The 144,179-nt window shown below is 41.3% G+C and overlaps 1 protein-coding gene and 1 non-coding gene across 2 annotated transcripts; one reads left to right on the forward strand and one right to left on the reverse strand.

Annotated features, from left to right (window-relative positions):
* The first annotated feature begins 8,169 nt into the window (after nt 1-8,169).
* Nucleotides 8,170-116,122, forward strand: ZNF280D (zinc finger protein 280D). The gene is given in 23 exon segments (XM_060178188.1): nt 8,170-8,218; nt 26,260-26,322; nt 37,859-37,901; nt 43,864-44,007; nt 47,670-47,735; nt 47,831-47,970; nt 54,538-54,655; nt 62,477-62,647; nt 62,760-62,869; nt 68,820-69,040; nt 73,477-73,634; nt 74,855-74,955; nt 75,943-76,089; nt 80,129-80,263; nt 82,188-82,281; nt 82,284-82,494; nt 83,009-83,149; nt 90,846-90,908; nt 92,001-92,119; nt 92,257-92,293; nt 106,326-106,371; nt 113,247-113,302; nt 114,168-116,122. Coding segments are annotated over 20 exon segments (2,904 nt in total). The 5' UTR covers nt 8,170-8,218; nt 26,260-26,322; nt 37,859-37,901; nt 43,864-43,871; the 3' UTR covers nt 114,802-116,122.
* On the reverse strand, nt 57,170-57,273 carry LOC132534546 (small nucleolar RNA U13). Its single transcript, XR_009546242.1, has one exon. It is a non-coding gene; the product is annotated as a small nucleolar RNA U13 (small nucleolar RNA).
* Nucleotides 116,123-144,179: the final 28,057 nt, after the last annotated feature.

A 144,179-nucleotide genomic window follows, 5' to 3' on the forward strand; every position in this document is an offset into this window, starting at 1 on the left:
TTTACAATGCCACCCATGTGCAAAAGGAGAGCAAAGATGAGCGTCAGAGCAAGCTGTATGCCACGCTCTAACAATCTGCTCGTCTGCTGCTGAGTATGAGTAGTTTCCATACTTTGGCTATTGTGAATAATTCTTCAGTCAGCGTAGGTGTGCACATATACGTTCAGACTAGTGTTCTTGTGTTATTCAAAAACATACCTAGGAGTGTAAGTACTGGATCACCTAGTAGGTTTATTTTATATAATTTAACATGAAATAGTTCTTTATTTGCACACTGTAATTATTCATGACATCCAAAATAATGCATTACAATGGTTATGATTTATGACAAGGTTATAGTTCTTTTTTTAAGTCTTTTTATTTATTTATTATTGGATAGAGACAGAGAGAGATCGAGAGAGGAAGGGAAGATAGAGGGAGAGAGACAGAGAGACGCCTACAGCCTACAGCCCTGCTTCAGTGGTGACTCATGAAGCTTTCCCCCTACGGTTGGGGACCAGGGGCTCAAACCCTGATCCTTGAGCACTGTAATGTGTGCATTCAACCAGGTGCGCCATCAGATGGCCCCCAAATTATAGTTGTAGACTAGTTTGCATACTGAAGAAGTCTATATATGCACACTATCTAAATGAGCTGCTTGCCAAATCCTCCAATTGCTTGCTCATTTTTATTGTGGTTTTCCTTGCCATTGGGGGTGGGGATCAAGTGCCTTTTTATTTTTTTTTAATATTTTCCTTGTGTTTTTGTGGTTTCAAGTCTAACATATGAGTCTTTAATCCATTTTGACTTAAGTTTTGTGCATGATGTGAGAGAGCACTCCAGGTTTGGTTTTGTTTTCTATTTGCTTTTTTTTTTTTTTGCACAGGGTTATCCAATTTTCCCAACACTGTTTCTTGAAGAGATTTCCTTTTCATTGTGTTATCCTTCTGGCTCATTTATCGAAAATATCTATCCAGATGTAAGGATTTCTATCTTCTCAGTCCCTGTCAGGAGTATGGAGACACTGAGTCACTGCTAGGCCTGTGCCTGGACATTCAAGAAGAGGAAAGAGTAGGAATTCAGGGACAGAATTTACCCTTTTTCATTTTTTAATAGTCCTTATTTATTTGATACAGTCAGAAATCTAGAGGGAAAGGAGAGAGAGGGATCAGATAGTGGCATACCTATTACAGTGTACAAGAACCTGGGTTCAAGTCTCTGGTCACCACCCGCAGGGGGAAAGCTTCACGAATGATAAAGCAGGACTGCAGACATCTCTGCCTCTTTCCCTATCTCCCCCTCTCAATTTCTGTCTCTATCCAATAATAAATAAAAAATATTTTAAAAGTCATAAAAAAAAAAAAAGAGAAGAGAAGGTATACACCTGCAACCTTGCCTCACCAAGAGTAAAGCTCTCCCCTGCAGGTGGGGACTGGGGGCTCAAACCCGGGTCCTTGTGCACTGTAACATGTGCACTCAACCAGATGCAACACCAGCTGGCCCCGGGATTTACTCTTTATTCAGTGATTTAGACATTCCACACATTGGGAGCCAGACGCTGGCACACCAGGTTAAGTGCACAGAGTGCCAAGCGCAGGGACCAGCACAAGAAATTCCATATATCATTTTACTTACATTCCATTGTCAGATTCTTATAATAATAATGTGTTAAATATAGATATGAGCTCTGGGTTAGAACATTGTGGTGAACTGTTGATTGCATTCATATTTTTGCTTCAAGACTATGAGCAACTCTCCACCCTAATCCTATTTCCTAGTTCTACTTGCAACTCTGACACCATTTTCTCAGAAAATATTTCTAGTCCACCCCCATGTTAGCTGTCAAGCTCAGGAAAAGATTAGGAGGCCATAGGCCCCCAGGAACATTCCTAAATTAGACTTCCGAGATTCCTTCCACCCTAAGGTTCCTACTTCCATCTACTCTATTCTTACTTTGTGGTTCCTGTTCATTAAACATTTTGCCCTGTTTTCCAATTTACTGGTCTTCTGCCACCAAGTTGCAGATACTGGTATGATTCTAGCTTGACTTCCTGGGCAGACGGCCTCTGCAATGTCTCCTGGGATTTCACCTCTCCAGGGGAAGGGTAGGAATTGACTTGCCAGTGCCAACATCCAGCAGAGAAGCAATTTCAGAAGCCAGAAGTCCTACCTTTTATACCCGGAAAGGAATTTTGGTCCATAGTCCCAGGAGGGTAAAAGATAGGGAAGTAAAGCAGAGAGCTCTGTACCCCCATTCCATCAGGACCTGAAACATTCTCACCAGGAATCTTGTTTTTGTAGCATCAATGAAAGAGAAACAAAGCAGGGCCGCTCAGGAAAACAAACAAATAAACACACACTAATGTAGTCATGGGCCCTTTCGAACATAACTAAAATAGGCCTACCGACTATCTACAAAACAGAGACCCCCAAATCTTCATCTGCACTAGTCCAGCCTTTATGTTCATGATTAGTCAACAATTTGTTTGGCTTTATATGTTAACTTTTTTTTTTTTCAGCCACCAGGTTCCAGATGCTACCATGATGCAAACCTGTCTTCTCTGGACAGACAACCCCACCAATGTGTCCTGGAGCCCCGCTTACCCAGAGCCCTTCCCCACTGGGGAAAGAGAGAGACAGGCTGAGAGTATGGATCCACCTGTCAACACCCATGTGCAGCGGGGAAGCAGTTACAGAAGCCAGACCTTCCACCTTCTGCACCCCACAATGTCCCTGGGTCTATACTCCCAGAGGGATAAAGAATAGGAAAGCTACCAGGAGAGGGGATGGGATACAGAGTTCTGGTGGTGGGAATAGTGTGGAGTTGTACCCCTCTTATCCTATTTTTTTTTGTCAGTGTTTCCTTTTAATAAATAAAAATTATATATATGTAAAAATCAGGGCTGGGTGGTGGTGCACCTGGTTGAGCGCACATGTTGCAACGCCGAAGGAAGCATGTTCGAGCCTCTGGTCCCCAGCTGCAGGGGAAAGCTTTGCAAGTGGTAAAGCAGTGTTGCAGGTGTCTCACTCTCTCCTTCTCTATCATCCACTTCCCTCTCGATTTCTGGCTATCTCTATCCAATAAGTAAATAAAGATAAAAAGCACTTGTTTAAAGAAAAAAAAGAAAGATCAACAAATCTGGAGAACACCACAGGAAGCCAGGCAGAGTTTCTTTTATTTGAGAGAGACAAGGAAAAAGAGAAAGACACCTGAAATAGTAGTAGGTATAGGGGTGAACTAAAAAGGAAATGAAGGCAGGACCATTGAAAAATTTTTTTTTCTTCATGAAGAAAAAATATAGATATACATAGATATAGACAGATAGAGAATCAGCCTGTCTTGGTAACCTGGGATGACTACTGGTTTCCAGTGGAAGGGATTGGATACAGAACTCTGGTGGTGGGAACTATGTGGAGTTATTATCTTACAATTTTGTGAATCAACACTAAATCTCTAAAATAAATATATATTAAAAAGAAATTTCACACATTATTTTAGTTACAGCCCTTGTCATATTTGTATGATAATGTGTGTTTTTTAATAATGAATGTTTTCTTTACTGAAAAAAAATAATCTAAAAAATAGATTGGGACCACATGCTTCAGAGTCCAATAGTTTATCCATTGCACCACTTCCTGGCCAAGAAGAATGATAATATTTAAATGATGACAATTGCATCTGGACTTCAAAAGTGGTAGCTAGCTCCCTCCTAGAGGGGAGAAACAAAATCATCGGGCACAATGTAACTTAACTATTTGAAGACATATATGGCTTGACAGTGCTAATGAAAAGTTTCAATATGCTGGTAAAGTTTCTTGTTTTCTTATTGTTTTTGCCATCCTCACTGTGGAGCTGGGCTTGAACCTGGGTCACACACTTGGCAGACTCTTCCCATGTGTTACCTTGCCAGCCCCATCTTGATGAATTGTTCCCCTACCTTTCTGAAAAAAATAAATGATTCTCCTTGGTAGCTTGTGGTACTATATTTCTCCAAAACCTCTCCACTCACTCCCACCCATCCCATAATTCTCATACCTGGGCTCTTACAGATGATCCCACATGAATGATTTAGAAAAACAATTATTTTTCTCTTTTGTTCAAAAAGAGCTCTACCAATTGTAAAAACGGAAATGCCCAAGAAACCTCATCAGAAGTAGCCTCAAACACCATAGCAAACTAATTTTATTTTAACAAGACCAATATATAACATATGCTGTGGTAAATATTCTCTTTGTGAGAAGAAGGAACTTTTAAGTGATAGTATTCTAGATTCTAAATGAAGCTTGCATCATTTTGAAGAAATTTATTTTTCAAGACCTTTAATTCCATAGTACATAGGAAGTGATTTTTTTGCAAGCACATTTTCATTTTTCAAAACCATGTGTTATTTACAGAAAATAGAATTCATCTGTTCTTGAATCATTTACACTTAACTCATTAACAAATTCCTGTTAAACCACTTGGTATTCAAGGACTTTTCAGTTTTCTAAATAAGTTTCCAAAAGCCTTCTTAAAGATATGAAATTGTGTTAAGTAAATATGTACATGAGTTTCCAAACTATGTTCATTATTTTTCTTGAAAATTTTATGGCTTTCATTGGTAAAATGCGCTTTCTTTTACTATTCCAAAAGAGTTTAATGTGTGAGAATTTAGCATTTGTCAATGCAAGAGCACCTACATTTTCCTTTTATGTCTTCCCTACAAGGCTTTGCCCCTACATCATTCCACTTCTCTGGGTAGGCTCTTTTATATATTTCTTTTACAGAGTGAAAAGATGAGCTACCACTGCACCACTCCACCATTTATGAAATCTCCCCACTTTTTGTGCTGCTCCCATGTGGTCGCTGTGGACTGGAACCCAGGTCCTTGAGCATGATAACATGTGCACTCTACTGGATGAGCCATCTCCTGCATGCCCCCCCCCCCAATTTAAAACTTAAAGTTGTAAAACAAGTTTTAGACAACACTTGAAGATAATTATTTAGTGAATCACATACATACACAAATAAACATCAGGCAAGCATCAGATATTGAGGGAGAAAATGAATAATTATCAAGCACTTCTTGGATGCTTTGTGGTTACTAAAACTGACCATTTCATAGACCTACACCAAACTAAATGGCCTCTTCACACATGATGTAAACTGCCACAAAAATAAAAAGGCAACAACCCAAATGCCCAACAAGAGATGAGTGTTTAAGGACGTTGTGGCATATGTACACAATGGACTATTATACTGCCGTAAGAAATGACTATATATTCTCCTTCGCTACAACTAGGAAGGAGCTGGAAAGAATCGTGCTGAGTGAGATAAGCCAGGTGGAGGAGGACAAGTAGCAGGTGATCCCACTCACAGATGGGCTCTATGAAACTAAGCAAGGGACAATGCAGGGTGATCCCACTCACAGACGGGCTCTATGAAACTAAGCAAGGGACAATGCAGGGCGAGTCAGGCCTCAACGCTGTGGTCGATCACAGCAGATTCGAGGCTCAGAAGGGCCAGGGGAGGAGCTTTAATGGAAAGCTGGAGGCCTAAGCCCCTATGGTAGGACAAGATGATTGATGGTTTAGTGGAAGGTGAGCTTGACACCTGTCTTGGGGAAATGTGGAAATGTACTTTCATCACTATAATCCTGCCAACAACAACACTTCCTTCATAAAGTGATGCGAAAGTTGAAAAAAGAAAAAAAGGCAACCAGGTCACTGGGGAAAGATAACTGCACCTGGTGCATCTGATAAGGGAGTGGCATCTGGAATCTAGGAAGAAGTCACACAGCACAGCAGCATCAGACCTAGGTTCCCCAACGACCTCTCAACCTCCTCTCCCTTCAGTAACCCACATCTGCAGGTATAGCTCCGGGCTTGTTTGTGCTTCGCCTTGTCTCTGCCCCACTTTGTTTCTTCACTCAGCTCTGAAGCTGAGGCCATAGTGTAATGCACACCTGGCAAGGGCGTAGCTGTACACAAGCTTCTGCAGTGCCTGGCTTCCAGCTCGTCCCACAGTGGGAATTCCAACCTCAGAGTTGTTCCCATTCAGGGCTTCCCCATGTCTGCAGTTCCTATTTTTAATTAGATGGTCCTTTGTGCGTGTGATTTCACAGGTGCTTCCAGCCTTTGGAAGGCAGGGGGGGAAAAAAGGCTTTGATAGCCTTCATGCAGCACTTCGAAAACCAGCTGCAAGTCTTGGGCAGTGAAGTGAAAGCACAGTGCAAGTGGGCAGAAACGTCAGAGAAACATGGCGACAGACAGTGATGACTGAAGCCCCTGAAGAAAGCTGTGTCGGCTGCCTTATTTCTCTGTTTTCTGCAACAGATCTCCTTCACTCAGCTAAACAGCTCCTACTTTAGTGAGATACTGGTCACAGTCACAAAAAGAACCAACTCTAGGGATTTAATGTACATAGCATAATACTGCACAGCGCACTGGAGATCTGTGTAGTTTTTACATGTATACTGGTTAGTAGAGTAGATGGTAAGCTTTCTCACCATACACACGCAGGCAGAGACACTCACTGACAGAAAGAAACTATGTGAGCTGATAGATTTCTTAAAGAACCTATTATGGTGATGATTTCACAGTGGCTATGTGTATCAAAGCAACATACTGTATACTATTTATATATATAGGATTGAGACAGAGAGAAACTGAGAGGAAATGGGGAGAGAGAGCAGAGGAAGGGAGGGGAGTGGTAAGGAGGAGTGGGAAGGGGAGGGGAGAGGAGATTAGAGGAAAGGAGAGAGGAAAGATTTGTAGCACTACTTCAACACTCAGGAAACTTTCCCTTGCAGGTAGGGAGGGACCAGGGACTTGAACTTGGATCCTTGTGCATTGTAACATGTGTGTTTTACCAAGTGCACCACCACTTTGAAAAAAGGTTTTGGCCAGGGAGCTAGCACAATGGTTCTGCAAAAGTCCTCTAAGGTACTCAAAGCTCCCAGGTTCAATCCCTCACTAGAGCTGAACAAAGCTCTAGTGAAGAATAAGAAAGAGGAGAAAAAGAGTCATTTAGGGAGTTGGTTGGTAACGCAGTGGGTTAAGCGCACATGGCGTGAAGCGCAAGGACTGGCGTAACAATTCCGGTTCGAGCCCCCGGCTCCCCACCTGCAGGGGAGTCGCTTCCCAGGCGGTGAAGCAGGTCTGCAGGTGTCTGTCTTTCTCTCCCCCTCTCTGTCTTCCCCTCCTCTCTCCATGTCTCTCTGTCCTGTCCAACAACAATGACGACATCAACAGCAACAATAACTACAACAACAATAAAACAAGAGCAACAAAAGGGAATGAAAAAATATTTAAACAAAATTTAAAAAAATATTTAAACATGAGCGGAAAACAAACTAAGGAATAGACTCTGCTTTGATAACCCTTGTTCCAGCGTCGTGTTCGAAATACAATGACTCGGAGCTCGTTCCCATCTTTCGACTGCATCTGAGTGTGTCGTGGTTTTGGGTTTTTTTTTTTTTTCCTATAACGTTTCTTTTTAAAATTTTTTTATATTTATTTATTTTCCCTTTTGTTGCCCTTGTTGTTTTATTGTTGTAGTTATTATTCTTGTCGTCGTTGTTGGACAGGACAGAGGGACATGGAGAGAGGAGGGGAAGACAGAGAGGGGGAGAGACAGACAGACACCTGCAGACCTGCTGCACCGCCTGGGAAGCGACTCCCCTGCAGGTGGGGAGCCGGGGGCTCGAACCGGGATCCTCACGCCGGTCGTTGCGCTTGGCGCCCCCTGCGCTCAGCCCGCCGCGCCGCCGCCCGGCCGCCATTCTCCCTCCCCGTCAGACTGCCCGTCATCTTTCTTCATCTGTGGCGCACACACCGTCGGAAACGGAGAGGGAGCCGGAGAGACACGGCGGCGCCGCCTCAGCACTCGCGACGCCTCCTCCCCGCGGGCGGCGGCCGAGGGGCTCGAACCCGGGTCCCACCCGCCACGGCGCCCGCGCCCGCGCCCGCAGGAAGCCGGAGCTACCCATGAGGCAGCGCGGCGGCCGCGAGCCCCCGGCCCCCCTCCCGCGGCTGGGCCGCCCGTTCCGTCAGGGAGCCGCCAGGGAGCCGCTGCGGCCGCCGGCCGGGAAGCCCCGCCGCTCCTCCGCCTCGGCGTCCGCGACCCCGTCCCCGTCCCCGTCCCCGTCCCCGTCCCCGTCCCCGACCCCGTCCCCGTCCCCGTCCCCGTCCCCGTCCTGCTGCTGCTGCTGCTGCTGCTGCCCGGGCCGCGCCGGACGGCCGCTCCGCTCGGCTCACGGTAAGCGCGCCGCCCCCGCGCCCGCACCCGCGCCCGGCCTCCCGCGCCCGCCGCCCGCGCCCGGCCTCCCGCACCCGCCCGCGCGGCCTCGCTCCGCACTCGCCGGGCCGGGGGCGCCGGGGGCCGGGAGGGACCGGCGGGCCCGGCCGCCATCTTGCACCGGGCGGCTGCTCCGGTCCCGGCCGCGGCTCCCCGCCCTCCCAGCGCGGCCCGCCGACGCCCCGCACCCGCGTCCGCACCCGCATCCGCCCGGACACCGGGGCTGAGGAGCGGGCGGCCGCGACCGGCCGTGCTGTGGCGCCGCGGGCGGGAGGGCGGGCGGCCTGAGGGAGCCGCGGGCCTTCGGGCTCCCGGCCCCGGACTCGGCCTCTGGAGGCGCCGCCCGGCTTTGTCTGCGCGCCGGCCCGGTGCCGCGTCGGCCCGGGAGCCCGGGAGCCCAGGCCGTCCTCCTCGCCGCGACCGACCCGACCCGACGCCTCCCCCCGTCGTGAGGGGAAGAGGGGGGGAGAGGGGAGGAGAGCCGGAGGAGGACGGTCACGCGTGCGCACACGGGGGTCACACGGAGGGACGGTCACACTCACACAGAGGGAGAGTCACACACACACAGTCACACTCACACACTGAGGGAGAGTCACACACACACAGTCACACACACACTGAGGGAGAGTCTCACACACACAGTCACACACACACTGAGGGAGAGTCTCACACACACAGTCACACACACACTGAGGGAGAGTCACACACACACAGTCACACTCACACTGAGGGAGAGTCTCACACACACAGTCACACACACACTGAGGGAGAGTCTCACACACACAGTCACACACACACTGAGGGAGAGTCTCACACACAGTCACACACACACTGAGGGAGAGTCTCACACACACAGTCACACACACACTGAGGGAGAGTCTCACACACACAGTCACACACACACACACTGAGGGAGAGTCACACACACACACACACTGAGGGAGAGTCTCACACACACAGTCACACACACACACTGAGGGAGAGTCTCACACACACACACACACTGAGGGAGAGTCACACACACACAGTCACACACACACTGAGGGAGAGTCTCACACACAGTCACACACACACTGAGGGAGAGTCTCACACACACAGTCACACACACACTGAGGGAGAGTCTCACACACACAGTCACACACACACTGAGGGAGAGTCTCACACACACAGTCACACACACACACACTGAGGGAGAGTCACACACACACACTGAGGGAGAGTCTCACACACACAGTCACACACACACACTGAGGGAGAGTCTCACACACACACACACACTGAGGGAGAGTCACACACACACACTGAGGGAGAGTCTCACACACACAGTCACACACACACACTGAGGGAGAGTCTCACACACACAGTCACACACACACACTGAGGGAGAGTCTCACACACACAGTCACACACACACTGAGGGAGAGTCTCACACACAGTCACACTCACACACTGAGGGAGAGTCTCACACACACAGTCACACACACACTGAGGGAGAGTCTCACACACACACACTGAGGGAGAGTCACACACACAGTCACACACACACTGAGGGAGAGTCTCACACACACAGTCACACACACACTGAGGGAGAGTCTCACACACACAGTCACACACACACTGAGGGAGAGTCTCACACACAGTCACACACACACTGAGGGAGAGTCTCACACACACAGTCACACACACACTGAGGGAGAGTCTCACACACACAGTCACACACACACTGAGGGAGAGTCTCACACACACAGTCACACACACACTGAGGGAGAGTCTCACACACACAGTCACACACACACTGAGGGAGAGTCACACACACACAGTCACACTCACACTGAGGGAGAGTCTCACACACACAGTCACACACACACTGAGGGAGAGTCTCACACACAGTCACACACACACTGAGGGAGAGTCTCACACACACAGTCACACACACACTGAGGGAGAGTCTCACACACACAGTCACACACACACTGAGGGAGAGTCTCACACACAGTCACACACACACTGAGGGAGAGTCACACACACACACTGAGGGAGAGTCTCACACACACAGTCACACACACACACTGAGGGAGAGTCTCACACACACACACACTGAGGGAGAGTCACACACACACACTGAGGGAGAGTCTCACACACACAGTCACACACACACACTGAGGGAGAGTCTCACACACACAGTCACACACACACACTGAGGGAGAGTCACACACACACTAAGGGAGAGTCACACACAGTCACACACACACTGAGGGAGAGTCTCACACACAGTCACACTCACACACTGAGGGAGAGTCTCACACACACAGTCACACACACACACTGAGGGAGAGTCTCACACACACACACTGAGGGAGAGTCACACACACAGTCACACACACACTTCAGGAGAGTCTCACACACACAGTCACACACACACACTGAGGGAGAGTCTCACACACACAGTCACACACACTGAGGGAGAGTCTCACACACACAGTCACACACACACTGAGGGAGAGTCTCACACACACAGTCACACACACACTGAGGGAGAGTCACACACACACAGTCACACTCACACTGAGGGAGAGTCTCACACACACAGTCACACACACACTGAGGGAGAGTCTCACACACAGTCACACACACACTGAGGGAGAGTCTCACACACACAGTCACACACACACTGAGGGAGAGTCTCACACACACAGTCACACACACACTGAGGGAGAGTCTCACACACAGTCACACACACACTGAGGGAGAGTCACACACACACACTGAGGGAGAGTCTCACACACACAGTCACACACACACACTGAGGGAGAGTCTCACACACACACACTGAGGGAGAGTCACACACACACACTGAGGGAGAGTCTCACACACACAGTCACACACACACACTGAGGGAGAGTCTCACACACACAGTCACACACACACACTGAGGGAGAGTCACACACACACAGTCACACACACACTAAGGGAGAGTCACACACAGTCACACACACACTGAGGGAGAGTCTCACACACAGTCACACTCACACACTGAGGGAGAGTCTCACACACACAGTCACACACACACTGAGGGAGAGTCTCACACACACACACTGAGGGAGAGTCACACACACAGTCACACACACACTTCAGGAGAGTCTCACACACACAGTCACACACACACACTGAGGGAGAGTCTCACACACACAGTCACACACACTGAGGGAGAGTCTCACACACACAGTCACACACACACTGAGGGAGAGTCTCACACACACAGTCACACACACACACACTGAGGGAGAGTCACACACACACTGAGGGAGAGTCTCACACACACAGTCACACTCACACAGAGGGAGAGTCACACACACTGAGGGAGAGTCTCACACACACAGTCACACACACACTGAGGGAGAGTGTCACACACACACTGAGGGAGAGTCACACACACAGTCACACACACACTGAGGGAGAGTCACACACACAGTCACACACACACACTGAGGGAGAGTCTCACACACACAGTCACACACACACTGAGGGAGAGTCTCACACACACAGTCACACACACACACTGAGGGAGAGTCACACACACACACTGAGGGAGAGTCACACACACAGTCACACACACACTGAGGGAGAGTCTCACACACACAGTCACACTCACACAGAGGGAGAGTCACACACACACTGAGGGAGAGTCTCACACACACAGTCACACACACACACTGAGGGAGAGTCTCACACACACACACTGAGGGAGAGTCACACACACAGTCACACACACACTGTGGGAGAGTCTCACACACACAGTCACACACACACACTGAGGGAGAGTCTCACACACACAGTCACACACACACACTGAGGGAGAGTCACACACACAGTCACACACACACTGAGGGAGAGTCTCACACACACAAGTCACACACACTGAGGGAGAGTCTCACACACACAGTCACACACACACTGAGGGAGAGTCTCACACACACAGTCACACACACACACTGAGGGAGAGTCACACACACACTGAGGGAGAGTCTCACACACACAGTCACACTCACACAGAGGGAGAGTCACACACACTGAGGGAGAGTCTCACACACACAGTCACACAAACACTGAGGGAGAGTGTCACACACACAGTCACACACACACACTGAGGGAGAGTCTCACACACACAGTCACACACACACACTGAGGGAGAGTCTCACACACACAGTCACACACACACACTGAGGGAGAGTCACACACACACACTGAGGGAGAGTCACACACACACACTGAGGGAGAGTCTCACACACACAGTCACACACACACACTGAGGGAGAGTCTCACACACACACACTGAGGGAGAGTCACACACACAGTCACACACACACTGCGGGAGAGTCTCACACACACAGTCACACACACACACTGAGGGAGAGTCTCACACACACAGTCACACACACAGTCACACACACACTGAGGGAGAGTCTCACACACACAGTCACACACACACACTGAGGGAGAGTGTCACACACACACTGAGGGAGAGACACACACAGTCACACACACACTGAGGGAGAGTCTCACACACACAGTCACACACACACACTGAGGGAGAGTCTCACACACACAGTCACACACACACACTGAGGGAGAGTCTCACACACACAGTCACACACACACACTGAGGGAGAGTCACACACACACACTGAGGGAGAGTCACACACACACACTGAGGGAGAGTCTCACACACACAGTCACACACACACTGAGGGAGAGTCTCACACACAGTCACACTCACACAGAGGGAGAGTCACACACACACTGAGGGAGAGTCTCACACACACAGTCACACACACACACTGAGGGAGAGTCTCACACATACACACTGAGGGAGAGTCACACACACAGTCACACACACACTGCGGGAGAGTCTCACACACACAGTCACACACACACACTGAGGGAGAGTCTCACACACACAGTCACACACACACACTGAGGGAGAGTCACACACACAGTCACACACACACTGAGGGAGAGTCTCACACACACAGTCACACACACACACTGAGGGAGAGTCTCACACACACAGTCACACACACACACTGAGGGAGAGTCTCACACACACAGTCACACACACACACTGAGGGAGAGACACACACACAGTCACACACACACTGAGGGAGAGTCACACACACAGTCACACACACACTGAGGGAGAGTCTCACACACACAGTCACACACACACACTGAGGGAGAGTCACACAGTCACACACACACTGAGGGAGAGTCACACACACAGTCACACACACACTGAGGGAGAGTCACACACACAGTCACACACACACTGAGGGAGAGTCACACACACAGTCACACACACACTGAGGGAGAGTCTCACACACACAGTCACACACACACACTGAGGGAGAGTCACACACACACAGTCACACACACACACTGAGGGAGAGTCTCACACACACAGTCACACACACACTGAGGGAGAGTCTCACACACACAGTCACACACACACACTGAGGGAGAGTCACACACACACAGTCACACACACACACTGAGGGAGAGTCACACACACACAGTCACACACACACTGAGGGAGAGTCTCACACACAGTCACACACACACTGAGGGAGAGTCTCACACACACAGTCACACACACACACTGAGGGAGAGTCTCACACACACAGTCACACACACAGACTGAGGGAGAGTCTCTCACACAGTCACACTCACAGAGGGATAGTCACACACACACTGAGGGAGAGTCTCACACACACAGTCACACACACGGAGGGAGAGTCTCACACACACAGTCACACACACACTGAGGGAGAGTCACACACACAGTCACACACACACTGAGGGAAAGTCTCACACACACAGTCACACTCACACAGAGGGAGAGTCACACACACACAGTCACACACACACTGAGGGAGAGTCTCACACACACAGTCACACACACACACACTGAGGGAGAGTCACAGACACACAGTCACACACACACTGAGGGAGAGTCTCACACACAGTCACACACACACACACACTGAGGGAGAGTCTCACACACACACTGAGGGAGAGTCACACACACAGTCACACACACTGAGGGAGAGTCTCACACACACAGTCATCACACACACACACTGAGGGAGAGTCTCACACACAGTCACACACACACACACTGAGGGAGAGTCTCACACACACAGTCACACACACACTGAGGGAGAGTCTCACACACACAGTCACACACACACACTGAGGGAGAGTCACACACACAGTCACACACACACTGAGGGAGAGTCTCACACACACAGTCACACACACACTGAGGGAGTCTCACACACACAGTCACACACACACTGAGGGAGAGTCTCACACACACAGTCACACACACACTGAGGGAGAGTCACACACACAGTCACACACACACTGAGGGAGAGTCTCACACACACAGTCACACACACACTGAGGGAGAGTCTCACACACACAGTCACACACACACTGAGGGAGAGTCTCACACACAGTTACACACACACACACTGAGGGAGAGTCTCACACACACAGTCACACACACACTGAGGGAGAGTCTCACACACAGTTACACACACACACACTGAGGGAGAGTCTCACACACACAGTCACACACACACTGAGGGAGAGTCTCACACACACACACACACACACACACACACCCCGAGGGAGAGTCACACACAGAGGGAGAGTCACACACACACACAGTCACAGAGGGAGAGTCACACACACACAGATAGTCACAGAGGGAGAGTCACACACGCACACAGTCACACACAGGGACAGTCACACACGCACACACACAGAGGGAGAGTCACACACACAGTCACAGAGGGAGAGTCACACACAGTCACAGAAGGAGAGTCAAACATACAGTCACAGAGGGAGAGTCACACACACAGTCACAGAGGGAGAGTCACACACACACAGATAGTCACAGAGGGAGAGTCACACACGCACACAGTCACACACAGGGACAGTCACACATGCACACACACAGAGGGAGAGTCACACACACAGTCACAGAGGGAGAGTCACACACAGTCACAGAAGGAGAGTCAAACATACAGTCACAGAGGGAGAGTCACACACACAGTCACAGAGGGAGAGTCACACACACAGTCACAGAGGGAGAGTCACACACACACAGGGAGAGTCACATACAGACAGTCACACACAGGGACAGTCACACACAGGGACAGTCACACACACAGTCACAGAGGGACAGTCACACACACACAGGGACAGTCACACACACAGGGAGAGTCACACACACAGTCTCACACAGGGAGAGTCACACACACAGGGGACAGTCACACACACGCACACAGAGGGAGAGTCACACACACAGTCACACACAGAGGGACAGACACACACGGACAGTCACACACACACGCACACACACAGAGGGAGAGTCACACACAGTCACACACAGAGGGAGACACACACAGTCACACACAGGGAGAGTCACACACACACACGGAGAGTCACACACAGAGGGAGAGTCACATACACCGTCACACGGAGAGTCACACATACAGTCACACACGGAGAGTCACACACAGTCACACACAGAGGGAGAGTCACACACACAGTCACACACAGAGGGAGAGTCACACATGGAGGGAGAGTCACACACACACACAGAGGGAGAGTCACAACACACACAGAGGGAGAGTCACACACACGGAGGGAGAGTCACACACACGGAGGGAGAGTTTCACACACACGGAGGGAGAGTTTCACACACACGGAGGGAGAGTCACACACACGGAGGGAGGGTCACACACACACGGAATCTATTCACACATACACGAAGTCTGTTTTCACACATGGAAATTAACACACACACACAGATTCACACACAGAGTCTATTCACACATACACAAAATCTGTTCTCACAGAAATTCACACACATGGAGATACACAGATTTACACACACATGGAGATACACACAGATTTACACACACACATAGATTCACACACAGATTTACACAGTCGGAGATACACACAGATTTACACACGGGGATTCACACACATAGTCTATTCACACATACACGAAGTCTGTTTTCACACATGGAAATTCACACACACATGGAGATTCACACACATGGAAATTCACATACACACGGAGATTCACACATGGAGATTCACACACAGATTTACACACACACGGAGATTCACACAAACACATTCACACACACGGAGATTCACACACGGAGTCTATTCACACAGGAAGTCTGTTTTCACACACGGAGATTCACACACACACGGAGTCTGTTTTCACACAGGGAAATTCACACACACACACACACCGAAATTCATACTCAAGGAGATTCACACACATTCACACACAGATTTACACACATGGAGTCTATTCACACATACACGAAGTCTGTTTTCACACACGGAGATTCACACACACGGAAATTCACACAGATTTACACACATGGAGATTCACACACAGATTTACACATATGGAGATTCACACACAGATTTACACACATGGAGATTCACACACACGGAGTCTGTTCACACATACACAAAGTCTGTTTCCACACACGGAAATTCACACACACACACACACACACACACACACACACACACACACACACGGAGATTCACAGACACAGATTCACACATGGAGATTTACTCACACGGAGTCTCTTCACACACACGAAGTCTTTTTACACACACACGGAGATTCACACACAGATTTACACACACAGATTCACACACAAATTCTCACACACAGATTCTCACAGATTTACACACACATGGAGATTCACACACAGAGATTCACACGGAGATTCACACAGATTTACACATACAGAGTCGCACACACGGAGATTCACATGCACAGATTCTGTTCACACACACGGAGTCTATTCACACATACACAAAATCTTTTCACACACGGAGATTCACACAAACACACAGTCACACACAGATTCACACACACGGAGATTCACATACACGGAATCTATTCACACACGGAGATTTACATACACACGGAGTCTATTCACACGTACACAAAGTCTGTTTTCACACACACAGATTCACACACACGGAAATTCACACACACGGAGTCTTCACACACACGGAGATTCACACACAGGGAGATTTACACACATGGAGTCTATTCACACACACGGAGGTTCACACACGGAGATTTACACATATGGAGTCTATTCACACACGGAAATTTACACACACACAGATTCACACACACACAAACACACACGTGCTTTCTTGCTATTCAAGGGCAAGAGAGAAAGTGTAATGCTTGTGAAGATAGTCTCGTGCCCGAGACTCCAGAGTCCCAGGTTCAGTCCCCAGCACCACCATAAGCCAGAGCCCAGCAGCGCTCAGGTAGAAATGAATGAATACTGTTCAACTGCTCTTTCTTGAATATTTTTATTTTTGAGAGTTCTCTTATTTTTATTTTAGAGAGATGAGAATAGGGCACTACTCAGCTCTGGTTTATGGTTGTGCCAGGGATTGAACCTGGGACACGGGGACCCCCAGGAATGCTAACACTGTGCTCTAACAAGTTGAGCTATTTCTCCTGGGCCCAAGAGTTCACTTTTTAGCTTTTATTTTTTTTGTGGTTGTGTATGTTATTTCAAGAGTCATGCTACTTTTGTCCAGACGTATTTGAAGGTTGGATAGCCCAGTTTTGCCAAGTAATACCTGGCTTTAGCAAACAATGCCTTTCCCTCCCCACATTTACTTTTTTTTTGCCTCATGTTCTTTTGAGTATTTTCAAAACACCTTGCAAAGAACAGATGTCTATACCCTAAATGCTTTTTTGTGTGTGTCAATATGTTCAATTAAAGATTAAGACCAATTTTCTACAGGACTTCAATATTCAATACACAAATCATATTCAAGAAAGATAATAGGACTGGGGAGAGAATAATGATTAAGCAAAAGATTTTTTATCTGCGGGGCTCCAAGATCCCAGGTTCAATCCCCAACAACACTGTAAACCAGAGTTGAGCAGTGTTTTTGGGGGGGGGAAGATGAGAACAATCCCTCCAATCTTGTATGTTATGTATGTTGTACATATTCATATCGCTGTCTCCAAATTAACCTTTTTCCTTCTAAGAGGATCCAAACACAGACCATTTGTTGGCGTCAGCTTCTTTTAGTATGGTGTTGGGCTTTCAGTTTTTCTTACGTCTTAGAGAGTGACAGTTTTATGTCTTATAGACAGTTTCTCCCTCATGGGTTTAAATTATAGTCTCACTTCCCTCTGTTGTAAACTTAAAGTTGGATCTAAAAATGTGAGGACATTGGCCTGATTAACTTTCTTTTTTGACAAAGAACTTTTTAAATTATTATAGTGGTCTTTACACTATACAATATCAGAAGGCAGGTAAAGGAGTGTTATCCTATTAGTAATCTTGAACTTGATATTTTGATAGAGTGTTGATAAGCTATCTTTACAATGTAACTTTATTCTGTTGAGTTACAAGTAATTCATAGGGTGATATTTTGGCGTTGTTATTTGCTATGAATTTACCTGAAATTATCTGATAACCATACATTTGGAAGCAGTTCTTCAGACATGGACGCTTGGGAGTGAGTGATGGGAACAATTCTGGAGGTGAGGACTAATTTACCTAGTTTGAGGAACCTGGGTTTGCTGCTGCCAGCTGGCATCTGAATTAAGGTGCTAGTGGAGAAGAAGCAAAAAGTAGATTTCAGAAAGATTTTGCCATGGCTTGGAGTTTAGCACAATGGATAAGGCATTCTACTCGCAAGCATAGATAGATCCTTGGCATTGCATGTGCCAGAATGATGCTCTGGTTCTCTTTCTTTCCCCTCTCACATAAATAAATAAGTACAGCCTTTGTAGCAGTAGTGAGCTATGGTAAATAGAAAAGGGGTTAGATAATTGGTGTTGGAGAACGGCAGACCTCAGCTTCCCCCTTCAGCTCACTCAGGCTGCCTCGTGCAGCCCTGCTCCGTTAGTTCACACAGCCTTACTCTTCAGCATTGTCTTCCCTGGCTTGCCTTTGGAAGGGGAGGCTACAGCAGTGGAAAGGAATGCAGACTTTGGTATCTGCCTGTTGTACACTTGCTTTCTTTATATAAGAGAACGTTTACATCCGTAGCAAAAATTTTCTATATGAACTGGACAGTGACTAGCAGATTTTGTAAACAATCAAATTTACAAATTTGGGTTCATAGAAAGAGATTGTTGATGCCAGAATTTGTTATGTCTAAAAAAACTTGAAAGGCATAGTCACTACATAATCCTGCTTCAGACAGAAACACACAAATGTTTTGCAACTGAGGAACTTGCATGTGTGTAGTGCTGTTGAATGACCTGGCCTTTTTTTTTTTTAAATATTTTATTTTATTTATTTATTCCCTTTTGTTGCCCTTGTTTTATTGTTGTAGTTATTATTGTTGTTGTCGTCGTTGTTGGATAGGACAGAGAGAAACGGAGAGAGGAGGGGAAGACAGAGAGGGGGAGAGAAAGATAGACAGACACCTGCAGACCTGCTTCACCGCCTGTGAAGCGACTCCCCTGCAGGCGGGGAGCCGGGGTTCGAACCGGGATCCTTATGCCGGTCCTTGTGCTTTGCGCCACCTGCGCTTAACCCGCTGCACTACAGCCCGACTCCCCCCCTTTTTTTTAACTGATAAACTTGTGGACTGACAGGCAAGAGAGAGAAAGAGATACCAAAGCAATGCTCTGCCATTCGTGAAGCCCCCCTGCCCAGGTGCTGTCCATGGTACTTTCATGTGGTGCTGGGGATGGAACCCAGAATGTCCCATGGTAAGGTGTGTGCTCTGTCTGCTGAGCTCTCTCTTGTTCCTTCCCTCAAGTTATCTTAGAGATAAAAATAATGAGTTGAGTTTCATGTTGACATGTATCAAAAATGCATGTTTACACTTTTCATTTTTCCAAAGCAGTTTTCTTTTAAGGATTTGTTTTATTTTTAGTTATTGCTGTTTACCATCTAGATCAAAATGAGCTATTTTTTTTTCATATTTTACCTTAAGTAATTACGCAATATAAATTATTTTACATAATTTACTGCAGACCAAAGAGATAATGTAAACTCTTTAGAGCTTTTAAACAGTAAACCTTTTGGACTTGGAGAAATTAAAAACAAAAATACATCTTATGCCTCTTATATTCCAGCCCTCTCCCCTTACCCTTCCAATGAATATGCATTGCATTGTGGTGGTGGTGGTGTTTTGGCAAATATTCTTATTACTATTGTAGCACACAATTTTTTTAAATCCAAAAAACAACATCTTCCTATATTCTTTTCACTTTGAGATCTGTGCCAAAGAACATTGTGTTTAGTCCCTACAAGTTCTCTGCATGGGCAGTATTCTTTCCTGCTGAATTGCAGTTTTGGAATTGAAGCGTTCTCTGTATCGAGACTAGTCGTCGCCTGCCTATCTGCCACGTATCTGGCACGGGTAGCTCTGTCCTGTCTCAGTACGTCTGTGCCTGCATCACTCATTTTGTCCTGTAGATCTCTTCAGGTTAATTTGTGCAGGCTTTTAAAAATCATGGTGCCTGAGAATGCACTTAGGAGAGAAGAGTAAACAGTTTTTGTTAAGGCAGTAAGAATATTCAAGTACTGAAATCCATTCATGTGCAACTGAATTCTCTTTCCTCCTATTTGTGGACATTTATAGAAGTTCAAACCTTTTTTTTTTTTTTTTTTTTTTTTTTACTTTTACTAAGCAAAAATTTCTTGCTGGCTAATATTAAACCAATTCTAAGCTTATAAAATATATATACATATATATATTCACAAATTGTATTTTTGACAGAATTTTAAAATTCTTTAGTCAGACGATAATTGTGCATTGGTATGATACTTGAGCTTTTTGGTGAATTGGTTTACCATAATAGCCTCATTCTCATTATACACATTTCTGGTTTGGTTTTTCTGGTTTGGTGTACCAGGATTAGCATCAACTGATTTTTACAATCATGAATGTCTTTCTTCTTGATGTTTTCACATGTAATATTTTATATATAATTATTATTGAGTCACTGCTTTAACTTAGTGCTATCTATGCTCATCCCTTGAATATACCCTGACAGTTTAAAATAACTATTTTATTCCTTCGATTAACATATACACAAATATATATGCTCATCCCTTGAATATACCCTGACAGTTTAACTATTTTATTCCTTCGATTAACATGTACACAATTTTTGACTAGTTGGTATAGCTAGGCAGTATACATCTTTTATTTTATTTTATTTTTTTATTCCCTTTTGTTGCCCTTGTTTCATTGTTGTAATTATTGTTTTTGATGTCATCGTTGTTGGATAGGACAGAGAGAAATGGAGAGAGGAGGGGAAGACAGAGAGGGGGAGAGAAAGACAGACACCTGCAGACCTGCTTCACCGCCTGTGAAGCGACTCCCCTGCAGGTGGGAAGCTGGGGGCTCGAACCTGGATCCTTATGCCGGTCCTTGTGCTTTGCGCCACCTGTGCTTAACCCGTTGCACTACCGACTGACTCCCCATTCTGAAAATTTTTTTTTAATATTTACTTGTTTATTTATTCCCTTTTGTTGCCCCTGTTTTATTGTTGTGGTTATTATTGTCGTTGGATAGGAGAGAAATGGAGAGAGGAGGGGAAGACAGAGGGGGAGAGAAAGACACCTGCAGACCTGCTTCACCCCCTGTGAAGCAACTCCCCTGCAGGTGGGGAGCCGGGGGGTTCAACTCCCCCCATTCTGAGTTTTTATATCTACTTTTTTAAAAAAGATTTTATTTATTGATTGATGAGAAAGATAGGAGAGAAAGAACCAGACATCACTGTGGTACATGCGCTGTTGGGGATCGAACTCAGGACCTTGTGCTTGAGAGTCTAGTGTTTTATCCACTGTGCCACCTCCTTGACCACTTATATCTAATTTCTTAGGTTGGGGTCTGATGATGGTTTATTTTAGTTTTAGGAAGTAATCAACTTTTTGCTGCCTAGGAAGAGTTCAGACCTGAATAGTCCCACCATTCCTGGTGGATTTACTCTTCCTCCCCCTCTTCTCCCTCCTCCCACTCCTCACTCTCCTCTTCCTCTTTCCCTTTTTCTTCTTCCCCCTTCCCCTCCTCCTTCCCTCCCCCTCCTCCTCCTCTTCCCTCTCTCTCCAGGTAGAAGGTGAAGGATAGAGAGAGATACAGAGAGGAGAGACAGTACAGTAGCACTTGGTTGTGAAGCTTCCCCTGTGTGTGGTGTCCCCACGTGACTGCCAGAGGCTCTAACAGGGTGACCTCAAGCATTGCGAAGTATGTCCTGTCACGGTGCGGCTCCCACCCGCCCCCATCTTTTTCTTTTTGCCAAGTTTGGAATTTCTTCTGCATTACAACAGCCTGAATGCCTTTCAGTTGATCTTCATTTTGCCCAAAGCTAGTAACTAAGCCAAGGATGACTAGTCTATGAAGTAATCTGCTGTTTGTTTCTAGAAAAAGGTGTGTTCCCTGTTTAACTGGTGATTGTTGTCTTTGGCAAATCTGAAAAAAGGAAGACTTATTCATTCAGTTTTAGGTCTACTTAATCCTTGTCCTGTGCTTTGTTTATTCACTCTACTTTTCCTATTCAGGGTTTAGTCAAATTATTTGACTTTCAACTCTTGAATTGCTAACTGTTGATAAAGAGATCTGTGTAAACATAATAGAACATGGAATATTAAGCATTGTGGGGGGAAAGTAAACAAGAGATGTCCCAACTTAGACTGAATAGAAGAAGGTAAAGAGGGTGGTGGTGCACCTGGTTGAGTGCACACTATTACTATGCACAAGGTCCTGATTCAGGCCTCTGGGCCCTCCCTCCCTGTCTTCCTCTTCCTCTCTCAAATTCTCTCTCTCTCCAGTAAAATTAAAAGATATATTAAAAATTGGCAGGACATTTTTGTATACTATTTCATCAGTATTCGTTATGACATGAGATAGATACCCTCACAATTTCTCATTTCCTTTTTTTGTAGTATTTTAGTGATGGCAGAAAGTTTATTCAGGGCCAGGAAGATAGCTCAGCTGGGAACATGTCAGCTTTGCCTATGTCACCCTGCCTCAAGCCTGGCTCTCCACCACACTGGGGAGAACTTTGGGGCTTGGCTTTGAATAAGCACAAGTGTGTTGCAGTTTCCAGTGGAGAGAATAAGGACACAGAACTCTGGGGGTGGGAATGGTGTGGGACTGTACCACTGTCATTTTGTAATTTTGTAAATCACTAAAAAAAATGTTAACCTACCTGCATCACTCATTACATTGTACCTGATGGATTCTAGAAAACATTTGGATGCAGTAGATTGATTACTTAGTTTGTTCAAATTAAAAGTGTAGTTTCATCTCTCTTTCTCTCTCTCTCTCTTTTAATTATACTTATTTATTGGATTGAGACAGCCAGAAATCGAGAGGGAAGGGAGTGATGGGGAGAGAGAGAGAGAGAAAGAGACAGACAGACAGACAGACACCTGCAGCACTGCTGCTTCACCACTTGTAAAGCTTTCCTCCCGACTGGGGGCTCGAACCCAAGTCCTTGTACATTATAACATGTGCACTCAACCAGGTGCGCCACCACCCAGCCCCTCGTTTCATTTCTCAATATTTTCAGTTAGGATACTTTTTTTAAAAAAAAAAAAACAAAAAACCTGAACTAATAAGAAATGCCATTGTTAGTCTAATCAAAGCTTTCCATTCCTGTGCTAGGTGGATGTACTTACAAGGTTGGAAAGATCCTTAGGGATCTTGAAAGTGACCTTTTCCAGTTATACAATGCTTGGATTTTGTTGGTGATCTCCCACATCTGTAGTTGAGATCACTGCCTGGTATTTTAATTGCTAATTGTTCTGTATGTATATTAAGCTGAAACCCGACTCCCTGTAATTTGCTCTTTTGTTTCCAGTGGAGGCAGATAGTGTGGTTGAAATGGCTGGCCTTTGAAGTGCCTGGGCAAGTGCTTCACTTCTATAATTCAATTTACATAGCTGTAAGTGGGGATAATAATAGTATCTGCCTCATAGGAGTTTTTGAGAATTAGCTGAAACAATTGTGCACTTAATTAATTAGCTTAACGGTAACTACAATGAATAATAACACTTTCTAATTATAATAGCCTATGGTAATATGTAATAAATTTGATGGTTGTATGAAGTTCGGTACCAGGTATGACATTCTTGTCTACTCAAAAAACTAAATATTAACTTTTATTATTATTGTTTCCACTTCAGGGGTGGTAAGTATGTGAAAACTAGTGGAAGGTAAGGGCTATCTGAGTGAGATTTGTTTGTGTAGTTTAGGCTTGGTGCAGACATTCTGCCTCCAGTGATAAAGGAGGTTTCTCCTCTTGTCAGATAGGAGCAGGGTAAGATTTTCACAATGGGAAATGTTATGCTCTACTTTTTAGGGCGAGAGAGGAGAGCTCTTCTGTGATTTCTGCTTTTTGATAGCCCTCAGTTCAAAACAGTTCTTCAGAGTTTTTGAGGTAGTGTTTTCTGACCCGTTTAGACTCATAGAGTTTATCTAGATTCTAATTCTAGAGGATTGAAGTGATTCAGTGGTTACCTACATTCAGAGATTGAAGTAGGGACGCTGGGGAAGCTGGTCTCTTTGCTCGTTCAGTCTTTTCTTTTGGATGTAGGTGGAGCAGCGCACGTCCTACTTTTTAATCATTTTGAAATGACATTTACATTTTTCAGTTTATTAAGAAAATAAACCTACGTAGTGGTATTCTCCCCCTCTTAGGCCCCCTTTTCCAAGGGAACATTTACAGAAGGCAGTATTCTACTTAAAATACAAATTGGAATCTTTCAGAAGTTGAGTGATATTGATAGGTTGTCTTCTGAATTTTTCACTATTATAACTGATAGTGATTAGATGTTCCTAGTAAAATGGTTTGTGTAGTTGGAATATGATTTTTAATAGTGTATGATTTTTAATAGTGACGCCAGACTGATTAAAAAAATAGTTTAACAAAATATTCTATATGGAGCAACAAAAAAGATGTATTTATTCGATCATCTGTTTAATATCTGTAATAAAATTTTAATAAATGACCTTATAAAATTTCATAAATACTGTCACTTTATGAAATCAAGCTCTTTTTAAAATTATATATAGGTTTACTGTCTATAAAATAAGGTTCCTGTTGTGTGATTTGCCTATTGCCTACCTAATTTTTTATAATTCCCATGATAAATATGCAGAGGATATCAAGTAATACGAATTAGTTTTAAAAAGTACACTTCTTTCACAGATGTATACTTTTAATATAATGAACATTAAGTTAAATCAATTTTCTAATATTGCTTTGAAATAGCTGGACATTTTTAAGGGTTGACAAGGTTAGGGCTGAAGCTAGATTTGTTTTTTTCTGAAAAATATTTTATTTTGATGAGACAGGAAGACAAGAGAGAACAGAGCATTGCTTCCCTCTGGCTATGGTGGTGCCTTAAGCATGAAAGTCTAGTGTACAATCACTGTACTATTTCCCTGACTTGGAAGTGAGACTTTTACTCATAGCTAAGAATCTACTTTAAATCCTTTAGTCTATTTGTGATTAGAATTCTGAAATTATAGACCTTCATTTCAATATGCCATAAGTGATAGTGATTACAAAATTGTTTATAAAATTATAGACATAGAACATAGATACTTTAAAGTCAATGAATTATTTGAATGCCAGAATTTTTTTTTTAATTTGAGTGGAATAAGTGACAGACCAAACTTTTCCAAGTAGTGCCCAATGACCCTTGTGTAATCCAAATCATTCCACTTAAACATTCTAAGATTATAAGCAAAAAAAAAAAAAAAGATTATAAGCAAAATTATTAAAATGTTTCTTAGAGCTGGCATGGTGATCTTAGGCTAAATTTGTGAGTTAGTTGATTTTTTTTTTTTGTACACTAATCTTATATACAATTTAAAGTTTCACTATTTGAAATGATCATATTAATTTCTTGTTCTTTATTTCTCTCTTTAAGCTGATCATATCTGCTGTTGAGGTTGCCAGCTTTTTGGCTAGGAATGCAACTCTTCATTTTATGGTGAGAAAGAAATTAAAGTGTGATAACAATAATAACTACAACAACAATAAAAAACAAGGGCAACAAAAGGGAATAAACAAATATTAAAAAAATTAAAGTGTGATTTTGTTCCTCACATTCTTATTCTACTCATAATCCTCTTATTTAAAATAAATTAAAATACAGAAGGAGAAAACACAAAGTAAAACTTAGACGAGGGTTGGTGTAATTGCCCCAAAGCAAAGAACTCTGGAGAAGGGTGGGGGTGAGGGTTGGAGAAGTCTGGAGGGACTTTAGGGTCCTGGTGCATGATAGTAGAAAGGACCTAAGCTGGGGGTGAGAGTTTTGCAGACCGCTATTATGGGCAGATGAGAAACTACCTATGTGTCAGCAACTACTGTAATCCACTAGGGGCCCCCCCCAGTAAAATGATGAATTGCAGGTGAGGGGTCGCTTTGCAAGCTGTGAAACAGGTCTGCGGGTGTCTGTCTCTCTTTCCCCCTCTGTCTTGACCTCCTCTTTCAGTTTCTCTCTGTCCTATCCAGCAACAATAACAGCAACGGCAATAATAATAGCAATAACAACGATGGAAAGAAAAAAAAGATGGCGACCAGGAGCAGTGGATTCATAGTGCAGGCACCAAGCCCCAGTGATAACCCTGGAGACAAAAAAAAAAAAAAAAAAATTGCAGATGTACATATAAAGTGAAAGAGTGTTTTTTTTCCTTACATATTCATATCTTTGAATAGGCTCCTATTTTATCCTATGAGCCCAGCAATGTATACATTAGCAGTCTTAACAAATTATAGGCTTGTGTGTTATACTTGTATAAGGATTTAAACTTGTGTGTGTTTTAGCTGGTATATAAATGCTTCTCAAAAGATGAAAATACAAGTATATTTGATAGCTACCTTCTAGAAGATAAAATTTATAAAGTTAAAATGTTATCTTGAGAAGTACTATAATGGGGAGTCGGGCGGTAGCGCAGCGGGTTAAGCGCACATGGTGCAAAGTGCAAGGATCCGTAAGGATCCCAGTTCGAGCCCCTGGCTCCCCACCTGCAGGGGAGTCGCTTCACAGGCGGTGAAGCAGGTCTGCAGGTGTCTGTCTTTCTCTCCCCGTCTTCCCCTCCTCTCTCCATTCCTCTGTCCTATCCAACAACAACATCAGTAACAACAACAATAATAACTATAACAGCAATAAAACAAGGGCAACAGAAGGAAAAGGGAATAAATATTAAAAAAAAGAAGTTCTATAATGAAGAGCTTATATGCCAAAATACTATCTATTTAGCTGATGGTTTGTCAGTTCTAGTATGCTAATAAAATTGTCATCATTTCTTTAAATTTCTTAAGGTAGGATTTAACATAATTAAATTATTTCAAGATTTATTGAGTGCCAGGCAATAAATAAGCTTGATACCATCTCATTTAGTCTTTGGGCCAGGTAGCGGCACACCTGATTGCAGACATGTTACAATGTGTAAGGACCAAGGTTCAAGCCCCCAGCCCTCATCTACAGGCAAAAGCTTCACTAGTGGTGAAGTAGTGATGCAGGTGTCTCTTCCTCGCTATCTTCCCCATCCCTCTTAATTTCTGTCTCTATCCAATAAATTAATAAATAAAGAAGTCAAACATAGATGACTTTACATATGCATAGATATACTTGTTTATATGGTAAAGTGCGGTATAGAGGTTTTCTAGCTTCCTAAGGTCATACAGCTAGGTGGTTGAGTCTGAATCTGAAGCTCACACTCGTCACAAAGGTTCAGTGTTCATGGTTAGAAATGTTTGAAGTTCCCAGTAGTAAACTGTTCTATTTCAGCAGTGCAGAGGATTCAAAAGAGGGGAGGGGAGGTGGCAAGGGGTTGAGGAACCAGTGTCCTATGGCTTAGGGAGATGGCACTTTGGGTGTTAACACTTATCATGGGGAAATGTGAAATTGTACCCCTGTGACAACACTCTTGTGAACTAGTATTTCCTCTGTAAAAACAAATTAATAAAACCATGTTTAAAGTACAAAGTATTGGGCTTCTGTAAACCTTAGAAGCCATTCAGTTGAACTAAGAGCCCGAGACCCAGAACTGTAAGGTGACTTGGCTGGAAGTTGTGGCAGTGACTTGTTTCTCCTGGCTTCTAGCCCGGTGCTCCCTTTTATACTCAGGCCCTGCAGTTGTGGTTTGCGGAACTGCTTGATCTCCTTTATCAGAGAGTAAATAGGACTCTATCTGTAGTATATAGCACACCTGTGCTGTAATATGTTCTGGCTACCAGATCAAATGCCTTATCTTTGTCATTTAAGTAACGACATTGTGCCAGGTGGTATCTATCAGTGGATAAAAGTGAAATTTTCAAACAATTAAGAACTTAGAGCCACATTTCCCTTGATAAAAAACTTGTAAAAATATCATCTTAGTTTAAATTTAGATTGGTAAGTGCAGAAACAACAACAAAAAAATAGAATAGGAATTATAGTGATGCAATATCCCAAAGGGAATAAATTATATGCTTTTAGTTTTTGGTAAGCTGGTTATTTGGAATTCATTTTTCACCACAGAAACAGATGTGTTAAACACTGAATTGTATGTGTGTCAGTCACTGAAGGAAGCCCAGTGTTCTCTTCCTGGCTGTTTTGTGGCCAACTCTGAGCTGCCTGAGACTTTGTAAAGCTTCGAGGTGCCACTGCATATCTGTGCTGGGTATTGCATTTCAGTGGCAGCCGATTTAGTCTTCCAGAGAATTCTTTTTTTTAGATTTATTATTTTTTTCTTTTTTATATTTATTTATTTTCCCTTTTACCTTGTTTTTTTTTATTGTTGTAGTTATTGTTGTTATTGATGCCGTTGTTGTTAGATAGGACAGAGAGAAATGGAGAGAGGAGGGGAAGACAGGGGGGGAGAGAAAGACAGACACCTGCAGACCTGCTTCACCGCCTGTGAAGGGATTCCCCTGCAGGTGGGGAGCCGGGGCTCGAACTGGGATCCTTACGCCGGTCCTTGCACTCTGTGCCACGTGGGCTTAACCCGCTGCACTACCGCCAGACTCCCAAGAATCCTTCTCCTTAAGCATCACAGTTCCAAAGTGGGAATTTGTGGGGTTTTATGGTAATGGTTGTGGCATACTCCCGTGTCTGAGGTGCCTAAAAATTGCCCTGAAGCTTCTTGTTTGTTAACTGGAGTGACACATGGCAGTAAGTCACACTTTTTTTTTTTTTTTTTTTGCCTCCAGGATTATCTCTGGGCTCGGTGCCAGTACTACGAATCCACTGCACCTGGCGGCCATTTTTTTTTTTAAAGATTTTATTTATTTATTAATGAGAAAGATAGGAGGAAAGAGAGAAAGAACCAGACATCACTCTGGTACATGTGTTGCCGGGGATTGAACTCAGGATCTCATGCTTGAGAGGCCAATGCTTTATCCACTGCGCCACCTCTCAGACCACCATTTTTTTCCCATTTTATTGGATAGGGCAGAGAGAAATTGAGAGAGGAGAGGGAGACAGAGAGGAGGAGAAAAAGACAACTTCAGACCTGCTTTTGTTTTATTTATTTTTTTTTGATTTCTTTATTGGGAAATTAATGTTTTACGTTCGACAGTAAATACAATAGTTTGTACATGCGTAACATTTCCCAGTTTTCTGTATAGCAATATAACCCTCACTAGGTCCTCTGTCATCCTTTTTGGACCTGTATTGTCCTCCCTACCCACCCCAGAGTCTTTTACTCTGGTGCAATACGCCAATTCCAGTTCAGGTTCTGCTTGTGTTTTCTCTTCGGAACTTGTTTTCCAACTTCGGCCTGAGAGTGAGATCATCCCGTATTCATCTTTCTGTTTCTGACTTATTTCACTCAACATGATTTCTTCAAGCTCCATCCAAGATGGGCTGAAAATGGTGGAGTCACCATTTTTAACAGCTGAGTACTATTTTATTGTGTATATGTAATTTGCTCAGCCACTCATCTGTTGGACACCTGGGTTGCTTCCAGTTTGGGTTATTACAAATTGTGCTGCCAAGAACATATGTGTACACAGATCTTTGTGGATGGGTGTGTTGGGTTCCTTAGGATCTGTCCCCAGGAGGGGAATTGCAGGGTCATAGGGTAGGTCCATTTCTAGCCTTCTGAGAGTTCTCCAGACTGTTCTCCACAGAGGTTGGACCAATCGACATTCCCACCAGCAGTGTAGGAGGGTTCCTTTGACCCCACACCCTCTCCAGCATTTGCTGCTGTTACCTTTTCTGATGTATGACATTCTCACAGGAGTGAAGTGATATCTCATTGTTGTCTTTATTTGCATTTCTCTGACAATCAAAGACTTTTAGCATTTTTTTTTTTCATGTGTTTCGGCCTTTTGGATCTCTTCTGTGGTGGATATTCTGTCTGTGTCCTTTGGACGGGATATTTGTTTTCTTGTTGAGTTTGGCAAGCTCTTTATATATTCTGGTTATTAGCCTCTTGTCTGATGTGTGGCATGTAAAGATCTTCTCCCATTCTGTGAGTGGTCTCTTGGTTTGGGTAGTGGTTTCATTTGCTGTGCAGAAGCTTTTTAATTTGATATAGTCCCATAGGTTTATATTTGCCTTAGTCTTCTTTGTAATTGGATTCGGTTCATTGAAGATGTCTTTAAAATTTATGTGGAAAAGAGTTCTGCCAATATTTTTCCTTTAAGTATCTGATAGTTTGTGGTCTAACAACCAAGTCCTTGATCTACTTGGAATTTACTTTTGTGTTTGGTGAAATACAGTGGTTCAGTTTCATTCTTCTGCATGTTTCAGCCCATTTTTTCTAACACCATTTGTTGAAGAGACTCTGCTTTCCCCATTTAATAGTTTCAGACCTGCTTTTGAAGCATCCCCTCTATAGGTGGGGAGCAAGAGCTTGAACCAGGATCCTTGCCCGCGTCCTTGTGGTTGGTACTATGTGCGCTTAACTGGGTGTGCCACCACCTGCCCCTCTCCATGGCAGTGATGTTTTTTTTTTAATCCACCATTGTCCCAAAGGAATGTTAGTAGCTTTGCTGTATAATACAGTAGCTACCAGCCAATTGCAGTTTTTGAGTATTCTGGGTCTAGTGAAGCCAGGTGATGCTGCAACTGTTTGAGTGCACACATTACTATTTACCAAGACCCAGGTTCAAGCCTGTGGTCCCCACCTGCAGGGAGGAAGCTTCACAAGTGGTGAAGCAATGCTGTAGGTATCGTTCTTTCCTTTTCTATCTCTCCTTCCCCGTTCCCTCTCAATTTCTCGCTCTCTCTATGCAATAAATAAAGATAACAAAACTTAAAAAAAAGAAACATCTATTGAGGGCTGAGGAAATAGCATAATGCCGGAGACTCTGAGGTCCCAGGTTCAATCCCCAGCACCATCATAAGCAGAGCTGAGCAGTGTTCTGGACTCTGTCTCTGTATCAGTGATGCAGAGGTAGTCCTTGGTCATGGATATTTTACATATAGACAGGTCATTCATTAGTTGAACATTCGTCCACTAAGTCTTGGATTTCTGCTCAGATACTTGTATGACCACTTAACAAAAATATAAGTCAGTCTCAGAACATGTAATGTGACTTAAAAGATTCTGCATTCTTGACTGGGGGAAATAGAGTATAGGACTTGCACCTGTGAGCCTCCTGCTTTGACCCCGCCCCCCCCCCCCCCCCCATTTTGCATGTGCTGGACTGGTTTCTCTTTCTCTCTCATGTCGCACTCAGTTAAAAAAGCCAAACAAGCAGACAGAACAAACAGAACTCATTCATGCTAGAAGTAGTTCCGTTATGCTGACCCGGAATGGCCATGCATTCATCTACTTGACATACTGCATTGATTTTACTTAAGGGACAGGTTACACCTATTCTGACAATTGAGTTAAAGAGACTTAGCCAGTCAGACCTGAAAACTAGGTGAGGCTATGTTTCTCATATAGTAGTTCAAGAAATACAGCAGTAACTTCTGTAAAATGATGCCTTTCTTCTTGGAGACTCATTCAGTTCAAATGAGTTAGAGAATTGAGAGCAGGAAAACTTTTTTTTTTAATTTATTTTTTTGTTTAAGAAAGGAAAAATTAACAAAACCATAGGGTAGGAGGGGTACAACTCGATACAATTCCCACCACCCAATCTCCATATCCCATCCCCTCCCCTGATAGCTTTCCCATTCTCTATCCCTCTGGGAACATGGACCCAGGGTCGTTGTGGGTTGCAGAAGGTGGAAGGTCTGGCTTCTGTAATTGCTTCCCCGCTTCTTCTTCTTCTAGGCTTCTTCTTCTAGCATTTGCCCTTCTTCCGTAGCCAGTCAACAGCGTCAGGTTGAGCCTGATGTCAAGTTTCCAGACCTCCTTTGAATCTGGAGAGGTGGCAGTCGTTGACTATGTGGGTCATCGTCTGTCTGGAGCCGCAGGGGCAGTTCGGGTCGTCTCTGGCTCCCCAGCGATGGAACATAGCGGCGCACCGGCCATGGCCTGTTCGATAGCGATTGAGGAGGGCCCGATCATAACGTGCTAGGTCAAAGCCGGGTTGATGCTCGCAGGGGTCTGTGATGAGGTGTTTGTTCTTGACCTCAGCTGACTGCCAGCTCTGTTTCCAAGAGACTGGAACAGACAAGTTCAGTGTAGGCGTAGGGGACCAGATTGGGTGACGAGACGTCAAGCGTTGGACAGGGTGGGCGAAGATATCCGCGTAGATTGGCAGGTCCGGTCGAGCGTAGACGTGGGAAATGAACTTAGATGATGCCGCATCCCGACGAATATCTGGCGGGGCGATGTTGCTAAGAACTGGCAGCCACGGAACCGGGGTGGAACGGATGGTTCCAGAAATGATCATCATGGAGGAATATAATTTGGAATCGACCAAGTGGACATGGGGGCTACGGAACCATCCTGGGGCACAGTATTCTGCAGTGGAATAGCATAATGCCAGAGAGGATGATCGTAGTGTGGAAGCGCTTGCGCCCCATGAGGAGCTGGCCAGTCTTGCAATGATGTGATTCCTCGCGCCCACCTTTGCTGCAGATTTTATGAGATGTTCGTGAAATGACAGAGTGCGATCGAGAGTAATGCCAAGATAGACTGGCTGGGCTTCATGCCGGATTCTCGTATCGCCAAGCTGCACATTAAGCTCACGCGAGGCCGAGGCATGGTGTAGATGGAAAACAGATGATACCGTTTTTGCAGTGCTAGGGATTAGTCGCCATTTTTTACAGCTTCCCTGCTGAACATGGACGTTGACTGGTCGGTCCATACTCCCAGTCTGCCTCTCTCTTTCCCTAGTAGGGTGGGTCTCTGGGGAAGCGGAGCTCCAGACACATTGGTGGGGTCTTCAGTCCAGGGAAGCCTGGCCGGCATCCTGATGGCATCTGGAACCTGGTGACTGAAAAGAGAGTTAACCTACAAAGCCAAACAAATTGCTGAGCAATCATGGACCCAAAGGTTGGAATAGTGGAGAGGAAGTGTTAGGGGGATACTCACTGCATACTCTAGTGTACTTCTGCTTTCAGGTATATATTTTGCACTAGTTTAAGGATACGTGTGCACATATGCTCTCTCTCACAGAACCTGGTGTATATCTAGGTTTTGGGACTTTGTTAGAAAGTAATCCACCTGGGATAGAATTAGAAAATGCTATGAAAGGAAAGGTCTCACCCGAGTAATGAAGCTGAAGGGTAGTCATTCCACACCTGAAGTCTCTGGACACAGTCTGAGCTGAAGCATGTTGAGGTGGCAATCGTTGTGTTGATTAGGTTGCGATCGGCAGATGCAATATTATTTGATATGGATTGGGAGAGGCATGTGGGAAAGTGGGCCCTATCCTAAGGTTCCAGGACTAGGGGAAGTAGAGGCTGTATAGTGGAGATGTGAGGTTCCTGCTGTCTTAGGGTTCAAAAGACAATGGATAGTTAATGTTATCATCACATTATTTGGTAATTGGGTTAGCTTTGAAAAGTCCTTTTGTAAGGGTTTGCTGTATAGTAGTACCCAGTATCTTGTAAATAGCTGTGCCACTGGTTGCCTCTGATCTATTTGGTCTAGGCTTTTGAGAGAGTCCGCATATCAAATATACAGCCTATATATTAGGAAGACTCAGTCTGTGTTTTAAAAACTTCAAGACATACAATTAATTCTCCCCCTCTCATATTAATTAACTGGTGATTTATATGACTACACTTTACTAGGAGTGTACATAAATACCATTCCCACCACCAAAAGACTGTGACCCATCCCTCCCACCCACTCCCACCCCCCACCGGCCCAGGAAGCCGCATGTCTACCCCTCACCACAGGGTTTTTACTCTGGTGCCCTACTTTCAATTTAGTCAGATCCTGCTTTTAGTTTCCCTTTCAGATCTTCTTTCTCAACTTCTGTTGATGAGTGGGATCATCCCATACTCATCTTTATCTTTGACTTAGCTCACTTAACACAATTCCTTCTAGCTCTGTCCAAGATGGGTCAGAGAAGGTGGGTTCATTGTTCTTGATAGTTGTATAGTATTCCATTGTGTATATATACCACGGCTTTCTCAGCCACTCATCTGTTGTTGGGCACCTGGGTTGTTTCCAGGTTTTAGCTATTATGAATTGTGCTGCTATGAACATAGTAGTACACACTTCTTTTTGGTTGGGTGTTATGGGGTCCTTGGGGTATAATCCCAGGAGAGGAATTACTGGATCATATGGAAGGTCCATGTCTAGCCTTCTGAGAGTTTTCCAGACTGCTCTCCACAGAGGCTGGACCAATTTACATCCCCACCAGCAATGCAAAAAGGTTCCTCTGTCCTCATAGCCTCTCCAGCATTTGTTGCTGCTGTCCTTTTTGATGTATGCCATTCTTACAGGAGTGAGGTGGTATCTTAGTGTTGTCTTAATTTGCATTTTTCTGACAATCAGTGACCTGGAGCAGTTTTTCATATGTTTGTTAGCCTTTTGGATCTCCTCTGTAGTGAATGTTTTGTTCATATCCTCTGCCCATTTTTGGATGGGGTCATTTGCTTTTTTGGTGCTAAGTTTGCTGAGCTCTTCATATAGTTTGGTCATTAGTTTCTTGTCTGATGTATGGCATGTGAAGATTTCTCCCATTCTGTGAGGGGTCTCTTTGTTTGTTTAATAGTTTCTTTGGATGTGCAGAAGCTTTTCAATTTGATGTAGTCCCATTGGTTTGTTTCTGCTTTAGTCTTCCTTGCAATTGGGTTTATTTCATCAAAGATGTCCATGAGTTGTAGGTGGGAAAGTGTCTTACCAATGTTTTCCTCTAAGTATTTGATTGTTTCTGGTCTGACATCTAGGTCTTTGATTCATTTGGAGTTGATTTTTGTTTCTGGTGAGATAAAGTGGTTCAATTTCACTCTTCTGCATGTTACAACCCAGTTTTCCCAGCACTATTTATTGAAGAGAGCCTCCTTCTTCCATTTAATCCTTTGGGTCCCCTTATCAAAGATTAGATGTCCATAGGTGTGGGGATTTATTTCTGGGCTTTCAATTCTTTTCCACTGGTCTGTGTGCCTATTTTTGTTCTAGTACCATGCTGTTTTGATGATGATGACTTTATAATATAGTTTGAGGATGGCTTTATAATATAGTTTGAGATCCGGGAGTATGATGCCTCCATTTCTGTTTCTTTTCCTCAAGATGGTTTTGGCAATTCTAGGTGTTTTCAGGTTCCAGATAAATGATTATAGTGTTTGTTCTATTCTCTTAAAGAAGCTTGGTGGAACTTTGATGGGTATTGCATTAAATTTGTATATGGCTTTGGGGAGAATATTCATTTTGATGATATTTATTCTTCCAATCCATGAGCATGGAATGTCTTTCCATTTCTTGGTATCAGTTTCTATTTCCTTGAGTAGGGACTCGTAGTTTTCAGTATACAAGTCTTTCACTTCTTTGGTCAACTTTATTCCTAGGTATTGGATTGATTTTGCTGAAACAGTAAATGGGAGTGATTTCTGGATGCGTCTTCTTCAGATTTAGTGTTTGCATAAAGAAATGCCACTGATTTTTGTACATTGATTTTGTAGCCTGACACCTTGCTATATTGCCTAATAACTTCCAGTGGTTTTCTGCTGGATTCTTTAGGTTTTTCTATGTATACTATCTTTTATTAGTCTGAGGACAAAGAGGAAGTGCAGATTGAATTAATTATTCCAGTGGTCTAGGTTCCTGACGTTCTTTTTTTTTTTTTTTAAACTTTTTCACTTTATGACTAAAACACCTTTAAAAAATAAATTTAAATAAAGTAATTTTCCTATGATTTATGATTACTCCTAATTACATAATTTATTCTAATAACATTTGTTTTACAAGCCCAAAGAACTATAGCTAGTAAAGAAGTACCAGATAGTAAACAACTGAAGACAAAGACTATGACTTTTTCATCTTTGCTTTTTTTTTTTTTTTACAGTTTAGCACATTACCTTGCATACAGAAAGTAATAATAGGGTATTTTTATTTATTTATTTACTTACTTATTTTTGCCACCAGGGTTATTGCTGGTGCTCAGTGCCAGCACTATGAATCCACCTCTCCCAGCAGCCATCCTCCCCCCCACCCCTTTTTAAAATTAGGACAGATAGAAATTGAGAGGAGAATGAGGAGTTAGGGAGAGACAAAGAGAGACATCTGCAGATCTGCTTCACCATTGTGAAAGTCCCCCCTGCAGGTGGGGAGCGAAGGCTTAAACCTGGGACCTTGAGCATAGTAACGGTGCATCACAGCCTGGCCCCCAATAGGTAGTTTAAAATACATTAATAAGGGAGCCCGGTGGTAGCGCAGCGGGTTAAGCTCACAGGGTGCAAAGCACAGGACTGGCTTAAGGATCTGGGTTAAAGCCCCTGGCTCCCCACCTGCAGGGGGGTCGTTTCACAGGCAGTGAAGCAGGTTTGCAGGTATCTTTCTCTCCCCCTCTGTCTTCCCTTCTCTCTCAATTTCTCTCTGTCCTATCCAGCAACAATGACAGCAGTAACAACAATGATAATAATAATAACAGCGATAAACAACAAGGGCCAACAGAAGGGAAAAAATAGCCTCTAGGAGCAGTGGATTTGTAGTGCAGGCACCGAGCCCCAGTGATAATCCTGGAGGCAAAAAGTAAATAAATAAATAAATAAATACACTAATATGTGATAACATGAAATAAAAATTTCCCTTTTAAGTTAGTTGATTAAAACTTAGAAAAAACACAGCCTCAATTTTATTTTAAATTAAGGTTTCTTATAGGAATAATCATATTCATTTCTGAAATGTGAAGAATAAAATTGTAATGACATTAACTTGTGAAAAGTTGAACTTAAAATAACTTTTGATTGAGTCACTAATTTTTATAAAAGGATGCTTTTAAAATCATTGATAACTTAACACCTCATATTTCTTTAAGTAGAAAGTGATTAATACATTCCTAACTTTACTTAATAAAATTGGGTTCACTCAGGAATGAACCAAACTGTGCAAGTGAATTATATGTCTATATTGAAAATCAGACTTTCATAGGGAGAAAGATTGATTAAGTGTGTATATATTTAATAGTGAAGCCCTAGGTATCAAATAACTGGCTATCTTTTTTTTTTTTTTTTCTTTTAGCAAGGAAACTGACATAACTTGCTGCCTTGCCTGAAATTACATGGTGAGTTTGACAGTCAAAATTAGATCCGAGACCTTCTGAAGCCCAAGTTTCACATTTCAGCATTTGTCATTACTTTATAGTGACTCAGAAAATTGACTGATAATCATGTGTCAGTACTTAGGTGACAGTTTAAGAAAGTCAACTCTGCAACTTGGTGGGCGACAACCCTTTTTAGCCAAAAAGTAAGTGTTGCTGCCGTGACTGGTGCTGTCAGAAGTGGCTTTTACTGACTTTCCTTCCAGAGGGAGAGCGAAAAGACAGATACACTTGACATGCTCAGAGTGGCGGATGCTTACAGCTAGACTACAGAGTGCGTCACGGAGAAGTAAAATGGCCTCTGTGCCTAGTGACAACTCACACGGGTTTGGCACATATAATTCCATGTTTGTTTGTCTTTAACGTACAAAATGATTTCTTAGAAACATAAAACTGTTATTGTGCATTTCTGAGCAGCATATCCAGGGTATACTAACACTGGCAGTACACCACTGAGTAAGAAAGAACGAGGGAGAACTTGGTCTTCTTCCTTAACACGCCAACACTGCCACGACAAAATACCACTGACTGGGTGACTTAAGTCACAGAAATTCCTTTCCTCCCAGATTTGGAAGTTCAGGACGAGGTGCTGCAGGGTTGGTTCCATTCGAGGACAAGACGGGCAGGATCTGTTCAAGATCTCCTGGTCGTCTGTGTCTTCAGATGGTTTTCTCCATGCATATCTGGGTCCTGATCGCTCCTTTAAAGGACATTACACTGGATTAAGGCCTGACAGCCTAACCTCATTTTACCTTAATCACCTCATCAGAGATCCCATTTCCAAATGCAATGACATTCTGAGCTACTGCCAGTGGAGATGTTAACATTTCAGTTTTGGGGGAAGAACTAGTTTGCTAGTTTTTCTTCTTTTCTTTCTTTCTATTTTTTAAAAATTTTTTATTTATAAAAAGGAAACATTGACAAAACCATAGGATAGGAGGGGTACAACTCCACATAATTCCCCCCACCAGAACTCTGGATCCCCTCCCCTCCCCTGACAGCCTTCCCATTCTCTATCCCTCTGGGAGTATGGACCCATGGTCATTGTGGGATGCAGAAGGTGGAAGGTCTGGCTTGTGTAGTTGCTTCTTTCTCTCTTTTTTTTAACTATTTATTTTGCTGCCAAGGCTTTACTGGGACATTATTTCATGCCTCTTGGAGGACTTTTTTCCCCTTATTCCTTATTCCTAGACAGGGCAAGACACAGAGGGAGAGAAGAGGCAAAGAGGGAGGGAGATAGCATAGGACCTCTGTGGCATTCATGAAGCTTCCTCTTTGGATGGTGCTCTCGTTCAGTGGCTGGCACGTTTGAACCCCTTCCTTGGAGGTGATGAAGTGTGTGCTGTATCACGAGAGCTATCTCACAGCCCTTCCCAACTTTTAAGGATTAGCTATTGCTTAATTTGCTCAGTTGCCCAGTGCATAGACTTTTTATAAGCTCTGTGTTTTTGCTTGTCTTATTGGCAGTAGAAAATACACTCTTTAAAATAGCTTTAAATTACTTACTACATATGTGTGTTGGGGAGGGGGGTTGGGTTTCACATGAAACAGAAAGAGAGTCAAACTAGAACGCCACTCTGGTACATGTGGTGTGAGAGATTGAATTAGGAAACTGAGGCACGCACGTCAAAGCTCTACTACTTGAGCTCTTTCCTCAGCCGCTAGAAAGTAAACTTTTAAGGACATCAGTTTAATCTTGGACATATTGTGAATCATTTGACTTGGAAGAAATCTGTGTGATTAGTACAGTAGTTTCGTTTAGAAAAGGAATTAGGTCATGGTGTACATGGCGTCTGGGAAAGTAGAAAGTCCCATTTTTTTGGTAAATGAACTACAAAGCATTTAAACAATGTTAGAACATGAAATGATAGGCAATGTACTTTTAAAAAGCTTTTATCATTATTATTAGTGATTTAGTAATGTCTTATTATAAGACTGCAGCGGATATAGTTTAACACTGCACCCACCATTAAAGTTTTGAGAACAGCCCCTCCCTGACCCCTCCATAACCGTAGTTCTCACAAAGTCTAGAGGCTATTGGTCCCATTAAAAAAATTTTTTTTAACTTGCAACATACTTTTGTAGAAGTTTTTCTTTTAATATAATTTGTAAAAAGATATCTAACTTCCATCATCCTTTCATAAATAAAAAAAAATTTATATATAAATGCACTTAAAGGATGAATTATAAGGATTATTGCCTAACTCAGAACCCTAACGGTTTTATTCATTTATAGTGTCTCCTAACCCTCAACTCACACTCCAGGTGGGGAGCAGGGGCCTCGAACTGGGATCCTTCAGCGGGTCCTTGCGCTTTGCACCACATGCACTTAGCCCGTTGCGCTACCGCCCGACTCTTTGCATAGTCAATTTTAACCATTTTCTAATCGTGATCTCTCATGAAAGATGTGGTTTTTGCTTTCTTATTGTTGTGCCTTCCCTCTAAATATTTCCCAATATAATTATTATCTACATTTTTTGTTAATTTGTATGGTTATATTGTGCTGTTACTTTTACCAATGAGCATAGTAATTTCCTGTTTTGTGTCGTATTTCCTTTTACCTTTTCTCCCTCTCTCTCTCTCTCTCTCTCTCTCTCTCTCGGCTTACCTAACAATACTTTTTTATTGTTTGCTAAATTTTATTAAAATCTGTAGTGAAATCTTATAACCTTCAGCAGCTTCTCAATTCAATTTTCTGCATTGTACAATTTGTCGGGTAATCTAAAAGTTTACATCTTTGTTCTCATAGAGATATTTTTACTAATAGTTTGGACCGATTATTTTCTAGGCCTTGTGAGCTTACATTGTCCTGGGACTTTATATTGTGTTAATTGCCCTGTTTTCTGTCTCCTGCATTTTACTTCTTGATTAAATCATTTGTTTTGGTGGATTCTATTGTGCTTTCTGAGAAAAGGTTGTGAGAGGTATATCTTGTGTAATGTTGCTGGTTTTTACATACATACATGATGAAAAGCTTGGACACAGAATCTGAACATTTCTCTCCCTCTTGCTCTCTCTTTTTTTATCACTAGTGCTTCACCACTCTAGGCTGACCTTTTCAGATGGAAAGAGACAGACAGAGGGGGACCCTTCAGTGCGGGGTAGGGACTCAGCTTGTACCTTGGTCAAGTACATGGCAAAGCAGGCACACTATCCAGGGAGGCTGTTGTTGCTGGTCCTTAAGTATAGATTTCAGGGTGAGAAATAATTCTGGTAACACTTCTAAGATAGTACTCTACTGTTCTCTGGCTTTTTTTTTTTTTTTTTTTTTTTGTGTGTGTGTGTGTGTGTGTGTGTGTCTTATTCTTGATCTTTTTATCTGACCTGTTTCTGGCCCCCATCCTGGTATGATGATGCTCCCTTTATCTCTTTCATTCTCAAATTTCATATTGATATTAATAGGTCCTTTTATTCCAGTAGTGGAGCCTTTAAATCCAGAAACTTATGTCCGCCAGTATAGGAAATGTCCTTGCATTACTTCTATCATAACCTACCCCATGCTTTTTGTCCATTTTCTTTCTGTAAATCTAGTTAAATGAATATTGTGCCTTTGAAATAGATTTTATAGTAAGCTGTATGTATGTATGTTGTGTGTGTTTCCCCTCATATTTCCTTTTTTGAAGGCTCAATTAAAAATTTATTTTGGCGCATATATATATATATATATATATATATATATGCTGGGCATTGTGTATGCCTGATACCATCACAAAATTTCCTCTCCCTATATCTCTTTAAAAAAAAAAAAAAAAAGTATTACTGAGAGAGGAAGAAAGACAGAACTAGAGCATTATTGTAGCATATGTGAAGCCACGGGTCAAATTCAGGGCCTCATATTTATGAATGAGAAAGATAGGAGGAGGGAGAGAGAGAAAGACCCAGACTTCACACTGGTACATGTGCTGCCGGGGATTGAACTCAAGAGTCCAATGCTTTATCCATTGTGCCATCTACGGGACCACAACTTTTCATTCTTTATTGAGAGGAGAGTCTGGTGTTAGCGGGAGGGAAAGAGGGGAAAGACATTAACGCACACTGTATTGTGCCATCTATATTCACGTGTGGCGTTGGGACTCAAACCCAGGTCCTCATTCCTGTTGTGTGTCTTATCTTCCAAACTTTTGACTGTGTATCTTTACCCCACTTTTTGTTTTCTAAATATTACTTTTTAGACAGTCTTGTCTCACATCTCTAAAGTTGCTAATTATTTCTTATTTTTTATTATCTTTATTTATTGGCTAGAGACTACTAGAAATCAAGATGGAAGGGGGTAATAGAGAGGGAGAGAGACAGAGAGATACCTACAGCCCTGCTTCACCACTTGCAAAGCTTCCCCCTGGAGGTAGGGAGTGGGGGATTGGACCCAGGTTCTTAAGCATTGTAACATATGCTTGACAGGTGCGCCACCACCCAGCCCCTAATTATTATCTTTTCAGTTTTATTTTTTTTTTCTTTAGGGTTCTTTATCTGTTTTGTTGATTATGGCCCAAAAGACAGAGATTTTTCAAAATTTCTGTTGCTTGGTAGTTGGTCTATTTTTAAAAATATATATATTATTTATTTATTCCCTTTTGTTGCCCTTGTTGTTTTATTGTTGTAGTTATTATTGTTGTCGTCATTGTTGGATAGGACAGAGAGAACTGGAGAGAGGAGGGGAAGACAGAGAGGGGGAGAGAAAGACACCTGCAGACCTGCTTCACCGCCTGTGAAGCGACTCCCCTGCAGGTGGGGAGCTGGGGCTCGAACCGGGATCCTTATGGCGGTCCTTGTGCTTTGCGCCACCTGCGCTTAACCCGCTACAGCCCGACTCCCAGTTGGTCTATTTTTTAAGTTTATTTTTTATTTTATTTTTATTTTTAAGTTTATTTTTTAAGTTTAGTGAGGCACTAAAATACTTCCTAGGAGCTGTGTATGTCATCAGAACTTTGTTATTTTTATCTAGAGCACCGCTCAGCTCTGGTTTATGGTGGCGTGGCAGATTGAACCTGGGACCTTGGAGCCTCAGGCATGAGAGTCCCTTTGCATAACTATTATGCTATCTACCTCTGCCTATCAGAACTTTTAAGATGGTCTATTTACTTTGTTGAAATAACTATTTCTGATGAGAGATGTCTAATTTGTTTTGAGTCAGTAAGCCTCACTTTATTTCTGTGTAATAGTCTAGCATTTCATCATCCCCTTCTTTGCTGCTTTGTGCCTGATACTGTTTAATTAATTAATTTATTTCTTTATTGCCATTGCTGGGGCTCTGTGCTGGTACTGTGAATCCACAACTCCTGATGGCCATTTTTTCTTTATTATTTTTTTTCTTTTCTGATTCTTATTAGATAGGACAGAGAGACTAAGAGAAGATGGGGAGATAGAGGGAGAGAAAGATAAACACCTGTAGACTTGCTTCACTGCTCATGAGACAGAACCCCTGCAGGTGGGGAGCCCAGGATTGAACCCAGGTCCTTATGCTTGGTAATATTTGTGTGTGTGTGTGTGTGTGTGTGTGTGTATTTTACTTTTCCTAGTATATCTCCCACTTGTTCTTAGTTTACCTCCCTTTTTATATATGTACATATATCTAATATATATGTGTCTTACACGAACTATGAACATTATGACATATTTTTGCATAAAAAACCCAGAAAAATATATCATGACATTCAACAACCCAATAGATAATGACTTAGAAGAATCCGTTTCACAGATAAAATCATATTGGAGGCACATGCCTGAAATCCTGACTGTTTCCCAGTGTTTTCTTTGCGTTGTAAAAACCACTGCAGTCTGTCTCTACTTGCCGATGTCAAATTGACTAGTTTCTATCTTAGCGAGTAACCTCTGAGATTTTTATGTTCTGATTTAGAAATTAAGGTAGATACTATATGCTGCAATAGCATTTTTTGGTTAAAGTTGCTCCTCTCTTTCTGAACACCAGATTGAGAAATGGCGGAGCTCTTCATGGAATGTGAAGAAGAAGAGCTGGAGCCGTGGCAGAAGAAAGTCAAAGAAGTCGAAGACGACGACGACGATGAGCCCATATTTGTTGGAGAAATTGCAAGTTCAAAACCAGCAATTTCAAGTAAGAATTCACTTTCAGTGAAGGAAACTTTTATAAGATACTGTTTTTAATGAAAAAATTTGGAATCATCTGATAGGTACTTGATGTCCTTTTTCTTCTTTAAGAAAGTGGGGATTAAATGATGTCTCAGTGAGAATTTGAGAATAAGAAGGATTAAGTTTAACTGGTCACATTGGAGATCTTATATATTTATTTTGGATAGAGACAGAAGTAGAGGGAGGGGGGGAGAGGAAGGCAGAAAAAGAGACGCCTGCAGCACTGCTTCACCACCTGTGAAGCTTCCCCTCTGGGTAGGGATGGGCCTTGAACTCCATTTTATTTTCATATTTTTCTGTTAGGAGACTTTAAACAAAGTGTAACCAGCTCTGAAATGTGATTTTATTTTATTATTATTGTTTTTTTTAGTTGCCACCAGGTTTATTGCTGGGGCTTACGGTGCCAGAATTAGGAATTTATTGCTACTGGCAGCCATTTTTGTTGTTGTTTTGTTTTGTTTTGTTTTGCCTTCAGGATTATCGCTGGGGCCAGGAGGTACCTGCAGCATAAATCCATTTCTCCTGGCTCCCCCCCATTTTATTGGAGAAAGACAGAGAAGTGGAAATAGAGAGGGAGAGAAGAAGATAGACACATGCAGACCTGTTTTGCGTCTTGTGACATGTCCCTACCACAGGTGGGGAGCTAGAGGCTCAAACCCAGAACCTTGTGCTTAGTACTATGTGCACCTAACTGGGTGTTTCACTGCCCGGCACCCACCTTCCTTACTATTATTTTTTTTAATAGATAGGACAGAGAAATTGAGAGAAGACACCTGCGTACCTCCTCCACCACTCGTGCAGCAGACCCTGCAGGTGGAGAGCAGGGCACCTGTGTGTGCTTCACTGCCTGGCCCGACAGTGTGATTTGATATTTCATAAGCCTGCTTTTTTGTTTGTTTGTTTGTTTGTTTGTTTTTAAATCTTATGTTGCTTCTAAACTTGGATTATGGTACCTTCTTTTTTTTAATATATGTTTTTATAAATATATTTCAGAGAGACGAGAGAATAAACACTGGAGTCTCACACTGGCATATACAAGGCTAGAGATCAATCTCAGGACCTCCTGCATGTTATTTTATTTTATTTTATTTTAACAGAGCACTGGCTTGTGATGGTGCAGGGATTGAATCTGAGGCCTCAGAGCCTCAGGCCTGAATGTGTCTTTTTAGAATTATTCTGCTGCCTCCACGGCATAGGGCTTCATGCTTTAAGTTTTCTACTTCTGCCACTGCATCATCTCTGAAACAACAGGAATGACATTCTTACTGAATTTTATTAGAAGAAGAATAGCTTAACCAGTTGATCTCAGTAATGACAACTAGCAATCACATTGTGTTTATGTTGCTGGTAAATGATGGTTCACTGTAGAAGGTTAGTATTCAACTAGAACAATGTGTATTATTGATAGTTTAGAGATCATTCGGTCAAAAAGTAGACTGACATGACTCCAACAGATTTTCTTTCCAATTTGCTAAGATGCAGAATTTAAATGATATTATTGTTTGTTTGTTTCTGCCTCCAGGCTTATCACTGGGGCTCGGTGCCTACACTAGGAATCCACTGCTTCTGGAGGCCATTTTCCCCCTTTTGTTACCCTTGTTGTTATTGCCATTGCTGTTGGATAGGACAGAGAGAAATTGAGAGAGGAGGGGAAGATGGGGGCGGGGGGGGGGGGTGGGAGACGGACAGAAAGACACTTGCAGACCTGCTTCACTGCTTGTGAAGCGACTTCCCTGCAGGTGGGGAGCTGGGGGGCCCAAACCTGATCCTTAATACGGGTCCTTGCGCTTCGCACCATGTGCGCTTAACCCGCTGCGCTACCGCCCCACCCCCATTTTATTTATTTATTTTTTTATGTATATGCCATGAAATATCTCAAGAACTACTTTCACCATAGTTTTTCGATGATCAGAGTAAACATTTACTCTTAAAAAATCACATTAAGGGGCCGGGTGGTGGCGCACCTGGCTGAGCACACATGTTACAGTGCACAAGGACCTGAGCTGGAGCCCCCGGCCCCCACCTGCAGGGGGAAAGCTTCACGAGTGGTGAAGCAGGGCTGCAGGTGTCTCTCTGTCTCTCTCCCTCTCTATCTCCCCCGTCCTCTCAGTTTCTGGCTGTCTATCCAATAAGCAAATAAAGATAATAAAAAATATTTTAAAAGATCACATTATGTTGTTTGAGTACATCTTTAATTTGTAATGTTTGGAGAAAGAGCATTACTGCTGTTATCAGAAAACGGTCCTACTTTTGTGTGACCCTTTCTTTACTTTATAGAATTATTATTTTTTAGTCTCTGGTTCTTTTGTGCTACAAGGGAAATTTTTTTTTCCCCTCCAGGGTTATTCCTTGTTGTTTTCCTATTATTGTTGTGGTTATTATTGTTATTGCTGATGTTGTTGGATAGGACAGAGAGAAATGGAGAGAGGAAGGAAAGACAGGGGGGAGAGAAAGATAGACACCTGCAGACCTGCTTCACCGCCTGTGAAGCGACTCCCCTGCAGGTGGGGAGCTGGGGGCTCGAACTGGGATCCTTGCGCCGGTCCTTGCACTTTGCGCCTCCTGCGCTTAACCTGCCTGTGCTACTGCCCGACCCCCCGAGGTAAATTTTTAGAAAGCTTGGTGTTTGTGCTTTTCCTAATTAGCAATTTTAGGCAGATCCCTACTCTTTGAAATTTTAATTTAATTCTTAAGTTATTCAGACTTACAGAGTTCACATTTGTTCCCGAGTTAGGGACTTTAAACTGATCATATCAAATGTCTTACAGTGTTGATGGCTGATTTGAAACCCATATAAGATCTTTTGCTAAATTGTAGGCTTAGTTTATTTTACAGTCTGATAGTTTTCCACTTAGGGCACAAATGTAATAGTGTAGTTAATTTAATGAAATCCTTCATTATGAAACTTCAAGAATTTTAGAGGTGTGAATTGAATGCTTATTTTGGGAAAGAGTTTAATTTTGAGTTGTAGGAATCTGAGTGTACCTCTTAAAGACACAGAGCTTTAGGCTGATGGGCAGTAGCTCACCAGGTTAAGTGCACGTAGTGTGAAGCGCAAGGACCAGGCTCCCTGCCTGTGGGAGGGGCACTTCACAAGCAGCGAAGCAGGTCTGCTGGTGTCTTTCTCTCTCCCTCTGTATCTTCCCCATCCCTCTCAGTTTCCCTCTGTCCTGTCCCGTGGAAAAACTGGCCTGTAGGAGCAGTGGATTTGTAGTGCTGTTACTGAGCCCTAGTGAATACACTGGGAGGCAAAATATACATATATACACACATGTATACAGAGCTTTAAAATGTTTATGAATATATTTGGGAGGACTCTACTAGTTATTTAGACTTTTTTCCCTGACATGAAGTTTGACTTGTGTATGATCAGATTTATCATTCTTTTATTTCTGACTTTGATTTTTCAGTTACCATTTGGAAAGGTTGTTGCTGTTTTATAAAATAATTAAATTATTAGTTTTGTTCCTTTAGCAAGTAAGGCTATAGATGTTTAAAATTAACTATATTCTTAAATCAGTAACAGCTTATGCTTTCAGGAACCTGAATAATTATTTTTAAATATTTCTTTTGTTTTAATATATATTTTATTCAAACGTTGAGTTTTGAAATATAATTTTTTTCTAGATATTTTGAACAGAGTAAATCCCAGCTCCTACTCGAGGGGAGTAAAGAATGGCGCACTGAGTCGAGGTAAAGTGCTAACATACTGTTTTCATTTTAAAGTATTTTGACATAATTGAGCATATAGAAATATATTCAATATATTGTGTAATTTTAAAATACAGGTATTACTGCTGCATTCAAGCCTACAAGTCAGCACTACACGAACCCAACATCAAATCCTGTGACTGCCTCGCCAGTAAATTTTCATCCTGAATCTAGATCGTCAGATAGTTCTGTTATTGTTCAGCCTTTGTCTAAACCTGTAAGTGTTTCTGAAACTATGCAGTCAGCTCAGGGATTCATTGGATATTAGTTACCAGTATCAGCAATTCCAGTGAAAGTTCTGAACTGTCATGGGTGGCCATCCAGTAGAAGACTAGTCAGCATCACTAAGTGTCCCCGTCTAATGGTAGCTCAAGCAGTATTCAGAGTAATGACTGCAGGAACTAACTGCTCAGCCTGTTGATAATTCAGGTAATTTACTAAAATTAAACAAGACAGTATTGACAACTACTGTCAAAGCTCAACAAAAGTATAATTAGTGGTGAATGTTGCATACTATTTAAGATTGTAAACTGGGTCAAGTATTCTCAGTTCCTAACTGGCAAAATCGTTGTGGGATATTCTAGTTTTTCATTCTAAAAATGTAACCTTCCTAGTTTAGTTAGTTAAGAAAAAAACTCTTAAAGAGCAACAGTTAATATTTATTGGATTATTAATATGTGTAAGGCTTTTGGCTTGATGCTCCATATAATTTTTATTTTCATTTAATTCTAAAATGTCCCTGTGAAATGGGCTCCATTGTCCCTTTTTTATAGTTGTAGAAACTGAGGCCACAGAGGTTAGCTAATTCACTCACTCAAAGCAATTAGTTGAAAGTGATAGATTTGGGTTTTTCAATCCAGACTAACCCATAGTTTCTACACACACATTCACACTTACGTGTTGCATAAAACTGAATACTTGAAAATATGGCAGCATTGTATTAGTGCAGAAGTTTTCAAAGTCCAGTCTTCAGTCTCTTATAGTTCTCTTGAGACTCTCTTTAAGGGTTTGGGAGTCAATGTTATTGCTATAATAGTACACAAAGACTTATTCCTCTGCTTTTTCCCCCACTCTGACATTTGCACTGATGACACAAAAACAATAGTGGGCGAAATGCTGGTTCTTTCGTGAATCAAGACAGAGGCATCGATCTATAGCAGTAATTTTGATGAATCACCACTGTGTACTCAAAATACAAAGTATTCCAGTTATACTCAATTTCTTTGATCATTAAAATTTATTTTGCAAGCTCCCTACCCTTAAAAACACTCACATTTTAAACGAATATTTTGTGTGATAAAATTGATAGACATTTCTTTACAGTGTGGTCTCATCAGAATCTGATGGGAAAGGTATAGACTGTACTTGGCATCCACCCCCCCCCCTTTTTTATCCTTTGTATTTGATTGAACAGAGATAAAACGAGAGGGGAGTAGAGGTGGAGAGGAAGAGAAAGAGACACTTGTAACACTTCACTGTTCCAGAAGCTTCCGCCTTACAAGTGGAGATTAGAGGCTTGAGCTGGGTTGATGCGCAGGGTGATTGTAAGCTCCAGCCCAGGCACCCCCAAATAGCTTGTTTCTTCGTGGCTTTTTGGTTAACAAGGGTTGCATATATGAGTTCTCTCAGGAGACTACACCAGTAACCTAGATGGCTCTTACACAGTCACACCCTGACATTTACATAGTTATGAAATTAAGCAATACATGACTGAATCTTTGACTGGTTCCTTTTCAAGTTGGTCTTCTTATATGTCTCTTCACTTCCTCAAAGCCAGAAAGGGAGAATCCTTCGCAGGAAGGCAATACAGTCTTTTTACTATGTAATCAAATTTACAAAATCATGTGTGTCCAGTCACCTTTACTGTGATGTGTTGGTTAGAGCAATTCAGATGCATTACCTAACTCAAAGGCAGGAAAACACACAGGACAAGTATACTTGGGGGGGGGGGGGGAGTCGTAACCCTTGTAGGCACACTACAGACCATGAGGAATTCAGTCTTGATGGCTTGTCATATTTTCCTTCACTTTTAAACAAAATTCTCCTCTTAAAGTAAAACAACTGACAGCATTCCCAATAATAAAATTGAAGCTTCAAAGCAAAAATTAGAATTATTCAGAGTTTCAAGTAGACCAGTAGATTTTAATAGAACAACATACAAAAAAGTCCATTAATAACAGAGTCAGAGTCCAGATTGCAGCAAGCCTTTTGAGAAAATGCCGACTGCTGAGTTTTGGTAGCTAGCACTCAAGAAGCATATCCACAGTACTCTATATTGCAATTAAACAGTTTCCCTTTCTCTTTCTCTCTTTCTTTCTTTTTTTTTTTTTTTTAAATTAATGAGAAAGATAGGAGGAGAGAGAGAAAGAACCAGACATCACTCTGGGACATGTGCTGCTGGGGATTGAACTCTGGACCTCATGCTTGAGAGTCTGATGTTTAGCCACTGTGCCATCTCCTGAACCACTTATTTATGTATCTTTATGAAGCTATGTTTCCTTTCTATTTTTCAACTACAGCAACAAGCATGTCCTAACAGATTGAAGGTGGAAGCAGGGGGCTGGATGGTGGCACATTGGGTTAATTGCACATGGCACGAAGCACAGGAACTAGAGTAAGGTGGTTCGAGCCCCGGCTCCCCGCCTGCAGAGAGTCACTTCACAGGCGGTGAAGCAGGTCTGCAGGTGTCTGTCTTTCTCTCCCTCTCTGTCTTCCCCTCCTCTCTCCATTTCTCTCTGTCCTGTCCAACAACAATAAGAGCAATAACAACAACAAACAAAAAGGGCAACAAAAGGGGAAAAAAAATAGCCACGAGGAGCCGTGGATTCATAGTGCAGACACTGAGTCCCAGCCATAACCCTGGTGGCAAAAAAAAAAAAAAAAAAAAAGGAACGAGAGAAAGTAGAAGCAGATGTGAGATTACAGCAGTCTTTAAGATAGGCACTAAATAATATGCAAAAATGTGAAACAGTGCCACTTCCTCCACTAACTTGTTATCAAGATGTTACTTATGTGAGCGTGTGATTTTTTATTTAAAAATAAGTTAATAAATATTTTAAATTACTCTTAATTTCTAACATTTTTAAATATCCTTAGATACAGTCACAGAATCTGTATAGGTCAAAACTCATTTGAGTCCTCAATAAAATGTAATGTAAAGGGGTTTGTTTGTTTTAATAGCATTCTTCAACTGTGGTTTATGGTGGTGCTGGGGTTTGAACCTGGGAGCCCAGAGCCTCAGGCTTAAAAGTCATTTGCATAGTGATTATGCTCCTCTTTCAGTCATGGAGTTGGTTGGTGTCATGGAGCGTCTGCAACTTGGCAGCTGGTGAAGAATACAAAAATGTAAAAATTACTCAAATGACTCAGTTGTTTTCTCATACTTATAATCTGGTGGATACTGATTGATTTTAGAGAAATAGTACATACTCCTTGCAGTCTTTGTTATTTTGACAATACAGAAACTAGTTCTCAAAGTACTGACTCATTTTCTTGTAAATTTTTGAGTTCAGAACCAAAATTGAGGACTAGGAGATAATTCACCAAATGCCTGAACACCTGAATTTAATCCCCAGATTACCACATTGGCATTGTGAAGAGGAACCTTTCTGAGTGGTATAGTGGTGCCATGGTGTCTCTCTTTCTCTCCCTCTGCCTCTCACCCACTATCTGGGAAAAAAGGGGGGGGGGGGGGAGTCTGTTGGAAGCCATGGAATCATGCAGGCAGGAAGCTCTGATGATAAAACAACGAAAAGCGGCTCAACCCAGATTTTTAGTGGAAATATGTTTCTCGTGTGTCTATCACATCAGATTATAAACTATTGATACTAATTAGCAATAAAATTAGTAGTCTAGATGGTATCATATAAAAGATTTTATTAAGTTTAATTTTATTTTACATGAAAATGAAAAAGCATGTAGCCTTTTAAATCTATTGCTAAATGAACTCAGCTCCCATTGGATATCATGAAAAGTAAGAATACTTGTAGGCAGATGCTTTCTTTTTTTCTCCTGAACCCCTGTCTCTGGTTTCACCATTTTGAGGTAATGTGATCTGAGCCCTGATTTCTGCCTTGTTCATTGACAAAACCTCTTCAATTCTAAAGTAAAAGATTTTACCTAGACCACTTGCTCAAAATCTTAGTTTCCAAATTTCCACCAATTGTTTCTAATTTTCAACTGATAGACAAATATATCAGTTCCTTAATGACTTATATTCTGAGTGAATCGATAATTCTCTTTTTCTTTACCATGGAGTATTTCTAGAACACAACATTGTCTGTAGAGTTCTTTTCAGGAAGGTAGGGATGAAGTGTTACCAACCAGAGTCAGTGTGCTATAAATAAGTTCCAATCAAACACATCTACAGAGCGCCTGAATCCCAGTTTAGTGTCCAATCTTCCTTGCTGTTGTATTTGATATCTTTTAAAGCTGTTTTGTAAAATATTTAAAGTTTTCTGTTGGAGAATAATTTTTAACCTTTTTTAAAAATTTTACTTATTCTCCCTTTTGTTGCCCTTGTTTTTATTGTTGTAGTTACTATTGTTGTCATTGTTGGATAGGACAGAGAGAAATGGAGAGAGGAGGGAAAGACAGAGAAGGGGAGAGAAAGACAGACACCTGCAGACCTGCTTCACCACCTGTGAAGCGACTCCCCTGCAGGTGGGGAGCTGGAGGCTCAAAACCAGGTTCCTTACTCAGGTCCTTGTGCTTTGCACCACCTGCGCTCAACCCGCCGCGCTACCGCCCGACTCCCAAGGAGAATAATTTTAACCAGGTTGTTTAATTTATCTTTTCCTCCCTCCTTCCACCCTTCTTCTTCCCTCCCTCCTCCTTCCATCCTTTCTTCTCCTTCCTCCCTCCCTTCCTTCCTTCCTTCCTTCATGTGCCTGCTCTGAATTTATACTGCCAAACTAAACAGAGTTGTTTTGTATGAAAGTATAAGCAGTAGGGTCTGAGTGGTGGCAAACCTGGTTGAGCATGTGCATTATACTGTGCAAGAACCCAGGTTCAAGTCCCCAGTCCTCACCTGCTGGGGGAAGCTTTACAAGTCGTGGAACAGTGCTACAGGTGTCTCTCTGTCTCTCTCATTCTTAATTTCCTCCCCGCTAATTTTCTGTTTCTATCCAAAATACATAAATGAAATTGTAAGCAGTATTCCTTATATATTTGCAATAAAATTAATGTTTTGAATAATCCAAATGAATATTTTTCCATATGAAAACAAATACTGGGAGAAAATATATACCAAGAAGTAAGATAGTGCTTGATTACAATAAGTCACATGCTATTACTGGTATTTATTTATTTATTTATTTATTTATTTATTTATTTATTTATTTTTGAGAGAGAGATCATAGCACCAAAGCTTTCAGTGCAGTGGGGCCAGGCTTAGACCTCAACTATACACATAGCAAGCAGCACACTATAGCAAGTAAGCTATTTTGCTGGCTTGCATGACTGATCTTTATACTAACTATTTAGGCTCAAATGCTGATACCTGCCTGCTACTGGAAATTGGTTTGGCTTACTTTAATACCTCTATCTATAATTTCTCATCTTACTCATGTAAACAGGCAAAGTAATAATAAACCAGTGTTCTTAAATTTTAGTTACCCCTCAATCAATAAGCATCAAAGAAACCTTTATGTTTTGTTTTTTTTAATGCTACATATTCCAGGGAGTTTAGAAAAAGGCAGAAATGCAAAATGCATTTTGATTCCCTCTCTACATATAGGGTACAGAATACAGTCAGTTACAACCATGTTGTGTGTATAGATTTAGATTCGGTTCACTGAATATTCCACTGGGGCAAGTTACTTATTACTGTGATTGATTATTTCTCAAAAACCTGCTAAATGGTTGAATGATAGCTTTGCTAGCTGGAACATTTTTGGCCCTGCATGGCTTGCTGTAGGAAAAGTGAAGCCAATCATTTTTTCCCCTTCTTTTCTTATTTTTTCTTGTTTTCAAATGTTTCTAATAAAGATGATTCTAAAATGTACACTGTGTGATTTAGTTCTTCATAACATTGGTGCACAGTGCTGCAGGGAGAGTCCTCGTTTGCCTGCCCTGATTTTTATGTGTTTAGTGGTCCAATAGGTGTAGAAGTTGTTACATTTGTTAATATCAGTAGGATTTTTTTCTTGTTTTACCCCCAAATATTGCAAAGTTCTTTCACATAGTGGGAATATTAAATAAAAGGGGAAAAAAAAACCAGGGTGTATTTCATTAGTGATTTAATAATGGTTTATAAGATTGTGAGAATGCTAGATTTTTGTAGACCCTAAAGTGTATTAATCCTGCTAATTTTAAATGGATTTGTTTATTTTGAATCCTTAAAATGCTAAAGTAAGGCCAGCAAGACAGTTTACCTGGGCAGTGTGCCTGCTTTGCCATGCACACCGGCCAGATTCAAGCTGCTATTATCACACAGGCAGAAGTTTGGGTGCTGTAGTATTTTTACCCTTCTCCCTGTCACTTTCTGTCTGAAAAAGGAGACTTGAAGTGGTGAAGCTAGTGATGACCCCCCCAAAATAAATAAATAAATAAATAAAAGTTGTTGAAGTAGATTTTGATTTTCAGTAACTAGCTGAATAAGCCAGCTCTACTAACTTGCTTTCAGTTGTATAATACTTTTGGTAGATATTAATAACTGTCTTTGTATTTTGGACTTAGATGTTTATGATAATGGCTGTTAAGTTCACCTTTGTAGAAGTTAATAAAAGAAAATAATTATAACTATGTTAAAATATAATGCTCTTCCTTTGAAATATTTTAACAGGGCTTTGTAATGAACTCATCACGAGTTGTATCTAGTAATTCTTCAGAGTTACTGTTTGACTTGACCCAAGATACAGGATTATCTCATTACCAAGGGGGAACAACTCTTTCTATAACAGGTTGGTCTCTGCACTTTTTCAGAACATTGTCAATAGAAGCTTGGTGAATATGCCTGTGAAACCGACTTTCTGTTTTGCAGTCTGTGCCTTCCTGCTACAGTTTTCATGCAGTGTGAGGTGTGATGACACAACTCATTCTTGGGTGCCTTTCTTGGGTGGTTTTAAGGAAAATCTTATTTAATAATGCATATGTTTCCCTGTCAAGTAGGTAGCCAGCCAATTTTGAGCTTGTTCTTATTTGGCATGGATGAAATTTTTAAAATAATTTCTGTAAGTTAGAGGAGTCATTTGATACCCTAAAATAGTCCTAAAGGAAGTAGTTTCTGTGACCATCAAAGTGAAAAATCTTACAGTTGATTTTTTTTCTCTTGCTAATGTAATTAAATTCTTTCTTGCAGGTCTGTTTTATTTATCTTATTTAGTAAATGATGTAAACTTGCTACTTAAATGTGATTATAGCGTGCTATTATAAAGTGGCTGCAGTAAGTCTGTATATGTTATGTATTCAGTAAATGCCTTTTGATGGAATAAAGGAATCTCCCTGTTATGGAAATGTTTTGAAGTCCTTTTATTACATACTATAACAGAATTATTCATTAACTTAAATTAAACCAGTGTGCTACGAAAGACTTTTGAAAATCCCCTGTAATCAAGGCATTTATGTTTTATATATTAGCAACTTTGATATATCTCAAATATTTGACTAGAGATAAGTAAGTGTTTGGGAAAGTTTTGGATTACTTACTAAAAAAAAAATGGAGAAAATACGCTAAGCCCTCTCACAAAATTTTAATAGTGATTAGTACCTAAAATTGTCTCTTTTTTCCTTTTTATTAAAAAAAATTGGTTACAAGATTGTAGGATCACGGAGTATAGTTCTACACTACAAGCTCTGCGCTCCCATCCTCCCACAAGTCTCAAAAACAGTTTGCTTGCTTTTTTTTTTTAGTTTCAGCGTATCCGTTCTAGACTCCACATCTGAGTGAAGCCATCTGGTACTTGTCCTTCCTCTTTTTGCTTATTTCATTAAGCATACCCATTTCCATCCATCTCCATCTCCCAAAGGGCACAATATCATCCTTTCTGACGTCCGAGTAATATGCAGTAGAATATATGTCCCTCAGCGCCCTTAGTCCGTCATCAGAGTCTCACCATAGGCTTGTGGGCTGTTTCCGCTCTGGCCACTGTTAATAGTGCTGCTATATTGCTGTAATGTGAATATAGAGCTGCAAGCGTCCTTTTGGGTAGTGTTTGTCCTCTGAGTGGCCGTCTAAGAATGGCACTCCTGAGTCATATGGTGATTGCATCTCTACTTGTTTGAAGGCTCCATGTCGCCTCCTAAAGTCGCTGCAGCAGTGTGCTTCCCACCAGCGGTATAGAAGAGTCCCTTTTTCTCCACGACACCGACCATACCTATTGTCTCCTGTTTTGTTGATGTAGGCCATTCTCACTGGTGTGAGGTGGAATCTCAGTGTAGTTTTTATTTGCATTTCTTTTGAAAATTTTATTAGTGACATAATATTGATTTACAAAATGATGAGATAACAGGGGTATAACTCCATAGCTTTCCCACCACCAGAGCTGTCTCTACTGCATTTCTCTTATAATAAGTGTTGCAGAGCATATCTCCTCTTTCCTTCCTTCCTTCCTTCCTTCCTTCCTTCCTTCCTTCTTTCCTTCCTTTTTTCCCCAGCACTCCTGTCACCAAGTCTGTCCCCAGCCCCAGCTATAACCACTATAGTTCTCCTACAGTCTTGGAAATAGGTAGACTTTTTTTTTTCACATTCATATATTCAGTTGTCTATATTCCACATGTGAGTGAAACCATTCTGTAGTTGTCCTTCACTTTCTTACTTGCTTCTCAAATTCCATCCACATCGTCTCAAAGGACACAATATCATCTTTTTCTGTTGCAGCAGAATACTCTGTTAGGTATGTGTCCCCTTTTTTATCCAGTCATCTGTCAAAGGGCATTTTGGTTGTTTCCAGGTTTTTGCTATTGTGTGCAAAGCTGCTATAAGCATGTAGGTGCATCTATCCCTTTGAATCGGTGTTATTATTTCTTTCAGGTCTACGCCTAGGAGTGGAACTGCTGGGTCATATGGCATTTCCATTTGTGTTTGTTGAAGGAGTCTCCACACTGTTCTTCAGAGTGGTTGTGCCAGTTTATATCCCCACCAGCAATGTGGTGTAGTTCCTCTCTCTCTTCGTCCTCTCCAGCATTTCTGTTTTATTGGTGGAGCCCATTCTCACAGGTGTGAGGTGGAATCTCAGTGTGGTTTTAATTTGCGTTTCTTTGATGATGTGTGAACTAGAGCATTTCCACATATGTCTGTGGGCCACGTGTATCTCTTAGAGAACCATCTGTTCATATCCTCTGCCTACTTTTTGATTGAGTTGTTCTTTTTCTCTCTGTTGAACTGTGTGAGTTCTGTATAAAAGTTTCATATTAACCACTTGTCTGAAGTTTAGTGTGCAAAATATCTTTGCCCATTTGCTGGGTTTCTTTTTTCACTTCAGGCGGGCACTGTGCCAGTGTTGTGACAAGGTTTATAGGCGGCGCACCTCGCACAGTCAGGTGAAAACCCACTCATTACACTGATGAGCTACAAAAGGATCCAGGTTTTCTGTTTGTCCGTATGGAATTTTCTTTTATGGATGTGTAGAAGCTTTTTCATCTGATACAGTCTCATTTATTCGTTTTCGGTTTTGTTTCCCTTGCCCATGGGGTGGAGTCTCCATATACATCTTTGATGATAAAGTCCTGCCATGTTTCTCCAATGTATTCTTCTACGTATTTTGAAGTTTCAGGCCTGATATCCATATCTTTGACCCATTTTGAGTTAATTTTAGTGCATGTTGTTAGGTGGTGGTCTAGTTTCATTTTTCTGCATGTGGTTGTCCAATTCACCCAACAACACATGTTAAGTAGACTTTTTTTCCCCCATTGGACACTGTTGGCCTCTTTACCATATATATTTATGCCTGTACATGTGTGGGTTTAGTTCTGGGCTCTGTCCTGTTCCGTTGGTCCGTATGTTCACTTTTGTTCCAATACCACACTGTATCTACTGTTGCTTTGTGAAATAAACTGAAGTCAGTAATCATGTGGATGAGTTTTCTCCTGATTCAGCCCTCTCTTCCCCTCCAAGCCACCATGACAACATTACTCCCTCCATATGTCCCTCTCCTTTTCCCTCTCTCTCTGGGAGCTGATGGGGCTGGAGTGCAGAGTCCTCTTATCCTCATCCTGTCACTTCTCCCCCGCTGGAAGTCTGGATCAAGGTTGTTTATGGGGAGCAGAAGGTGGGCGTTCTGGCTTCTGTAGCTGCTTCTCCGCTGAGCACGGGCGTTGACAGGTAGATCCACACCCCCAGCCTGTCCCCATCTCTCCCTAGTGGACCAGAGCTCTGAAGATACGAGGGTCCAGGACACATTGGTGAGGTCGTCTGCCCAGAGAAGTCGGGGTGGAATCACGGTAGCATCTGTAGCTTGGTGTCTGGAAGGTGGCAGGACCTAAATTGAGACAAGATGGTTAATGAACAGGAAACAAAAAGTAGGATCAGAGCAGATGAGATTAGGGATTTTAGGGTAGAAAAAAGCTAGGAGAACCATTTTAGGCTTGTTCCTGGGGTCACGTAACTATAGTAGTTTTGCTTGAGTTTGGTCGCTAGCCTGAGGTTGGATGAGAATATTGTCTGAGAGAATGGTGTCAGAGTCTTTTTGTGTAACCATAATACTGTGTCCTCAAACCTAAGATCCTGTAATGTTTTACCAATATTTTCTTCTATAAATTTTAGAGTTCCTGGTCTAATGTCTAGATCTTTGATCCATTTTGATCTGATTTTGGTGCCTGGTGTTAGATGATGAGAACGTTTTATTTTTGTACATGTGGCTGTCCAGTTGTTTCAGCACTGCTTACTAAAGAGGCCCTCTTTCCCTATTGAATGGTTCTGGCCCCTTTGTCATATATTAGGTAATTATATGTGTGTAGGATTATTTCTGGGCTTTCAGTTCTGTTTCAATGATCCCAGTGTCCATTTTTATTCCAGTATCATGCTGTTTGAATTACTATTGCTTTATACTATAAACTGACATTATTTATTGGTGTCTCTATTTTTTTTTCCCTCAAAAGTTCTTTGGCTATTTGTGTTTATGTTATTGTTTGTTTTGGTCTTAACATAATTTTTTAGCAAGTTGTTTGATTTCCTTGAAAAATGCTTTTGGGTTCTTGATAGAGATTGCATTGAAAGTATAGATTGCTTTTAGTAGAATAGCCATTTTAATGATGTTAAGTCTTCCAGTCCAGGAACAAGGAATGTTCTTCCATTCCTGTATCCTTCTCTGTTTCTTTTATCAGTGTTCTGTAGTTTTCCTTGTAACAGTCCTTCACCTCTTTTATGAGGTTCACTCAGCTATTTCTTTTAAGTTTTTTTCCTTTTTAAAAATGTTTTTTATTATCTTTATTAATTTATTGGATAGAGACAGCCAAAAATCGAGAGTGAAGGAGATAATAGAGAGAGACCCCCGCAGGTGGGGACCGGGGGCTCAAACCGGGGCCATGAGTGTTGTAATATGTGCACTCAACTAGGTGTGCCACCACTTGGCCCTGCTATTTTTTTAGGTTTGACTGTAAATGGGAATTAAGTTCTTTAATTCCTTTTCCTCTAATTCATCATTTCTACATAGAAATGCCACATTCTTGTTAGTGTTAATTTTGTATCCTGTTACTCTACTGAATTTATTGTTTCCATTTTTTTTTAACTGGAGTCTTTGGGGTTCTGTATGTACACTATCATATCCTCAGCCAGTAATGATAGCTTCATTTCTTTCTTTCTTTCTAATCTGTATATCTTTTATGTCACTTTCTTGCCTGATTGCAATGGTGATAGTGGACATCCTTGTCTGGTCCTTGATTTAGGGGGGAAGCTTTCAGTTTTTCCCCACTGAGGATGGTTTTAGCTGCGGGTTTATGATTGGGAATGATTTCTGCATGTCTAGTAGCATGGTGACTGACATTGTGATCACAAATACTGGAGCAGATTGAAAGTGAGCTTGATCTTGGATGCGAGTGAAATTCTTACTGAGAGTGTTGTAGAAGGTAAGGAACAATGTAAGCCAAACACAACAAAGATGAGTAGTTAAAGAACTTAAAACAAATACAGAGAAGTCTTGTTCTCCTTCTCCTCCCCCTCCCATCTCCCGGACTTAAACGCTCTAGACTGACCTTTTGAGATGAAGAGAAACAGGAACCAGGATCCAAAGCTACCTTCACTGGTGGGGGTTGGGCTTGAACCTGGGCTGTACACACGGCAAAGCAGCACACTGACCAAGTGAGCTATTCTGCTGTCCTGTGGTGATTTGTTTCTTATGTTAAAAATTTTCAATAAAATACTTATTCCGTTTTGTTGACTTTTTTTTTTTTTTATTGTATTAATCATTCTTGTTGTAGATGTTGTCATTGTTGGATTGGACAGAGTGAAATGGAGAGAGGAGGGGAAGACAGAGGGGGGGAGAGAAAGACAGACACCTGCAGACCTGCTTCACTGCCTGTGAAGCGACTCCCCTGCAGGTGGGGAGCCAGGGCCTGGAACTTGGATCCTTGAGCCAGTCCTTGCGCTTAACCCACTGCGCTACCACCCGACTCCCTCCCTGTTAGTTTTTTTTAAACTTTCATACATGTGAATACACAAACTCAAGTACATATAGTGAAACTGTTGATGATTATATACTTTGAAGATGGGAAAACTAATTCATTTAAATGTATTTCAAAGGATGAAATAATAGAACAATGTAGTATCTTATTTTTCTGGCATGTTTTCCCTTTTTAAAAGCTAACAGTACACCTATTAAAATAAGCCTTTTCCCAGAAAAGTAAGTTAGTAGTAATAGTTCATTATTTAATGTTTTCTGTGTGCCAGATATTGTTTGGAGGCTTTCAGCAGCTCAGATATAAAATAATTTTTAATAATGCTAATTCTCATTTATTATTGAATACCTTCTATGTAATAGATTCTGTGCCTTCAGTGTTAATGCAGTGTCTTACTAGATTCTTATAACAATTCTGTAAAATAACTTTTATGACTTTTATTTTATAAAAGAAGGAAGTTAGATTCCAAGATGTTAATTAAGTAAGCCAGAATAAATATCTGGCCACTGATAGAGCCTGGATTTGAACTTTTCTGATCTGAACTAAAAACCTGGATTGTTTTTAAATATATTTTAATACACCCAACCGCACCATAAGTGAAAGTAGAAGCAGCATGCATAGTGCAGTTGGGTGTATTAAAATACGATGTACAGCTTTAGAATAGCTATCCTCATTACTAAATACAAGTCTGTTTTCTGAAAATACGTTATTCACAGGGAAAAAAATTTGTCTGGCCTGGTTTCATCCTAAATATTCTAATTTCATTTGGTAATATTCTGAATATGACTAAAATCTTTTAACTTTAAGGTGATGGTTTGCAAACTTAAAAGTTACTGTCAGGATAAATAACATATGAAAGGAGAATTTTGGTACCAGACATACCCAATATGTTTCCTGTGAGACATTCATTAGGCTCTTAGGAATTTGATTTGAGAGCCACTGTTCTGGGCCAACATAATAGCTCACTTAGATAGTTTGCTGCTTTGCCAAGTTTGAGACTCAGGTTTGAGCCTGGCCCCCATAGCATCGGAGGAAGCTTTGGTGCTCTGACCCCCCCCCCACTTCTCTATCTCTGGGGGGGGAGGGGAGATAACCATTGTTCTAGTTCAGTTCATTGGAGCCCTTTCATATGAGTGAAAGATTATCATTCAGCATTTGTTGTCTTTACCTTGTGTCTGGGAGGGGGAGAGGGTTTGGATTGGGTGAGAACTAATACAGCCTAAAGCTAAAGTTGTGAGTAGACCACTTTTTTTTTTCCAGAGATAGGCAGAGAGAAAGAAGCACTGAAGCTTCCTTTAGCACACTGGAGGCCAGGCTTGGCCTGGTCTTGCACATGACAAAACCGCACGCTACTGAGTGAAGTCCCCCTGGCCCTGAACAGACTGCCTCCTACTAGACTAGATGGGGAATTAAAAAAGAAGTAACTTCACTAGATATTTGGAACTGTTAAATATTAAATAGTTTCTCTAGAGTCTCTTTTAGGTTCCTGAGATAAGTAATTTCTCTTACAGTGTTAGAGGTTGAACCCAGTTTTAGGTATGTACTTTATTATGGAGAAACCTCCCTGCTGAAATTTTTTTTTTGTTTGTTTTTTCTTTTTATTTTGTGAGAGAGAAATGCAGAAATAGAAAGCAGAACACCATTCCACCATTGCACACATAGAATTCTCTTTGCTGTTGCCATGTGGTGTTAGTTACTGAACTCAAAGCTGTATGCTTGTGAAGTGGGGTCTCTATTGCTGCGCCACCTCCCTGGTCCCTAAGTAATATTTAAATGTATGTATTCATCTAAAGGTGACCCATCTGTAGAAACTTAATTTGGAGTTCTTTCTGTTTAAAGGTTTTTGTTTGTTTAGGCTAGGGATATTTTAGTATATACACAGTTTTATTTGATGCCAGAGTGAGCATTTCCTTTAATAGAAAGGTTATCTTACTAATTATTTGAGTATGTATTATTTGAATATGCAAATATATATATATATATATATATATCACCCACAAGATGTCTGTACAACTTCTTTACCTCCCCTGGTTTCAATCACACCAGTGATTATAAATTGTCATTTGTATGATATAGTTCAGTTAGATTACCTTTAATCTAATTCCAGCTTGATTATAATTGTAGACCGTTTTCCAAAATATTTTAAAGTGTTCCTTTACTATTTATTATAGGTGTGAGTGAAAATCCATTTCTGTCAAAACGTCCTTCTGCTTCAGAAGTTAACATTGTTAGTTCCAAAAAGCCTAAACCTAGTGAAGGTGATGCTGGCACAAATGCCTTACCTATATTTCCTACAGTTCAGTGTCCTCCTATGACCCCCCCGCTGGTCATGCCATCACAAGGTAGGTATGAAATGTGGTGTATAAAGACATTATCGAAGGGACACTCATAGTTTTAGAAGTTGCTTTAGTGGTTGTATAAGGTTAACAGCAATATCTTTTGAATTGATTTTAGGTGCAAATACTTCATCAAATCAATCCAAAAATGGAACACCTTTTCCAAGAGCCTGTCCAAAATGTAACATTCATTTCAATCTTTTGGATCCTTTGAAAAATCACATGAAGGTAAAACTTACTTCAAGATTTAATTTAAAACCACAGATTCCTAAAACTTCATTATCTATAGTAGACAATGGTTTGTCTAGCTATTTAGCAGAGAGATCTGAGAGATCATATTGGCATTTCCATAAGGTCTAGGCAAGAATTTTTTTCATTAGTCATTTATTAGTCATTATTTTTATTGTGGCAACATTGATTCAAAAGCCTTTATATCTTTCCAGGATTCAGCTTAACACCTTTTCCAAATCTATGTAACCGTACCATGCCGCATCCCTGTACTCTAGACAGTCTTGACACCTTTTCCATGCCACATCCTGTCTTCATAGCTTCTGTTCCCTATCCTGAAGGACCTCCCCTTTGGTGATCTTGGTTCTGAGTCATAATCTGAGGGTTTGTTTTGGTATGACTTTGCCATGCTTTGTTTCTTTATGTCCAACAGGACTGAGGCGATTATGTGATTATCTTTCTCATTTTGACTGATTTTGCTTACTAGCACAAGCCCCTCCTCTTCCGTCCATGTTGTAGCTAAAACTAAAGGTGGAATTTCACCTTTTCTTACAGCTGAGCATTATTTCACTCTACCTCTCTTATAGATTTGTACACACACATATATCATATTGCCTGCATTGGACATATATGGGCTGTTTCCATGTCTTGGTTATTATAAATAGAATGGACACAAGAGTGCATGTAGCTTCTCAGATTATTGTCTCTGTATTCTAAGATTGGAACGGCTGGATCGTACAGTAGATTCACTTTGAGCATTTTCAGAAATCTCACCCTGCTCTCCATAGGGACTGGGCCAATTTACATTCCCACCAGCAATTCCATCCATATACTGTTAGCCTTAGGCTTGTGTCTTTTTGAGGCAAGCTATTGTCACAGGTATGGGGTGATCATTTTATTGTGCTCTTGATTTATATTTCTGTGATAATGTGCATTTTTTTTTCATGTGCTTGTTAGATACCTGTCTTTCATGAAATGTTGGTTCATCTCCCTCTTTTGTGATGGAACTTTTTTTTTTTTTTTTAGTTTTGTGAGTTCATTATCAGCCCTTTCTCAGATAGATGTGCACATGTTTTTTTCTCATTCAGTAGCACCTTTGTTCTAGCATTATCTCTTGCCTCTCTCCCGCCTCCTTCCCTCTCTGCTCCCGCTCCCTCTCCCCCTACCTCACTTCCTCCCACTTTTTTTCTCTTTCTTACTCTCTTTAATTGCCACCAGGATTACTTCTGGGGCACAGTGCTTGCACAACAAATACACTGCTCCTGGTAACTGTGTTTTCCTTTTTTTTTTTTTTTTTCTTTAAGTTGATAAGACAGAGAGATATTGAGAGGAGAGCAGGAGCTGGAGAGGGAGAAAGAGAGACATCTGCAGACTTGTTTCACCACTCCTAGAGCTTCCCCTACAGGTGGGAACCTGTAACTTGGACCTGGGTGGGTCCTTGCACAACGTAGCATTTGCTCTTACACATTTATTAATGAGAAAGAAAGAGGGAGAGAACCAGAGTATCACCCTGGCCCATGTAGTGTCAGGGATTGAACTAAGGACCTAATGCTTGATGGTCCAACACTTTGTGCTCTGTGCCATCTCCTAAGCTATGATGATTTCTTATTTTAATTGTAGTTTCTTTTGTTATGTAGAAGTTTTTCAGTTTTTGCTTGTTTTCTTTTGTTAAGAGAGTGAAAGGAGATTAGAATTTTAGAGTTTATGGGCTAGTTAGTTTCTAGGTCTTTTGATGGTTGGCCTTGGCTCACCAACATTGGTCATACTGCTCTGTCCGTTTTGCCCCTCCCTTTCCCTGTGTATTTGTTTTCTTCTTTAGCTTTCTGTTCTATTCATTCCAGTCTACTGATACCTTTGCATGTAGGACTCCTTTCAGTAATTCTTGAAAGGCAGGGTTGTTGAGTGTGAATTCCTTCAGTTTCTATATATTTTGGGAAGATTTTAGTTTCTCCTTCATATTTAAAGGATAATTTGATAGGATAGAGTACTTATGACAGACAATTTTTATCTTTTGATATTCTACATACGTCATTCCACTCCATTCTTTCCTTTAGGGTTTTTGATGAGAAATCCGGTGAAAGCCTGGTGGTTCTACCTCTGTGTGTCAGATTCCTCCTTTCTCTAGCAATCTGCAGTATTTTTCCTTGCCCTTGCTTTTGGATAGTTTTACTATGATGTGTCATAGTGTTGACTATTTTGGATTCAGGAACTTGAGTATTTGTTCAGCTTCCTAAATGTCTATGCTTTGAATGTTGCCCAGGTTTGGAAATTTTTTCTGCTATGTTTTCTTTTGATATGTTTCTGCTCCTCTCTCCTTGCTGTCGTCAGGCATACCAGTCACTCTCACATTCATTTTTCTGATAGAGTCTGCTATTTCAGAAAGAATTACTTCATTTTTCATGAATTTTTCCTCTCCAGCAGGCTTGCATTCAGAAAGTGTGGTGGTCTCATCTTCTTGACCTGATAATCTTTCTACAAGTTGCTTTATTCTACTTATAGGCCTTTTACATAAGCCTCAACTCCATCCAATATGTCCTTCATGTCCTATAGCTCTGTTTGGAGTTTTCTCTGTCTTACAGCGCTTTGGTGAAATGATCTCTGTGTTCTTGAATATCTATCTGTATGTTATGGTTAGGGTCTTGAATTGCCTTCATGATAAAATTTCTGAATTGAAATAGACATTTTTCCAAATCTTTGTGACTTTCAACAGTTGAATTTTTGCCCCCATGTTTTGGCTAGGCTTGGTTTCTGCTGTCCAGCCAGCAGGTGATGTTATGACTATGTTGTTTATGTCATGCTGCAGAGGAGAGCGTCTTCCATGTTACACTGGGAAAGTTTAGACTCTGGCCTCTGGTAGTCCTCTGCCATAGTCTGGGCAAGTCCGACAGTTTTAGTTTCTGACCAGCTTTTTCCTCCACCTTCTCAGGCTGAGCCTGTGTTCTGCTATGTGTGTGGTGCTGACTGCTGGCTGCTATAGGTCCTAGTTCATGCTGTTTTTGTTTGAAAATTTTTCCCAAGCACCTTTTCACTTACCTACACCCACCTGTGCATCAGTGAGTTCCTTCAAATGTTGTGAGGCTCCAGATACTTTTTTTCCGTTGATTTTTTTGTGTGTGTGTTTGTGTGGGGGCAGAATCTTTAGATTGCTTATACTTTATGGCCATGTCCTCCTGCCCCCAGACAGCATTTTTAAAAAGGAACTTTGTAAAAAAAAAAAAAATCCTTAAGAACAGTCTGATTCTCTTAAGTCTTATGAGTCTTAAGAAAAATCTAGAAACATATAGCAAAATGTTTCTTATTTCCCTCTCTTTTGTTGTAGTTTCCTTTCAGTTATATTTACTCTTGAGAGGAAGACCTCAGATGGTCGTGTTAGAAAATTATTACATTTATCTTAGTTTATCATATGGGTGCACAAATTAGTTATCATTTCGTGGGTCTGTTTTGTTCATTATCTCCCCCCTTTAAGTTTGAGTCTATTTAAGATTTTTGTACCTGGTGGCTTTTTCTTTAAAATTTTGCTATTGTTTTTTTTTTTCCGTTGTAAATTTCAAAATTGAGACGTGAACAAAATAAACACGACTGAAGAAAATCTTTCTATTATTATTGTTTTTATTATCTTTATTGGATAGAGATAGCTGGAAATCTAGAGGAAGGGGGAGGTAGATAGGGAGAAAGAGAAACACTTGCAGCAGTGCTTCACCACGCACAAAGCTTCCCCCCTGCAGATGGGGACTGGGGCTTGAACCCCGGCCCTTGCACATTGCAATCATTGTGCTCAACCAGGTACACCACCATCCACCTCCTGAAGAAAATCTTTTAGGCTAACTTGATGCATAGGCCCAGCTTCCCACGTGCCAGCAATTTCTAGCAGTGGATCTTGCTATGTTAGTGATTGGATGTAGCTATGTATGGGTTTTTTCTGCTTTTTTATGTTGCTATAAAAATGATCACTAAATAGCATATTTAAGGAGAGCTTAGGGCAGTTGGTTTATATTATGAAAGAGCTCCTTGGGTGAGTTGTTAGAAAATACAGATTTCCAGGCTAGGTGGTGGCACACCGTACTGAGTGCCACACTCCCCTGTCTCTCTTGATTTTTCGCTGTCTATATCCAGTAAATGGGACGGGACAGGACAGGACAGGATAGGATAGAATAAGAAAATAATAACCGTTCTGGACCCTAACTCTGAAAATTATAATTTATTAGTCTGAAGTAAGGCCCAAGGAATTAACATTTTAATATGTACTTTTGGTTTTTCTAACATGGGTCTTTCCTTGAAAAAAATCTCTATAGACATACTACCCAGATTCAAACCTGGCCTCCACCACACTAGGAGAAGTTTCAGTGCTGTGGGTTTACCCTTTTCTCCCTTTGTCTTTCTGTCTCTCTTTCTCTTTTTCTAGCTTAAAAAAAAGTCAGTCCAGCATGGCGAAGCCCTAGTGACTACCAAAATAAATCCTGGAGAAACACTGTAATGGAAAACTACTTACAATACATGGATTAGTTAAATGCTGGTAAAAAGGAAAAATGCTCAAGTGGTATTGAAATTGAAAAGTAGGGAGTCGGGCTGTAGCGCAGTGGGTTAAGCGCAGGTGGCACAAAGCACAAGGACCGGCATAAGGATCCCGGTTCGAATCCCGGCTCCCCACCTGCAGGGGAGTCGCTTCATAGGCGGTGAAGCAGGTCTGCAGGTGTCTGTCTTTCTCTCCCCCTCTCTGCCTTCCCCTCCTCTCTCCATTTCTCTCTGTCCTATCCAACAACGACGACAACAACAATAATAACTACAACAATAAAACAACAAGGGCAACAAAAGGGAATAAATAAATAAAATAAATTTAAAAAAATAAATAAATAACAGTAAGGGCAACAAAAGGGAATAATAAATTAAAAAAAAAAAAAGAAATTGAAAAGTAAAATATTTTCCGAGTTTTTTTTTTAAGTTCCATGTATGGAAATATTCCACATTATAGCCAGTTGATATAGCATTATGATTTCACTCATATGGCACTAGATTGCTTCTTCAAAAAAAACCCAAACATTTTACACAGTAGCTATCAATTTTAAAGATAGAATTAATGCTGCTGTTGGCTTCTTCCTCTCCTCTTCCTCTTCCTCTGCTTCCCCTTTTTCTCCACTCCCCCACCCTCATGCACTTTTGGCACTTTGATTCTGAGGTGGCTGGTTAGATGTACTAAAAGTCCAGTTCTGGAAGGCAGGTGGCAGTGCAGCGGGTTAAGCGCACGTGGCAAAAAGCACAAAGACCGGCGTCAGGATCCCGGTTCGAGCCCCCGGCTCCCCACCTGCAGGAGGTCACCTCGCAAGTGGTGAAGCAGGTCTACAGGCGTCTGTCTTTCTCTCCTCCTCTCTGTCTTTCCCTCCTCTCTCCATTTCTCTCTGTCCTATCCAACAATAACAAAAGCTATGGCAACAATAACAACTACAACAAGGGCAACAAAATGGGAAAAACTAGCCTCCAGGAGCAGTGGATTGTGCAGGCACCGAGCCCCAGCAATAACCCTGGAGGCAAAAAAAAAAAAAAAAAGTCCAGTTCTGAGTAGAAGCTATGAAATTCAGTATGTTAGATGATGATTAAATGTACAACATGTAAAACTACACTTCACTTTTCTATTTTTGGCACGAATGTGAAATGAATGTTTTTAAGTTTTGCTTGTTTTAAATATTTAAAGTCATATGAGCAGTTTATATCTGAAAGTGTAAATGGGAAGGAAAATGCCATTAAGTCACCAGTCAAGTCCTAGTTGTAAGACTCTTCCTTTTTTTTGTAAGTATGAATGTGTACCACAAACTTTTGGTGAATTATTTTTCCAGATAAACTACAAAACGTAATTTTATGTGGTCTGGTCTTAGTTATAAACATAAAATCTTTTTTTATTTTTATTATCTGGGGTTTTTTTAAGGGATATATCGAACTTGTATTTTTTCTCTTTCAGTACTGTTGTCCAGATATGATAAATAACTTTTTGGGACTGAATAACACAGAGTTCAGTTTAGAAAATACAAATATGACTGTTGATTCAGAGAAAGGAAAATTGATCATGTTAGTGAGTGACTTTTACTACGGCAAGTGCGAAGGAGATGCCCAGGAAGAGCAGAAGACTCACACGACTTTTAAGTGCTTCAGTTGCTTGAAAATCCTTAAAAATAATATTCGGTATGTAAATATTTATTTTTGTTCCTCTTTGAAAAGCGAAATGCCCTGGATATAATTGTCTTTCTCATATATTTCTTTGTGCCGTTCCCATAAGTGATATTCACACTCTTAACGGACAGCATCTTGTCAAATTGTACTTTGGAATTAACTGCCAGATCAGTGAGGTTGAACTTCTTTGAGATAAATGAATGAAGTTTGTTTCAAATAAAGTAGAATTAACTTCTTTTTCCTGTATTATCAGCAATATGGAAATTTTCATTATGTAATTTTTATTTTTAGCCACCTACAAATTTCATTTTCCTTCATGTCACAAGAAGCAAGAAGAACTTTTTGATGTGTCCAGTTTGATCTCTTCCTTTTCTTTTTTAACTTTTTAAATTATTTTTATTTATTTATTGGCTAGAGACAGCCAGAAATCTAGAGGGAAGGAAATGATTGAGAGGGAGAGAGACAGACACGTGCAGCTCGGCTTCACCACTTGCAAAGCTTTCCCTGCAGGTGGGGACCAGGGGCTCGAACCTGAGTCCTTGGGCACTGTAATGTGCACTCATCCAGGTGCACCACCACCTGGCCCTGTTTGATCCCTTCCATACTAATCTCCTTTCATTCTTAAATTTTTCAACTTTTATAATTGTAGTACATCTGGCTTGCAGAAAAAGGCATTTTCTTTAGAAAGGTAACAGTTCTAGTAAAGACATCTGTCTTGCTTTTAAAATTTGACACTCTTTAAAATTATAAATCTTGGGCCAGCAAAATAGTTCACTTGGATAGTGTACTGCCTTGCCATATATATTTGACCCAGGTTCAAGCCCAGCGCCCACAGCGTTGAAGGAAGTTTGGGTGATGTGGCCTCTTTCTCTCTGCCTCTCTCCTTCTGTCTCAAAAAAGAAAAAAATAAAATCAAAATCTTATATTTAGTGGAATTGTGAAGATTTTATTCATGTATGCTTTAAATTTGGGAACTTACATTTTGTGATCATTCAGTTTCATGACATATAAGTAATTGTTATCCTAAATGAATTAAAATAGCAATGACATGTTATTTTTCACTGGTTATAGCTTGACATGAATATTAGGTAAGGTTGTTTTTTCATCACTTATAATAAAATATTTTTTTAAAGAATTTTTGGATATTTTTTATTGGGTTGAAACAGAAATCAGGGGGGAAGGGAAGGTTGAGAGACATCTGCAGTGTTACTTTGCCACTTGTGTAGCTTCTCCCTTGTGAAGTGGGAGCCAGGGGTTTGAACCCAGGTCCTCGTGCATGGAAATGTGTGCACTCAACCGGATGTCCCACTCACTGCCTGGCCCCAATACAAATCTTTAAATGTTCGGTAGCATTTAAAATTTTTCACTGGGCAGAGGGTAGATAGCATAGTGGTTATGCAAACAGACTGTGATGCTTGAGGCTCCAAAAATCCCAGGATTTTTTTTATGGCACCACCATAAGCCAGAGCTGAACAGTGCTCTGGTTAAAAAAAAAAAAAAAAAATTTTTTTTAAGTTTTTTCCCTTTGATTCTACCCTTACTATCTTGCTCTTCCTGCATATCATGTGTGTCTTCACCTTACTTCAGACTACTTGGGGTTGTTGTGTATTTTTTTATTAATTTATCTAATGAGAGAGATACAAATAGAAAAATAATGGAGAAAAGAGAGAGACCAGAGTACTGATCAACACTAGCTTTTGGTGACGCTGGAAATTGAACCTGGGACCTTAGATCTTCAGATATGAAAGTCTTTTGCATATCCATTATGCTGGTCTCCCCAGTCCGTTATGAATAGATCTCACAGTAACTTGTAGATATCTGTGTATATTCATCAGGTGAATGGTATGCGTGTGTGTGTGTGTGTTTATCCACGAACAGTATTATTTGTAGCTAGCATCCTTCGATATCCAAGGTTACATCTGAACCCAGTATTTATTTTCCTGTGAGCTTCTGAGCCTAAAAACAAGCATACGCTGTAATAATTATTAATGCTTAGTCTGTGGTAAATTCTTTTTTTATTTTATTAACTTTATTTATTGTATAGGAACAGGCAGAAATTGAAAGGGAAGGGGGAGATAGAGATGGAAAGAAGCAGAGATAACCTGCAACACTGCTTCACCATTTGCAGCGCTTTCCCCTTGTAGGTGGGAACCAGGGGCTCAAACCCGGGTCCTTGCGCATTGTAACATGTGCGCTTAAACAAACCAAGTATGGCACCACCTGGCCCTGTAATTTCTTTATAGCTATCAAAATCCTCTCACATATGTTCTCTCATGTGTTTTCACATTTCTTTATATTCTTTTATTAAGATATACAACAATCAATAATTTAATGGTTGCAGTAGTTTAATAGCAATGACACTGTTCTGTAGAATAGCACTGAAGCAGTACCACTCTAGAATTGTGTCATCTGGGGCCATACATTGTGCACTCATACAGGGCAGTGCACAGACACTTGGGTCAAGCCCCCAGTCCCCACCTGCAGGAGGGAAGTTTCACAAGTGGTGAGACCATGTTGCAGGCAACTCTCTGTTCCTCCTTCCCTTGTTCCTCCCTCCCTTCTCAGTCTTTTTCTATCTGTATCCAAAATAAACAAATGAAATATATTTTAGGGAAACTATTCTATTTTGGTAGACTACCATCTCAATAATAAAATGCTCCAAAAATGATAGTACGTATGGCAAAAACAATATAAATATGGTTCATTGACTTAATTCCTTCTTGTACATTTTTTTAACCGATGTATTTATTAGTGAAACAGAGAAAACCAGAGCGTCACTTTGGCATAAGCGATAATCAGGCTTGACCTTGGGATAGCATGCTGGGACTGAGGCTTTTATTTTCTGCATAGGAATTATTTCCTTAGTTTGTCTTTGTGTTTATTTGTCTTGCTTTTCTTTTATAATTATCCTGTTTAATATTAAATAAAAACTTTAAAAATTCCTTTTCATCATCGTGTCCGAAGACTAGTTCTATTTCTAGACTACTAGAATATCCAGCACTTTTACTATCTAGGAATTTTGAAATATTGTTTAGTAAATGTAACCTTAATGGTAAACACTTGATAACAAAGATGTTTTCCATGCTAAATACTATTTTATGGTAGCAGTAAAAATTGGGAAGGCAGACTGATGTTTGTAGAGAGTAGTAGGTAAGAAGGTGACAGCTGTGCATTTCTGCTCTTTTTCCTGTTGTCATATATACGGTATAGCACCTCCCCCTGTATCAGGCATCATCCAAACCACTTGAGTTGATTTATTCTATGAGTACTCTTGCAAAAAGTTTACTGTCTTGGTTTCTCTGAATTCTATCTGTTTTGAAGAGTCTGAGCACCTGGCGGGGATCATTAAAAAGTTGAGAGCAAGTCTCTTCACTAAAAGATTATCTTGGGCCAGCAAAATGGCTCACTGGGAAAGTGCGCTCGCTTCCGCACGTGCATAACCCAGGCTCCAGCCCAGCCCTCACCATACTGAAGGACGCTTCAGTGCTGTGGCTCCTTTCCCCTGTGTCTCTATCTCTCTCTGTTTCTCTATATGTATCTGAAAAAGTTAGTCTGGAGTATTGAGGCCGGGTATGGGTAGATAGTATAATGGTTATGCAAAGAAACTCCCATGCCTGAGGCGCCAACGTCCCAGGTTCAACCCCCTGCACCACCATAAGCCAGAGCTGAGCAGTGCTCTGGTTATTTAAAAAAAAAAAAAATGGAATCGTGATGCCCTGAAGATGATGGGTGGGTGGGCAGAGACGAGTGGGGGTGTATTTTCATTCTGAGCTGAAAGCTTGATGTTAATAAGCTCTGCTGTGAAGGCAATAATTGCAACGCATAGGAAGCTTTCTAGGGTAGCTAAGATAGCAGAAAATAAAACTGGACTTTTCTTACAAAAGGTACTGCCTGCTAGTTAAAACGCAGTCTATGCAGGTACACTAGTATTAAGATAAAACAAAAAGTTCTTATAGTTGTAGGCACTAGCATTGCTATCAATGCATTGAGAAGTCAGGGTATGCATAGAATGCTAGCACTTTGTCCTCACAGCAGCTGGGATGCAGCGTGCAGCTTTCTCGCCTTCAGAGACACCTGTTTGTTTATCACTCTGGAGGTGCTTCTTGGTGGCAGTTTCCTTCCTTTCAGAATTCTACTTTAAAGTGTAGATAATACCTGCAGGGAAAAAGAGCTGACGGCTGTGTCTCTAGATTTCTTAAACCTCTGAAATCGTCACGAGCGTCAAAGGAGATTAGCTGCGTTGTACATTAATTACGTTAATGAATTGTTTCAAACCAGAGTTAAAGAGGAAAGGTTTCTATGTAGCCTACTCAAAAGTGCGTGCTTTCAGAGAGGCCTTTAAGACGAGATTTCATTTTGAGCAGCATACCTATATTGTTACCGTTTACGCTTTCGTGAGATTTTGTTTTTAAATCTGAATTTTTGCACCTGTTGACTGTCATCTGTAGGTTTATGAACCACATGAAGCACCATTTGGAACTGGAGAAGCAGAGCAGCGAGAGCTGGGAAAACCACACCACCTGTCAGCACTGCTACCGCCAGTTCCCCACGCCGTTCCAGCTGCAGTGCCACATTGAGAGCACGCACACCCCACATGACTTTTCCAGTGAGTCACAGCTTGAGTTCAGTGCCCTGGATTGCAGATTTGGAAAAAGCAGACTCAGGAGAGCTTACTGTGTGAGCAGTAGAAGAAGAGCACAAAGAGTTTAGAATTTGAAGCTCAGTGTAAAAACGTCTAACCAGGGAGTCGGGCTGTAGCGCAGCGGGCTGAGCGCAGGGGGCACCAAGCACAAGGACCGGCATAAGGATCCCGGTTCGAACCCCGGCTCCCCACCTGCAGGGGAGTCGCTTCACAGGCGGTGAAGCAGGTCTGCAGGTGTCTGTCTTTCTCTCCCCCTCTCTGTCTTCCCCTCCTCTCTCCATTTCTCTCTGTCCTATCCAACAACGACAACATCAATAATAACTACAACAATAAAACAACAAGGGCAACAAAAGGAAATAAATAAATAAAATAGAATATTTTTTAAATGTCTAACTAACCTTAACTTTCAAATAAGTTTAATTATTAAAGTTTCTTTTGTAAATTCATTAAGTTGAATGCCTATGACTATATGTGGAGAGGGACTAAAAATATCAGATCATAGTTTTCAAATATGGGGTCTGTTACCTTTATTTTAAATTTCATTTAAAAAGTATAATGGGGGTTCCGGCAGTAGCACAGCGGGTTAAGCGCACATGGTGCAAAGTGCAAGGACGGGCGTAAGGACCCTGGTTCGAGCCCCTCCCCCCCACCTGCAGGGGAGTCGCTTCACAAGCAGTGAAGCAGGTCTGCAGGTGTCTGTCTCTCCTCTTCTCTGTCTTCCCCTCCTCTTTCCATTTCTCTCTGTCCTATCCTAAAGCAATAATAATAACAACAGTAAACAATAAGGGCAACAAAAGGGAAGAGGTAGCCTTCAGAAGCAATGCATGTGTTGTGCAGGCACTGAGCCCCAGCAATAACCCTGAAGGCTAAATAAATAAATTTGAAGAAAAAAAAAAGTATAATGGTAGTTGAAACCACAGATTATGGCACTAAGTAGCTGGAATTCAAATCCCAACTCTACCTCTTAGTACAACTTTGTGATATGAAACAAGTTACTTAATACATGAATAGTGGGGACTATTAAAATATTTGCTTTATACTACTATTGAAGGGATTAAGTGAGTATATAATGTAAGTTCTTAGAAATGATACCCTGAATTCTACTTCTTTGTTATTGTCGATGTATAAAATGAACTTTTGTGTATATCTCTTAATGTGATTTAATGTCTTCCCACCCAATATAGCCATCTGCAAAATCTGTGAATTATCCTTTGAAACAGAGCATATTCTTTTGCAACATATGAAGGACAATCATAAGCCCGGTGAAATGCCATACATTTGCCAGGTACACACATATTTCTTGTGTTCTCAATATTTGTCTGTTATTTTTGGCTACATGATTTAAACCTGTTCTCCTGCCATTGCAAATGTATAAAAATATAGTGAGATAGTAAGTATTCAGGCTTTGAGGTAGTCAGCTCTGCCACTCCTCCACAAAGGCAGCCAGCCACAGGCGTCACTAAACGAATGGGTGTTTCATTGTGTTGTCCCTGAAAGCTGAATTTCACATAGTTTTCATGTTGTAAAATATGTTTTTACCTTTCTTTTCCTAGTCATCTAGATAAAACCAGTGGTTAAATATAAAGTCTCTAGTTATTTATTAGTAGAAAGTTCCATCCCCACCCCCTCACTCCCCTGGGCATAACTCACATGTTGTTTTTAGCTCAGCAGAGAATTGAATTTAGTCCACAAACCACTATTTGCCTATCCTTGTGGGCAAAAGAAAAGCCCTGTGGGAGGCTGGGGGGGGGGGCGGACAACTCATGGACTTATTTTATCATAGAGGAAAAAAACGTAGTCTTTTTAAAAGAAAAAAAATACATATGAAAGGCTTTTAGTCATAGATAGCATTGCCAGCTACTTTGGGACTTGTATTTTCTCCCAGAATTTGAAGGACTAGGAAGGCAAGACAATAAAAACAATGGCCATAGCTTGGAGGCCATTTTAAAATGTAAGAGAGGGTGTTAGTTTGTGTAGCAGAAAAACGATCCAAATAAATCAAGAGGTATCAGAGCTCGTAAGTATAAATCAGGATTAGGGGATGAGAGAAGAAAATAGGTGATTGAAAGGAATCTAAGTTATATTTTAAGGCATATTCCTAAACTTTGAAAGATAACCTCTTTTTTAGTACTAACACGAATGAGATTCTTGGTCTTGTATGTGTCCACTGAATCAGCTGTACATAACGTTCTAAATAAATGACCTACTTCTGTTACTTTGTAATTGCAGATTACTATGCCACTTCACGTTAAAGTAAGCCTTCTATTTGTAGGTTTGCAGTTATAGGTCTTCAGCATTTTCTGATGTGGAAAGTCATTTTAGAGCATCCCATGAGAACACCAAGAACTTGCAGTGTCCCTTCTGTCTCAAAGTCATTAAGATCGCCACGCCTTACATGCACCACTACATGAAGCACCAGGTGAGTCATTAAGATCGCCACGCCTTACATGCACCACTACAGGAAGCACCAGGTGAGTCATTAAGATCGCCACGCCTTACATGCACCACTACAGGAAGCACCAGGTGAGTTCCTGTTACTGATGCTGCTTAGCAGAAATGATTATGGGTCAGAGCATTGGATAGATTTATTGCACAAAGGAAGCAGTGCTGTTCCAAATGGCAATGGTTAATTTGCAGTTTGTGCTAAGTTATCTTTGAAACATCTACTGTGTTTCATTGTTTTCCTTCTAATAACGGTTCAAAAATGAAAATGTGAACAATAGAAGTGTGCAGCCTAGGAGTAAGGGGAAAAGGGAAGTTGAGGGGAATGGTCGAATGACTGTATGTTTTAGGGTCTAAGAACGTGTGTGAACATTGATTTTGAGGTGTTTATCAGAAGCGGGGGCAAAAGGAAGTTTACTGAGAAGAAAAAGATTGAGGACTCGTAATCTTGTTTTCTTCTTTCTCTTCAAACTGTGCTTCTTTTTTTTCTTTTCAAACTTTCCTTCTACTCTTTAACACCATTATGGGAAGATATGTTGTCATTGTGGACTAGGAGTGGTCATTTCTAGCTACTAGTGAAAAAGGAAACAGTAAGGACACTTTACTGCCACAGAACTTTATTTAGGTCACAACTGGTTTTGTGGATGGCTTTTGCTAGTTCTGTTACATAATTTTTAGGGCCTGGTATTAATCCTTACAGCGTTCTCTAACTCACGTTAATGCTTCCTGGTCATTTTTCCTGAAATTTGTGGTGCAACGCTGGTTCTGACTCTTGAGTGTGTGAATGATAAACAGCCCCTCTGCTGGAATCCGAAGCCCATTTGCTGAATGTGATCATGTTGTCAAGTTTGCCATTGCATTATAATTAGCTCATTACATCTTACTGATTGAGTTGTTATGCCAGTTTATCCAGCATGGACGCTCACTTTGCTGTCAATTCCAGTCATTAAAATCTCTCTTTCTCCGTTACAGATATATGCATGCAAGCATATTAAAATTGAACTTGAAAGTGAGCAGTTGAGCAGTTATGGTCAAATCTTTCTGGTCTAGGTTTTCCCATCAGCATCACCTCAGCTGTTCATAGATGCTTTCCCCCAGACTATTCCTGGCCAATCAGTTAGCTGATTTACAAAATTAAGCACTCTTTGTGTCTATTTCTTAAAATACGACTTCTCAGAGCTTTTCATGTTTTAATGGGCATTGTAATAGTCACACAAGGGCTATATGTTGATAGCGTAGGCGACTCTCCCAGCTTATGTGGCCATTGAATATTTATTTGGTCCAACACTTGCTAATAACATTTCTGGAAGGGAATGAGTTTGGAAAACACTGTTCCTGATACTCTGTATTTGGACTCTATATTGTGAAGGACGGTTGCAGCATGAACAGAACTTCTGCCTTATTATGGTCCATGTATCATAGTTTTCCCCATACACTTTATCAGGGCCGCATTAGACATTAAGAATTTCTGACGGGTTTGGTTTGTTGTCTTTGAAGTCTTTGGCTATAAGTTTTAGAGATTTTTTTTTTTAAAGATATATTGAGCTGTCAGAAATATCATGATGCATTTTTCCATAGAACACCAGAGGTAGTGAGGTGGTGCCAGGGATAGGCCCTCATGCTCATCGGTCCTTTACTCTAGCCACTACCCCACCTCCCAGACCAATCTGAAGAACTGCCTGTCCTCTTGACTTGATATTTCTCCCATGGCCATTTTCTGTCTTCTTTTTCCCTAAGCATACATAAGCGAGTTTAGGTGGTCTGTATCTATGATATAATTCAGTGTACCAGGCTTCTAATACAGCCTGTAAGGTACAGTTAGAATAGCTGTGCACATTGCATTTCTGGATTGCTTTGAATTTTATAAAGACCTTTTATTTAGGAAATGCCCGCTGTGTTCCACTAACTGCTAAGGACTTTCCTAGTATGAAGTAGTATTCCAGTTTATTATTTCATTTGTATCTTAGAAATGAGTGTGTTTAAGTGAAAATAAGAATATATTTGGCAGATTGCAGCCATAGAAAAAACGTTTTCTTCCCTCACCTCCACCCCAATTCACTTTATTGGGGAAAGTACTGATTTACAAGACAGCTGTCACATCTGTACATTTATCCTCTTTGACAGGTTTCTGCACGCTACACCCATCACCCTTTACCCTTCACATTTTCATTTGTCATTCTGCACTAGGTCCCAAACTCCCTTCTCCTTCCCAGGTCCTTGGCTCTGCTGCTGTAGGCCACAGCTAGCCTAAGCTTCACCTTCCTTTCTTTCCATTTAGAGAAAACACTCTCCTGCGTTTGCATATTGTCTAAAAGTATATATATTCAATGTATATGCATTTTAAATTAATGAAGGTACATAGCTAGAGATTGAATTTGGCATTTTACAGATGAAAAAATAGTGGACCAGCTGACTAGCAATGTCACTAACTAGCTATGGGGAAATAACTTGGGTTTCTCTTGAGTTCTGTTCTCTTTTGTAGAGTAATAGCAGGGTTGAGTTTGAGTGATTGAGAAATCACTAAATAGATTTGCATCGGTTATTTTTATTCTTTAGATTGTGGGCCAGGTTGTAAGACACCACAGCACCAAAGCTGTCTTCAGTGCAGTGGAGGCCAGTGTTGAGCCTGGGTCTCACGCACGGCAAAGCAGCGCACTAGCCAAGTGAGCTGCTTTGACGATGCTCCCATTGGTAATTGTGAATTCGCACTGCCCAGTGTAGTAACCACCAACTTGCCTGTGACGTGACATTTAAATAAAAGTTCACTTCTTGGTTGTGACTGATCATCAATAACTGTAATAGCTAGTGGCTCCCACACTGGATAGTGGAGCAAATCATAGTGGGAGGTCCCATTAGACAGCATTGCTTCTATCACTTTCTCTTTATTTAAAAAAAAAAAATGTTTTCATCTTTCTTTAGCCACCTTATTGAAGAAATATGAACTTACAGGACTTGTTACAAGGATGCATTTTCACTTCTCTCCACCAGTACCAAATTATCCCGCCTGCCTGTATGGCACTGCTTCGCCTCCCTCCCCAGGCCTCCCTCATTTTGTCTTCAGATCTCCCTGTGTTCCCCCCTTGCTTTCTCTACTGCCATTTCATGAAAACCTTTTTTTGAAATGCATACCTAAGTATTTTTCCCAACTTGACAATCAACTTAAAATAACAAAAATTGAAAAGAATTTATCTTTTTCCTAGGAAAAAATAATGTACCTCATTTCACAGTACTGTATCTAAATACCTAAAAATTATAATCAAAAAAATTCACACTGTAATTATATTTATTATGTTTTTTATTTATTTATAAAATGGGCCATAGGATAAGAGGGGTACAGTTCCACATAATTCTCACCACCAAAACTCCGTATCCAATCACCTCTCATGATAGCTTTCCTATTCTCTATCCCTCTGAGTGTATGGAGCCAGGATCATTGTGGGATGCAGAAGGTGGAAGGCCTAGCTTCTGTAATTGCTTCCCCGCTGAACATGGGCGTTGACAGGTCAATCCATTACTCCCAACCTGTCTTTCTCTTTCCCTAGTGGAGTAGGGACCTAGGGGAAGTGGGGCTCCAGGACACATTGGTGGAGTTCATTATGTTTTAATACTGCCTTCATGTTCAAATATGTATAGACATTGTTGAAACCCAAACACTACTACAAAGAGTGTTTTTGTTTTAAGTAAAATAACATTTTGCTATTTTTTTTTATGATGGGAGATGTAAAATACTAATTTCAAAAGTAAGGTCTGGGGAGACAGCACAATATTAATGCAAAAACTTTTCATGCCTGAGAGTCTGAGATCCCAGGTTCAGTCCCCAACACCCCATATGCTAGAGCTGAGCAGTGCTCTGGTATGTCTCTTTCTTTCTCTTTGTCAGTCTCTCTCTGTTCTCTCTTTCATTCTTAATGAGTAAATATTTAAAAACAAAACAATAAGATCACATCACAGTGTTATAAAACAGGAATTGTGGTTATAGAAATCACTTTTGCTCCCTTTTCTGTTTCTCTAAATAGAAAAAAGGAATACATCGCTGTACAAAATGCAGGCTGCAGTTTTTGACATGCAAAGAGAAAATGGATCATAAGACTCAGCATCATCGAACATTTATCAAGCCCAAGCAACTAGAAGGGTTGCCTCCTGGAACAAAAGTGAGTCCAGATTAGTTGTATTTTAAAATCTTCTATGAGAGCTAAATTCCAGTCTTATTTTATTTCATCTGTTGAATATCAGTTAGAATGACGTCTGGTTTTCTTTCTTTACGAGAGCGATGCTTAGCTCTGGTGCCTCAAGTATGAGAATCTGTCGCACTGTTCGTGGCGCTACCTCCCCAGCAATGTCTGGTTTTTGTAAAGACTAGGTACTAATTATGTTCAGAAAAAGAAAACCTGCTCCTTGGTTTTTGACTAGTGATGTGCGCTATGCTGGAGTGATATTCCTTTTTTTGAAAAGTGCAGCTAGGTAAACTGTTCCCTGAGTTGGTGGGCTGTGTCAGTATTATATCAGTGTTTGTTATTATTACTCTTATTAGCTATTCCACTTGACAGTATATGCTACTTTCATGTTCTAAAACTGTAAGATGCTTGCCATGCGGACTCCTGTTTTAATGATGTTTGTATTTTCAACATTTGGGGTAACCCCTTTTAAATGCCACTGGTCCTCAGATGTGCATTGGAGTTGTTAATACCAGGCCTGCCCAGAGAGGCAGGTGCTGCTGCTAGCTGCTAGATAGCGTGATATTGTTACACACACACAGGTCTGACTGCATGCTGACGGCTGTAACCACTTTGCCCTTGTTGCCTTATATGCATCTGTTTTCTCCAGCTTCTTACATACAGTCAGCTCTTGAATATCTGCTCCAGTGGAGGGAAACAGACTTGGATAATCCAAAGTGAAATTACCCCAAAACATTTCTGTTTGGCTTTGGGTACTTCCCTTTGAATGTGGGTGTGTCTGTTACTTGAATTAAATAATAAAAGTGTAAAGCCGTGCTCTGAAGACCTAGAGCAAGAGAAGCCATCCGGCGTCCTCCCTGCAGCCCATTCACCCCATGCTGGGACTAGACATACACAACACCAATGTAAGCAGTGCAGTACTGTCTCGTACTTTCCCTTGTTAATAATTAATAATAGTAACAATTATATTAATGATACTAAATATTTTATAACGCCTTAGAATTAGGCTTTGAGAATGCTTTGTTAATGTGCTCTGTTAATTGAATCCAGGCCGCGTTCTAGTGAGGTAGACAAGGCAGGTGTTGCCCCATTTTCAACATGATGAAGCTAGAGGGTAACTTACATATTCAAGTTCACACACCTAGGAAGGAGTAGGACCTAATTTCAGAGTTGATTCCTGGCCCGATGCATCTGTGTAATCCAAAGCACGTGTATTTTAGAGGATCACCTCATAAGCTATCTCTCCAGTATACGTTGTGGAGTAGAATGAAGTGATTGACAAGAATGTCGGTAGGCACTGGCTTTCTGTTGTCAAACAGCAGATATAATCTCTGAGCAATACATAAATGAGTTCCTTTTAAGGAAGGTTCAAATAATGTTAAACTGCTCGTACAGTATAACGAACTGATGTTGCCCCTCCCATAGTCTTTGTAAACATAAATCTTGCCCCCTGGGCCCCTGGAAGGAGGTCACCTTAACAGCAGATCTGTTTGTTTTATAAATCTCAAGGGAAAATACAGACCTATCTGGAATGGTTTATTCAGATGTTATTCAGATGGTCTACATTTTGGCATGTATGCGAATTCCTTTATAAGCATAAAAACAGCTATGGGGTGTGCTCTTTGGGTATTCATGTGAATTGTATTAACTTCTAATTATACATTAATAACTGTTAATAGATAACTGAAATCAATATAAAATGTATATTACAAGTGAATAACAAATTTAATTTCATTTAATGAGCATGAATATTTAGAATAAATGGTAGACATTCAATTGTAGTTTATACTTTCTCTTCTTAAAATAGTTACTAGTTTAATTTGTTGTTGTTATACAGTGCTGTTTTTATCCTGGTGCAACACTCCATTTTCTAAAGCAGGTGTTTTCTTCATGTTTCTAGGTCACAATTCGAGCTTCAGTTGGGCCTGTTCAGTCAGGATCTTCAGCTACACCTTCCGTCTGTGCCAGCACGTCCACCCTTCAGCTTTCACCTCCAAGACGAAGATCGTTGCCACCAAAAATCCCACTAAAGTCAATATGAGTAAACCTGACATGACTAAACCCAGTGCAAGTAAGCCCAGTGCAAGTAAACCTGGTGAGAACAAGCCCAAAGGCAAATCCAAAGGCTCTCATGTGCAAAAGAAACTAAGCACACTGGCAAATAGCAGTAAGAAAAGTAAAGTCAATACAGCATTGAGGAACTTAAGGTAATGCTTATTTCTGATATGTAATACTAACTTAATTTTATGTATGAAGACCCTATTTGATATAAATTTAGTCTACTAACTAATTCTTTGAACATTAATTTATAATATGAATAACATTTATAATATGAAGATCAAGCAAATAGTAAAGTGTAAGGTATGGTTTGGTTTTGTTTTGTTTTTTTTCCCAGCTGCTCATCAGTACTTGAATTGTTTTGTTTTGTTTTTTCTACAGTATTTATCTGTTACTCTGGTATTATGTGTAAGCTTAGGTCTTAGAATGTTTGATTTGGTTAACTTAGTCTCTTTTAGTCCAGTGAGAAATGTTAATTTTGTCTTAGATTCTTACATTTATTCTAGCTTGTTATTCCATAGCAGTTTTTCAAATGACAAATCTCTACTTAAAGATGTTAAATGAAACACATTGGCTTTAATTAACACAACATTAGTAAGAGCAATCCTAATTATTTTTTTTTAATGACTTTTCTATCATTTTTTTTTTTTAATGTCTCCTAAGGTCTCGTCCAGGAACCCATAAGTGTATTGAATGCTGTTCAGAAGTCAAAGATTTTTCAAATCATTTTCCTACATATGTCCACTGCAGTTTCTGCAGATATAACACTAGCTGTAGCAAAGCCTACGTAAATCATATGATGAGGTAAGATGAGTCAAACGTTTTAATTCCTATGTGACCCAATTTTGAACCTGTCCCCAACATATCGAAGGAAGCTTCTGTACTGTGGCTAGTCTTTCTCTCTCCCTGCCTCTCTGTCACTAACTTTAAATATATAATCACCAACTAAAATTATATTTCAGCAAGTTTGTTTTTTGAAAAGTTATCTTATTAGAACCAATTTTTATTCTGTGGTAATTAAAGGTGTGTGATAAGGAACTTCTAAGATAATTCTTGATGCTGTCTACAGCATGGTGAGTCACACAATTACTAGAACTAAAATTGTGGCAGCAGACTGATGTGACCAGTACAGGTTTGTTAGGGGAATAGTTTTTCTATGGGAATTGATTTTGGCATAACATTTTCAGAGTTGGCTATTTCCAAAGATAAAATTTTAAGTTATTTTCAAAAATATTTTTTATTTATGACGTAGAAAGGGAGAAAGAGTGGCAGCATATAAGCTGGCACATGTGATGCTGGGCATCGAAGGAGGAATTTACGGTTGTGGGTCAGAGGTTTTATCCACTGTGCCACCTCCTGGGCCAAAATTTAAATGTTTTTAAACCTAGGTAACAGCTTTAAAAGATTAATATTTACCAAACAAACACATGTAATTTCATAAGATTTACCTTCTTTAAAGCAGACACATAGATTTTAAGATTCTAAATAATGGCGGCAACTTTATTGGGTCTTACTGTTTCCCTGTCTTTCCCTGATCCATGTATCTGTTTATCTAGCCATTAAGCCATTCGTCCTTGCATTGTCCACTGAAATGAGAGGCCATTCCGCTATAATGTCACTGCTGAAATTCTTTTTCATTTAACTCATTCATTGTAGAGAACCTGGTATCTATTCTGTGCAGAGAAAGCCTTACCAGACCATATTTTCATTTATATCATTTATATCTAATTAGTAAGGCTATTCAAGATAGATTTAAAAAAAAAAAAAAAAAAAAGATTTTGTTCATTTACTACAGAGAGAGAATAAAAGAACCAGAATATTGATTCCCTCTGTCATATAAGGTGTTGGGGATTCTTCTCAACAGCCCCTACTTACAAATCTCAGGCTGTTAGATTTTTTTGTAAATAAATCTTTTTTTCAAAGATGTATTTATTCATCAGAGAGATTTAGAAAATGCAGAACAATCATGATGTGTGATGCCGGGGATCAAACTTGGGACCTTATACATTGTGCCACCTCCCCAGCCGTTGTGTAAAGTAATAGTAAAATAAGTCAGAGAGGGTCAGGAGACGAGACTAGCGCAGCTAGTCTAGCACACATTGTGCCACCTCCCCAGCCGTTGTGTAAAGTAATAGTAAAATAAGTCAGAGAGGGGTCAGGAGACTAGTCTAGCCCGACTAGTCTAGCACACTCTTAGGATGCTTGCAGACCTGACCACCACATGGGAACACCATATAGAGGGAGGAAGGAGGCTTCATGAGCAGTGGAACCGTTAGAGGAACCGTCACTTTTCCTTCTTTATCTCTTTCCCAGTCTGTCTCTCACTGTCTAACTGGGAAAAATAATTTTATTTTTAATCTGTTGGGAGGAGTGAAGTCATGTAGGTGCAAAATGCTAGTGAAGCTCCGGGGACAATATAAAGGTAGGATCAAAGAATTCTGCCTGGCCCGTGACACTGTGGGAAGCTTTGGTTTTGTGGTCTTTTTCACGTTCTCGCTGCCTCTTTGCCAGGGATTGAACCTGGGGACTCAGAGTCTCAGGCATGAAAGACTTTTTGCATAACTGTTAGTCTCCCCAGCCCTTAAATAATTTTTTTATAATATGTATAGTTTTTTTTTTACTTTATTAATAGTTTGTCCACCACCAAAGTTGGATATCCCCACTCTCCCACCTCCCAAAGATAACCATCATAGTTCTTACAAGTCCTAGAAACAGTTTTGCTTGCTTTTTTTCCCCCCAAGTTCAAGTGTATCAGGTCTCTAGATTCCACGTGTGAGTGAAATCACCCAGTAATTGCCTTTCGTTTCTTTCCTTACTTTGCTAAGCATAATCACTTCCAGTTCCATCCATTTTGTCCCAAAGAACAATGTCATCCTTTTTGATTGTAGAGTAGTATTCTAGGGAATATATATTCCATGACTTCTGTAACCAGATCATGGCATTTAGGTTACTTCCCCTCTTTGGCTATTGTGAATAATGCAGCTATGAACTTAGAGATGCATATGTCCCTTCTAATTAGTTTGAGTACCCAAGAGTAGTATTGTTGGATCATAAGGTAATTCTTTTTTTTTTTATTTCTTTATTGGGGAATTAATGTTTTACATTCGACAGTAAATACAATAGTTTGTACACGCATAACATTCCCCAGTTTTCCACATAACAGTACAACCCCCACTAGGTCCTCTGTCATCCTTTTTGCACCTGTATTCTCCCCCCTACCCCACACCCACCCCAGAGTCTTTTACTTTGATGCAATACGCCAATTCCAGTTCAGGTTCTACTTGTGTTTTCTCTTCCGATCTTGTTTTTCAACTTCTGCCTGAGAGTGAGATCCTCCCATAGGTAATTCTGTTCTTATTTGTTTAAGGGCTCTCCATAGAGTCCTCCAAAGGGACTGCATCAGTTTGCATTCCTACCAACAGTGTAACAGAGTTACACTGTTATTAGTGATTTAATAATGCTTAACAAGATTGTAAGATAACAGGGGTACAAATCCACACAGTTTCCAGCATCTGAGTTCAGTGTCCCAGCCCTTCCATTGGAAGCTTCCCTGTTCTTTCTCCCTCTCTAGGAATAGGGACCAAAATTCCTTACGGAAGGAAAAATGGAAAGTCTAACTTTTATTTTGCCGAATATGGACATTGGCAAGTCAACCCGTCACACTCAGCCTGTTTCTTTCCCTGGTTGGGTAGAGCTCTGGAGAAGTTAGGTTCTGGGTGCATTGATGAGGTTGTCTACCCAGGGAGGTCAGGGTAACATCATGGTAACATCTGCAACTTAAGGCTGAAAAGCAGTGTGACATAAAGCAAATTGTCCGATTAGCAGGCAACCTGACGTGGGAATAGGGCAAATGAAACTAGGAGTCTTTATGTGGGAGTCTTTTTAGGTATGTTCCATGTGGCCCGTGACGCTAATAATTTTTCCCTGGGCCTGATAGCTAGTATGCAGGCGGGCTGAAAGTATTGTCTGGGGAGATGGTGTCCGAGTTGAAAATAGGACTAGGCAGCTAGATGAAGGCAGAGAGTAGCTTCCAAATATGAGAAGAGTATATAAACACTGTTAACTGTTCAACCCATGGATCTGACCTAGGACCCATTTCTAGTCATATTTAGCACTGGAGCCTGTGTGACCTCTGAGTCCCTGTCAGTGTGGCTCACAGTCCATGGTCACAGTTAGGAACATAGCATTAATTTTCACTAACTCCTGATCACACACTGATGACTATTGATAACTAAAGTCAATGTAAAAATAAGTGAATAAGCATTAAATTTAAATAGCATGAATATTTCAAATAAAAGGAAGAAGTCCAATCAGACTTTATCCTTGCTGCCTTTAAAATAGTTGATAATGTGCCAGCTAAATAACCCACTTTGGATAGTGTGCTGCTTTGTAATGTGTATTTACGGCCCAGTCCCAAGGCTGACCGCCACTACATTGAGGAAAGCTTCAGTGCTGTGACATTTTTCACTCTCTACTTCTTTCTTCTGTTTCTTTCTCTGTCTGAAAAAGTCATCCTAGAACGCTGAAACCTTGATGAAGACGAAAATGGAAAAGAGAAAACTTGATAGCTTAATTTTTGGTTCTACAGTGATTTTTGTCTCATCCCTGCCCTAGTCCACCCTTCAAAGACTCCCATGCCCATAAATTGACTCTTCTCTAGAATGAAGTTACCATGCTCATTTTCGACAGTGACTTTTACTGCTTCTTGCTAGTCCCTGGGGTACTTTTTTCCTTTGCCTTCTTCCAAGTGTCTTGTCATCACTGCTGCTCACAGGAATCCTTCTTTGTTCTGGGTTGCATACCATTTATACCATTCATCTGTTCTATCTTTAATTTTGTTTGTGTCTATTTTTTTTTTAGAAAAATGATTTATTTGTTTATATCACCTAGAACCTTACAAATGGCAGAGAATAGTCATTGTAACTGTAAAAGACTTGAAATAAAATCTCAAAGGAGGGTATTAAAGATCTGACATTGTTGGAGCCTTTTAAGCATAAGATTCTTTTGAAAAGGAGCATCATTAAACAGTCAATTTTAAGTGATTTTTTTGTTAAGTAATATCATCTGGGTTTGGTTGTTTAAATGCATGCAAGGGGTGGGGAGGTGACTGATGGACAGGGTGCACACTTTCCATACATGAGATCCTCTAAAGGCAGTCCCTGGCACCAAATAAGACAAGGACAGAGGAATCCCATGGGTGGTGCTGCATGACTCTGGTGTCTCTCCACCCTACTTATATGAAGCATAAAAAAGTTGGGGAACGGGGTATACATGACACACTGGGGTTGTCTCTGGTACTGTTAAATATTCCAAGGAATTCCTTACTGTGTTGTGTCAGAAAGCTTTTTCTCTGCATTTAATGGAATTAAATCACAGCTAAAAGAATTCGCCATCTTGCAGAGTTTATGTTTTTTGGAAGAATGGCATGCTGGTGATAAACAGTACGGCAAGTGCTTGAACCTACGCTTCTCTGTCTGTATTACCTGCATGGCTTTGAGCATTGCTTTGACTTGTCTACCAATGAACTGTTCTTGAAAATAAAAGTGTGATTTTGGGAGGGAATGTATGCAGTGTGGGCCGGGTGGTGGAGCACCTGTTTAAGTGCACACATTACAGTGTACGAGGACCCGGGTTCAAGGCCCTGGTCCCCACCTGCAGGAGGTAAGCTTCATGAGTGGTGAGGCAGAGCTGCAGGCGTCTCTTTTCCTTCCCTTTCTACCTCTCCCTTCTTTCTCAATTTCTCTCTCTGTCTCTATCTTTAAAAAAAAAAAAGGAACTGTATGCAGTGTGCTTACTGACAAAATGATTTGAGTGCGGGAGATACTCAAGTTACCGTGGCGCATAAATCAGAGAAGAATGACGGGGCCACTATGATAGTCTCCTCTCTGTCTCCTCGTGCAACTTCTTTTTCCTCCTGTTGTAGTAGGCACATCCATTCAGATATTTTCGTATGTGTGTGTGTGTGTGTGTGTGTGTGTGTGTGTGTCAGGGTGTCTTAATTCCTAACTGCCTTTCAACTCTTTCACCTTAAATTCCTTTTTAAAACTTATCTCTCCTTATGTTGTTCTTTGCTTTATCTGGAGAAAAGCAGTAGGAACCTCCTTCAGCCGGCTTCTGCGTCATCCACACAACCGCTTTCCTCTGTGTAGCCACGGGACTTTGTCTGTGTTGCATAAAAAGGGGAAAGGGAAAGCATTTTTTTGTATTTCTGAGTTGCAGCTTCTTCCTCCCCTTCCTGTACCAACCTTAAGTATTGGGTGTGTTCATCACAAATATTTACTTAGTTGCCCGACAAGCATTTATTGGGAATTTACTTTTTCTTCTTCCATATCCCCTACCCTACCATGAATTCTAGAACACTTGCCTTAAATTTTTTTTTTTTTAATCTTTCTGTTATGTTGGTTAGAGCTCTGCTCAGCTCTGGCTTATAGTGGTGCCTGGGATTGAATCTAGAGTATTAGAACCTCTGATACCAAAGCATTTTGCATAATCATTATTGATATTTCCCTCACCCCAATTTGTCTCTTTATTAAATTATCAGTCTCTAGGCTATTTTAAATAGTAGGGAAATATGTCGTTAATTTTGCATGTTTCAGAAGTTATTCCTCAGTGTTCCCAAGGAATTAAAGTGGCTGCTTAATTGAATTCAAGAAAATGTTAAACAGATAGTCAGATGGATATTTTCTCCTCCACTTTTATTAAGGTATAGCTTATACACAGTAAAGTCCACGTATTAAGCAGTAACTTAATAAATTATAATAATTGTGTGCAGTCATATAACCAACCAAGTGGGGAATTTTAAAATCCTCTATTTTAACATTGCTCTTACCTACTCACCTCTTTTCCTGGATTTGTTTCTACATTGTTTCTAATGTGCAGATTTTTTTAGGGAAAAGGGAAGTTGTGTTTCGTGTGTGTGTGTGTGTGTGTGTGTGTGTGTGTGTGTTTGTGCGCGTGCGCGTGCAAGCTACAGCTTCTTCCTCCCTTTTCTGTCATGCACAAACCTTAAGTATTAAATTTGTGTAGCAAATACAGAAAAGAGAGGGGGTAGAAAGTTTTTTTTAATTGAAGAAATGTTTTATTATTCTGTTTATTGGATAGAGACAGCCAGAAATCAAGCGAGCAGAGGTACTGTACCATAGGGGGAGACAGCACTGCTTCACTTCTCACAAAGCTTTTCCCCTATATTGGGGGCCACAGGCTCAAACCCAGGTCCTTGGGCATTGTAACATGTGCACTCAATTAGGTATGTCACCACCTTGCTCTGAAAGTTTTTTTTTAAATCTGCAGTGAACTATAAATTCAACTAGCTCCATACAGCTATAATGTAAAAATTTTCCAACGTTTTAATAAAGTACAAGTTGAAGGAAGAAGTGGAAGTTATCAAAAAAGACCCTAAATATAATTTTTCCATCTATCAAATAAACCCAAATAGCCTGAGGAAGAAAGAAATAGCTTTTTAAAGTTGCTTTCAAATCTCATTTTAAAAATACAGATCATTTTGGTTCACTTTCTTTGGAAATCAGATAAAATCTCAGACTCATTCCCTAGACTGTAGAAGTGACTATTAGAGATCTTCTGAGGATATTTTCCGGGGGTTATCCATGATGCTTACCTTTTATCTGATAGAGACTGTTCTCTTGATATATTGGCTATTTGGGGTCTATCAGCTGTCATACTATAGCAAAAATGTTGCTTTAAGAGAGTTCTTGTTTTCAACTATTAGCAGATGGAACAACTAATTTGACAAGCTTTACTTATTTTTGAAACTCTTAAGTATTTTATATGTGAGTTACTGATCGTATAAGAATATGCTTTGGGGCATACTTGTGGTTTGAAAATACATAGTTGTCGGGCCAGGCAGTGGTGCACCTGATAGAATGCACATGTCAACACGCACAAGGACGCTGATTCCAGCCCCCAGCCCCCAACTGCAAGGGGAAGCTTCATGAGCCAAAGCAGTGCTGCAGGCCTCCCTCCCCTCCTTTCGATTCTATCCTATAAACAATCAAATAAACTATTAAAAAGAAAAAAAGGGACCAGGTGGTGGTTCCGTCTGTAGATCACATGTGCCTTACTGGGTGTGAAGTCCTGGGTTTGATCCTTTACACTCGTGGGAATGCTGCGGACAACACCAAAGACAAGTCCTGAAGGGTGGCATTGTCCTTGGATATCTCTGTCTCTCTCCTCCAGCTCCCTCACTCTGATGATAATCTCTTAGAATAAAATTAAATCAGGCTGGGGAAGCCACTTGGTAGTATCATGCATACACGGGGGGGGGGGGGGGGCGGACCAGGGTCGTTTCCTGGTGCCGTATGAGAAATAGAAAGGTTAAGTGGGGTATAAAGTAAGTGCTAGACAGGGTAAAACACGTCACTTTATTATTACTTACATAGCTTCTTGCTCAGAACTAGGAATTCAAATATAGACTTGATATATAGCTACAAATCAATGATTTATTGTATAGTGAAATTAAAATGAACTGTTTTTGTCTCTCTAGCTTTCATAGTAACCACCCAAGTAAAAGATTTTGTATTTTTAAGAAGCACTCAGAAAATCTCAGGTAACTAGTAGATCCTTTTGTTTGTTTCTATTGAAAACTTTATATAATAATCTTCATATAGCAGAATTTTATCTATACTTTATATACAATAGTCTTACATTTAATGTGTGTGTTTAATAGTCCTTATTACAGTCACAGAGCTGTGTAGCCATCACCACAGTTAATTTTAGTGCATTTCATTCTTCCATAAAGAAACTCTGCCCATTAGTGGTCACCCCATTTTTTAACTATCTCTATCCCTAAGCAACCTCTAGTCTGCTTTCTGTCTTTGCCCATTTTGGAGTATTTCAAAAAAAAAAAATAACAGATTCAAGTCGTTGTTTTCCTTTTGCTGAGTTACGCGATGCTATTTTCACTTTGAGGCCATTATGAATATTCTTGCTAAAAACTCTTACTGGTCCTGTGATAGTTACTGTAATGTCAAGGAACTTAAGCTTTGGGCTTCCACCGTGATCAGCTGCTTGCGTTATGTCAATGTTCAGGGAGAATAAATTCATCTTGGATGGTGGCTGTTGTGAGACTCGGTCAAAATGATGTATGGGTAAACCTTTGGCATAGGTCACACAACTGATGGCAGCTACAACAGTGATCTATAAAGGCCATTACTGCACTTCCCTTCTGACTTTTTTCCTTACCCAAAGTAATATTAGATTGTAAACTCTGCTAAAACACTACTATTGCCAGTCATGATGATATTTGTGATGCTTCATAGTACTTGCTAAATATACACTGAAGGAAGGAAGGCTGTAACCTTACTTTGCAGACAGGCAGAAGCACAGATAGCAACATATTGAAGTGACTCAAGTTATTAGTGGAGCCAGGCCTGGGTTGTAGGGCACTTGATCCCTAGCTTCTGGCAACTGGTAGGAAAAAAAGTTTGTAAGTTAAGATTCTTTCTGTAAATAAGTAATAGCTCAATTTGGATATGGCTGTGCTATTTCCTATCTAATCACTCCAGTTATATCAGTTTATGTGACAAAAATGCAAGTAACAAGTTAAATAGAAAATCAAGGAAGAAGAATCATTGAATTCGAACAGAAATTTTCATTAAAGATTATGCTTTTGTATGATTTCTTCTTTTTTTTTTAATAGGGGCATTACTCTAGTGTGCCTTGATTGTGATTTCGTAAGTGATGTTTCTGGCTTAGATAACATGGCTACACACTTAAGTCAACATGAAACGCATACATGCCAAATTATACTAGACAAAGGTAAGTACATATGGTTGTGTTACTTTATGTTTATCCTAGTATTTTTGGACAACCACAGTATGGCCTCTTTACTAAGTCATTATTCTTACCATATTTCATGTGCTATTTTAAATATAAAACTTTTCTTCTAATTTCAGTTTCTGTTTGTATCCCAACTTCTGAACATCTTTCTGAGTAAGTTTAACTTTTTATTCAGTGCATTTTACTTTGATGGATATTTAGCACTGTTGCATTTAAAAGTGTGTCATTAACAGGGAAAAAATGCTAGAGGTTTTTTTTTTAAATTAATTAATTAATTATTTTTTTAACTGCTTGTTGAAATAGGTTCCTGCTCTCTTGAGCCTGTGACCTAGTACAAGGCAAGTTGGAAGTTCCTAAGCTCAAAGTTCTGAGGTGGTTTCTTACACAAAGGCAGTTAAATCAGTCAAGTTCATGACACCAGCTCTCATTAGCCAGCCCTTTTCAGCTTTGAATGGGACACTAAATTCTTACTCCACCTTATCTTTGTGTCGTTGGCCCTTCCTTAAATGTTTTTTCTCCAGTTTCTCTCCAAAAATAACTTTTCCCCCCTATGACCATCTCTTTGTTTAAAATCATTTGTGTTTTTCTCTGCTATATTGCCTGAATAGTACATTCCAAATGATAAAAGTGTTTGTCTTTTTGTCTGTTTGCCTGCTTTCTTAATTTCTTACAAGACTAAAGTTTTTAGGCCAGGTGATTGTCTTCTCCTTTACTTGTTGTCTGTCATTGTGCTATTTTTTTCTTATTTTTCAGATGCAGAAGCAACCCAGAGATTTCAAAGCATGTCCAGGGTACCCCCAGACAGTGTCCTCCTTCGATGGACACCAGTGGTGCCTATTCTGTCTTTCCAAGGAACATGATTATTTTGACTGGGGGGCCTGCTCTAAGTTGTGGTCTCAAGAAATCAGGTCTTGAGGAGACTTCCTTCCTTCTTGGCTGGCCCCCTGTCGTAGAGCCGGTGCCGAGTTAGGCGGAGCCTCCTCCAGTCTAACCAGATTGAGTACAGCCCCCCACTGTGACCTTTGCTTCTTGATTTTAAACTTTGGGGCCGCTTCTGACCGAGGAAAGTCCATCCTGGCTGAAGTGCAGTCACAGACTGCTGCCTCTTACTGCTTCTCTAACATGACTGTGCTTCGAGGAGCACAAAAGTCCTGCTGTGAGGCAGCCGAGTTGACAGTCTGTCCTTCCAACAACAGTTCTCTGCGACTGTGCCCCCAAATCGCAGTGATTTATACTGGCCTTTAAAACATGTCACTAAATACCAGCTCTCTGTTTTTTCAAAAATAACTATTCTCAGATTTTTTTATTTAAAAAATTCATTTAGCTGCTCAGTTTTAATATACTCCAAATTTGTTGCTGTATTTTTAAATATTTTTTAAACATGTTAAGCTTTGTCAAGAACTTTAAGTTCCATGAAATTTTCCCCATAGCACCTACTCATGACTTGAAGTTTATGACTATAATTAGATTGTTGTCCCTAACATTAGACATTATTTACCCTCTGTCTTATTTTTGGATTATTATAGTTAATATCTTCTTACATATTTGATGTTTAAAGTATAAAGAATCAGCAAAACCTCTTCTTGCAGACCTAAAACATATTTTAATGTTTATATATCTACACATATAAAACATAGTATTTACTCAGCCATTAATTTAATTATTTTGAGTAAAGTGACATCTATAAAATGGGGCCGGTAAAACACTTGTTTCTTTCATATACAGTTATATATGTCCCTATATATTTGTATATTTCTAAGATCTGATACGCTTATCTTAATGACATTGAATATAGAGCTGCTAGGCAATCTTAATACTCTTATTTTCTCTCAATAAAATTGTATTGTTTAAGTGTGTCAGGAATTATTTACTAATAAAAAATTTAAATAAAAGTGGTAGATTTTATCATATAACTAGGAGCATTGCTTTGTTTTATAGACGTCTGATTACTTAGCCCGTACACTGAGAGCTAGCCATATCATTCAGGCCATAGTGCATTTCTCGCTCCAGCACAATTAAAAGGCCATTATACTACACCATTTGATAAAATTTTAATGACAAGCTAATTGTCTTTTGTAATATTAATTGCCACTACTATATACAGGTTCTGGAAGTGTAACTCAGTTTTTTTTTTTTTTCATTCAACCACTTCAATTTTACCTTGAGACTAATTTAAAATCAATTTATTATATAATATACATTTCACAATTATAATAAAGAGTTGATTAGTTTTAAATTTTTTAATTGATTTCTACAATAATATGTGAAAAATTCCCAGAAGCTTCAAAAGTGACTTACCTTTCAGTAAGTGTACTTAGCAATATACTTACTAGTTTTGTCCTTACTTGTCCCTAGGAAATTTTGTTACTCACCCTGTTTCTTCTCAGTTTTAAGTAGCACTTTAGGGGGCAGGGCAGTGGTGCATTTGGTTGAGTACACATGTTAAGGTGCTTCACGAGCAGTACTTCTCTGTCTCTCTCTCTGTCCCTCCCTCTCTCTCTCTCTCTCTCTATCCCTGTCCTTTTCCCTTTCCCTCTCAATTTATATCTGTCCTACCTAATAATATTTTTTTTAAAAGAAGAAAAAGGAGGGTCCGGGCAGTGACACACCTGGTTAAGTGCACATAATACTATAAGTAAGGACCCAGATTTGAGCCCCTGGCTCCCCCCGTGTCAGGGAGGACACTTCACGAGTGGTAAAACACTGTCTACCTTGCCGTCTCTCCTTCCCCTCTTAGTTTATTTCTGTCCTAGCAAATACAATTGAAAAAAAGGGGGAAAATGCTGCCCAAGTGGTGGTTCATCATGCAGGCACTGAGCCTCAGCTGGCGGCTACTTAAAGAATTGCTAATAGTATCTACGTATGTATTTTAACTTTGCTCACAAACAACAGCTTTGTCTCATTTTTAGCAGAGGTTGCTTTTGTTGTTTACAGAAGCTCATGATTCAAAAGCATGGTAGATTATAGTCTTGGAACCACAGTACGGGAATACTGCCTTGTGCTCTTTTGTAAGACTGTTTTATAGTATCTATCAAGTTCATTTTCTTAAAGTTTAAACTTAAGGTTCTATCACATAACTTTTTTTTGAATGGCTTAATATAAGCCTCTTAAGGCAGTTGATATAAGTTTGATTATAGTTATAGGGTCATTATTAACTTGGTGCTAATGAGTTTTAAACTAAAGTCTGGTCCCTCCTTACCATCAGTCAGTCCATTTATTGTGATTCATTTGGGACCGTCCTTATTTCTTCCACTCTAACTGTACAGAAACTTATCTATTTTATTTACTTATTTGTTTATTTGATTATTTTACCAGAACACTGCTCAGCTCTGAATTACGGTAGTGCTAAGGATGGAGCCCAGAGCTGCAGAAACTCAGGCATAAATGTTGTTTGCATAGCCATGGTGCTGTCTTTCCAGACGCCTATCAGTTCATTCCAAATGATTTGTTCACCTGGCTAGGCTCAGTCGCGCTTTGTATATGTGCTTTCAGCGACTGCAGAATATCAAAATATTGAGTTCTTCTCAATAATAAGAATATTTATATATGTATATACAAAAATATTATAAATATTATTATATAATATATGGAGTAATAATAAATTATTCTCAACAGAAATTACATGACTCTTTACATTTAGTACAATATAGATAACCATTCCATGCATGAGACGCCATCAGAGTCCCAGGTTCAATCCCCAGCACCACCATAAAGCAGTGATGTGCAGTGCTCTGGTTTAAAAAGAAAGAAAGAAAGAAAGAAAGAAAGAAAGCTTTGAATGACCTTTCCATATATTTTGTTGACAATGAACACTGACTCCTGAATTTCTGTGTGCAAGACGTGTCAAGTTCTAAATATGGAGGCATGAGTTTGTGTCACTAGGGTAGTTATAGAATAAGGCGGCCCGGAATGCAGGCACTGAGTCTGCATCCCCATTTGGCCCTGGGATCCACTAATGCCATGTAGTTAGTACTTTTATGTAACTGTTGTGGAATGATATACCAGGAGATAATTCAGACTCATTCCCAATGAGAAATGCGGTTTTACTGTCTGTACACTAGCAACTAATTCCTTATCAAACATGCAAGCATAGAGTACACTCTTTAAGACAGATTAGAAATTTGGGGGTTTTGTGAGATCTGGCTGGGCTAGTGGCTCTTTCTGTGGACTAGGACACAGACAGACAGAGTTTGCAGGTTCAAAACCTGTACTTCCCAGAAGATGGTCATTCGCTACGGTTAAAAAAAAAAAAATTGGGGGGGTTTTATGTTCAAAAATGTGTTTACTAGTAATTCTTTACTTCTGTCTCCTTTTCCTCATTTCTTTCCTGCCTCTAAAAGAAATTGGGTCAAGGTGGCTCAGCAGAGTTACACCTGTGTAAGAACCTGGGTTCATCCTCTTGCACCACTGTAAAATAAAACTACTTCTGCTAAACCTGTAACATTTCTAAAACACATAAATGAAGAGCCAGAGACACAGCTCGGCCTCTCAGAGCACCAACTTGCATACTGGGACCCCACAGAGATGGCAGGCTAGACAGTGATCAGGTCTTTCTCTTCCCTCGTAATAAATACATCTTCTTTTTAAAAAAAATTTTAAATACATTTCACTACTTTCTATGAAATTTTGACCTTCGAAGGATTTAGTACTCTATAGTCACAATACAAATTATATAATCATAAATAATCAAAAAGCCACAGTATTCTCATTTAGCAGAAGACCAAAAACAAACCAGACATTGAATTTCATTTTAGTTCATTTTGGACTTGCCTCTTTCTTTGAACTTTGAATGTATCTGCAATTCAAATTATGAGAAATCATGTCCTTGTATTTTCCTGCCATGGATATGACAATGTCAAACAAAATCTTCAGCAGCTGTAAAAATTTTTTCTTTTTTTAACAAAGACGCAATATATTTACACCTGCTAGGTAATTTCAAGTGAGTCGTTCGTGACTGTGCATCGAGGTGTGGGGGTTTCTGGCAATAGGAACTTCTGCTCTTGATATCCACTAAGCAGTGAACAGTGGGAGACTCAATGAAAGAGGAAAAATTTAACTTTAGCCTTTCATTTCAGGCAAACTGCAGCAACTTCTGCTGGTGATTCTGGTGTTACAACAGTTCTTCCAGTCTGTTAATGCTAGAGGTGGTTGCTTAGGGAATGTACATTAAACATTCAGAGCTTAATTCAGTATCGCCAACAAAATAAGAAAGAAATAGGACACTAGGGGTGGCTCACACCGTAGAACACAAGATATAGAGCTCGAGGACCCAGGTTCAAGCCTCCAGTCCTGAACTGCAGGGGAAGCTTCATGAGCAGTGTGCTGCTGCACGTGTCTCCCTTTTCTGTCTCTATCTCCCCGTCTCTCACTTATCAAAGAAAAAGGGCAACTTGACTTCCGGGAACGTAAGGTCATGCAGTAACCAGCCTCAGTGATAACCGTGGAAATGACAGATAGGACCCTAGTCTGGCACTAAAACCTTCTGAGGGTCTTTTTTGGGGGTTGAGGGGTTGGTGTTCACATTTCTTTTTTTTTAATTTTTATTTTATTTTATTTATTTATTCCCTTTTGTTGCCCTTGTTGTTTTTTTATTGTTGTTGTCGTCGTTGTTGGATAGGACAGAGAGAAACAGAGAGAGGAGGGGAAGACAGAGAGAGGGAGAGAAAGACCGACACCTGCAGACCTGCTTCACCGCCTGGGAAGCGACTCCCCTGCAGGTGGGGAGCCGGGGGCTCGAACCGGGATCCTTATGCCGGTCCTTGTGCTTTGCACCACCTGCGCTCAACCCGCTGCGCTCCCCCGCCCGCCTCCCGGTGTTCACATTTCTACATCTACCGTGTTTCTCTTGCTTCCCTGTCACACTGCCTTTTTACCAGCTTCTTTCCTCTGTCTAGATTTCTTTTCTCCTTGTTGCTCTGTCTCCCCTAGCGATATATGACCAGATCACATACACGCTCACAAGTGGGTAGACCGCTTCATGTTAGAGCAAATAGGGCTAGACTGGCAGCCAGAATTAACGTCAGCTGTATGATGTGTCAGTTGAAGATACAGCAGTGGAAAAGCTCCCACTACACAGCCCCATCTCTAGCCCACCAGGGTGTAGATCGGCCAGTTCTCTGCCCCCCACCCCCATGTCAGCACGGGGCCTCCCAGCTGCTGCTCCAGCCTCCGAGGGGCAGTAGCAATAGAGACTCACAGTTGCATTTGGTGAGCCTCAGGTGAGTCCTCTCCTCCCTTCAGCTGTCTTTTTGTTGGTAAAAACAGCAGGACTGTTACCAGCCCCTCGGGAATAGATACGCCTGAGCCCCAGGAGTCTCTCCCTAGGCGCCTCTCTGTCCACGAGCCACAGGTGTTTGCACTCACCAGTGATCTGGTGGGTTCCCCAAGTCCTTCTAGTCCTGTCTTGTTGCGGTCCCAGGCGGTCTCCTTTGATATTCCTAGTTGACCCAGGAGAGGGGAGGAGAGCAGGGTAGCTGCCCATGCTCCATAGCCCCACCTCCACAAGCTCCCCCCTGCACACGTTTCTAAGAATCTATCTTGCACACTCAAGTAAATTTTGGCCCGTAGATTGATTCCTGACTACCCTTAACAGCAATAGTAGGTCACATTTACTGAGCACATACGGTGTGTCATACACAACTCTAATATCTCCACGTGCTTGTTGCTTTATTTCAGTTTTTTTGTTTGTTTTGCCATCAAGGTTATCACTGGGGTCTGTGTCCTGTTCCCAGATGGCCAGTTCTCCTTTTCCTTTGGATGGGGGCAGAGGGTGGAGGAAAAAAAGCTTAGTGCATCCCTACCAGACCACTCCAAAGGTGTGCAGCTTCCCCCCAAAGGTACGGGACTGAGGTCACTGCGCATGGCAAGGTGTATGCTCTACCAGGTGCACCGCCGGGCCCCCGCTTCTAAGTTACCTGTCACATGTAGAGTTTCTGCACAGCACACCCTTCACCAACTGACAGCTTCCTCCGCCTTCACTCACTGAATGCTCACTGTTAATGTGCTGTTTTTGTGGATGAGATAACTGAGGTAGAGATGAACACTTTGGCCAGGGTCACATGGCTACTAATTGGAGAGCACCAATTTAAATTTTTTATCATTCATTTTCAGAGTCTAAACTTATGACTTGTTCCACTACACTCTTTTGCTTCTCTGGTTGTGCCTTTGTTAGTTTCAAGTACTTTTTTTGTTTGTTTGCTTAATTCAGACCAGAACATTACTCAGCTGTGGCTCACGGTGGTCCTAGAGATTGAACCTGGGACCTTTGGAGCCTTGAGCACGAAGCTGTTTTTGCAGAATGATGAGGTTATGCAATCTCCCCAGCCTTGCCTTCTTTATGCTGTGACTTAGCAACTGGGTGGGACTGAACTTCAGTGTGAAAGCCTGCTGTTTCTAGAGGTAGATAGGCTGCCACTGTCAGGAGCCCTGGGACCAGAAGCTAGTCTTTTTTTTTTTTTAATTTCTTTATTGGGGAATTAATGTTTTACATTCAATAGTAAATACAATAAGTTTGTACATGCATAACATTTCCCAGTTTTCCATATAACAATACAACCCCCACTAGGTCCTCTGTCATCCTTCATGGACCTGTACTCTCCCCACCCATCCACCCCAGAGTCTTTTATTTTGGTGCAATACACCAATTCCAGTTCAGGTTCTACTTTTTTTTCCTTTTCTGATCTTGTTTTTCAACTTCTGCCTGAGAGTGAGATCATCCCATACTCATCCTTCTGTTTCTGACTTATTTCACTCAACATGAATTTTTCAAGGTCCATCCAAGATGGGCTGAAAACAGTGAAGCCACCATGTTTTACAGCTGAGTAGCATTCCGTTGTGCATATATTAAAGTTGATTAGCCAGAATCACTTAGCATGGGAAACATCTAGAGGCAGAGTGATCAGTTAAGCCATTTTGCTGTGCCCAGTGTGCTTGTATGGAATCCCAGTTCATAGCAGAGTGTGGCAGAAATCTGAAGTTTAACTAGACGGTGGCGTACCTGGTTAGGGCACAAGGACCCAGGTTCCAGCCCCCAGTCCCCACCTGCAGGAGGCGAGCATCACAAGAGGTGAAGCAGGGCTGCAGTTCCCTCTCAGGTGCTGTCTCTATCCAAAGGAAATAATAAATGTTCAAAAGGAAGAAACGTGAAATAGAAGGGTTGTTTCTAATTCTAGCCCTCTTGCTATTTCAGGCCCTTTAGGACGGATTATCTCATCTATAAAGTGGGGACACTTGGATAGTAAAAATCTTTTAGGATTCAAATCTAATACACTGATGCTTCCAAATTGAATTTTATGTGAAAAGCAACAGCCAGCAGTAAAATAAAGGGATCGTGCTCTGAACGTGTACGGTTGAGCCAGCCTGAGTGGCGCGGCTGTCACAGACCTTCATGTCCAGACCGCCTCATTGTTCTGTGACCTGTTTGTCCTCCGGCTGAGAGATAACTCACCTGGAAGAACCTGCCTCCCACCCCAGATCAAGCCCTGGCACCACAATGGAGGGCCATATGGGTAGGGGAGAAGCTCCATGGAGCAGAGCTCTGGTCTCTGTCCCTTTCTTTGTCTCACTTTACCTGAAATAAAAAGCTGAGCCAGAAGCAATAGTAATGTCCATATGTAATGTCCCAGTGCCACACAAGTACGCACACCTCATAGCCTATCTTCATTAATGCCACTGCTATTCTTTCCATTCAAGGCAAACACTTGGGGCTGGGGGCACGCTCCCTATCCTTATCCTACCATCTTTACCCAGCTGGTCCTTATAGCCCGAGAGTGACTTGCTTACCTTACTCTTCTCCACAGACGCAGCTTCTTCACTTGAGATCCTTCAGACCGTTAATCAGAACCCTCAGATGGAGGCCTCGGCTTGGCTCCACTACTAGCTAGCTGATATGCGCACTTAATCACACTTTCCTGGTAGCTCTGTAGTCAAGTTCTCAGCACCTTCCTGAGCACAGTAGTCAAAACCTCCCCTGGTGTGACCCTTGCTCTCTTGGATTTCATCTTCAATTATTCTTGTGCCCTATGTTCTAATCACAAGAGACCACTCAGCCTCATCTCACTGCTTTCAGAGAGAGAGAGAGAGAGAGAGAGAGAGAATACCAGAGCATCGCTCTGGCATGGGTGATGTGGGGGATAAACTCAAGATCTCATGCTTGAGAGTGCAGTGCTTTATCCACAGCACCACTCATGCTGCTCTGTCCTAAACTCTTTCCCCCTGCAAATCTAAATTTGTTCTGTCTTCACTGCTTTCTTGCTCTTCATTGTGGCTCAGTCCCTTGTACAATTGTTGCATCACTGTCTCTTTTCAGACACTTGACACAGCTCTGAACTTTCATTCAGTCCACTTCATGACACCACACTAGCTGCTTAAAATAAGGGACTCTTTGCATGGGAACTTCCCAACATAGTGCCTCATGAATTCTAGTCACCTTTACCTCTCAGAACAGTCAGAGATGATGCATCAGATGTTCAACTGTTAATTCTATTTTTGAAAATGTATTTATTTTCCCTTTTGTTGCCCTTACTGTTTTTTCATTGCTGCAGTAGTAGTAGTAGTTGTTGTTGTTGTTGGATAGGACAGAGAGAAATGGAGAGAGGAGGGGAAGACAGAGAGGGGGAGAGAAAGAAAGACACCTGCAGACCTGCTTCACCGCCTGTGGGGAGCCGGGGGTTCGAACCGGGATCCTCACACCGGTCTTTGCGCTTTGCGCCACGTGCACTTAACCGGCTGCTCAACTGTTAATTCTTAAGTCTCATTACTACAGTTAATTTTTCTCCTTTAACTTGTACCTGCTTTAATATACATACATACATACATACATACATACATACATGTGTATATATATACTTGAAATAGAGACAAATTGAGAGAAGGGAGGGAGATAGACCTACAGCGCTGCTTCACCAGTCATGAAGCTTCCCCGCCACCACCAGCAGGTGGGGATGAGGGGCTTGAACTCAGGTCTTTGCTCAACCAGATGCACCACCGCCCAGCACCTTTTTGTGTGTGTTTGTTTTTCTTTTATTGTGAAAGGAAAGGCCTGAACTGAAATTCACTTACTTATCTATCTTTTTTAAAGGGAGAGAGAGAGAGAGAGACAGAAACCCAAGAGCTACTCTGCTGTGGTACATGTAGTGTGAGGGCAGAGTGGAGGGCGTCAGCCCTGCGCCTTCGCATGCAAGTCCTGTGCTCTGCTGCCGAGTGGCTCCGCTCCTGCAATCTTCAGTTTAACTGAGTGTCTACGTGGGAAGTCTTGAGAACTGACTGACTTTGGCACACCTCTATTCAGTTTTTCATTCTTGTTTTTATGAGTACGCTTACAGATATCCTTACATTGACAAGTCTACCTTTAGAAGCAGAAATTTTGTCTTTTAAATGTGACTGGAGGAGAGAACGTGGGTTGGCTGAAGTGATGGGAACATTTCCCTTCTTAGCTCCTGCCCGCCCACCCCACATGTTTATAGTTTGAATGAACCCTCAAGAGAACACACACATGTCATCACGTCAAAATATTCATGTCTCCGAAGCCTTGGCATGGTCACCCAGTCTGTGGAAAGGTGCAAATAGGGAAGTGGGCTTCACTTTCAGCACTGTCTCTAGCACCGAGCAGAGAGACAGACCGTAACAGGTGTAAAGACAGCAGGCGCTCACTGAAGTCTAGGTCTTGAATGATCTGTTACTGAAATCGACTGCTGTCGCTCTTCCCGGTCTCTTTACGCTAAGATCTTGCGGCAGTGTTCTGTGTTAACTGCTCTGCTACATTTTCCTGTAAGACGTGAGTGGAGCAGTCACCAGCAAGCAGTGTAGTTAGCTAGTGGTAGGTCATGAGCTCAGAACTTTGAGCTTAGTGGCTTTCACTGTCTTTTCCCACACTATTGAATATATCTCAAATGACGACTGTGTCACCAGGTGTCTTTGATGAGTGAGAATTGTCGGTAAGAACTTTTTTCCCCCAAAAACTGTTACTGATGCAAAATAGTTCTGTTAAGAATGCTCTGGTAGTTTAAAAAAAAAAAAAAAAAAAAAAAACCACGCTGCCCATTTTAGTGATTTACGTCTCGGTGACATTTTGCATTATGTGTTTTGCTTTTTTTTTTTTTTTTTTTTTTTTGGCACAGGGTGGGGGGAGTGGGGGAGAGGGTTCTGTATGGTTTTTACTGGTTCTTTTAGTTCTATTCCCCATAAACCGAATACCACTTTGAATATAGCCACAAACCAAGACCTATTGTTTTGATAACTTGTTATTTTCTACCATTTTTTCCCCAGTAAAGTGAAGGGTAATAAAACACTTGTCACTAACCTCCTTCGCAGAGATAGAGGACTCAGTTTCTCCAAATTGAAATACCAACAATAATAGTATCAGGCCTAACAGCTGGCATTTTAACTGCTACACAAAATTAATTTATTTAGAATAACCATGTGAACATTATTAACATACTCAATTTATTTTCAAGGCTTTTTATCATACTAGTATTGTTAGAAGAATATATAATTTGATAACATTTTCAAAAGTGAGCAAAACAGGAAAATTATTTTATTTTTCAAACAGTTATTATTAAATGCTTAGAAATAAAAGTGCCGGCATGCAAATTTACTACAAAATTTTATTAGCCTGGAACCTATTTCTTCAAACTATTTTATATACTTTTATCTTCATACAAGTTATTCTTAAAACTACTATTCTCACATAGAACCCATTAAAGTGATCAAGCTGTAATGTACCTTCGGTATGAATATGGTTGCTCACATTAACTGCATGAAAAAGTCTTTGCTTATTGGGCTAAAAACCTTTAGCCCAATAAGCAATTACCACTTGCACATTTTGTCAAATCTGGTACATTTCATGCATTTACATGTGATAAATTGGTTGTAAATGATTGTGACACACAACGCAAACTGTGCTTCTGTGAAAAAGGACACACCATTCAAAAGTTTTCTTAGCCTGGGAGGTGGCACAGTGGATAAAGGTCCTGAGTTCAATCCTCAGCAGCACATGTGCCAAAGTGATGATCTGGTTTTCTCTCCCCCTTTTTCAGAAACAAATAATTTTGTTTGTTTGTTTTTTTTTATCAGACCACTGCTCAGCTCTGGTTTATGGTGGTGCAGGGGATTGAAACTGAGACTTTGGAGCCTCAGGCATGAGAGCTTCTTTGCATAACCATTATGCTATCTATCTATCTACCCCTGCCCCTAATAAATAACTCTTTAAAAAGTAAAATTGTGGGGCTGGGTGGTGGCGCACCTGGTTGAGCGCACACGTTACAGTGTGCAAGGATCCAGGTTCGAGTCCCCGGTCCCCACCTGCAGGGGAAAGCTTCACGAGTGGTGAAGCGGTGCTGCAGGTATCTCTCTTTCTTCCTCTCCACCTCTCCCCCCTTCGATTTCTGGCTGTCCCTATCCAATATTTAAATTTTTTAAAGAAGTAATGTTGTGGGTGTCGGGCGGTAGCGCAGCGGGTTAAGTGCAAGGACCAGCTTAAGGATCCTGGTTCCAGCCCCTGGCTCTCCACCTGCAGGGGAGTCGCTTCACAAGCGGTGAAGCAGGTCTGCAGGTGTCTGTCTTTCTTCCCCCTCTCTGTCTTCCCTTCCTCTCACCATTTCTCTCTGTCCTATCCAGCAACATTGACATCAATAACAACAACAATAAAACAACAAGGGCAACAAAAGGAAATAAATAAATATTTCAAAAGTAAAATTACAGTTATATCTAGTATCTAAAATACAAACATATCATCATTAATATCCAGTAAAGTATTCGCATTAGTAGACCTGATTTGGGAAAGGAATGCTTTCCAGTTCTACTTGCAAGACTGGCCATAAAAGATATTTCTAGCATACTTGACATTTCTGTTAGATGTCATATCTTTGTGTGAAATTTAAGTCAGTGTAGTTATCACACTGGTCCTTATCTACACTTTTCAATTTTATAATTATGAATCACTAAACTATTGATGATATGGAAGTATGGCCCTCCATATGCAGATTAAAATTGAGTTCAATAGAATATCAGCAAAGAGCATGTTGTCATCAGTAGATAGCAGACTCTTTGGAAGCAGTAACTTTATATTAAATTGATTATTTTCAAGCTTTTGTGTGTGTTCTTGCTAACAAAGTGATGGGTGACTTTTTTAAGAAATCAAGAACTTTTGACAATTGGTAGTTGACTTGAGCTATGCTCAATGAACGCTTTTTCAAAAGAAAGTATCTCCTTCAGGGGCTGGGTGGTGGTGCACCTGGTTGAGCGCACATTTCCAGTGCACAAGGACCCAGGTTCAAGCCCCCAGTCCCCACCTGTCAAGGGAAAGCTTTGCGAGTGGTGAAGCAGTACTGCAGGTGTCTCTCTGTCTCTCTCCCTCTATTTCACCTTCCCTCTAGATTTCTGACGGTCTCTAGCCAACAAATAAATAATTTTAAAGAAGAGAAAGTATCTGCTTCCAAATTCTAATATTAATTTTGTGAATTAACTATAAATTGATTTTGATATATATTGAAATAACACCCTTGAATTTTACAGTAGGTAAAATAACTTAGCACATTTTAGCTTCTATAAATATTAGTGTGTATTAAGTCTACGTTAAGCATGTAACTGACTTTTGTTTTTTAAGGAATAATAATGGGGGGGATTTTTTTTTCACTTATTTAAAAATGGAGACATTAACAAAACCGTAGGATAGGAGGGGTACAACGCCACACAATTCCCACCACCAGAACTCTGTATCCCATCCCCTCCCCTGACAGCTTTCCTATTCTTTATCCCTCTGGGAGTATGGACCCAGGGTCATTGTGGGATGCAGAAGGTGGAAGGTCTGGCTTCTGTAATTGCTTCCCCACTGAACATGGGCGTTGACTGTTCAGTCCATACTCAATGGGGAGAATTTCTTACTGATGTGTTACTTACTATCTTTTACAGTGTTGTTAGCATGGATAGCATTTCTTTTAATATGTGAAAGTTTAAAGTTTTATGTGATGCAGTCCTCTTTTTAGAGAAGGGAATACATGCCATTATTCCCTTGATTTGTGCATTTTGCTCATTTAACTGTTTATTCTCATGCATTTTATTTCGCTACAGAAATCTTTCACTATTATATAATATGCATTAGTTTTCATTGATATTTTAAGTACTTTAAGCATGTAAAAACAGTTTAATATTTTCACTGTAAAAATAAATCTTCAATTTTGTTTTCAAGATTTAAAAATGGGGACCCCAGTAAGGAACAAGAACCTGTTTCTGAGGTAAATTTTATTTCATTTCTACTTTTAAGATCTATATGTTGGGAAGTGTAGTTCCTGTGAGGTTTCTAGATGTTTTGATTCAATGTGCATATATCGCTGATAATTATTAGCATGTTATCAATAAGGAAAAATTAAGATTTTTGTGTTTTCTTTTCATGAAAATTTCCTAATCATTTATTTATTTTACCATTTTATTGGTAACTTAAGGGATCATAGTTACAGTTGTTGGCACATAGGTATAGTTTCTCATCTCCCTGTGGCAGATGTCTGCACAGCTCTCACCCCCAACTTGGGTCATTTTCCACCGTCATGCCCAGGGTGCTGAGACCCTCTCCACCTCACCCTCTCCTCCTTCCCCAGAGCCCCTTGCCTTGGTGCAGTATACCACTCACAGTCCAAGTTTCATCTTGTGTTTCCCTTTCTCTCTTCTCCTTCTCCCTGCCACCTTCTTTTCCTCCTGCTACACCTCCTCCCTCTTCGTACATACATGATTTTCAGCACTTTCTTTTTACATTGAGAGGGAAAGAGGCAGAGACAGAGGAAGTGAAAGAGACCACAGTACCAAACTTCCTTCAGTGTGGCAGGAGCTGGGCTCCAGCCTGGGCTGTGCGCTACTTTGTCAGTCCCCAGTCTTTGTTTTCTAAATTCCGCTTATGATTCAGAACATCCAGAAACACCTAGTCTTCAGTACAACAGTGTTTTGATGAAATGTCACAGCTAATATGTCATGGAAATAGATTTGTGATTTAAACTTTCTGTAAACAACAAGGATTTTTGGTACTTTGGGATACTTTGTTTCACACAGTAAATAAGTAATCCCTTAGCAGATGCAGGACCCACATGCCATATGACTTGCTTTGATGCACTACAGCTTTCTTTTGCAATATATTTCCTTAATAAAGAATTGGTAATTTTTTATATGTATATTACTTATCTACTGGATAGAGACAGAAAGGGGATATAGAGAATATTTCATATGAATGAAGATATTAATCAAAACATGCTTAACATTCATGCAAAAAATTCTTTAAAATAAATATGACCTCTAAAAAGCAAAGTGGTACAGCGTTAAAAAGGAGGAGGAGGAGAAAATGTGCAGATATTGAGCAAAATCATAGGAGACAATGACAGGTTTGGCTAGGAAAACACAATATTCCATCACTTAAAAATACTAGTCACAGGGAGCCCCGAGTGGTAGCACAGCGGGTTAAGCACATGTGGCGCAAAGCGCAGGAACCAGCGTAAGAATCCCAGTTCCCGGCTCCCCACCTGCAGGGGAGGCGCTTCCCAGGCGGTGAAGCAGGTCTGCAGGTGTCTGTCTTTCTCTCCCCCTCTCTGTCTTCCCCTCCTCTCTCCATTTCTCTCTGTCCTATCCAACAACAACAACAATAATAATAACTACAACAATAAAACAACAAGAGCAACAGAAGGGGATAAATAAATAAATAAATAAATAAATGTTTTTTTAAAATACTAGTCACAGTAAAATTCTGCAAAGGAAACTTCAGTAAGCTAAAGGTAACTCAAGGACCCAAAATTGCACGCCTTGTTGCGCACACATTATACGCACAGGGACACGAATTCAGGCCCCTGGTCCCCGCCTGCAGAGGAAATGCCTCTCAAATGGTGGAGCAGTGTTACAGGTGTCTCACTCCGTCCGTCTTTCCCCTTCTCAGTTTCTGTCTCTGTCCAAGATACATTTTAGACAAAACTAAGAATCACTGAAAATCATTTAAAATCGCCATTCGATGAAGTCATCAAGCAAAACAGTTTACCTGAAAAGAAGATAGTGAAAGAATTAGATTTTGAAATATTTTTTAAAGATTTTAGTTTTAGAAGAGAGAGAGAGATGGTATGATTGAAGGTCATTAAGGGCGGAGGGTAGATAGCATCATGGTTATGCAAAGAAAATCTCATGCCTGAGGCTCTAAAGTCCCAGGTTCACCATCAGCCAGACCTGAGCAGTGCTCTGGTAAAAGAGAGAGAGGCAGAGAGAGAAAGAAAGAGAGACTTTAGCCAGAGTATGCTCAACTCTGTTTTATGGTGGTGCCAGGGATTGAACCAGGGACCTCTGGGTCCTCAGGCATGCAAATCTGGTGCTCTAACACACCAAGCTATTGCCTTAACCAAGGTTTTGAAATATTCCTGTATTCTTCCATTAAAGCCACAAAGGTAAAATAATGAATTCTGATGTGGGTAGAAATAAAATGTTTATTGTCAGTTCAGTCCATTTACTTTTCATTTTTTCAACCACTCCCATGTTGAGTCGGTGGCGGACATTGAGAATATAGAGGGGAAGATTCTAGGAGATTGTCAAGAATATGTCATCCCCAGAGGACCTAGTGGGGGGTGTATGTTATATGAAAACTTGTTAATGTTATGCATGTACAAACTAGTGTATTTATTGTCGACTGTAAAGCATTAATTCCCCAATAAAGAAGTAAAAAAAAAAAAAAAGAATATGTCATCCCACTTATACAGTAATCGTCTGTCTGATAAGACTTTGGGAGGTCCAGCGATGACTTGCCAGGTAGAGTCTATGCCTTGCCACGTGTAGCCCAGATTCAATCCCTGCCACCACATAAGAGCTCCAGGGTGTGTGTGTGTGTGTGTGTGTGTGTGTGTGTGTGTGTGTGTGTGTGTGTGTGTGTGTGTGTGTGTCAGCCTGGAACAGCGAAATCATGCATGTGATAGATCCAGGCTTTTGGGTATTTAGTCTTGAAGACTTGAAACATTTAAAGGAAGGCATGTATGATAAATAGCAATTAATTTCAGTCAACTTTAAGCACAGCAAAATAGCAGCTACCCACCTCCCTCCCCCAAGTTCTGGCAGGCCCCTGTGCAGGTATTCCTGGAGATGCTTACGATTTGTGAAAGCCAGGCGGTGCTAAATAGGGCCCTGTCCTTGCTCTATAGATCTGTGCTTTTAAGCACTGACTGCAACTTTCTGTCATGAAGTTGATAAATAAACAATAGTCCCTACACGCACACATACACAGTATCGTAAGACTTTTCCCTTTTGGCTAAAGTGAATTCTAGGGGAATGTCCCCTCCATCCTTTTTTTTTTTTTTTTAATAGTGGTGGAACAGACTTGAAAAACTAGGATGTTCAAAAGCAACTGCATGTGTAAGATTGGCATCACATGTAATCAGACTCAAAAAGGACCGTAAGATTAGAGTAGAATGCTAGAGTACTGTTGGTTTGTCAGAAAAGCCACGATGACGCTTTTTATGTTTTTCTGTGCAAAAATGGGTCATGACTTCTGTGAGCCGCATAGCTGGAGACTGCTATCTACAAACAGTAGTGGATGGATCCACGAGACACAGACTAGGAAAGAAAGAAAGAATGGAATGCAGAAAGCTGGATCTAGCAGAAAGACTGCTACCAGTAGCAGCACAACACATTCTTCTCAACCGCGTGTGTTTCCTGTCATATGCTAAGGCATAAGTTCTCGTTGTATTTTCGAGATAGATACCATACAAATATCTTTGCTGGGATGGAAATCAATAGAAAAAGAAGACTAGAACATTCACACACTGTGGAAGTTAAACAACGAAATTTTTAAATGACCCATAGATTAAAGTCCTATACTAGCATTAATTCGAAAGGGATCAAAGACCTAAAAATGATAAAACTTGGCAGTGGATTTAATTTTTTGGCTTTCAGAGCAAAGATGCAGTCGCAAAATTAAAGAAAACAGAAACAGACTTTATGAAAATAAAGTTAGAGGATAGTGACAGCTGCCAGGTTGGGAGCAAGGTGAAAACAGTTACTTAGGATTGGATGTCCATCGTGCTATATGAACTTTCATAGTGTGAAAAACTGCTGTGGGAGACAACGAAGGTGTGAATGCGTCTAATGCCATCACTACACATGTAAAGGTGGTAAATATCATAGATATTTTACTGGAATAGGAGGAAAGTACAAAGCTACTTACACAAGGGTATGATGGGGTATCGCTTATTTTTTACTATTTGTTTAAGCTGTCTGTAAAACTAATGTTTTTGTTTGTTTTAATGTTACAAGTTGCCACTACTTTAATGTGTGTTGTTAAGCTGGCATTTTTGCTGACCATCGCTTTTGAGTCAGCTTTCACCTTCCCAGAAGTGTCTTGGAAGCCTCGGGTGTCTGTGAGTCAGACTTGAAGAGCTTCTGACATGGGTTATAGTAGGAGGAGTATCACCTGGACCAATGTGCCGGACAGCCTTCAGTCTACCTGAGAACTGCTTAGGCTTTTATATAGGAAAAGCTGGTGCTAAGCTGATTCATTTAGGAGAGTGGATGCTTTTAAGATCATGAGTACTGTTTTCTTTGCTTTTAATTTTTTCTAAGCAAGAATGTCCTTTTTAAATTTTTGATTTACTTACTAACGCGAGAAATAGAACCGGGTCTTCATTCTGCTAGGTGCACGCAGTGTCAGGAATCGAACTGGAGTCCTCGTGCCCGGAGTCCAGTACTGTATCCACTGTACCAGCCTCTGGGGTGCCAAAGAGAAATGTTCAGAATTGAGTCCTCAGGCTGCTGGTGTACTGAGACTCAAGCATGGAGAAGAATTTGGGGCACATTTATTCAGTTTATGAATTTAAACTGAAATTTACTATTTCTGACCGTTAACATTTCTAGTGTTCATAAACTAGTATAAACTGTCTCCTGTTCAGAGCAATAACCTTCAGCCTTTGTGGTAGGGACAGTGCATTTCTCAGCAACCTTTGTGCCTTATTACTTTATTTTTATTTACTTTTGCTACCAGGGCTCCTGCAGGTTTTTGTACCTTCATGATTGACTGCTTACAGCAATATGTCTTTCTCTCCCCCTCCCTTTCTGTCTCTCTGTCTCTGTCTCTCTCTCTCTTCAGATAGAGGATGAAAGGCAAAGAGGGAGTAAGAGACAGAGAGAGAAGGAGAGAGACCACAGCACTGCTCCACCGCTCGTGAAGCTTCCGCTTTGCATGGTGTTGCCATGTAGCGGCCGGGGACTTGAGCCCGGATCCTCCTGCGTGGTCAAGTGTGTGCTTTACCGGGTGAGCTATCTCCCTTATCCTTTCTTTTACTCTGTACCGATACTGTACTGAATTTCTGCAAATACCAAACCTCATGTGTTCTTTGTGCATAGTGATTCTTTTCCTCGCACTACCCAATTCTAACATGTAGTTGGAACTTAATACTATCAGTTCAATTTCTTTTTCTTTTTTTTAAATTTTTTTATATTTATTTCTTTTTCCTGTTGTTGCCCTTGTTGTTGTTTTTTTTATTGTTGTTGTTGTTGTTATTGATGTCGTCGTTGTTGGATAGGACAGAGAGAAATGGAGAGAGGAGGGGAAGACAGACGGAGAGAAAGACAGCTGCAGACCTGCTTCACCACCTGTGAAGCGACACCCCTGCACGTGGGGAGCCGGGGGCTCGAACCAGGATCCTTCCCCCAGTCCTTGGCGCTTTGCGCCGTATGTGCTTAACCCGCTGCGCTACCGCCCGACTCCCCTATCAGTTCAATTTCTATGTCTCTCACCATTTGCCATCGGGAAAATTGCTGAAGTCTCTTGAATAATTAATATGCTTTGCTGTTTTCACTATGTTTATGAGTAAGAATATTCTATTTCTTCAGGTTTGGGTGTAGTGCTGAACAGTTACTGCAGAGCTGGATTTGAGCCTTCCAGTTATTGTAGTATAACATGGATTCTTAACTCAGTTGTCTTATTTCTGATAGACAAAAGTATAGTTGGTAATATATGAATGAAAATTAAATAAGATACTAAGTTTCAAACAGTTAACATACCACCTCACACATTCTATGTGCGTAGGAATTAGTCAATTGTTACAAGCTGTTGCTCTGGCTCTGACCCACTTGGCTTTATTGTGTTCTCTCTTCCTTGAATAACAACACTCAGAATCAGAAAAGTCGTTTTCCTGTCTTTTAGTATTGCTTGGTTTGATAGGACAAGGTTACCAGGACTTCAAATAAGAAATCAAAATGTCAAAAATGTTTTAAATAGGAATCTGTACTTAATATATCTTTATAAAACTCTATGAGTGGGGGCCTGATGGTGGTGCACCTGGTTGATCACACGTTACAGTGCACAGGGACCCTGGTTCAAGCCCCCTGGTGCCCACCTGCAAGGGGAAGGCTTCACAAGTGGTGAAGCAGGGCTACAGGTGTCTCTCTGTCTCTCTCCTTCCCTATCACCCCCTTCCCGCTCAGTTTCTGGCTGTCTCTATCCAATAAATAAATAAAAATCATACAAAATAAACAAATAAATAAATCTCTCTGAGTGGAACTTGTTATTTATATTCACATTATGGCTTACTAGTTTTCCATCCAAGAAACTAATTATGGCCTATATTTAAAAGTGCCTACAAAGGGCATGATAGTTACTTCCTGACCTTGAGTCAGAAATTTTTGGTAATTCTTACGACTGAAATTCTTATGACTCTTTTAAAAAGAATTTTTTTTAGTTTAATAATGATTGACAAGATTGTAGGATAAGAGGGGTACAATTCCCACCACCAGAGTTCCATCCCCTCCATTGGAAGCTTCCTTATTCTTGATTTCTCTGGGAGTTTGGACCCAGGATCATTATAGGGTACAAAATACAAAAGGTGGAGAGTCTGGCTTCTGTAATTGCTTCTCCACTGGCCATGGGTGTTGGCAGGTCTCTCCATACTCCCAGCCTGTTTCTATCTTTTTAGAATTTTCAACCCTTGCTTTTAATTATGAGAATTACTCTGCTACACATAGTTTACTTAGATGTTGTTTTTCTCTTTCTTTGTATACTGGCTTATACACTAAAATGTCTTTTAGCCAGAAAGTTTAGTATAATTTAAGCAGCTTCCTTTTGCTCAGTCATGAATATAAAACAAAATGTTATTAATAATTTCAGGGAATTACAAGGCCTAATACTCCTGAAGGAGAAACAGAAGCATCAAATTCTGACAGGTAAATATAAGAAGAAACCAAGTTTTCTAAGATTCTAGTAGAGTAAACACTTGAGCTGCATTATTCTCATTAATCTTAATATTTAAATTTTTACATGATACTGTGTTTAGTAAGGACTTAATCAAAATAAAGATTTGAAAACTTAATATAACAGAAAAATATACTGAAGCTCTTTGATTCTGAAGTTTTTTAAACACACAGTACATTTTATAAATTGTTGATTTTTCTTGCCACTAGGGTTAACGTCTGGGGCTTGAGACCCACACGGCTCTGCTTTTCCTAGAAGCCATTACTTCCTCTCTTCTATTTTTTAATAGAGGTTAGACAAAGATTAGTAGAGAGGGAGAGAAAGAAAGAAGGGAGACACCTGCAACAATACCTGACCCCTGGAGATAGGAGCTCAAACCTGGTCCTTGCCCAGGTTAGCTATCGCCTGGCCCCTAAATCTTTAAATTTAAAAAACTTTTTATGAGTAATTATCAACTGAAATTGCACCTCAAAACAAAGCAGGGTGTACATTCATGTCTTTTTTTTTCTTTTTCTTTTTACTTAAGCTACTAAGATAGGCAAGTGTCTGAGCAGGTGGAAGTGATGATCACCGAGCCTACAGCCAGTCAGTCGGCTGTTTGGGGTTCCTTGTAACATGTGGAGTTTCCACTGGCACAGTTAGAATTCTCATTCTCTTACCTAATAAATGCCCTTTTCCTGAGTGTGATATCAGGGCAAGGAGTGGCAGTCTGGCTTTTTTTTTTTTTCCATTTTGGTGGGCAAATAAAAGAGTAATAAAGGATGTCTTTATTTTGATAGTGTTCTGATACATTTTGTTAAGGAAGGAAAATAACAAGTGACTTTTTTTTTTCCACAGTAAGCAAGATAGAGCTTCTTCAGAGAAAGAAAAAACTGAATGTGCTGCAGATTCACTAGATGACTCGACAAAAAGTCAAGAAAACCTGACAGTTTCGGAGAAGAAAAATGACACCTGTCTTGACGACCAGGCAGCCGGCCCAGAGGGCACCATCAGTAGTGATCCTAGCACCAGTACAGATGAGGTGGAAAAGGACAAACAAATAGAGCACTTTTGTCAGGAAAGGGAATCAGAAACATGCCACAGTCCAGAAAACACCATGTCGAGTACTCAGGCTGAAGACCCCAGCTCCAGTGGCGAAGCAGCGGTGCCTTCAGAGATCATCAGCGACCTGCAGTTCACATGCGGTAATGGCGGTGGTGATGCCAGCTTCAATCAGTTTTTGAAGAAAACAGATGAACCTGGACCTGGAAGTTCTGATGCCAGCGAGCAGGACAATGTCCACTTGGAACCTTTGACCCCATCAGAGGAGCTCGAGTATGAAGCCACAGAGATCCTTCAGAAGGAGGAGGGGTTCCCCTCAGTCACAACTAGTAAGGGCATGCCTGATCAGACAAAGGCCGGGCCCGCAGAAGCCAGCCCCAGCGCTCCAGAGGACAAGGTAGATAAAGCAGGGGAACAAGAAAGAAGCTGAGATCAGTCGCCCCGAGTTTTAGCATCCCAACTCAGAGTGTTTAGAACAGCGCTGTCAGGCGAGCTCAGTGGTGCTGTAGGGCTCAGAAAGAGAACAGTGTGAGGGATGCTCCTAGCGCTTGGCCTGTATGCGCAGGCTGGCTTAGAAGAAAAAGCAAAAAGCCCACCAACAGTAGCACGACACTTGCAGCTTTCTAAGAAGGTTAAGAAAAATGAATAGGGTTTTCATGAAAGTAAAGTCTGCGATGAAAAAAATCCCATTAAGCGCTTTCCAAGGACCTAGAGCTCTGTTGCCATGTGAACCACTTATTAGAATTTTAGGCGTATTAATAAAGCTTTTGAAACTTCTGTCAACCTAAGGTAAAGATCCTTGTTGCTTCTCTCTCCTTTATCATTAAAGGAGCAGAGAGGACACCACATACCTTTTGGGAATAACTCATTTAAAATAATGGCAGATTTGGCATTGTTAATGAGATTTTTATATTTATTATGATACTGTTAAATGGAGCATGTTGAGAGTGCTAAAAGTAATTGATCCAATGAGAATTTGAATGAACAAAACTTAATTTTGGATTTCATGTAACACTCCAGACAGTCCGAGCATGTAAACAGAATATTCAGATTTTTGGACCTCCATACAAGTGTTAGCCTGCCAGGCTGTAAGCTTCCCTTAATTAAAACTTTCAGTGAAAGTGAAATTATTAAAATATAAATTTATATTTGTGCTTTTTGTCAGTTTGTAAGCTGTGCAGAAATTTGTTGATATACTTAGCTGTACAAAGTAGAAGCCCCACTGTTAATATTGCTGTAGTTATTTTTGCTCTTAATATTATTTTAATGGTCATCTTTAGAAATAGACCCATAAAAAATGGTCTGGAAACCAAACCAAAGTATGTTATGATGTAGATACTGTAAAGCAGTTAACTAAAAAACATGCCCTGAGCGAATTCAGCCATGTGTAAGTGACTCTTCTCTTTCGCTGTAAAATAGAAATTTAACATGGGACCGAAAGCTGTAATGGAACACTTGGTTTGAGGACAGTTCGCCTAATTTATCCAAAAACTGGCTGCTAAATTGATTTGTCAGTTGTTTTTTTAATCACCTAGGATAAAATGTAGAGCTAAGTAATATGAATAACAATTGTTTGCTTTTAAAAACTAAAATTTTTATTTAACATGCTACATTTCTACTTAAAATGTGCTTTTAGTTATTAAATTTTGTTTCACTGTATGTTAAATGTTTAAATAGCAATGAAAATACTGCTGTACATAATAGTTTTTGAGTACATATTTGCAATAAAAATCTGTCCTTGAATGATTGCATTTTTTAGAAACTGTTTGAATTGCATTACTACTTTTGGTGCATTTAGAAATGGTATATATAGCTCCAAGGACCGGCATAAGGATCCCGGTTCGAACCCTGGCTCCCCACCTGCAGGGGAGTCACTTCACAGGCGGTGAAGCAGGTCTGCAGGTGTCTATCTTTCTCTCCTCCTCTCTGTCTTCCCCTCCTCTCTCCATTTCTCTCTGTCTTATCCAACAAGGACAACAACAATAATAACTACAACAATAAAACAAGGGCAACAAAAGGGAATAAATAAATAAAATAAATATTTAAAAAAAAAGAAAGAAATGGTATAGCTCAAGGATATTTCATGTCTTCTTTAAGTGACATTTTATTTACTCTAAGACTTCGTTAGAGCCAACTTAATCTTATTCTGAAGTAGTGCTTCCTACCATATTTACAGTTCCCAGCATTTATATTGAATGACCAACCCTCTTGAAAATAAATCAGTTTTTGCAAATAACACTCCCATTAATACTAATTACAATTTCCTTATTCCTAGTTATGCCTAATTATGGGCATATGAAGTGAAGAACTTTTTGGCTTAAAGAAGATCTAGTGATTCTTTGATTTTAGGACTTGAGAAATTTGACTCAAGTGAAGGACTTAGAAACCATTTTAATGGAAAAAAATGTATATAATTTCAAGATACACTTTACATAATAATAATAGAAATGTTAGCCTCATTCCATTTTTTGTAGGTTTCTTAGGGGGCTGGATGGTCGTGCAGCAGGTTAAGCACACATGGTGTATAAAGCTCAAGGACCCGAGTAAGGATCCCGGTTCGAGCCCCCGGCTCCCCACCTGCAGGGGAGTCGCTTCACAAGTGGTGAAGCAGGTCTGCAGGTGTCTGTCTTTCTCTCCTCCACTGCGTCTTCCCCTCCTCTCTCCATATATCTCCGTCCTATCCAACAACAATGATAGCAATAACAACAATAATAATAACAATAACGATAAACAAAAGGAAAAAAAATTAGCCTCCAGGAGCATTGGGTTCATAGTGCAGGCGCTGAGCCCCAGCAATAACCCCGGAGGCAAAAAAAGGAAGAAAGAAAGAGGATGTGTATTTCAATTTTTTTTTAAGTTTTTATTTGTAAAATGGGAACACTGACAAGACCATAGGATAAGAGGGGTGCAGTTCCTACCACCAGAACTCCATATCCCATTTCCCTCCCCTGACAGCTTTCCTGTTCTCAAACCCTCTAGGAGTATGGGTTCAGGGTCAGTATAGGGTGCAGAAGGTGGAAGGTCTGTCTGGCTCTGTAACTGCTTCCCTGCTGAATATGGGCATTGGCAGGTCGATCCGTACTCTCAGCCTGGCTCTTTCCCTAGTGGGGCGGGGATCTGAGGCGGTGGGGCTCCAGGACACATGGTCTGCCCTGGGAAGTCTGTTTGGCATCATGGTAGCATCTGGGACCTGGTGGCTGAAAAAGAGTTAAGATAGAAAGCAGGGGAGTCGGGCTGTAGCGCAGCAGGCTAAGCGCAGGTGGCGCGAAGCACAAGGACCAGCGTAAGGATCCCGGTTCGAACCCCGGCTCCCCACCTGCAGGGGAGTCGCTTCCCAGGTGGTGAAGCAGGTCTGCAGGTGTCTGTCTTTCCTCCCCCTCTCTGTCTTCCCCTCCTCTCTCCATTTCTCTCTGTCCTATCCAACTACAACAATAAAACAAGGGCAACAAAAGGGAATAAATAAAATAAATATTTAAAAAAATTAAAAAAAAAAAAAAGCAGAGCAAATTGTTGACTAATCAGGAAAGGCTGGAATATTGCGGATGGAGATTTGGGGTCACTGTTTTGGAAAAAGCTAGTAGGTCTATTTTAGGTCTATTCCAAGGGGCCCATGACCCAACTAGTTTTTGCCTGAGCCTGACAGCTAATATGCAGGTGACCTAAGCTATTGTCTGGGGGGGATGAGAGTAGCTCCCAAATACAGAAAAAGTTAACTCAGTAGATGTTTGATGTATTTAGATGGCTTCTCATTGGGTGTGCAAATGTCAATAATTGTTAAGTGCTCTTGGTTGACTGACACTCTAAGCGTTATGTCCATCTCTCTTTTATTACTTTATTTATTTTTAATTTCTTTATTGTGGATTAATGTTTTATAGTCAACAGAAAATACAATAGTTTGTACATATGTAACATTTGCCAGTTTTCCACATAACAATTCAACCCCCACTAGGTCCTCTGTCATCCTGTTCCAGGACCTGAACTCTCCCCCCACCCACATACCCAGAGTCCTTTACTTTGGTGCAATACACCAGCTCCAGTCCAAGTTCTGCTTAGTGTTTCCCCGTTTGTTCTTGTTTTTTCAACTTCTGCCTGTGAGTGAAATCATCCCATATTCATCCTTCTCTTTCTGACTTACCTCATTTAACATGATTCCTTCAAGCTCCACTTCAAGATGGACTGAAAATGGTGAAATCACCATTTTTAATAGTTGAGTAGCCACTACTTGCTCAGCCAGTCATCTGTTGTTGGACACCTGGGTTGCTTCCAGGTTTTGGCTATCACGAATTGTGCTGCTAAGAATGTGTGTGTACACAGATCTTTTTAGATGGGTGTGTTTGGTACCTTGGGATCTATCCCCAAGAGAGGAATTGCAGGGTCATAGGGTAGGTTTATTCCTAGACATTTTTTTTTTTTTTTTGCCTCCAGGGTTACTGCTGGGGCTCGGTGCCTGCACCATGAATCCACTGCTCCTGGAGGCCATTTTTTCCCCTTTTTGTTGTCCTTGTTGTGGTTATTGTTGTTGTTGTTGATGTCCGTTGTTGGATAGGACAGAGAGAAATGGAGAGAGGAGGGGAAGACAGAGAGGGGGAGAGAAAGACACCTGCAGACCTGCTTCACCGCCTGGGAAGCGACTCCCCTGCAGGTGGGGAGCCGGGGGCTCGAACCGGGATCCTTACTCCGGTCCTTGCGCTCTGCGCCACGTGCGCTTAACCCGCTGCGCCGCCGCCGGCCCCCTCTTCCTAGACATTTTGTTGTCGTGGTTGCTATGGTAAATTAATTTCTGGATTTCTTCTCCTTCTAACTAACTTACTTTATTTTGAAGTCTATTGTGTCAGGTAGGAGAACAGCTAGCTAGCTGTTCCTGCCCTTTTTTGTGGCCCATTATCTTTTATGATAGTTTCCCCATCCTTTTGGCTCAAGCCTGTCTGTACTGTTAAGTTAGGTTGGCTCTCTGCAGACAGTGTGTAGCTGGGTTGTGTTTTTGGATCCATCTTCCTACTTTGTGCCTTTTAATGGGTGAATTCAGGCCATTGAAAAAAAATTATATAGATTTAAGGTATTTCAGTGCCATTATTCTAAACTTTTCTGAGTATTCTGGTATGTTGTGTGTTTTTGGTGATGTTGTGATTGTTTATAGAAGAACTTTTAGAACTTAGTGCACAGCAGGTTTGTTGATAATTGATTCTTTTAACTGTTTCTTGGCTGAAGGCCTTTTTCATCGAGTGCTCAATAGATATCTTGCCATTCTCTTCTGGCTTTTAGAGTTTGTGTGGTGAAGTCTGCTGATAATTGCAGATTTTCCTCTGTAGATGACTTTTTGTTTTTCTCTTACAGCCTTCAAGATCCTTTATCCTTATTCCTTTCCATTTTGTCTATGATGTGTCTTAGTGTCTTTAGGTCTGGGTCAATTCTCTTTGGGAATCTCTGGAATTCTTGAATCTTTATGTCTTTCCTGTTTAGAGTGGGGAACTTTTCTGCTACTCTCTCCTATAGAATACCTTCTTCCTCTTCCTCTCTTCCTGTGGCAAGCCAATAATGCATATATTACTTCTTTTAAGGTCATCTCATATACCTCTATTGTTGTTCTCTGTATTTCTCTCCCTCTCCCTCTCTCTTTCTCTCTCTCCCTCCCTCCCTCCCTCCCTCTTTTTACTTCTCTTACTTCTTTCTTAGTTTTCTCTAGTTCATCCTCCATCTGGCTAATTCTGCTTTCTGCTTCTGTTACTCCCGCCCCTCAGCTTCATTACTTAAGCTTTTTTTTTTTTTTCACCACGTTCAGTTACACTATTAACTTTTTCTGCTAGTTGGCCTCTCAGTTCAGTTATGTCAACTTTTATTTCTCCAACTACCTCAAGATAGTTTGTGTCTTCTATCATGGTCTCATTTGTTATTTCCTTATTCCTGACAGAAGCTTTCTTCACTCCTGTGATTAATGCATCAATTAATGGTTGGACACTTTCCTCATTCAGTTACTTTTAGCTTGTTGGGTTTTTTTCTGGGCTCCTGTCTTGGTTCATTGCTGCAGTCCTGTTTTTTTGTTTGTTTTTCGGTTTTTGTTTTTACCATTATATTTTGTGTCTTGTATAATCTTGTCCTCGCTATTGTTTTTCAGGTATCATGTGGAGTCCCATCTGGCCTCTAGGTTCCTAGGCTCCTGAAGCCACCACGTGGTCTGTCTCAGGAGTGTTGGTCCACCACTGCCACTGACTTTGGAAAACAACAAATTGACATGGGGGGTAGATGCCTGAAATACCCAGAAAACAGACAAACAAGGCAAAACCGAACCAAACTCCTCCCAAAAAAGAAAGCACAAACACCAACAAAATACAGCGGCAACTACAAAAACTAAACAGAAGAAAAAAAAAAAAAAAAAAAGACAGGCAACCACAGCCAACAGAAGACATCACACCAAGAACCAGGGGAGGAATTAACACGCTATCAGAAAATAAACATATGCTCATAGTTGGCGAGCGTGTCAGTTTGATGCTTGGCCTGACTGATTCGGTGGGCAGACCTATTGGCCTGAAAAGATTCCTTGGGACTACCTGTAGTTCAGATCCAAACTGAAGTGGAGAGCAGATGCCTGAAACAACTAGGAAAAAAAGAAAGGAAACAAATTGAAAAAAAAAAAAAAGCCTACAAATCAAACAAACACTTCCCCCAGAACAAGACAAAACAAAAACAGCCCAAAAGAAAGAAAAGCGCCCGCATAACAACAAAGAATAAAAAACGAAACAAAATAGAAGAAGAAAGAAAAAAAAAAGGCAGTTAACGGCAGCCAACAAAAGTCTATACACAGAATCAGGAAGCAATGGACAAGGTGTCAGAATATATGTCTGCTCGCATTTGGGCACAGCACTGGTTTGGTGAAGCTTTGCCTGCTTTTGGTTTTTGGTTCTTTTCTTTCCCCCAATGGGCAGTCTGAGAAATTGTTTGGGGTTGTTTATAGTTCAGAGCCAAACTGAAGTGGGGAACAGATGACCAAAGCAGCTAAAAACAAACAAAAAGCCTGCACCCAAACCAAGCCAAACAAAAAACTCCCCCAAAAAAACAAAACAAGGGAGTCGGGCGGCGGCGCAGCGGGTTAAGCACACACGGCACAAAGCACAAGGACCGGCGTGAGGATCTCAGTTCGAGCCCCCGGCTCCCCACCTGCAGGGGAGTCTCTTCCCAGGCGGTGAAGCAGGTCTGCAGGTGTCTGTCTTTCTCTCCCCTTCTCTGTCTTCCCCTCCTCTCCATTTCTCTCTGTCCTATCCAACAATGACGACATCAATAACAATAAAACAATAAGGGCAACAAAAGTGAATAAGTAAATAACTTTTTTTAAAAAGAAAGAAAATACAGAGTGAATGCCTTACTCCCACATCGTCAGTAATAATACTGGCAAGAAACTGAAAATACCCATACTCAGTAAGCCTGTCCCTGTAGGCGAGTTGACTCAGGAAACAGGTGCCGACTTAACCAGCTTCCAGCGGTTTGCGGACAGGAGTTGATCCACTTCAGTGTGGGTAGAGCTCAGGGGGCACGTCACTCCAACTGGCTGTTCTGTTCAAGGGCTTTGCGCCATCAAAACACAGGGTTCTTGGTAAAGATTGTTTGAGTGACTGCTAATGTGTTTTTCCTCTTTCTTGTTCTGGATATGCATGTTAACTACTTTTTTTTTTTTTCTAGCATTGTTTCGCCCTAGTATGTGGAAAGGCTAGACATTATTTTGTTTTTTTTTTTCTTCCTTCTTTTTTTCAGATAGAGACTAAAAAGGCAGAGAAAGTGAAAGACAGAGGCCATAGCAGTGAAGCTCCCTTCAATGTAGTGGGAATGAAGCCCAAAGTCAAAGCAGCCCGGTAGCCAAGTGAGCTGTTTGTGTGGTCTGAGGCCGGGCAGGATGCTGGCTCCCATGCCAGCAGATCAGTAGCCGGTGCTCCCCGCACCTCTGCTTTAGAGACGTGAGGCTCGAGGCCGCTGATTCTGCACTGTCTGTAAACGAGCCGTGTGTGTGGCCTGCAGGAAGAAGGGAGGGCAGGCTAGGAAGGTGGTGGCAGGGTGGTGGCAGGGTGTCGTCGCACTCTCCCCAGACAGCGGGCACTAGGCAGGACTGTGCCCCCTTGTAGTCGGCTAGGGCTCTCCGTCTGCGCGCCAATCGCGGTGCCTGCTGCGTGGCGGCTCCTGAACCGGGCCACAGAATGGTTTGCAGAGCCTGTGTGGACTCTTAGCTCCCTGCTGACTTCTTTCCTGGCATTGTTCAGCTATGGTTCCTCAGTGTAAAGAAGGCACAGGCCCCCTTCCAGTCTGCAGTGGTCTTGTAAAATGAGAGAAAAGACTAGACTTTGTTGTTTTTGATCATTTAAGATTCGGTGTGGTTGTAACAGCATCTTTTTTTTATTATTATTTTAAAAAGGAAACACTGGGGGTCGGGCGGTGGCGCAGCGGGTTAAGCGCAGGTGGCTCAAAGCGCAGGGACCGGCATGAGGAACCCGGTTTGAGCCCCCGGCTCCCCACCTGCAGGGGAGTCGCTTCCCAGGCGGTGCAGCAGGTCTGCAGGTGTCTGTCTTTCTCTCCCCCTCTGTCTTCCCCTCCTCTCTCCATTTCTCACTGTCCTATCCAACAACAATGACAACAATAATAACTACAACAATAAAACAAGGGCAACAAAAGGGAATGTTTTAAAAATATATATTAAAAAAGAAAGATTGACAAAACCATAGGATAAGAGGGGTACAACTCCACACAATTCCCACCACCAGAACTCCGTATCCCCTCCCCTCCCCTGGTAGCTTTCCTATTCTCTATCCCTCTGGGAGTATGGACCCAGGGTCACTGTGGGATGCAGAAGGTGGGGAGGAGGTCTGGCTTCTGTAACTGTTTCCCTGCTGAACATGGGCATTGACAGGTGGATCCACACTCCCAGCCTGCCGCTCTCTTTCCCTAGTGGGGCAGGGCTCTGGGGAAGCAGGGCTCCAGGATACATTGGTTCTAACCTATCCTCACTGATAAAACCATTGTGTGGATCTTTTTGCTGGCACCTGAGGACCTACCTCAGAACTTTCTAGCCTTTCTAGACCTATTTCCACTATTTCCACATTCCCAGCCTTTACTTCTTCACGCTATCCTCCTCCATAGTCGTTTTGATTGGTTCACCCCATGGGGCTTTTTAGGAATCTTATTATATAACTTTTAATATAGGTTTAATATTAAATAATTCTAATTTTAATAGGTTTAATGCATGTATAGCTCCACCTCTCCTAGAGATCACTTTTTCTTTTTTTTTTTTTTTTTTCACCCAGGGTTATCGCTGGGGCTCAGTGCCTGCACTACAAATCCACTGCTCCTGGTGGCCTTTTTTTTTTCTTCCCATTTTATTGGACAGGACAGAAAGAAATTGAGGGGGGAGGAGAATATAGAGAAGGGAGAGGATGACAGACACCTGCAGACCTGCTTCACCGCCTGGGAAGCGACTCCCCTGCAGGTGGGGAGCCGGGGGCTCGAACCAGGATCCTTATTCTGGTCCCTGTGCTTCGCACCACATGCACTTAACCCTTATTGAGAGTTGGGCGGTAGCGCAGCCGGTTAAGCACAAGTGCCACAAAGAGCAAGAATGGGCGAAAGGACTCGGGTTCGAGCCCCCGGCTCCCCACCTGCAGGGGAGTCACTTCACAGGCGGTGAAGCTGGTCTGCAGGCATCTACAAATCTAGAAATACTTCAGAATATAAGCTAGTAAATAAGGGGAGGTTGAAGGACATTCTCCTCCTAGGACAGCTTGTTATCTGCAATTTCATATAACTGCCAACTGCCCACCAGAAACAGAGCTGCTGCTGAAAACAGCGCAGAGCGGCCAGGCGGCAGTGCGCCTAAAAGAGCATACATGTGAGAGTACAAAAAGAGCACACATGTGAGAGTACAAAAAGAGCACACATGTGAGAGTACAAAAAGAGCACACATGTGAGAGTACAAAAAGAGCACACATGTGAGAGTACAAAAAGAGCACACATGTGAGTACAAAAAGAGCACACATGTGAGAGTACAAAAAGAGCACGCATGTGAGAGTACAAAAAGAGCACACATGTGGAGTACAAAAAGAGCACACATGTGAGAGTACAAAAAGAGCACACATGTGAGAGTACAAAAAGAGCACACATGTGAGAGTACAAAAAGAGCACACATGTGAGTACAAAAAGAGCACACATGTGAGAGTACAAAAAGAGCATACATGTGAGAGTACAAAAAGCACACATGTGAGAGTACAAAAAGAGCATACATGTGAGAGTACAAAAAGAGCATACATGTAAGAGTACAAAAAGAGCACACATGTGAGAGTACAAAAAGAGCACACATGTGAGAGTACAAAAAGAGCATACATGTGAGAGTACAAAAAGCACACATGTGAGAGTACAAAAAGCATACATGTGAGAGTACAAAAAGAGCATACATGTGAGTACAAAAAGAGCACACATGTGAGAGTACAAAAAGAGCACGCATGTGAGAGTACAAAAAGAGCACGCATGTGGAGTACAAAAAGAGCACACATGTGAGAGTACAAAAAGAGCATACATGTGAGAGTACAAAAAGAGCATACATGTGAGTACAAAAAGAGCATACATGTGAGAGTACAAAAAGAGCACACATGTGAGAGTACAAAAAGAGCACACATGTGAGAGTACAAAAAGAGCACACATGTGAGAGTACAAAAAGCACGCATGTGGAGTACAAAAAGAGCACACGTGAGAGTACAAAAAGAGCATACATGTGAGAGTACAAAAAGAGCATACATGTGAGAGTACAAAAAGAGCACACATGTGGAGTACAAAAAGAGCATACATGTGAGAGTACAAAAAGACCTCGGTCCAAGTCTCCACCTGCAGGGGGCAGATTCTTGGATGGCGGAACTGTGCTACAATCCTCTCTCTGTCTCTCTGCCCCATCTCTCTCAGGTTTTCTCTCTCTATCCAAAAAAACAATAAAAATAATAAAATAATTAATTAAAAATTTAATAGACTCTGCTAGGCCAGCTAGCAAACTTGGAGAAGTGACTTTTTTTTTCTTTTTTCTTTCTTTTTTTTTTTTTTAGAATGTATTTATTTATTCATGAGAAATATAGGAGGAGAGAAAGAACCAGACATCACTCTGGTCCATGTGCTGCGGGAATCAAACTCAGGACCTCATGGTTGCGAATTCAGTGCTTTATTCGCTGCGCCACCTCCTGGACCACGAGAAGTGATTTTCTATATCCCCTAAACACAAGAGCGTCTGATATAGCTCTGCTAAGAAGGGTTTTTTTATTAATAAATTTAAGCAAAGTTCTTTTTTTTTTTAAATATTTTATTTTATTTATTTATTCCCTTTTGTTGCCCTTGTTGTTTTATTGTTGTAGTTATTATGATTGTTGTTATTGTTGTCGTCGTTGGCTAGGACAGAGAGAAATGGAGAGAGGAGGGGAAGACAGAGAGGGGGAGAGAAAGACAGACACCTACAGACCTGCTTCACCGCCTGGGAAGCGACTCCCCTGCAGGTGGGGAGCCGGGGCCTCGAACCGGGATCCTTATGCCGGTCCTTGTGCTTTGCGCCACCTGCGCTTAACCCGCTGCGCTACAGCCCGACTCCCAAGCAAAGTTCTTTATACAGTGCAATGTTGAAACCTATGTCATTGTCTCCATATCATCTATATATTGCTATTTTGTACCCAACATATTTCATTATGTCATCCTACTAAACATATTGTTTGGGAAGATTCCAGAGAAAAGAACATTTTGTCTGACATTGGGAAACAATACCTTTATAGTATTTGTGACCTATTTATTATGTGCCAGGTGCTGTATTAAGTATCTTATATACGCTATCTCTCACTATTTTATTTGAAAATAACCATAAGATTATCATTTACAGATGAGGAAAGTAAGGTTTAGGGAGGTTAAATAACTCTGAACAGGGGTAGGGAGATAGTCTAATGGTTATGCAAATAACTTTCATGCCTGAGGATCTGAGGTTCAATACCCAGCACCACCATAAACCAGAGCTAAGCAGTGCACTAGGAAAAGGAAGGAAGGAAGGAGGGCTCAGAATAGCTGAATCTGAGGTCCAGAGATCATTCTGCATAGGTATTTGAAACTAACATGTAAATTGGAAACAATTCTTTCTCTTAAGGAAAAATTATCATTTATGCTAGGACTTCTCTGACAGAGAAAACAAACTGTATAATATAATGATTATAGCCAGGAATCTGAAATTACCCGGGTGCTTGAAATGAATGAAAATTGTTGAGAAGAATGAGCCTGAATTTTTATGCTGGGCCACTGAAAAGGTTAAGCTCAAGACCAGTGGTGAAACTCCAGAATGGTTAATGTCTTTGTTAAAGAAGCGCCATTCAGAATGCAGATGTTAAAATGTTAATTAGTCCCACAGTGGCACATTCCAGCAGAAAATACTTAAAGCAGCACAATGCTGGCCGCACGCAAGACTGTTATTGATTCAGTCAGAACGAACCTTTTCTCTTTTTCTTAAGAGCAAAACAAAACAACCAAATAGTATAGAGACACGTAAGATAAAGAAATGAGAGTCCCCTTTTTCATTGCTCCTTTCCCAACCTTACGTCCTAGAATTAATCATTGTTAAAATTTAGCATGTTACACCCAAGTCACGCCACACACACACGTGCACGTGCACACACACACATCCAAAGAGACGGACATATTAGACACTCGTGATGTTTTAGTCACACTATATGCATTGTTCTGTAGTCAACTATAAAAATACAGCTTGTCAAGGCTTCATTTTATAGCTAAGCCAAAAACATCAACTATACAATGCAACCTGTGTCCTGGCTCCATTAAGCTGATCAAATTGTTTAATGGTTATACTTTTTTGATTATAATAGCTTTATAGGAAGGCTTCATATCTGAAGGCAGTTGACTTTTCACAAGATTTCGGGTATATAAACTTCCTCTTCCATATAAACTTATTCGTATGAGTATTTCCATGAGCTCCTTCTGCTGTGAATTGTATTAATTTTATGTGCTAATAATCATTTATAATGTAACTCTTTCCATTCATGATAGAAGTAGTATGTCTATTCAAGCTCTGTTTCGCTTTTTTCAGTAAGATTACAGAACTCTTTAGTATATATTTTCTTTCTTTTTTTACATTTATTGATTTATTTACTCTCTTTTGTTGCCCTTATTGTAGTTATTATTGATGTTATCATTGTTGGATAGGACAGAGAAATGGAGAGAGGAGAGGAGGACAGAGAGGGGGAGAGAAAGACACCTGCAGACCTGCCTCACTGCTTGCAAAGTGACTCCCCTGAAGGTGGGGAGCCCGGGGCTCGAACCAGGATCCTTACACCAGTCCTTGCACTTTGCATGCCACTTGCACTTAACCTGCTGCACTACCACCCGACTCCCTACTGTTGGTATTTTTATAATCAGTTGCTATCCAGAAATGTTGTCTTGTATCCAGAAAATTGTATATATTTTCTCACTGGAATATCTAAGCATGTTATCAGCATATAAGGATCTTTTTCTCCTTCCCTTAGACTTTATTATTCCATAAGCTTTCAGAGTATGTTTGAATGTGCAGTAGACAATTTGTCATTTGAATGGATAGCTGAAGTATTTCTTTTTTTAAGATTTTATTTATTTGTTCTTGAGAAATGATAGGAGAGAGAAAGAACCAGACGTCACTCTGGTATAGATTGAACTCTGGACCTCATGCTTGAGAGTCCAATGCCTTATATACTGCGCCACCTCCTGGATCACAATAGTTGAAGTATTTCTTGGTTGATAAACCTTTGCCCTGTAAATTAGATAAGCATACAGGTTGTGTTGGTGGAGGGTTCTGATACCTTTCATGAGAAGCTGTGACACCAACAGTCTTGTAATCAACATTTCTCCAGTAAAATGATGTATTATTAGCAAGTGAATGCAAGAAATAATAGTAAGATCCAGTAACATTTTTGATAATTCTAACTAACCATTGATTTATTGGGTACTTGGTTATATGAAAGATGGAGGGGAGCTGGGCAGTAGCTCGGTGTGTTAAGCACACGTGGCAGGTCTGCAGGTGTCTGTCTTTCTCCCTCTCTGTCTTCCCCTCCTCTCTCCATTTCTCTCTGTCCTATCCAACAACAATGACATCAATAACAACAACAATAATAACTACAACAACAAAAAACAAGGGCAACAAAAAGGAAAATAAATATTTAAAAAATTTAAAAAGATGAAGATGACTTACCTGAGGACCAGGGGGTGGCAGAGTGAGTAGCATACTGTGCTTGGAAGTCCTGAGTCTGACTGTCGCCGTCCCATGTGTCAGAGCGACTCTCTGATTTCTCTTTCCTTTTCCATCTTGTGTAAATAAATACATAAAATCTGAGCACATACTAGATAATGTGAAATCTGGGAAGAACAATAAAAACAGTATTTAAAGATGTTGTGTTTCAGTAAGAATACAGAGATGTTAACACAAATTTGACTATTAAACATGATGTCTTTGTTAAAAAGCACAAGATGAGAGAATTTTGAAAGTAGCTAAAGAAAAACCAAAGTCATCTATAAGGTAATCCATAGACTATTAACTGATTTTTATGTAGAAACTCCAAAGGGTAGAAAGGGCTGACAGGATACATTCCAAGTTTTTAGTTGCAAAGGCCAAGAATACTCTATCCTGCTAGGTTATTCATTATTATAGGTTTGAAGGAGAGGTGAAGAGTTTTCCCTACAAACAACAGTTAAAGAAATTTATTGCCACTAAGCCAGCCCTATAAGAAATATTAAAGGTATGTGTAAAGTGAAAATTTAGAATGATCTCTCCCTTGGGGAGGGGAGGGATAAATAAGAAAAGCCCAGTGAAGACAAAGCTTCGGATTCAAACTGTAGAACTGAGATTCTCAGAGAGTTTGGGAAGAACAGTGAGTGCAAGGGCAGAGGGTGCATGGACTTCAGTATAGAGATACTGGTAGGAGCTATGGTACAGAAACAAATTTGAAGAGTTGTTATATTATGCTTCTAAAACATTTATAGTCATATCAAGATTTTCTTTTAAAAAATAGAAACAAGTCAAAGAGGGGGAAGGGGGCTTGGCACATTCATATATGGAAATCAAGAAGCCAAACTTTGTATGGTGAGCTGGAGATGCCAGGAGAGTTTTAGCATTATTCCAATTTGAGCTTGAAGATCTGAGAGTTGGGAATGGCAGCCTTGTATGTTCCAGTCTTGGTTCAGCTCTGAAGGAAGGAAAGGTTCTAAGATAGACAGGCAAAGAGTAGGATTCTTTCTTACTCCAGTTTTTATTCTATTTAGGTCTTCAACAGAGTATACTGGTTCCATCCACATTAGGGAAAGCCACCCACTTTATTAAGTATGTTAATTCAAGGGCTGTTGTTTTCGCCGGGCTGGCTTCACTGGCCGGTAACAGACGAGACGGTAAGAGACTCATGGCTGGGTTGTACGCAGTATCTCTTTATTCATGCAGGATGCAGCGCAATCTATACCAAGCTAAGCTAAACTAATCTAAAAACTACAAACAATCTTGTCCTTATAAATATACTAGCCCAGTAGGGTGGGAACAGGATGCAACGCAGAGAGGGTGGAGAGAAAAGTGACTGGTAAAAATCATAGTGTGACAAGGAGAGGGGGCAGAGCAAAAACATATCATGAACCAGTGGGGATTGAACCAATGCCCTGCAGTGGTTATGTAAATAGAATATAGTGGTTATGTAAATAGAATACAGTGGTTATGTAAATAGAATGAAGTGGTTATGTGAATAGAATAGTGTTAAGCAGGGAGGATTAAACCAAATGAAACAGAAGAGGTTTTAGAAGCATACCAACAAAGGGCCAATCTCATATAGAAACATCCTCACTATTATGGAGTGTGGATCGACCTGCCAACACCCATGTTCAGCAGAGAAACAATTACAGAAGCTAGACCTTCCACCTTCTGCATCCCATAATGAATGACCTTGGGTCCATATTCCCAGAGGGATAAAGAATAGGAAAGCTATCAGGGGAGGGGTTGGGATACAGAGTTGTGTTCTATGGTTTTTGTCAGTGTTTCCTTTTTATAAATTAAAAAAAAAAAAAAAAAACACCTCACTGACACATACAGCAATAGTATTGAACCAAATATTTGGACCCCATATCCGAGACAAGTTGACATGAAGATTTAATAATCACAACTGATTCTCATGGACAACCAAAGTTGAAAACCACTATTCTGGGTACTGAGCAGTATGAAGTTTAAAGACTGAAATGTCTCCAAGGAATTAATTATTATCTAAATAATCAGGAGTTTCAAACATGAGATTAAAGAATAACTAAACAGATCATCTTGGTATGGAGAGCTTAGAGGAAGTCATATTCTCACAAAGGTTTGTTTGATGTGGTTCTCAAAAACGTAACCACTTTTTCCATATTTCTACACAAGGGAAACAGATTCTAAACATTCACACAGGGAATTTTTATTTCTTTTAAGCAACAAGCTACTTCAGAATTCTAAGTCAGGTTTCTTGCATTGAACAAGAAAGATGACTTTAATTTTCCAGCACAATTTGAAAACTTGCCATTCAATTATTAAATATTTAAAGTTTTTTTTTTTAGTATGCTCCCTCTTGTTTTCTTATAAACCTTTTATGGGTTGAGAAAAAGCATCAAAACATTTATGAATAAGTAAGCACAAAACTGCATGGGTGCAAAATCAATAATCATCACTATTTTTGTCACTTGCCAGCAAGAATTAACATTCCACCATACTAATCAATGAATTTGTAATATTTTAATCTCAACTCTAAATATCAAAATACAGAAGTTGAATCTGTTTATGCCCTGGTAGTATAATTAAACACCAAAAATGAACTGTTGAGTGTGAATCCTGCTTCTATTTTTTTAATTTATTTTTTAATGTTTATTAATGAGAGAGGGAAAGAGAACCAGAGTACAATTTTTGACATATATGATGCTGAGGTTTGGAACTCAGGACCATTTACCCACTGTGCCAACTCCTGGGCCACTGACTCCTGTTTCCTGTTGGCAAAATGGGAACCTGTTTCTTATTTAGTGAAGCACTTTCGTTACAACCATTGAGGAAAGGGTGCATCTTTCCCCCGGTAAAGCTGAGCACCCGGCCTCACCCTCCACCCAGAGATTTTTGCTTTGCTGCCCTACTTCAAACTCAGTCAGATCCTGCTTTGAGTTTCCCTTTCTGTTCTTCAGAGATATTGGTCTGTAGTTTTCTTTTTTTATTGTATCCCTGTCTGCTTTTGGTATCAAAGTGATACCAAAATCATTGGGAAGACTCTTAATAACGGTTTTAGTTTTTTTGTCTCTGACCGGTGCATTTAGGTTTGGTAGTTCTCCTGGTTTGGTTTTGGAAGGCTATGTTTCTAGGAATTCTTCCACGTCTTTCAGTTTCTCTAGCTCGGTGGTGTATAGCTGTTCATAGAAGCTACACATGATTTTTTGGATTTCTGTTGTGATACCGTTCCTATCACATAGAATTCTATTTGTTTGAGTCTTTTCCCCTCCTTTTTTAGTGAGTATGGCTAAGGGTTTGTCAATTTTGTTTAATTTTTCAAAGAACCAACATTTGTATGGTTCTATTATTTTCAATCTTTATTTCCTCCCTAATTTTAGTGATTTCAGTCATTCTGGATGCTTTAGGTTTCCTTTGCTCCTCTTCTAAGTCCTTAAGGTGTGCATTTGGGTCGTTTACTTGCGCTATTTCTTGCTCTCTAATGTGTGACTATATGGCTATGAGTTTCCCTCTCAGTGCTGCCTTAACTGTGTCCCAAATATTTTGATAGCTCGTGTCTTCATTTTCATTTGATTCTAGGAACATTTAAATTTCTTGCCTGAGTTCTTCTTTGACCCAATGGTTGTTAAGCAGTGTGTTGTTGAATTTCCAAATTTTGTGACTTTTAATAATTTTCTGTCTGTTGTTAAGTGTTAGCTTTACTCCACTGTGGTCTGAGAGGGTGCTTGGGATGATTTCAAAGCTCTTGAATTTGTTGATGTGTCTTCATGGCCTAACCTGTGATCTATCCTTGAGGATGTGCCGTGTGGATTCAAAAAGAATGTGTATTCCAATTTCTTGGGGTGAACATTAATTCCTTATTTCTGATAGTATTCTACTCAAAAGCTTTTCTCACTCCTCAGATTAATGCATCAATTAATGTTTGAATATTCTCCTCATTTTTAGTTGCTTCTGGTTTACTTGGCTCCTTTCCTGACTCATTGCTGTAGTTTATTTAACTTAAATATATATGTTGTGTGTGTGTGTGTGTTTTAGTTTTGTGTCCTGGCTATTGCTGTTCGGATACTGTGCTGTGTAAGGGAAAGACACGCTGAACCAAAGTCCTCTCACAAACGACGCCACAAGTTTCAGCAGATGTAACAAAAGTGAAGATTAAACCAGAGAGCGGGGGGGGGGGGGGATAAATGAGTAAGATAAAAAGGAATAAAAGGAGGAAAAGAAACAAAAACAAACAAACAAAATATACCAACTAGACCCATTCAAACCCCTCCCACTGCAGCGAACACCACCTACCACCAGCCAATGCAGCAAAAGCAACCACAAAAGCTAATAAGCTAGGAGAAAGAAGAGAACAATATTGAGAAGGTAAAGGGACACTACACCAAATTCCTCTCACGTATGAAATTACAAACAACCCTCAGTAAATATAGCAATGATAGCCAAAAAAAGAAATCATGGATTTGTCAAACCAGAGAGAGAGAGAAAAAAAAATCAGTAATAAAAACAAGGGAGCGCTCCAAGCCAAACCCTCCCCAAAAAGAGCAATAAATATACCAAGGCCCAATACAGTAACCACAACAAAGGTAAAAAGAATATTTATCAACCCCGAGAGGAAGCAGAAAAAGAGGAGACAGAGGAGGAAGAGAAGGAGAAAATAAAAGGGGAGGGAAAAACCGCTACAATACAGGTGCCTCCCACAGGTGAAATCACAAAAAGAACCTTCAGCCAACATGCAACAATAACCTAAGAAGCTAGCAATCTAAGACAACAACAGACAGAGACAGCCTGTAAGTCAAGTCAGACCAAGGAGAGTATCTTCCCTTGTTGCCGGACTGTCATTAGCGGGAAGTCAGTGAGGCAGCTTTAGTTGGCTCCCATTGATTTCTGACACAAGGTTCCCCTTGGAGTCTGGCTTGTGGATTTAAACCTCTTAGTCTATTTCCCCAGATCAGCCGCCTCTGCCCTGAGGCTGGGTGTTACAGGTTGGGCGCTTCACAGTTTTGATTGTTTTGTCCTTTAAGATCCTCTTTGCTGGCTTATAGATGGCTTAGAATTTTCCACTGTGGCTCCTTTTTGACCCTCCTTTATAGTTTATCTCCTATCGGCCTGAAAATGCTGTTTCCACTTAGAGTTCCCAGGGTTTGAATCAGTTTTGGGGGAGAGTCAGTCCCTTGACTATAGCCCATACAAACAAACTCTTTTGTTGGTTAATGTGTACAGTGGTAAATGGCTTTATGTGCCTTCCCGGCCTGTCACAGATACTATATGAAAGAAATGTGCGGTTTAGAGATATATCCCGGTTCGGGTTCCTTCTGTCTGTCCTCCAGTTTTCTTTTTTTTTTTTTTCCCCTCCTCCAGGGTTATTGCTGGGCTCAGTGCCTGCACCATGAATCCACCGCTCCTGGAGGGCATTTTTCCCCCCTTTTGTTGCCCTTGTTGTAGCTTCGTTGTGGTTATTATTATTGCCCTTGTTGACGCAATTCGTTGTTGGATAGGACAGAGAGAAATGGAGAGAGGAGGGGAAGACAGAGAGGGGAGAGAAAGACAGACACCTGCAGACCTGCTTCACCACCTGTGAAGCGACTCCCCTGCAGGTGGGGAGCCGGGGGCTGGAACCGGGATTCTCACGCCGGTCCCTGCGCTTTGCGCCACCTGCGCTTAACCCGCTGCGCCGCCGCCCGACCCCCTGTCCTCCAGTTTTCTACCGCCTTTTACCTTTCTCTGATTTTATGGGTTTTGTTGTTTGTTTGTTTGTATTGAAAAAGACGTGCTAGAGCACTACTAGTAAGCTCTGGTTTACGATGGTGTAAGGGATTTGAACCTGGGACTTTGGAGCCTCAGGTATGAGAGTGCTTTTGCATAACCATCATGCTGTCTCCCCCACTCTACTCTCTGTTTAAATTTATGGTTGGATAAATACCATCCTAAGGCCTGAGGCTGAAGTTGGCCTCAGTCAAGAGGAAGAAAATAATCCATATCAAATGAAAGTGAAGGTACTGGGTACAGTGAATTCTCTTAAACATCAGCATGTGAGCACGCCAGGAAGACTGCTACTCGAATCGCTTTGCTACTCTCTGTTCTAGAGGGAGAGGAAGAGAAATATATTTCCTGTGTTTTGCTTTTCCTCATCATTTCTTTAGTCCCACCTATAAGTGAGATCATCTTGGTATTTCTTCTTTTCCTTCTAGCTTATCTCAGTTAACATGATTCCTTCATTTCATCCAAGAGGAGACAAAAAAAAGATGACACCATCATTTCTTATAGCTGAGTAGTTTGCCATTGTATTTCTAAACCACAGCTTTCTCAAACACTTATCTGTTGTTGGGCATCTTGGTTTTACAAGTTTGAGATATTACAAATCATGCTGCTTCAAGACCTTAACAACTGGGAGAAAGTCCAAGCTTGTCAGACAAAGAAGGGGCTGCAAAAAACAGGACAAGGGCAAGAGACTGGCTCACTTAATGATGGTTACTTTGCCCACTACCAGGCCACCCCTTCATCTGGGATCCTAACCAGGGAACCTGGATTCCACCATAGATAAGAGAGGTTAATGGATTATAGTCCAGTGTTGACACACAGGTATAATGTCTCATCTCACCATGACAGGTGTCTACAAGATACTGTTTCCCTCAACATGTGTACTTCCCCTGGGAAAACTTCATGCTGGGGAGTCAGGAGGTAGCGCAGTGGGTTAAGCGCAGGTGGCGTTAAGTGCATGGACCGACTAAGGATCCCGGTTCGAGCCCCTGGTTCGAGCCCCCGGCTCCCCACCTGCAGGGGAATCATTTCACAGGTGGTGAAGCAGGTCTGCAGGTGTCTGTCTTTCTCTCCCCCTCTGTTTTCCCCTCCTCTCTCCATTTCTCTCTGTCCTATCCAATAACGATGGCATCAATAACAACAACAATAACTACAACAATAATAAAAACAAGGGAAACAAGGAAAATACATAAATGAATATAAAAAATAGCCTTAAAAAAAAAAAAAAAACCTTCATGCTGCACTACCCACACCATTATTTTGCTGTCCCCTGTTCATTCTTCAGAGTCATTTCTTCTTCCCTGAAATATCACAGTGCCCAGAAATAGTCATGCAGGCAGAGCCCCAGCCACAAGATACCAGCAAAAATTCTAATAAATAAAGTGAAAGAATTGACTGGCATCTTATGGGATGCCTTAGACAAAGAGGAACATACTCGACAGTCAAGAGCTGCGACTTGCGGGGTGATTTGGCTGACAGGACTTGCTCAGTAGCCTCAGGTAGAGACATCGCCATCCCAAGTCCTAGAAAACAGATGCTTCCAGGGCCCAGCTTTCTGTCTTCACACACAGCCTGTCACCGGTGACAAAGACGTCTAGTCTGTCCTTCCAGTTCTAAGTGGGGGTTCTAGGGGACTCTAGATGAGGATGAGGGGACCATTGGTGATCACTGGGTGGGCAGCACATCTGTGGTGGCAGTGGGGAAGAGACAGCTATCTTGCTGTGGAGACAGACTCAGTGACTCAGCTTTCTGGACTCTGGTAGCCAGGCTGGGAAGCAGAAATAAGAGTTGACACTGACAGTCTCGGATCTTGAGATGCAGAAAAAGAAAGCAGGAATAGAGTGGATGAGAATAGAGAACTGAGAGTGGAAATTATCTAGAAAGTCTATTTTGGTATATTCCTAGGGGTCCATGACTTTAGTAGTCACTGCTTGAGCTTGAGCTAGAAATATTGTCTGGGAGGGTGGTGTCAGAGTTGAGAATAGAACTAGAAAATTCTTCTCCAGAGTGTCCCTCCCTCATTTGACATTTGCTTTGAACAAAGCAGATTCACCTTTGGTCTTGAGTAATGAAAAGCTCCAAAGCAGACGCCCTCCAAGACCCTGCCCATTTCCAAGACCTGGCAGGCCTTCCACGAGTCAGTATGGAGCCCAGCTGGGGTTTTTGTGCTTGAATGCTGTGTGCTGTGTCCCAACCAAGTTGACATCCAGGTTCTGGCCCCCTCAGGTCTAACTGATACAATAATGAAATGAGACAGCTTGATCTGTGCGCTCCCACTTCAGTCCCTGGACTCTTCTGTTCTGGAGAATGATTTTCTAAGTTGGAAACCGGCTTCTCTTAAAAGAAAAAAAAAAAGAAAAAGGACAAATTTCACTGCAGAATCAGTTCTAAAACTGACCCTCTGCCCCACACTAAAGCTGTAATCAGGAGCTCTATTGTAAGGCCAACGTAGGTTTATGAAATACCTCGGAGAAGGATGTACTTCAAATGCTTGTCGTTGCTCTAATCAAGTCATATAAATGCTCCTGCAGCCTCCAAACATCTGGGCATAGAGATTTTTTTTCTTCGCTGCACCTGCCAAGGGTACACACACACACATAAACAAACAAACAAAAGAGAAAGAAATGAAATCTTCAGAGCTGGGGAGAGAAGAGAAAGAAAAAAAGGGGAAAAAAGAAGTGAAGGAAGGAAGGAAGGAAACGAGAATGAGAGAAGAAGAAAACCCAACCAGCCGTGAAGCCCACGGGAGCAGAGTGACAGCGGCTGAGCTGTAAACAAGCCGGAGAGGGTTTCACTCTTCTGTCAGGTGCCAGTGGCGGCATCTCCCCCAGACTCAGCATATGTGTGTGGCAGGCAGAGAGGAGCCACAGAGGACTTGGTGCAAACAGAAATGCAGGAAGGGAAGATGAGCGCTCCCAGCAGTGCCTATAAATAGCCCAGCCCATCAGGGCGTGCTGCTGGCTTAATTAGCTTGATTTCCAGAATTGTTTTTACCGCTCGGAAGAGATTTTCTCTTTCTTTCTTTCTTTCTCCTCTTTTCTTTCTTTTTTCTTTCTCTCTTTCTTTTTTTTTTTTTAGCATCTTCCTTTTCCATGCTCTTTTTTTAAAAATTTTATTTATTTATTCCCTTTTGTTGCCCTTGTTGTTTTATTGTTGTAGTTATTATTGTTGTTGTTGTTGTTGGATAGGACAGAGAAATGGAGAGAGGAGGGGAAGACAGAGAGGAGGAGAGAAAGACAGACACCTGCAGACCTGCTTCACCGCCTGGGAAGCGACTCCCCTGCAGGTGGGGAGCCGGGGTTCCAACCGGGATCCTTATGCCGGTCCTTGCGCTTTGCGCCACCTGCGCTTAACCCGCTGCGCTACAGCCCGACTCCCTTCCCTGCTCTTTTTAATTAGAGCTATGGTGCCAACCTCAAGGTGCCATCCACCCAGTGACTGCTAGCTACAGAGAGGGTTCCCTTGCATGGTCCCCTCTCCTCAGGTAGGAGTCAGCCCCAGTCTCCTGAAGGCGGCCAGCCTTTCATCCTCTCGAGACAGCTTGTCACTTGGAGATGCTGGCATCTGAGTAAATGAGAAGGGTTTCCAAAGAACTATAAGCACTGCTAACAAGATTAGAGCCTGTGTCCTTTGGCAGGGGTAGACACCATAATGGCAGCAAGACTTTCATGCCTAAGGTTCCAAAGTTTCAGGTGCAGTCTTCCGTACCTCCATAAGCCAGAGCTGAACTGTACTCTGATGTCTCTCTCTGTATATCTCAATAAAATAAAATAAAATAAAATAAAATAAAATAAAATACCTAAATCCTGTCACAGCCTGGAAAGGACTACATGGGTTGGTTAAAGGTAAGAGACTGACATACCTTAATGATGGCCCTTTTGGTCACTACCAGGCTGCCCCATCATCTGGGGCCCTAGTCAGGGAGTCCTGGGATTCCCACACAGACATGATGGGCCTAGACCTCTAACAGACCCCTCTCTCCACCACTGCTGGTCATCTCCATCAGGAACAACATCATAAACCCTCCTGTGAAAGGTCAGCAAGGAACCTTCGACATCATAAACCCTCCTGTGGCCCTCTACAGGACCTTGCCCTCAAGGTTGAACAACAAAGGTAGAAACTGCCCCACATACTTGGCTACTGGAGGAAGATGGGTCCTGAAATGAGTGCGACTTAGAATGTCTCTAGCTGACACTGTGGAGTGCTCGAGCTCAGACTGACAGGGACAGAGAGGCTGCACGGGCTCCTGTGCTAGATAGGAATAGTCACGGGGCTTAGGTCTGATCGAGTAGCCCAGTATGTTGATCCAGCCTCCCTTTGGAGAGTGGGGTAGTTTCCACCTTTGTTGTTCCATCTTGAGAGCAAGGTCCTGTAGAGGGCCACAGGAGGGTTTATGATGTCGAAGGTTCCTTGCTGTCTTAGAGTTGAAGAAGGCGATAGGTAATTATTATTATAACCAAGTTTACTTTGAAAATCCTGGGAGTCGGGAGGTAGCACAGCGGGTTAAGCGCACGTGGTGCAAAGCACAAGGACCGGCATAAGGATCCCGGTTTCAGCCCCGGCTCCCCACCTGCAGGGGAGTCGCTTCACAGGTGGTGAAGCAGGTCTGCAGGGTCTCTGTCTCTTTCCCTCTCTAGTCTCCTCCCATCTCAAATCCTCTCTGTCTCTATCCAGAACAAATAAGTAAAAAAAAAAAAAATTCCCTTGGTTAGGATTTACTGTGCCATACAAGACCTTACCATGATTTATGTCATTTAATGCTACTTATAAATGACTACATCTTATATATTAACAAGACTGTTTGCTTCAGGACTCCCTGGCCTAAGATTATAGGTGATTTAATATTTCAAAACAAAGTTATCATTAGAAATGTATTAACAATTTTTAATTTTTTTTAAAAAATAATATTTATTTAATTATTCCCTTTTGTTGCCCTTGTTTTTTATTGTTGTAGTTATTATTGTTGTTGTCGTTGTTGGATAGGACAGAGAGAAATGGAGAGAGGAGGGGAAGACAGAGAGGGGGAGAGAAAGATAGACACCTGCAGACCTGCTTCACCGCCTGTGAAGCGACTCCCCTGCAGGTGGGGAGCTGGGGGCTCGAACCGGGATCCGGTTCTTGCGCTTTGCGCCACATGCACTTAACCCGCTGCGCCACTGCCCGACTCCCATGTATTAACAATTTAAACCAACTGTTAAAATTCAATCATTTTACTAATTTGAAACCTTAAGTGCTTAGATTGAAGGAATATATACTCAGAACTGAAGTCTGTGCATTAAAACACTCGAGACATTCAATCTATTCCCCCCTCTCATATTGATTAAATAATGATTTATAAGAATATAAGTTAATAGGAGTGTATATTAACACCATTCCTGTCACCAAAGGTCTGTGTCCCTACCCCATCCCCACCCCTCAGTAGTTGAGTTGAAAATCTACCCTTCCCCTTCCCCCCCGAGTTTTTGACTTTGGTGCCCTACTCCAAACTCAGTCAAATTCTGCTTTGCATTTCCCTTTCTGTTCTTCTTCAGTTTCTGTTTATGAGTGGAATCATCTCCTACTTGTCTTTCTCTTTCTGGCTTTTCTCACTTAACATAATACCTTCTAGCTCCATCCGAGATGGGTCGAAGAAGGTGGATTCATTATTCTTAAGAGCTAAGTAGTGTTCCATTGTGTATATAGACCACAACTTTCTCAGCCACTCATCTGTTGTTGGGCACCTGGGGTGTTTGCAGGTTTTGGCTATTTTGAATTGTGCTGCTATGAACATAGGTGTACACACATCTTTTGGGTCCTTAAGATATATCCCTAGGAGAGGATCTATTGGGTCATATGGAAGGTCCATTTCTACCCTCGTGAGAGTTCTCCAGACTGCTCTCCACAGGGGTTGGACCAATTCACATTCCCACCAGCAGAGAAGGAGGGCGTTCCTTTGTCCCACAGCCTCTCCAGCATTTGTTGTTGTTGCTGACATTTCTCATGGATGACATTCTCATGGGGTGAAGTGGTATCTCATTGTTGTCTTTATTTGCATTTCTCTGATCATCAGTGAGCAGGAGCAATTTTTCATATTTCTGTCAGCCTTTTGTGTCTCTGTAGTGAATATTCTGTTCATGTCTTCTCTCCACTTTTGAATTGGGTCATTTGCTTTCTTGTTGCTAAGTTTGGTGAGCCCTTTAAATATTTTGGTTATTAGCCTCTTATCTGATGTATGGCATGTAAAGATCTTCTCCCATTCTGCAAGGAGTCTCTTTGTCTGGGTAATGGTTTCTTTTGCTGTGCAGAAGATGTATATATTTATTTATTCATTGCTGTGCAGAAGTAGTTTGATGTAGTCCCGTTGGTTTACTTTTGTTTTAGTCTTCCTTGCAATTAGGTCTGTATAGTCACAGATGACCTTGAGGTTTAGGTGGGAAATAGTTCCACCAATATTTTCCTCTAAGTTTTGATTGTTTCTGGTCTAACATCAGGTCCTTGATCCACTTGGAGTTGACTTTTGTTTCAGGTGAGATATAGTGGCTCAGTTTCATTCTTTTGCATGTTTCAACCTAATTTTCCCAGCACCATTTATTGAAGAAATCCTCCTTTCTCCATTTAATAGTTTGGGGCCCCTTATCAAAAATTAGATGTCCATAGGCATGGGGATGGTTATTTCCTGGCTTTGCTATTTCTGCCATATTTCCATATGCCACGTGGTATGTCATTTTAAGGTGTACTTCTCCGACGACCAATCTCCTCATCGATTTGATATTTATTTGCACTTCCCTCTATGTAAATTCTTCACATACACGATTTTTCTTATTTGTTTCTTTGTTGAGTTCACGTTTTCTTATTTATTGGCAAGCATTCCTTAATCATTGCAAATGTCCTTTCCCAGAGTGTTGTCTGCTAATTCTTTTTCTGAACACCGATCCTCTCAGTTACTGATGTTTGTCTGCTGTCGCTGTGCTGTCTCTCTAATGTTCTTCACTGAACAGCAGGCTCAGTTTTGATAAAGTCAAATCCTTTAGTCCCCCCCCATCTTATAATTTATACTTTTTTTTATAGTTACTTTGTCTTTATTGGGGGTTAATGGATTACAGTACAGTTATTGACAAATAGGTACAATTTCTTATCTCCCTGTGGAAGGTGCTCACAAAATAAAGCAGAAAGGATGCAGTTCAAAGTCTTATTTAAGAAGCCCCCTCTGGGGAGACTGGCGGTGGCACAGCGGGTTAAGCGCAGGTGGTGCGAAGCACAAGGACCAGCGTAAGTATCCCGGTTCGAACCCCCGGCTGGCTCCCCACCTGCAGGGGCATCGCTTCACAAGCAGTGAAGCAGGTCTGCAGGTGTCTGTCTTTCTCTCCCCCTCTCTGTCTTCCCCTCCTCTCTCCATTTCTCTCTGTCCTATCCAACAACGACGGCAGCAATAGCAACAATAATAATGATAAACAAGGGCAACAAAAGGAAAATAAATAAATAAATATTAAAAAAGGAAGTCTCCTCCAGGGCCCAGGTGGTGGCATACCCAGCTGAACAGCACATGTCATCACGTGCAAGGACCTTGATTCAAGCTCCAGGTCCCCACCTGCAAGGTGGGAGGGAGCTTCATGAGTGGTGGAGCCGGGGTGCAGGTGTCTGTCTTTCTCCCTGTCTTCCATTCCTTCTTCATTTCTCTCTGTATCTATCCAGTAAAATAAAAATTAAAACTGTGGGGGACCAGGTGGTAGCTCACCAGGTTAAGCACACATGGTGTGAAGCTCAAAGACCTGCTCAAGAAGATGACACACCTGCCTGACCACACCCTTCACCATGCAGGAGACCCAGGTTCAGGAGATGACACACCTGTCTGGCCACACCCTTCACCATGCAGGAGACCCAGGTTCAGACCAGCAGAGTCACATGGGAGCACTGTGTGTGGTGTTCCCACATTCTTGAAGTCCTGGAAGGCAAAGCAAGCTTACTTTTTAGGAAATGTCTTTGTAAAAGACTATATAATCAAGTAGGGGAAGGGAACAAGTCATTGTGCTTTGGACATAAAATGTCAGTACGACTTGTTTTTGTACTCATGCGCTGCTGACATGCTGATTTTTATGAGTGAGCTTCTGAGTGTGTGCATCATATCATGCATGTTTATGAAAAATAGTGGGCATACTACATAAGCCACTTTTTATGATCACATACAGCTTTGCTGGTCTGTGTTACTCATTCAACAATATCCCACCAATGTAAGGTGAAAATCAGTAGAATATTACTATAGCTCACTGTCAGAAATCCCAAATTCCAACCACTCTATTCATACCGCTAGGACCCTGATTATTAAACAATTTGTTCTGCTTTATCTCTTAATGCTTTTCCGCCACCAAGTTGCAAATACTACCAGGATGTCTTTCTGACATCCCTGGGCAGACAACCTCACCAATGTGTCCTGGAACCACCACTCCCCAGAGCCCAACCCTACCAGGGAAAGATAGAAACAGGCTGGGGGTGTGGCTCGACCTGCCAACGCCCATGTTCAGAGGAGAAGCAATGACAGAAGTCAGACCTTCCACCTTTTGCACCCCAGAAAGATCTTTGGTCCATACTCCTAGAGGAATAAAGAATAGAGAAGCTTCCAATGGAGGGGATGGGATAAGACACTCTGGTGGTGGGAATTGTACCCCTCTTATCCCACAATCTTGTTGATCATCATTAAATCACTAATACAGTAAAATTTTTTTAAAAGAATGAAGCAAGCAAACACTAAACACAGCGAAACACTAATAAGCTGTGATCTAGTTCAGCACCTCCAAGAACTCAGAACAGGGCATCCTGTGGGCCACTATGAAGAGCAGCTTGGTGGTGGGCGAGGGTTGCTGACGTCTGTATTGGGGAAATGTCAAACTTTTTCTTCCATGACAACAGCCATGAATAACCATGTTCTCAATATAAAAAAAAATGCTTGAAAATATGAAGTAGATTCTCCTGCTACTGGCTTATTTCAGCAGGCACAGCTTGGCAGGGAAATTTCTGAAGACTCAGAGATGTGAGGGTGTAGAGGCAAATGAGACATGACTTGATTCCTGTATTGCTTTACAGCAAAAGACGCTATGAGGAACTTGGTGGCTTCAGGCCAGTAATTTTTTTTACTACTACTTCTCTCTCAGGCAAAAGCACAGCTGAAGGCAAATCTTCAGACCCTGGCATGAACATGCAGCAGCGAGGCCGTGAATATTTAAGGGCTGTCTGAGTTTCCTCATGGGTCATGGTCGGAAATGAAAAGTCTGAAACGAGTGCTTGGCTAAATGTCATAAACAGCTGGGGCTCAATGTCACGTGTGCAGAGTCTTACTCCCAGATCCGGTTCTCGAAGACTGGACGTCAGGTGTGCGGGCCCCTCCACAATGTGGCCTTCTTCCCTCTTCTCCTGCTGGACTAGTCTGTTATGTACGTGCCACTTAGTCCCAACACCTCCATTCAGCCACATAAAACGACTTGAAGAGGACAAGAATTTTCACATTTTTGAGGAAGATGGCCCATGACTAGGAGGTATCTTCAAATTCTGAGGCCAGCACTAGCAGCCCAGTGGCGGACACTGAAAAAGGTCTGAGGTTGACCCACTGAGCCACAGTGAGCAGTGAGCTCGCAAGACCAGGTAACAGCCGTGAACTCCCAGCTTGGGAACTCCATTTCTCTCACTCTCCACTCTCCTCTCTCAGGCTGCGTACCTAACTCTCTCTAGTCTTCAGGAAGACTGATTCTGTGGTTAGGAACAGTAAGAGAAACCACAAAGACTTCAGGAAAGCTGTACTGTGTGCCCAGGAACAGGGAATCTGGAACACTCATTCAAAAGCA

Source organism: Erinaceus europaeus, chromosome 18, assembly GCF_950295315.1.
Source record: "Erinaceus europaeus chromosome 18, mEriEur2.1, whole genome shotgun sequence".
In the NCBI taxonomy this organism is placed as follows: domain Eukaryota; kingdom Metazoa; phylum Chordata; class Mammalia; order Eulipotyphla; family Erinaceidae; genus Erinaceus; species Erinaceus europaeus.